This window comes from Thermobia domestica, chromosome 11 (genome assembly GCF_964235325.1).
Source record: "Thermobia domestica chromosome 11, izTheDome1.hap1.1, whole genome shotgun sequence".
Lineage (NCBI taxonomy): Eukaryota > Metazoa > Arthropoda > Insecta > Zygentoma > Lepismatidae > Thermobia > Thermobia domestica.
The window spans coordinates 64,665,018-64,770,911 of NC_137464.1; the positions used below are offsets into that span (position 1 = coordinate 64,665,018).

General features: G+C 35.2%; 1 protein-coding gene across 2 annotated transcripts; it reads right to left on the reverse strand.

Annotated features, from left to right (window-relative positions):
* Positions 1–214: 214 nt before the first annotated feature.
* Mocs2B (Molybdenum cofactor synthesis 2B) lies at positions 215–61,587 on the reverse strand. Of its 2 annotated transcripts, none has more exons than XM_081730490.1 (9): positions 61,544–61,587; positions 41,195–41,360; positions 38,610–38,722; positions 33,955–34,142; positions 26,189–26,295; positions 24,179–24,350; positions 22,486–22,784; positions 16,280–16,339; positions 215–375 (listed from the first exon to the last, which is right to left on the reverse strand). In XM_081730490.1, the coding sequence occupies exons 2-9, from the start codon at positions 41,321–41,323 to the stop codon at positions 310–312; spliced, it is 1,134 nt and encodes a 377-aa protein (XP_081586616.1). In that variant the 5' UTR covers positions 41,324–41,360; positions 61,544–61,587; the 3' UTR covers positions 215–309. The 2 variants fall into 2 exon arrangements, with proteins under 2 accessions (XP_081586616.1, XP_081586615.1); XM_081730489.1 differs by lacking the exon at positions 61,544–61,587 and adding an exon at positions 44,499–44,638.
* Positions 61,588–105,894: the final 44,307 nt, after the last annotated feature.

Sequence of the window (105,894 nt, forward strand, 5' to 3'; positions counted from 1 at the left end):
TTTTTCTTCCTGCATCTTCCCCTCCCTACCTGATAAAGCGCTTGAGTGTTATACTATTTCTGGAAAGAAAGATGCAAGCAACACAAGAAAGAGAGAAAGAAGAAATAATTTCTACTAACTTAGTTGCTTCATGAGCAAATATAAAAACACATTGTTACTACGATAAAGAGTATGCAATATGGTGTATATGTATATAAAATCTAGACATTCGTAATCTCTTATAAGTACCAAGTAAATTTATTACAAAATATCAAAACAGTATACAGTTTGTACCAGAAAAAATATTAAGAAATACAGTAGATGATTGGTTTAAGTCTCTTTCTTTTTCTCCATCACGTCATTAATTTTTCTTTCTAGGTCGGCAGTTGTATATGTCTGAAAATACAAAGGTAAAAAGAAAAAAAGTAAAACAATGGTCTTACATTTCACTATACAAATAAAAGATCAGGATATCATACATACTGTACAGTTAGACATTATTAAAAAAGACTACATAATGACTATATTTGCAATCATATTTACAAACTACTGAATCGTTCAGGTTGCAAAAGGCCGTTAATTGACTTCAAAGAAAAATGCAATGACCTGCTATTAAGAAGTAATTAGCAATATCTACTTGGTCTTTTCGCTACATAAATGACTTACATAAGTTGGATAAAAAAGTAGTGGCAACATTATTTTCATAAAAGAGGGCTGCGTCTCAGCACAACAAGAGTTCTGTAGCTGATTGGGAAATGTGACGGGAAGAAGTGGGGCGAATGGTAACGACTGAATTTTAATCAACTACAAGCAGCAGTGCCGTAAGGTAGAGAATGAAAGTGGAAGCGCCACAACAATATGTTTCGGAAAGACGAACAATAAATGTGGATCAAGATTGAAGTGGCACGTGGGCACAGTGCACAACAGTGTTTTCAGGGACTTAGTATTCGCCAAAACAAAGGAATTACTTTGTGTAAAGTATTACGTCACAAAAGAAGACATCATCCGTGCCATACGGCGGTCTTTGTGGAATACTGACATCGCTTGACGCGCTGACGGTGTACGACGCCCTCCACAAGTGTGGCAGAAGGGATAGAGGTGAGAGGCGATGATATTAAAGGAATGTTGTATCGCATTTCTTCTGTGCATAAAGCGAGATACGAATTATAACAATGTTGCTATTACTTTTTATCCAGCCTTTGTACCATGACTGTAGACGTAACTAACTTAACATTTGAAAATTTGTATATACGCATCTTAAGAACCAATGGTGAGCTGATATATTTGAAAGAAGCATAATATTGCTTGTTCTATAAAAGAATACCCAATATTAGAGAAGATAGGAATTCTGATCATGTCTCTCTATATTACAAAAGTATATATATATATATATATATAAAAAGGCAGTGAGTGGTGAATGACTTCGGTTTCTCATGGTCAATATCTCTTGTAGCAAACTACCAGACAATTTGTGGTTCATCTATCTTCAACCAGAAAAGACCTTCCAAAAATCATTCATTAGATTGTACCTGATTTCTATTTTAAATAATCAAGAGTAATTACACTATTACCACTAGAAGAGTTTTGAACTTGTTGTGAGCTTGTGAAGATAGATTTTGAAGGAATCGAGACGGATAGTGGAGCAAGTATCCTATTGCTAACTATTAGCAACATATAAGATTTTTTGACTCAGACATTGAACTCATAACTCTATGGAATATATAAATGTCTTTTAAAAAAAATAAATAAATATAAAGTTCAGGATATGCCATAGTAAAATACTTAGGTAGATAGCAAACACGCAATAGGAAAAGCAAACTAAATACAAGAAATTTTATGTTGCATAGGCAACACTGTTAATCTGATGCTACTGAAGAGTATGTCGAATAATGTCCCCTTGTCGATATTTGCATCGACTCGCCGTTCTTATCTTTTTGTTTAAAAGTTACAAGGTCAATTCAGGGTAAATGGCCCATTCTGTATGTAAAGTGGGCCACATAAATTCTTGAGATACAAAGTCCGTAAGATAGGCAACCCAACTAACGCCCGATCCAAGATTAATTACGGCTGGTAGAGCAGCTAGAACAGCAGCATAAAGTTGTCCACACCTGTTAAAAGAACAAATCGTAAAGTGTGCTTTTGTGCAGGAGTGAGGTGAACGCTGGCTGACGTCAACGTCAACGCTGGCTGACGAAAACACAAAAGGGAGTCTTTGGATACTTGTACTCACAGTAAACAGCACAATACCAGAAAAAATATACAGACACCAGAGGCACCGATGAGAAGATAACAGTCAGGGAACTTAAATAATCTTATAATTAATTCAAATGAGGGATTATAAACAACTTAACTTACTTCAAATGACTATACGAATGCGTATAATATAATATATGGATAGATTATGTGGTATATGTATTAGGTTACTTTTTAAGTAAACACAAAGCCTTGCGCTGAGTTTTGAAACTATTAATGGTAGTCCTACCTGCAAATCAATTAAAGTATGGATGGATCATTCAGGGGAAGAACCCAACCCCTAATGAAAATTTTGGGGGTCAAACAGGGCCTGAGCTCCTAGGTTCCGGCGCCACTGATTGATACGTAATGTTACCTCGAAAGAACAATTTGTCTGATTTCATTATTCGTTAAATGACTTTTGAAAAAGCTAAATATTGGTATGCAGGAATTTATTTGTAAATATTAAAAATGAAAAATTCAATAACACTCAAACGAGATGGAGAACTTATCCATACTAAGCGTATTTCCCCTTAGGTTGCAAATATAACTGAGGGTTCCTGATTTGTTTAATATTTGTGCAAATTTACGCATTGAGACACAAGGAGAAAAGAGAATATAGTGTCAATAAACAAAAATTTAAAAATGCACGAAGTTAACGGTTAATATCAAATATAGAACAATTAACAGAATTATCTCCTGTAACTCATTTTCTCCATTCATTTTTCTTCCATTATTTTCAGGATTACATCATCACTGAATTTCTCCACTGGAGATTATCTTCCATTTAGCAGCATCCAACTAGAACTCTGCCTTGTAAATGAAACATTTTAAAAAGTGTAAATGCCGGAGGGGAGAATCGAACACGGATTGCCAGATTACGAAACCACAACGCTAACCACTCATCTAAAGCGCCACTCCTTCCGGCTCGCCTAAATAAAAAGCCTTTTCTGTTCGTTCAAAACAGTAGCTTGTTAATAGTCGAATTGATTGGCAAAACACAGGAATAAATAATTGAGGACTCCGAGGGCATTATATCACTCTAATCACTAAGTTATCAACATTATAGATTTTCTAAAAACGGAATATAAAACTCCTTTATTTTGAATCAAATACGGCGCGTATATTATACTCGTAAACAAACTAGAAACGAATCAATTACTGCGTAGTAATCGTGGTTCAGTGGTCAAGGCGATCGACCAGTAATCTGAAGGTAATCGAATCGGATCCACGAACGACCAGTACTTTTTTTTTTTTTTTTACTTTAGAATTTTTGGTGGCGATTGATCGCCGATGACACACGTTTTATAATCTTCAGATATTTGAATACTCGCATGTTTCAATACTTGAACTATCAAATATTCAGGAATAATAATAATAATAAACTAATAATAATTATTATCTCATAGAAGATAAAAGTTAGGAGCTTATTATCGCTCAGGGCATAACATTACAACCAGAAGTGTAACATTTGGCAAGAACATTTTCATTTTGTTTAGTGTTACTCACGAGAAAAGGAATTTCTCATCTCATTTCTAAAACAAAAGAAACAAAATTGAGACGAGTTAACATTTTACATTCAATGAGTTGAGTTGATTTTGAATTTAACGTCCCGTTCAGCAGCGAGGCTATATGAGACGTGGATCTACTGATTAAAGTGGAATCCGAACCACATGAGCTCCCGCCGGGAATCGAACCCGGGCCTCCCATGTTACATTCAAGACGGGACAAGTCTAACTCACGTTATCGTCTCACTTAGGAGATGGGAATCGAGACGAGACGAAAAGTATCGTAAACATTTCTCGTTTTATCTCGATTCTCGAAATAGTGTATGTCCATTCTTTAAATAACAATTGCTTTGTAGACTGAATCTTATACGCTATTTTGTTACTTTGTATTTCAGAGCTCATTGAATTTATTATGGTCTGTGTAGGTATTTTGTAGCGAAGCTTTTATAATTACTTGTGCATATCCTAAAAGTTAGTTTATTATATGCCTTACTGTTCAGTGATATTCAGTTATTTTTGTTACAGTTATTTTCCTCAAAATGTACAGTAGAATACTTTCTACATAAAACTTTAGTGGAACGCTTTCGTTTAAAATTTTGGTAGTTGCAGAGGTGTGTCCTGGAGGTCCAGACACTCCCGAAATCCCGACTTATCTGTAAGTTTTGCCTAATTTAAGGCAACTCTAAAAACTTTAATACCATTATTATTATTACTGAAAATTTAAGACCTCAATATTACGTCCTATTGCAATATAAATAAACATACTGAAGTTGATAGGAAAAAAAAAAAAAAAAGGATAAGAAATATTTTCAAGGGATTAGAGTCCGAAATGAAACGAGGGTGTAGAAAGAAGGTTTCAGATTCTGGAAAATATTAATATCGAAACTTCGGATGCCTAAACAGAAACTAAGTAGGATTTATCTCCATCACGATACATAGTAACACGCTTACTTTGGATTATGCAGGGGTGCCCACAAGGGGGGGCTATGACGCAAAATGCGTCATAGAAATATTGGGGGGTAAAAAATCTGTATAAATATGTTTGAGGGGGTCTAAAATTAATCGAAAAGATTTTTTTCATGGAAGAACACCTACGGATAGGCAATTGGGGGGTGCGTCATAGACATAAGAGGGGTGGGCACCACTAGATCATGTATGCGTTATATTGATATTTTTTTTAAAAAAAATATACATACCAATATAAAAAGAATAGTTCCTATTTACAAATTTTGGTTGAACGAATATATGGAACATGTATGAAATGGCGAACGAAAATATTATTTCTAGCAGTAGGAGTAATAGTGGAAGACGTTCGGAATAATTGCTAGAAAACAATATCGCTTCAGACACATTTATGACCATAAGCATGGCCATAAGAGGTCGTATTCATGAATTGTTCGCTAAAGACGGCACGTTTTCACACAGTACGAATCAAGGTTGTAGACAGACGTGTGATGTCATATTGCTAGTACAGTATTTCCCCTGTGAAGAAAGCAGTTTCCACTCCAACTTGTAAGACCGAAAGAAATTGAGTATTTTTCGTTTTATTACACATCAGAAGTATGAATATTGCAGTTGATAAAAACAGCTTACCGCAGCGGGAATCGAACCCGGCACCCCTGAATTACGAAACGAATGCTCACGCCACTACGTTAATACTGGTCTGTTAAGTAAGAGTCAAAAAACATTCGTTCATGTAGCAAATTGCACACGTTTACGATAACGACGAAACACACTGATTTCGATCATGATAAAATACTATAGTTGAGAGACTTCAAATTTAAATTAGGAAACAAGAATAGACATACAAAGACGCAAGGACATGAGGAGAAACTGGTTTTAAGAGTAATTCGAACCCTTAACTGAAACCTGGTACCCCAGACCACTTTCTTTTCTGATTCATCGAAAGTATCTCTGTAACTTGTCTCTATTATACTTACTAATACTCTCTTTACAATTATTTCCAGTAACCTTGAACGACAGGGACACGAACACATATACATCGAGGACATATATGAGGAACATTCAAATGAAACCTGGTCAGTGCGTCTAACTTTGCCTTACATGCAAGGTGGCACCACGTAACTGCGGGTATGGTGGTGCCATTGATTGGTAGAGACTGACGCGTGCGCACCGTTTGACGTTGCAGTGCGGTTTTACGCCGAGCAAAAAGTGGTCACACAAGTTATCGTCCACTACCGAACATTCAGGCGAGTAAGCAGGAACAACGAGGAGTGATTCGATTTTTGGCGGCAGAGGGAGTTGAAGGCCGTGAAATGTATCGACTGATGAAGGCTGTGCACGGTGAGTACAGTCTGAGCCGTACAAGTGTTGTTGAATGGCGCAAAAGATTCTTCGAGGGGCTCAAGTCACTGGAAGACGATGCTCGTCCCACACAGGCTCATCGCGTCATCACACCGGAAATGATTGCAGAAGTGAATGCTTTAGTCTTGGACAACCGCAGAATCACCGTGGACGAGATCCATCGGTTACTGGGTATTAGCGTGGGCATCGCCCATACCATAATGCATCAACACTTGAACTTTCGAAAAATTTGTGCGCAGTGGGTTCCCACTAACTGACCGCCGAACAGCGTAATACTCGAATGGAGCTGTCTTTGAGTCATCTGCAACGTTATCATGAGGAGGAATACGGCTTTCTGTCGCGTATTGTCACAGGGGACGAAATATGATGTAACCATTTTGAACCGGAAAGCAAGCGTCAGAGCAAGCAGTGGGAACATTCGATTTCACCATCTCCAAAGAAATCGAAGGCCGTGCATACCAGTTCTGATAAGGTCATGATGTCCTTCATTTTTGACGAGGGCCCACTGCTTGTCAAGTTTCTGGAACGGGGTACCACCATCAACGCCCAGCGTTATCAAGCCAGTTTACAGAACCTTAGACGAGCCATCAAGTCGAAACCCCCAGGTATGTTGTCTAATGGCGTTATCCTCCTGCATGATAACGCCCGCCCACACGGCCAATGCGGTGAAGACGACATAGCAGCAGTTTCAGTGGGAAATGCTGGAACATCCACCGTACAGATGGGGCACCGCATTATGGTCGTAATGTAACCGATGGCTCAATGAACACTTTACCGGTTGCTGGATAGGTCGGCATGGACCAGTTGAGTGGCTAGCAACTCCCGGACCTAACTCTGTTGGATTTCTATCTTTGGGGGCACTTTAAAGCTATTGTCCACCAGTGTAAAATTATTGACATTGGCTACCTGAAAAGGAGAATTATTACTGTCTGTGAACAAATATCACCAACTATGCTTCGCAGAATGCTAAGCACAGGGTCACATGGTTAAGGATGTGCATAGAACAGAACGGTAGGCATGTTGAACATGTCATGTGATTGTAATTGTCTCATGTGTGTTAGCTCTCACTTTTCCTGGTTATTAAAGAATACGTAATGTGAGATGTTACAAAGCTTGCTTTTTACTTTATCTTTATCCTTCAATTCGAAACTTTGCACAGCACATTTCACAGCATTTCACGTATAACATATCCTAAATCTATTCACAACTTCAAAACAGTTGTAGGTTTTGGAAAAATAACCTTACCATTGGGTTTTTCTTTGAACGAGGATGTTGTTTAATAGGTCACACGACTATGTTGCCATTTAAAATAAACAAGTTGATTCCTAGATGGCGGACAACAACCTTAAACACATCATAATGTTTCCCCCTTTCACCACCATGGATCCCAATTGGCTTCGGATCGACTGCATTTACAGTTTCTAAAATATTTAGCCCGGTCCAGATTTTGTATTCGCTTCGATCCACTCCTTCCTACACTTCTACGATAACATTTACTTTTTTTCGGAGGAGGCCTTGGCCCCAACACTGCTTCCCCACACAAACTAAAAACACATGTGGGGGGCGCGGTGGCTCAGTGTAGAGCGTTCACCTCCGGTGCTTGGGGTCTCTGGTTCGATCCCAGCTCGCGCCGTGTGGACTTTCTGGTGGACAAACACCGTGCTCGTGGGTTTTCTCGGGGTTCTCCCACTTTCTTCATTCCACCATTTCACTCATTTCTCATTATCACCGTCTCCTTTAGCCTAACCGGCATATCTGTGGGACGTTAAACTTAAAGATTTCATTTCATTTTTCATTTTAAAAACACATGTTTGCTTACTTTTTGCATATTGTCCCTACTCAAAATTTCGTTGCAAATCTCCATATCCTTTAGGCACTTCTGACGTATACTTATTAGCACTTTTAATAATTCGTAATCAAAGGTTTGGAAGGGTCTGTGCTCTAAGTGAAAAAAGAACTCCAGGCATTTTTGGATATTAATATTTCAAATTACAATAACAGCAATAGGACTTATACTACTACTTGGCTTTCAAGACACAGCCTGTGAGTTTTTAGAGGAGCTAACTACTGGAAAAAATATTTTTTTTAATCACTGTAATATTTAAATTATTATATTACAAAAATGGATGTAACTATGTTGCCTGATCATCAGACCAAATTGCAAAGTCAAATGAAATTACTTTCGGTATGTAGATGGGCCTTAATCCAAACTGGGATGTTATCATATCACTTTCACTATAATAATATCTTAAGGGAATAGTGGGGATCCGAATTTTTGAAAAAAAAAAATGAATCTCTCCAAGCCGTTAAACTTATGGAGCTGAAATTCAAAATATTAACTCTTTATTGAAAATAAACAGAACGTCTCATAGCATTTTTTAAAAATTCTTCTTTATGAGGAGGCGGCACGTTCTATATATGCAAAATTGGTAGTGGATTGGTTTGTAAAAATAATCGAAAACGATCGATATTAGTTGAGAAACAAATTCACAAACAAATTGAGAAACAGAAACCATGCGCTTTCTACTATAATAATTGCTGAAGCTTATGTTTATTATATGGAGCGCTTAGGGCACAGGGCAATCAAGCAATAAAGTTGTGAGAAAAATAGACATAAAATTTGTAATGTACACTTAATTACACGGAAATTTTAAGTTTGGACTCTACGTTGGTCTACCTACCTTGATTTAAGACTTTCAAATTTCATGCCATTTTCACTGAAATATATCGATAATTCAACAAGGAAATAATTATACGATGATAATTTAATTGAAATTCATCGAAAGTTGGCCCATGACAAACACTTTACCATTTTATATCGTAACGACAGATCCATCGTTATTGTAACAGAGCGGTGCTTGAGCGAGTGACCGTAAAACTTCAAACTCTGATTAGTTAGAATTTCGCAACCTAGTTTTATTACGAGTATAAACTCTTTAGTCAGAGGAGAAGAGGCTGTGGATCATGTATCAGAGTTGATAACGATGTGTTTTGGTAGATGGTGGGTCCGAGTGGGTCACGATGGGTGGTGGGTCAAGTTTTCATTGACCCACGCCATCACTGCCTCAGATAGTTCAGTGCTTGCGGTCCCGTGTTCAATTCACGGTGGGAGATCCTTTAAAATTGTGTATGTCCTCGATGTATCTGTGTTCGTGTCCTTGTCGTTCAAGGTTACTGGAAATAAGTGTAAAGCGAGTATTAACAATAAGTATAATAGAGACAAGTTACAGAGATACTTTCGATGAATCAGAAAAGAAAGTGGTCTGAGGTACCAGGTTTCAGTTAAGAGTTCGAATTACTCTTAAAACCAGTTTCTCGTTCATGACCTTGCGTCTTTGTATGTCTATTCTTGTTTCCTAATTTAAATTTGAAGTCTCTCAACTATAGTATTTTATCATGATCGAAATCAGTGTGTTTCGTCGTTATCGTAAATGTGTGCAATTTGCTACATACACGAGTGTTTTTTGACTCTTACTTAACAGACCAGTATTAACGTAGTGGCGTGAGCATTCGTTTCGTAATTCAGGGGTGCCGGGTTCGATTCCCGCTGCGGTAAGCTGTTTTTATCAACTGCAATATTCATACTTCTGATGTGTAATAAAACGAAAAATACTCAATTTCTTTCGGTCTTACAAGTTGGAGTGGAAACTGCTTTCTTCACAGGGGAAATACTGTACTAGCAATATGACATCACACGTCTGTTTACAACCTTGATTCGTACTGTGTGAAAACGTGCCGTCTTTAGCGAACAATTCATGAATACGACCTCTTATGGCCATGCTTATGGTCATAAATGTGTCTGAAACGATATTGTTTCCTAGCAATTATTTCGAACGTCTTCCGCTATTACTTCTACTGCTAGAAATAATAATATTTTCGTTCGCCATTTCATACATGTTCCATATATTCGTTCAACCAAAATTTGTAAATAGGAACTATTCTTTTTATATTGGTATGTATATGTTTTTTTTTTTTTTAAAAAATATCAATATAACGCATACATAATCCAAAGTAAGCGTGTTACTATGTATCGTGATGGAGATAAATCCTACTTAGTTTCTGTTTAGGCATCCGAAGTTTCGATATTAATATTGTCCAGAATCTGACACCTTCTTTCTCCACCCTCGTTTCATTTCGGACTCTAAATCCCTTGAAAATATTTCTTATCCTTTCTTTTTCTTTTCCTATCAACTTCAGTATGCTTATTTACATTGTAATAGGACGTAATATTGAGGTCTTAAATTTTCAGTAATAATAATAATAATAATGGTATTAAAGTTTTTAAAGTTGCCTTAAATTAGGCAAAACTTACAGATAAGTCGGGATTTCGGGAGAGTGTCTGGACCTCCAGGACACACCTCTGCAACTACCAAAATTTTAAACGAAAGCGTTCCACTAAAGTTTTATGTAGAAAGTATTCTACTGTACATTTTGAGGAAAATAACTGTAACAAAAATAACTGAATATCACTGAACAGTAAGGCATATAATAAACTAACTTTTAGGATATGCACAAGTAATTATAAAAGCTTCGCTACAAAATACCTACACAGACCATAATAAATTCAATGAGCTCTGAAATACAAAGTAACAAAATAGCGTATAAGATTCAGTCTACAAAGCAATTGTTATTTAAAGAATGGACATACACTATTTCGAGAATCGAGATAAAACGAGAAATGTTTACGATACTTTTCGTCTCGTCTCGATTCCCATCTCCTAAGTGAGACGATAACTCGAGTTAGACTTGTCCCGTCTTCAATGTAAAATGTTAACTCGTCTCAATTTTGTTTCTTTTGTTTTAGAAACGAGATGAGAAATTCCTCTTCTCGTGAGTAACACTAAACAAAATGAAAATGTTCTTGCCAAATGTTACACTTCTGGTTGTAATGTTATGCCCTGAGCGATAATAAGCATTTACACTTTTTAAAATGTTTCATTTACAAGGCTGAGCTCCAGTTGGATGCTGCTAAATGGAAGATAATCTCCAGCGGAGAAATTCAATGATGATGTAATCCTGAAAATAATGGAAGAAAAATGAATGGAGAAAACGAGTTACAAAGTTAATTCTGTTAATGGTTCTATATTTGATATTAACCGTTAATTTCGTGCATTTTTAATTTTTTGTTTATTGACAATATATTCTTCTCTTTTCTCCTTGTGTCTCAATGTGTAAATATGCACAAATATTAAACAAATCAGGAACCCTCAGTTATATTTGCAACCTAAGGGGAAATACGCTTAGTACGGATAAGTTCTCCACTCGTTTGAGTGTTATGGAATTTTCATTTTTAATATTTACAAATAAATTACTGAATACCAATATGTCATTTTCACCCCTTTTGTCATTTAACGAATAATGAAATCAGACAAGTTCTTCTTTCGAAGTAACATTACGTATCAATCAGTGGCGCCGGAACCTAGGAGTTCAGGCCCTGTTAGACCCCCAAAATTTTCATTAGGAGCTGGGTTCTTTCATTGAATGATCCATCCATACTTTGATTTGCAGGTAGGACTACTGTTATTAGTTTCAAAACTCAAACAAGTAACCTAATACTATACCGTATAATCTATCCGTATATTATTTGATACGCATATATGTATAGTCATTTGAAGTAAGATAACTTGTTTACATAAATACCTCATTTGAGTTAATTATAAGATTATTTAAGTCTCATCGGTGCCTCTGGTGTCCGTATGTTTTTTTCTGGTATTGTGCTGTTTACTGTGAGTACAAGTATCCAAAAACTCCGTTTTGTCATTTCGTCAGCCAGCGTTTCTCCTCACTCCTGAACAAAAATACACTTTACGATTTGTTCTTTTGACAAGCGTGGGCAACTTTATGCTGCTCTTCTAGCTGCTCTACCAGGCGTAATTAATCTTGGAGCGGGCGTTAGTTGGGTTGTCTATCTCAGGGATTTTGTATCTCAAGAATTTATGTAGCCCACTGTACACATAGGGAATAGTTATTTCAAAATCTCTGAAAAAATGTCTAACATTTTTTCTCCGGAATTCCTTTTGCTGTGCTTATCACTTTTGTTTTGCCATTTAAATACTGTTCATGCTCCGGAAGATCACAACAAAATGTAATACGACAAATAAGAATGAAGTATATATATATAAATGAACATTCCTGTTTAATTTCGCATCTAAGTGTCTCTCTAATAAGATTATTTTAATAAGTAGTTACGTAAATAGTTAATATATATACCAGAAAGGAAAAAGGTCTAATCATGGTTCCCTCTATGTTATTCTTGTTGGTACGTCAAGAATGTTCGAGTGCTTATTTTGTAAACATATTACCTTATTTATTCATTTATTTTAAATTTTCTAAATAGGATCTGATCAGTAACAGAACAGTGTCTCTCACCCCATAACATCGCAATTTTTCTATCCACATTTCGTGTGAAAGTGTCAAATGCCGTTATCTAGTAATGTTGCGCTAGCAAGTCAAAAAAATAAGTTTTGAAATTCAATTCATATTTTAGAAATGTGAAGCCCGTAAATTTCACATTTTAGAAACCTTATTCTCTTCAAAAAATTCAGATGAATCAACGGTCAATCGCGTCCTAACACGGTCCGGCCACTACCGGAACGTCATGTAGTGTCATAGGCCTTCTCCAAATTGAAGGGAACAGTAAGTTACTCGCTTCTAAAAAAAAAGGGAGCAATGAAAGCCACGTTGGAAGCTACTGAAGAAACAGTGGATTTCAAGCATCACATTAGACGTGTGTTGACAATGCACTCTAAAGCCTGTCTCAGACGGGACTGAAGTAAGGCTGCAATTCACGATCTAAAATTCACGACCTTACTTAACGATCGTGTGAGAGGTAACTTGCCCCTAGTTCAGGTTGAAATTTTCTGCTGTCCTTATTTGGATCCTGACTTGGAAGAAATAGAAACAGTTTCTATTTTCTTCTGGACTTGCATACAACTACCAATCAGAAAAGAGTAGCGCCTGACAACATTCAACTTTATTTCTCGCTGTAATTTCAAAACAATGCTGCCTGGACAAGGGAAACATTAATAGTATTAATAGAATCATACGAAAAATATAATCTTTTGTAGCACGATTTATATTATTTAAAATAATGCAAGAATGAAGACCTTAGAGGAGATATGCAGTGAAGGTATCCACCCGAACGCTACTGGTGTGAACAAATATAATTACATCTTTTAAAAGAATAAAAATAGGTGATTTAAGTATATTGTGTAATTTGTATACTAAAAAATGTAACATGTTAAAAAAAAAGAGTGCAGGTTTACTTTTGGCGCACCACTAGAATTAATTGTTCAAAAATTGGAATCCTTTCACTAATTACCTTCTTATTGTTTTCTAAATGATTTATGCTGGGCGACATGAAAATATCCACATGGCATAGTTAAAATTCAAGGGGGTATCATAAGCAATTGTTGAAATATTATAATTCTTTTACGATTTGCGTATAAATACAGCATCCGGATGCATGCATAAAAACTACAGCTGAAATAACACAAAACAACCTGCGCTAGGTCGCCACTAAAAAGCACGAATGCTATCTAACCAAGTCATAGCAGAGCAAAGCTGTAGAGCCCGAGAATTAGCGAGGAGGTGCGTCTGAAGGGAACAGGCGCGTCAGCAAAGGTGGGCATCCGCATAAGCGAGGGTAGTGAAAACGAGTGGGTTTTAACAATGATACGAGTTTCATTAGCATTTGTCATGGTTTTATACTAGTAGCCTTCCACTTGTAAACAAAATACAACTTCTGTAAACTGTGCAGAAATTCACCGCCGGTGGAAAATAGTTTCTATACAGGCATCTTTCATATCAACTCACTTATTTTATTTGTCGTAAAGCATTTGTAATAAGTTTAGACTAGTAATCCTGCACTTGTAAACATAAAATTCAGATATGATGCGCCAAAAGTAGAAACAATGAAAGTTAATTGTCATCACTGGTATGTGGCTTTCTTGAAATTTTAGGGAACAGTTCTACAATGCTGGCACAATACAAGAATTACGGGTGTAGTGCATGAGATAGGTTCCCGACGCGGTATAAGTTTACTTTATGGGCTATGTGGGCATTTTTTGTGGGTACTGAGCTGAGCGGATGCACTCAGTACCTGTACTAGAAAATTGCTTTCTCTTCTTTATTTTAGCTTTTCGTGTCTGATAACTGCCCTCATTTACATATTTGGACAAGTCATTTGATTTTCAGTTATACAATCTGGTAGATCCAAGGATCTACAGACCATTTTTCAGCTGATACAGACTCCACCATGTTCGTATCTCGCTACTGAATTTTCGGAGTTACTAATTTCAATAGTGTATGAATTCTGAATAATCCATTCTGTAGATTTTTTTTTTATAGGAACGAGGATCTTCTGTAAGTATTTCATTATCCACCATTGAAAATACAATGCTTTCCTATGCATTATTGCGGCGAAGAATTCAGTCCCTGGTCCACCAGCTCGCCTTTACTCTTTTTCTCCCACTCGTTTTTTTTTTTTTGGGGGGGGGGGAGGCGAGGGCGGATTTTGTGTCAGCAACAGAGCAAATATCGCTGCTATGTCTATTTCATCGTGTTCGGATGAACTCATATTGTGAAATAGAAAAACAATAATATTTACGATTACGACAGTTGATTGCCCTGTGCGTAACACGTTTTTCGTCTGTTTAATACAGCGACCACGAGAGGCTCTGCTGGTAAAATCTACATAGTTTTAAGGATCGTCTGAGACCCCTACATCACCTCAGGATAAAAGAAATTGCATGGAAGTTTGAGTTAAGCAACTCTGTTAAGTTGTAGCCTGTTGAGGCCTTAGTTCAGTTCCGTGTGAGACGGGCTTTATAGTTTACCAAGATGTAACCTAAGTAAGGTTTGTAGCTGGATGTGGATGTTGCGGTCTTCTCTCATTTGAAAATTGGAATGACCAGATGCCTCACACCACCGTAGAGTTGAAGTATTTTATAACTATATATAATTAACCACCTGTAGCACGACGTTGCTCTGCGCAATATGACACACACGCGCAAGTGTTGTGCAGTACTAGACGACTTTCGTAATGCAGAATCGAACTTGAAAGCCGTGAATGGAACATTATCACTCTATTGTACATTTCAAGGAGATTTTACAGTTAAGATTAGAAATGTTTCATTTGTAGTTATTCTATGTACGTTCTACAGTTAACCAGGTTGAGAAATCAGAAAAAACTTTAACTTAGTATAATATTTTGATTAGATGTGTGTTGAGTAGTGTTTTTAATTATTGAGTGAATATAAATACAAACACAAAATTAAAATTCTATAAACTATTCCATTACTTTGCCTTATCTAACAAGGTACATTCGCGAAGTGTCTCCTCGGGATTCGTGTAAAACTGATTGAAATTAAAAGTTCTCCGCGGTCCAGTGTGTATTGTACTAATTTTAGCTGCCCATATGGGTAATTTGCATATTTATGGGCCTTCATATACCCGGAATTCAATCATACACTACTATAACGCTCGGACACAAAATTGTTTTTAATTCTTTAGATGTAACTGAATATGAATGTGGGCATATGCAAAACAAATTGGATCAAGTACTGCTTCTCTAACACGTTACCCACCTTGGCCGCCATCTTGGACCTGCCATATAAGATTCAACTCTCGGTTTTTCAAATAGGAATAGGTGAAAATGATACATCAAATTCATTTACAATTTTCTCGAAAATTCATTGGTGTAGTGAATTTTACCGTAGCTTGTACCGTTTGGAAGGTATTGCATGTTAAATATTTCTAGTACAATGTATAATATTTCTAGACCAATGCTATGGGATAAGTATGCAGAGTTCTCATTTGTGAACTCTTTATCAAAAATCTTGAAACAACAGAAGGACAGAGAAGGGAGTACTCCTAAAGTACGGTCTTTTAGCTATTTATCGAATTTCCGAAAAGTAAGCTGAGATCTTGCATTTCGAAAGCCTATTAAGATGCAGTATTTTCATATGCCGTTATACATCAAAGTGCACATGCTCTCTTTGTCACCAATTCTACGACTAGTCTTCAGTAATATGGTGTCTAGCCTATAATGGATTGGTATTAATTTTTGAGAACCAAAGAGGCATCTAAATGAAGCATACGTTTTCGAAGGGAGATTTATGACATCTATATGAGATCAAAAGAATCTTCCTATCTCAAAGAAAGAAAATGTTTTCTTATAAAAATAGCTTGCTTAGGAAAATATAAAATGAATGTTAATATTATAAACATCTTACCTGCTTTTTCACTACCGCCCTTTGCTTCATCTTTGGTATTTTCATAACCTGGGTATTTGTCTGGGAAAAGAAAGGGAATACATAATCTATTATTGGATATTAGTGGCTTTTAACGTATTAATAGTATCATGAATAGATAAATAAGCTGTGTATTTTGATGGACGCAACTGTTTATACTAATAGCATGTATTACAAAACTAATTACAGTGGATCACTATTGGGTTGGAAGAAAGTGTTACAGAAATTGTACATACCAAATAGAAAAGTCACTTTGATGTATTATTTATCTTACGTGTATTTTGATTTGTGGTTTTGTGTTTATTGTATAAATATATTTTATTTTACCTTGTGTTGAAAACTTTTTTCTCTAATTTCGAATCTTAATCTCTTCTATACTCAAGATCAAAATATTCAGCTTTTTATTTTAAAAAAATAATGAAAATAAAAAAAAAAAAATTGAAAATATCATAGATAACTTCAGAGCATATCTAAATTTACTTTCTTCCACCAATAAATTCCCATACCTAGCGTGCCATAACATTCATATGGAATCTCTTTTGGCAAAATGGTAAGCCCTGTCTTCTGTGTGGGACAGTCGGGCTCTTTTTACAGTGGCAGCTAATTTGGTTGTATCCTATATTATGTTATAAGTCCACATCTCATATAGCCTCGCGGCACGGGATAGGGATCTCTTATTAATCTTCTCGTGCTCTAAAGAAAATATTTCCTTCATTTCAACGTCCATATAGTAATTATCTATTAACAAGCGTCACTCTGATTTTTATCAATGCATTTAAGAAGGGAGTAATACAGTATATGTAGCCACTTATATATTATATACATATTGTAGTAGACCTCCCCCCCCAAAAAAAGGTACGCTACTAACCCCCTCATCAAATTTTTAAAATATTAAGAAACGACGACCTCATTTCCTCTATACACATAACGTTTAACTAATCGAACTATATCATTTATTTTATTTATACAAACATGAATAGCGGGATAAAACATAAAGCCTGCGCTAAGTAGCTAAATCTGCATATACGTATATGAATACTATCTAGTATTATCTCCCATAAATAATTTTTGCCTTTTTAAGAAATAAGCATGTAAATTTACACGAATCATCTGGAAAACTGTACTGGCAAATATCCTCCAAACCAAGGAGTAGCTCGATTATAATCTTTATAGTAAGACACCCAATCCACCCATTGAAAGTATCTCCAATATGCTGGTGTAACAAACACCGTCTTACTACAGATAAAATCCCTTCCCAATAAAAATTCTTTCCTGAATTTCAAGATATGTTACTCAACAGTTTTTAGATCTACTTCGTACAAAGTACATGAAATATTGGTTTCTAATTTACGGCATTTGCACAAAATTTTAATACGTTCTAGTTGAACCTGCGCTATCAATACACATCATTCTAATATAAGCATGAGTCTCCTTTCCACTTTCTCACTATATCTTTACATGTCCCTTTCTACACACGTGAAGGACGGGAGGACTCAGAAAGGGAGTGAACTGCTATACACAAACATACAAACGTAACATTTTAATATATAGATTGTGGGGATGAGTTTGTGCCAAATTTGGGGAAGTAACAGATGATGTCAAATGGAAATATTTTTGCCTTAAAAATTCATATCAGAGTACGCCACATTGCGGTGAAGTGCAATAGATGCAATAGGCTTTTCCCATTCAGATTAAAGCAAAGCGTTTGTAGTGTTTATCAACCCGCTATACATAGCTCTTTTACTGCTTGCCTAACACAACGATATCAACCTTAGCAATGCCCTAGCAACAATGTTAACATTATGGGCTGAAAACAACCCTTAAAATGAAGAAGGGAAAAATAACGGCATGTTTACTGAAAATTTGAATGAGAACTGGCAGATCTACACAAAATTTGGAATCGACCAGCGAAAACGTTATGCTTCTAGAGCTTGTGGTTTCCAAGATCTCATCGTTGAAAGGTACTGGTCACAAACATTTTAATATATAGACTAGCTGAGCCTCCGCTCTCTACACAGCGCATCATTCATATATGAGCATGAATCTCCTTGTTATTCTTCACATCTGTACGTGTCCCTTTACAGACACAAGTGAAAGACGTCTTGATAAAAAAAAAAAAAAAAAAAATCGGCAAAAGATACCGTAAAGGGGAGAGTTTTTCGATTACTTTTTCAATATCTCGCACCGTTTGCAAGATTTGAGCCTACTCACGTTGGAGTTTTTAATTCATGTATGATCAGTGGTTTCTTTCTTCTTGCATACAGTATGTAATAAGCAAATACATAAACTAATTAACTCTATGGTCTATGGAACCCGCAGGTTCAATGCCGCGTTCACAAAAGCTCTCCACTGACTTCTATCCTTAGCCAATTGGATCCAGTTTCTACTTTGTATTCTTATTTCTGCGAGATCCGTCTTAATATTGTCCTCCCATCTGCGCCAAGGTCTTCCTAATGGTCGTTTTCTGGCTGGTCTCCCAGTTGAAGATTTTTAAAGCGTTCATTCTTTCATCCTGGCTACATGACCTGTGCCTCCTAGATTTGATGACGCTAACAATGTTGGGTAAACCGTATAAATTATGTAGTTCCTCGTTATGAAATTTCCGCCATTCCCTATTCCCGTTTCTCTTGGGTCCGGATATTCGTCTCAGGATCTTGTTTTCAAATACTTTCAATCTATGTTCTTCCTTCCGAGTAAGCGACCATGTTTCGCAAACATACAGAACAACAGGCATGATTATCGTTTTATACATTTTAAAATAAGCTAATACATTACACATACAATCAATTATAATGTCAGTGAGTGTTCATTGGGCAAAACACTCCAAACAATATTCAACTTAGTTTGGAGAAATGGTTATCCTTCGTTTTTCATTATCATTTGGCCATGAAACAAACGCCTGAAAGACATGCAGTCCCTATATACAATTATGTGGTGTTGGAATGTCTAATGCGTAGGATATGATGCTTTAGTTTTTTTTATTATTTCAACACTTTCAGTGTATCCGTAAAAATGTAATAAAGAAATAATGGCCTTGTTTTTTTAAAAAATATTGAGTTAGAACTAGACAATCTACGCAAAATTTGCAATCGATCAGTGAAAACGTCATCTTTCTAGAGCCTGTAGTTTCCGAGATCTCACTGTCGAAAGGATTTGCCATAAACATATAAATGTCCGTAAACGTATAGTTTAAAAAACTCCAAAGATGGCAGCACAATTCATTTGCATTTATTTTGGGGAAGGCTTATTAAAATGCAAAGGCTTTGAACAACAATTTAGAAGGATAAACTTTATGGAAAATATTTTTTAAGTAATTTATTTAAAGTATACATACTTTAAAATATTTGTCTTTGTTATAAACGTGAAATCACAAATAACCGTAAATCAAAGGTTTGAAATCGAAAGTTGTAAGTTGGAGCTCAGCCACTTTCAATTGCTATTGTAGCATTTTAATAGATAGATTATCTTTAAATATATAGATTATTAAACTACTTCCATTAACCTTTACTTATATTTCACTAACAACACTTATTTCGTTTTTTGGTAACTGCTCACTCACCAATTAGATACTTTCTGTCTTTATGCTATTTACACCTAACATTTATTAACTAAAACAACATTGAACGTTTTTCTTCTTAAATACGATTTGTTTTAAAAAATCATTAAAAAACCAACACACTAATAGTAATTTTATATGTAAGTATTCGTTATATCATTGGTAACACACACGTTTCCTTGTTATTATTTATAATTATCTTATATGGCTCTAAATTTGCAAATCCCGATTCATCTGAAAATATATCTTTGTACCTCATTAATAATTCTATTAGTTTTGATTGTATATGCAGAGGTAAGTAATTTGTTATTATTGATAATTATCTTATATGGCTCTAAATTTGCAAATCCCGATTCATCTGAAAATATATCTTTGTACCTCATTAATAATTCTATATACAGAGGTAAGTAATCCCTAACTTGTACAGAACTCTCACCTTATTTCAGAAAATACTTACCAATATTAAATGAAGACGTTTATACCTTCAAGGACCAGTTTTATACTTCAAATATATGGTATTATTTTTTAGTTTTAATACAGCATTATATCAAGACACGAAGTCAGCAAGCTAACATAAAGACAGTTTAACAACAAACACAAGATTCTCGAATACTCTGTCACTCATTATTATACTCAACTCTAAAAACTCATTCACTACTGTTAACGTTATCTATTCCAGACACTTTAGCAGAATTTAGTTTTGCTGGAAGAATTTTATTGCAAGATTTCTTAGATGAAATAGAACATGCACTACCAGTCCCAATAATACAAACAAATTCTAATCCTATGATATTATCGTAATTTAGTTTCAGGTCCTTACTAAACTTTTCCAGTCTTGGACTGACACGAATTTTCAAGTCAGGCGTGAAAATTCGATCGACGAATGCTTTCGAGAAAATCTTGGATAACAGTCATAATCCAAAATAAGAACTTGAATTCAAACTTTTTTTAAGTTTAAATTTTAATTGTAGACAAGGATTTTTAAGTCACAAGTATTAAAATATTTAGAGAGAGAATCTTAGATAACATTTTAAACATTTCCAAACTCAAATGGTACATCATATGAAGGTTTTAAAATACCGAAGTTCCGCGTTCTCCGTAGCGATTCCAGACTATCTTATAAGAGAAGCACACGCCACTTCTCCAACCTTAACTGAACACGGAAAAGGGCGATAACATGGAAATGCCCCAGAAATCAACAGACCAATCATCTTCATGGATGATAAAATTTTCACAATCGAGTAAACTTTTAACATGTATGCATCAAGCTCTCATAGTATTAGTGAGAAACCTCTGGGAAGTCACTTGGCTCAACATTCTGCCTCCAATATTCATTATTCTGTGGGACATCTGCTATGACCCACCATTCAACTGAGCTTTGTGAACAGGAATTCTGCAAAAGTGTAATCGGAGAGTGCTGGAAACATTAATCAAGAATCTTAACATCACGATCAATAATAAATAGTATGGCCGCGGTGGCTTAACGGTAGAGCGCTCACCTCTGGTGCTGGAGTCCCTGGTTCAATCCCATCTCCTGCCAAGTGGCTTTGTAGTGGACAAACACCGTGTGCGTAGGTTTTCTCGAGATTCTCTCATTTCCTCTCATTTTGTTTATTCTACCATTTTATTCATTATCATAATTACCGTCGCCCTTAGCATTGGCGCATAATCGTGGAACGTGAATTTAAAATAAATAGTGTAGCTTCCAGCAGGACTCTGCACCAGCCTATAAGGCAAAGGATGACTCAGGATGGCTCCAAAATTAAATATCCAACTTCACTATTCCTGTCGATTGACTGGGTTTCTGTGAGTCCAGATCTCCATCCATTGGACTACAGTATATGGTCAGTGCTTGAAGGAAGGGTCTGCACGAAATGATATCCAAGTATAATCAGCCTGAAGTGCTCAAGGCTGAAGCAATAATGTATTTCTTATTGGAGACGTCCCAGCAACTTCAAGACTAGGTGAATGTCCGTGGCGACGATTTTGAAGCAATTGGTACTACGTGATCTACGATCTTCAGGTAAGGAACAGTAGAAGGGACTTACGATATCTAGATTTGCTACTTCATGGTTTAATAAACACTGTTTCACAACTTACGCTTCACAGAGTTCTTAATTTGGAAGGGGAAAAGGAACACTTGAGTGCTAATAGTTTAATATATTTGTTCACTAGGATTCGAGAAACAACTAACAGGTATAAATAAATAATTGTCTTTTTTTTTTTCTAATTTTGTAATGGTTACTACAAACTCTTATCAAATCATCAACAAAATGTTTAAAAACTATCAGTTGCATTTTTTCGATATTTTTTTTTTTAAAAATGCTCATACTCTCTAATTGTTACAGCTCAACAAATATATAATTTTCATCCACCATCCTTTCAAGTTCTGGGTGCCTGTAGATTTAACCATAGGTTGTGAAGCACAGTTCAGTGACTAACGTGAAAGCTCCATCAATATTGACTGACACATTTTTTTAAAGGAATTATTGCTGAATATGTAAAACTTGGCATTTCTGAAATTTTATAAATCTGCAACTTACATAGGTATGGTTAAAAAGCTGGTGAGTATGGGAAAAGATTTCACTATATAATCTTACAGAAGTAATTAAAAGCAAAGAGGAAAACATACCCAAAAGTCCTGATACTCGGGCGACAGTCCTTCTAAAAATAATACACGATCTTCCAATCTTTTCAGTCTAGTGTAGATGTCTCTTGGCACAGGACAACCTTCCTTTAATTGCAGATGCTTCTCTAGGTTTTGTAACCTTTCCTCGATCCCATGGGGAACAGTTTTATTCTCATGAGTAACTGAGTCTTTTCTGTCTTCTAAAGCTTCCAGAACGGCTGGATCGGGAGGATGAGTGCCAGTCATAGAACCTGGATCTACTCCTCTTGTCTGTGGACCCCAAGGATTGAGCACTTTTCTTACTGTAAAACAAAGTTTCGTCGTCAGTACCGGGCAAAAATATTACAAAAAGTATATTCAAAATACAAAACATCTTAATTAGTCTGAAACCTACAACATATCCAAGAAATATTAACAAATTTCTCTCTTACATTCAATATTGAAAACTGAATCATTATTGTTACATTGGGATCCTGAGAATGTTGCTAGTGTAGTCCTTTCATATCTGAATTGAATAGTTAATTATCGGAAAGTTTTGTTCTTGTTCATTGAAATTTTCAGCAGCGTGCCTATATAAGACGTGGACTTTGCCTCTCCCACCGGAAATCGAAGCCGAGATCAGTATGGAGGGCCAGACATTGTAAAGATATACTACCTATATCATTCCTCGAGGCGAGTGTTGACAGTCATGTTGGAGGAAAATATTATTGTCTAAATAATTCTAATGGAAATGTGCAACAGTTCTGGTTAGAGAATAAGAACCCAGACATCCTTTTTTTTTTTCTACGCCAGTTCAAAAGAACCCAATAACTTTCTTTTTTTCTACGCTGTGATTCAAGAAGCACGGGGATCACATACAATATTATTATTAGAACTCCCTCGTGGCTATATAGTTAGCATATATGCCTGTGGCGTGAGACCCGCGATCGGTTTCCGGTGGGAACTCATGTACGAATCAGAGTTCGAATCCCATGCTAAGCTGCAGGTCCACATCTCATATAGTCTCAGTGCTGAACGGGACACTAAACTCCAAATCATCAATCAATGATATTATTATTCAAGTCAGTACAACTTGCGATAATTTTTATGAAAAAGTAAATATATATTAGCGCCAAATTATAGATAATTCTTACGTTGGATTGCAATTAAGATTGGTCTATACGGAACACATGGTTCAATATTTTCCCACTCAGGAAAGAACAATGGCTTACAAAATATTTAATCTTCATATTTTATTATTTTTAATTGTCCACTTCATAGTTCGATATTATTCTCATTTTTAATCTAAAACCCAGTCGTAGGGTTTTGTTTGATTTTAGGCAGCCTTAAGGCTGTATTCTTTATTACACTTTGTTTTATACATAAGATATAATGAAGATGTTTGCTCAAACGTCGAATTCTGATTAAGAGTCCTTATCGATGATATTCCGTAGAATCATTGAAACAATTTAGTTGAATGGCTTCTACAATTTTGTTATAATACAAATAGTTATAACAAGTATTACTATGACAACATTTAGTTACCATTCCTTTCTTCTTCTTGCGGGCTAGCCTATAAAAATACGGCCCTTTCTGCCAACGTACTTCTTGCAAATTTAGTTATCCTCATACAAAAAGAAAGAAAAAAAAGAGAAAGAAAGAAAAGTGGTTTAGAATTTTTAGAAGAGTAAATTGCACTATACATCACTATAATTACCTTTCAGGTGACTTTTGCTGTCATTACGACGTATAACCACTGCAGCAACGCGCGCACATGAATCACTTGTATCTGACGCAGCATCACTACTTCGATAACAGAAATCCTGAATATTACTAAAATTCACCTCTTCCCTCTTCCTTTCAATGAATGCTTCAATTCTTCTTTTAACCTTAAAACAAAACAATTACTTATCACCTTACAGAATTAACTACTTATAGCAAACACATATCTATAAATAGAGACATGTGTGGGTATCAAAAATTTCATCCACATCTGTAATCTCTCTAACCGCATCCGTATTCTCAACATCTCGATCTGCATCCAGAGATAATGGGACAGCAAATATATACATAACTTGATTGTCCTATGACAATTACGATTTCAAAAATACTTCCTATTATACTAATCGTAAATACCTACTTTATAATTTTGTGAATCCTATGATAATACCAATAAAATTCAAGCTAAACATTCAATACTATATCTTCCTATTGTAAGTCAACTACACTAAATAGAATGGAATAAAATTCATGCAAAAGAAAATATGAAATTAGTGTAAAACATATCTACTGACTTAAGAAAATTGTCAAGCTGGTAATATCATTAATTTTAGAGCAAATCCTTTGTCCTTATTTTTCCTAACTCATAAGATACGTCTTTGCTTATACTTCAAAGGTAAAATGAAGATATAACACCCTCCAGAAAGAAGAACAAGCTACATCGCACAAACTGCCATAATATCAGAGTAGTCAGTCAGTCTAACTCAGTTTTATTCTGTTGGTTATTTAACCCGAAAGGGTAGTCACACTTAATGCCAAGATGTAAATAATTAATAATATTTAAAAGACCAATCACTATAACTAGTCTTTTCACGAATATCCGTATTTTTATCCGCCATCCGCACAGGAACTAAAAATATATGAGCAAAAAGCTACAATGATGCGGATATCCGCATCCACACACACCTCTATTTAAAAAAGTGTGTTTACTATTTGTATTCTGGAACATGATGAAATATCTCTTTCTCTCTCTCTCAAAGTTCAGCGAATACTATTGTTGAAGATATGCAATTTGGCTTAATAAAATTCAGAGTTACAAAGAAAGAATCAATATTTATTTTCATAAACCAGCTGCCAAACGAAAAGAAGTCGAAAGTGAATGGCACCATACATTTCTTTTTTCCGTACTTCTGTATTATTACAATGCAGAATGACATTAACTGAGATTAAGTTTGAATTTCTAATTGTACGTTTCCCTCATATAGTTTCAATTTTATTTCCTCCAAAAATCTCTCTTTCATTATTTAGAAGCTATTCTACATTTTTCTTTTTTATCTTACATTAGTGTTATGCTGCAGAATATTTTTCCTTTGCTCCCTGATGTTTCTTACAGACGGTATTCCAACTCTGGAGTGCGTTGGAACATCAGAATAGAACGTTCCGTTTACCTTCTCTTCCGATAGCTTTGTAATTCTTTTGTATTCGTGACTAAGTGGCATTAAAAGTTTTTTTAAATTTTTTTTAAGTATTTATAAATTACACTCCGCGATAGTTGCAGGTAGTGAACTAAATTTTAGTAGAGAAGGAATTATAGTACTTTTTCATTTTCGTTACAGTACCCTGAGATTCCTTTTATTGTTCTTTTTTTTTTAAAAAAAAAATCCGTTTTCGTTATTACAAATTACCTTAATTTAATTTATTATTTTTTAAGTAATACATCTATTTTCGCCCTTCATCTAATTTTTTCTAAAAAAAAAAAAAAAAAAATCAATATCAGAAGGCTAGTATATATCGTATGCGATCGACGGAACTCATTCAATCTTGATCAAAATTAGGATGGTCTAATCAGAATAAATTTAAATTCTAACCTTTAGATTAAGCAAAATTTGATAAAACGTACAAGTAAATATAATTGTATTTGACTGATTAATTGTATCGCAAAGACCACATAATGAAACGAATTACCACATTACTGTTTATTTGTGTACTAATCTTTCTATATTTTTACCTCATTTGTGCTGGCCTTTATTTGAATTAAATCAGGCACTGTCATATCCAACTTTTCTTGATCTTCAGATGGCCTCATATCCTCAGTCTTAATTTCAATACGAGGCCCTAGGAAAAAATGTAGGATCATATATTTATACTCAAAATACAAAACTAAACAGAAATTTCAATATTAATCCCTATTGTGAAATAGAAACACACATATGAACTTACAATTTTCATGAAATACAAAAATATCTAACTAATGATCTGGTGGATTGCAGTCTTCGAATGCTCAGTGGATGCTGCTCTGAAGAGCTTGAACAATAAAGCGTCGAAAACATAATAGAGAACTAATCGTGTCGCTGCTAGCTGAATTGCCAAGTTGTCCGCCCGGCACGAAACAGATCAGGATGGAATCCCTACCAGATCATCGACCAGATTTATCTAATTCCATTGTTGTTCTGAACCTACTAGTATTTACTGCAAATAGAATAACTTAACCAAACAATTCTTTATAATATCTTTTACATCTCAACAAAAAATAAATGAAGTGGAGACGGTTACGGAAGTGTCAGATGTTATGTCAAGAAAGCGTTCTACGGTTCTTCCATCGGGATGAGCAGTTTCTTAAAGTTTAACAATCAATTTCCACACTTTCTCACTGAGGAACGGATATGGTAAATGGCTGTATGAAGTGTTAAATAACACGAGCGGCGTGTGAGCGACCATTGTCCTGTTGAAAATGATATTTTCTTGAGGGTGGAAAAAACAGCAACAGAATAGATTGATTGATGTTTGGATGTGTACTAAACTGCTTAATGAACATCAGAAGCGAATTATCATTGTAGGCTAAGGTTTCTGACAGTATAATATGTAGTATTGCACCTATTTGTTGTTGGCATATAAGTTATGGAGCCACTCACCCGATCGATGCCACGTCTGCAAATGATCATCATTGCAGCGAAGATAGGACTGATTCTCATCGATAAACATCAAGCGATTTTCAACCTTCCAACTGCTTTTTTCGCGATAGTATTCGAGGGTTGAGGGCTGCACGGTGGCAAGAGTGGAGAGGCAAAGCAGCACCCGTGATCGTATTATATTGGGTAGTACGAAAGTTCCACCACTTTTTGATAGATCGTTTAGCAGAGTATCGATCTTACAGAGGATGCTGCCATTTCATAAAGCGGTAGTCATGTCATCTAGAGAGCCGTAGAACAGCAAGACGCAGTAAGTGCCTGAGCAAGGAGCTTGTAGGGACAGAGTAGCATGTGATTAAAATGGAGACCGATAGGGAAAAGACCAGACACTATTTACTTTTTGAAATTAAAGTTTTGTTCCTTTTCAGCATTGAGGCTATATAATACGTAAATCTACAGATCAAGGTAAAATCCAAGCTATGATAATTCGGTCAATACTCCTTCACCGGGAATCGAACCCGGGGCCTTGTGCACTAAAGACATACACTGGCCACCAGACAAGTGGGAGATGACAGTATTGTGGTTGAAGTTTGCCGTAACATTGGGTCTGGGGCAGATGCAGTTGATAGTACATGTTGATGGTTTTGAAAATTCAGGGACGGACACAGAAGGCTGTCAAGACAGACTCGATCTGGGCGTTCAATGGGGTTTTCCGAAGAGGATCTTACTCAAGGTTAAAGAAACAGTCCGATACTAACCATATCGGAATTAGCGAAAACCTTCCAGATACACATGACAACAGTCATAAGAAGACTGAAAACTCTAGGTGTCATCACAAGTTGAATTGTGGCTTCCAGATCAGTTGAGTGCAAATCAACGAGGGGGTGAGTCGTTACCTTCCTTTCCAGATAAAAAGAATTCTCTCTATGCTTAGTCACCGGCTATAAGTGAGGTATATACCGGGGAGTAGGAATGTGTGTCGCGTTTTTGAACCGCTGCCATCGACGTCCACACAAGAACATTATTCTAACGACGTATTATGAAGTAGGGTAGGATATAATGGAAAAATTCACTAGGAGGCTCTATCAAACCATTAATGCCATCTTCTACTATGAACAGTTGAACAGAGCAGCATTACGATCGCAGCGGTCAGGTCTCAGTCAAGGATCGTTTACCACGACAACGCCAGGCTACATGCTTCTTCCATAACATGTCAAAAATTAATGGGATTAGATTGGGAGATTTTACTCCACCCGCCATATTCTCCTGACTTGGCGTCTACAGACATGTTTCGCGTGTTGTAGAGCTCCTTTTTTTAGAGAATCTTTGACGATGTGTAGGGTCTAGCAAGGTTTTACAACAGTTCTTCGACTCCAAACATCAGTACTTTTATCAGCGTTAAGATGCACCACCTAACAGCAAGATGACAAGAGGTCATCGACTGCGATGGCGATTATGCAATCCTAGGTGAGTTACTGCTTGTAATGTTCACATCAAAGACAGGTACAACTTTTGCATGCACCTACTAAATTCAGTAAGCTTTTACAGATGTCCTTGTTCACACCATGTGTGAGCTATTAGTTCTAATGAGTGATGCGGTCGCTGTGCTATCCACAACGGCAACTCGTCTGATGTGGATGTGGGGAGTGCACCTTTATTCCGCTACTGTCTCGACTCGACCACACATTTATAAGTTATTAAGGTTGCAAAAAGCTCGAAGCTTCAACGATATTGTAAGGATCCCCACGTTGCCGTACCAGGCAATAACCACGTGTGAACTACATGTGTTAGTAATAAATAAAAACAAACAGACGACGGTCCCGAAGAGGAGTCGATCACCATCGCCAACAGTCTGAAGGACGAGAATCAACGAAGGAAGCCGACCAGACAGGATAAAAAGGACCTGCACGCCTCGACCAACATCAATCTTCCCGGATTGATCGAAACACCTAGAATCCCTCTCACGACGCTTGGTCACCGAGAGAGAGAGATACCTAATCTACACCCCTCTCACGACGCTTGGTCACCGAGAGTACCTCACCTCAAAGCCCACGACGCTTGGTCACCGGGCTCCTATCTAATCTTACCTAAATATTAGTGGAATTTCTTATTATAATTTGTGTACATAAACTTTTTATAATAAAAAGGTGAAGGGAAAAGTCCAAATCCCGAGTAAATTTTATTTCTCTACCCAATAAATTTTACAATATAGAGCTTTCTAGTAGTATCTCACGGGCAAAGAAGAGTGTTTCTACGTCACTTCACTCTGATCGTTCATTTTCCAATCTCTATCAACGTATCACTGTTTTAAAATTAATCCATTATGGAGTTAATATTTTACATAATGAATCCATATTATTCTTTTTCCATAAAATAAAAAAAATATAAAAGAAAATCAATTTCAGAACCATTTCTAACTCGGCTTTACACACTCTGTAACAGAATAGCATAAATCCCACGCTTTTTCTTCGTTTAACCACATTAATGAGACGTAAAGCCAATATAGTATATAACCAACAAAACATTAGTGACTTTATCCTTAAATGAGTATATATCAGAGCGGCACAATTATCAAACATGAGCAAATCGCCAGTTCCTCCTACCCAAATTTGTACATGGAACAGTTTATTAAAAATGTTAGAAAAAAATAAATAATCATCAATGAAAATTTAAACCAAGAACACACGAGACAAAAAACTCGTAGCGACAGTTTGTTGGCGATTAGATGAACAGGAGTTATAAACCATGGAACCGGTACAAACAACGAATAACATTATCAGCGGTGATTGCACCGCTGCAACAGAACATTTTAGCGAAATAACCGTACTGATATCTCGACAGTCATAAATACAAATCGTGGGTCGAAATTTACAAATGACACTCAGAATTTCTGATGCATAAATGTTTTGGATAATTGAGCGTCCCGCCATATAATTATGTTTTTCTTAGGCGTAATTAGGGACTCTGAATTTAAAAAAAAAAAAAAAATAAATAAATAAAATAAAATAAAATAAAAATCGGGACGTTCCACCTAATTCGGGATAAGTGGCATACCTACTTCTCATAAATCTTAAGAATCTGGAATCGAATCCAGCACAACATATTTTAAACACAACACAACATAATCATGCTAATAATTTGGATGTAATAAATACACCGTGTTATTGTCGGGTTTAATTTAGTGTTTTACGATTACGACCTGTAGAGAAATTAGTGGAATGTTGACAAAGTAGAAACACATCCAGACATCGAGGGAACTCAGAGATAAACCTATCTACAAGAAGCTAACATGGCTTAGAATCGAAACTCCAATTCCACTGATAAGCGTTCTTGAACTACCGTGGCTCTTCAAGTATACTTTATGAAAAACTGAAAGGAAGTCAATAACTGAGACCATCTAACTGAGAGAGAGAAGAAAAAAAAAGCGCAAATTCAGAACGTTTCAAAACAAGGTGTAAAGGTAATTTTAAAACGACATTATTCTTTGCAGTAATAAGCAATTTTATTTCTTCTGATACAAAATTTTAAAAGTTTTACAAAAATAGGAAATTTCTTCTAAAAAGCAAAACAGTAAAATTCTCTAACAACTGCTAACTTAACAACTATAAATACATTTCTCATTAGGTCTTTTCACAAATCCTGACTGGTAACTGGCTTAGTAATCACAACCTACCCGCATTTTTCTATAAATTGTGTGTCATGCTCGAATACGATGTATCCTTTAAACACATTGCACATGCTCGAATAGGACCTATCCTTTAAACGCATTGCAACAAAATGTATCACAGAACTATAGAAACTGTTAGCTGTCACGACAAGGCAAGGTAGTAGAATATAAAGCTTAAAAATTCACCAGGCCTGTGAAACCATAACCATAAAGCTTAAATGCACAGAAGACTACTCCGAAATAAAAGTATAACCACACAATCAATTGAAAACTCCACGATGATTCTTCTTTAATTGACTAATTGATCATAAACTTTAACGTCCGATTTCAGTACCAATATTATAATGAGATGGAATATAATGCTTAAAGTGGGATACTAACCATTATTAGGGTTGTATCAGATACATAATAGGATTCCACTGGGAATCTAAACAGAAACCACAACCCATTAACAATACTTGACAGTGAAGGCGCACTCACACTGATTAGAGACAATTCTAGAATTGGCACGATGGATATCACATGATAATCCACTGGAACTCTGATTTTTTTTTTTTTTTTTTTTTTTTTTTTTTTTTCACCGACAGATACCGTTCTTTACAGACAGCAAAGCAAAACTTAATTTCCAGGCCTAGTGAACTATTGATACATTTCCAACACAAATCACATTTCCAGAATAAAAAAATTTCAAAAAGAAAGGGGGGGGAGGAGGAAAGGTTCAATGTATTCGATAAACAAATCAACTAACAAGACAATACAATTGTGGCTCAATTGAGCAACTTACCCTAATAACAGTGAACGTGTTAATTTGTTTTTCATACTTATCAAGTTGTTCCATACTTTCAACTTAAAACGACTGACGTACCGAAAAAATGTTTCACCAAGCTCGATGTAGGTATGAGTCTAGAACAACTTAAGTTCACTGCACTAAATTTTCGGTGTTTAATGCGATCGAATGGTGCTTAGGGCAAACAGTGTCAATGATTTGTAACTATTTAACAGTTGTTATATGAGGAATCATCTGAGACTTCAAAATGCTTATCGTTTCATCTTGCTAATATTATAACCAGAAAAATGTACACCAAAATATGAAGTAGACGATTTGTATATAGCTAATTTATTTTATTTTCATACATTTAATTTTTCTACACAAATATTTCACTGCACCAAATCTTTCCTGGAAGACATTATTATTATTATTTATTTCACAAATAACTTGCGTAGTCTATGGTATAAAATATGGATCCCGAGAGCTTCTAATTGTGAGTGTCTGTGTCTTTTCACAATAAAAATATAAACAATACCTACTAGAAGACTATTAAGAATACAATTTACTTCTAATGCATATATGCATTACATTATGCTCCATATCGTTGCCCAATTTCTCCATTTACCACATCTATCAAAACTGTTAAATATTCATATAAAGATTATTAATTTCATCTCACACTACACAAAACATTCTTCTCTCCTAAATTCATATCAGTTTCTTGAGAATGGGTACTTGCTTGAAGTCTTCAATTTAGAAGTAATGAATTTACCAGCAATGAAAATATATATATAATAAATATTGTGAGTCATTCATTTTGAAGGAAATTGGAAATAGTTACAATGTGTATATATGTATGTATGGAAAAATGATATTTCAAAATATATGATCACACTAGTAAGGTAACTTTCATATGTTTATGTTCCCGTGGGTAAAAATCATTATCAGAGAAAACTATTATTTACATATTAAATATTGCAGTACTTTGTCATATTAAACACTATACTTATATAAAATATTTGTCAATGTAACATTAACATATATATATATGTAAAAGTTTCAATAACAAATACCAAACTAATCTCAACAATAAATTTAAATATTGATAACAACTGACTATGAAGTTTAATAGCACTAAACCTAGGTATATATGAACAGCCCCTTAATTAAACCCTATCGGCAAACTTAATATTTTGTAAGGAACATCCACAAGTGAACAAATATAGAATTTACCCCATAATATGCAGGGTACCTTAAAAATTTTATATAAAAATATGTGGTTATATGCAATGATTTCTAAGAACATATCTAGACACTTTCGATGCTTGCAAGAGATGTATATATTCAACAGTAAACAGGATTACATTATTAGACAAAAGCTTATCTTTTCCGTCATTATTTAACCTTTCGTTAAAAGATTATCAAGTGTAAAAATACAATATTTACAGGTAACAATCAAATGGTTTCACCTATACAGTAAAAGGACGTTGGAATTTTTACTGAATATAGCTGCGCATAAACTTATCTTGATTATAAATATTTCATTATACATTGCACTTTTAATATGATATAAATGTATTTGCTTATAGACAGCGTATAGGTATCACTCTCTTTCAAATTTACTGAAAAAAAAAGAAAGAAAAAGAAAGGAACAACTTACAAATATTCAATAATTTAATCTTGTTTTTATTATACGTCCTGATGACGCGAAAACAAAGAATAGTCTCACCTTACTGCACTTCTATAAATTTCTTGCAATATTTCTGCTGAAAATCGTCAAACTTGATTACGAATATAAGATCAAGTTGTTCTTAAGCTTTTGACGCGAAAAGTCGGCGATAAAGATTACAAAACTTCACTTAAATTTTGTATTTTAACAAAATGACTGCTTTATATTTAGCGTTTCCAATTATTGTGCTTATTTTTATTCTGTCAATTGTAGTTATTCACCAAAAGCATTTATATTTAATCTAATTACTTTTAGTTAGAATTTAATTTTGGATCTTTTTTTTCTTTCTTTAATAACAGTTGATTCTAAAACTTTCCTTTTCGTATTTCATTTTTTGATGACCGCAGATTCAACAAAACAGCGATAATCTTGATTACAACCGTTTTTACGATGCAGTTTTAAAAAAAATGATTTGCCCATATTCCTCTCTACAACTTAAAAAAAGAGAAAGCAACAAAAACAAGAAAGGTAAAACTATCTTTGTGATTAAACCGGGCTTTTTTTTTTTTTTTTCGAAGTACTGAAGAAATTATATTACTTGCGTACAGAGAACATACTGAGATATAGCTGCTTTTGTGCCCAATTTACTACAACATGCAACAAGATTAAGCATATTTAAAAGCAACGAAAATCAAACTAATACGTATATTCATCGTCAAACCAATTTTCTACTAAACGAAATTATAATAAAATTAGTTACTTTTCCAAGAACATTCTTTATTTTCCTTCCAGGCCGTCTCTTCATTTTCGTAGACTTCCTTCTTCCATATAGGAACTGAGGACTTCAATGAGTCAATAATAAATCGCACGGCTTCTATAGCTTCAGCACGATGTGGTGAAGAAACTGCGATAACAACACTAGCCTCTTTGACAGGAACAACAGCAAGTCTAAAAATAAATAAATACAATAAAGGAAATGAATACTTAACTGGTAATAACACTGAGAAACCTTAGTCATATTTGAGCTGCTTATACATACTACTACTAGACGCAGCACTTCCATATATAACTGAAATTGCATTTTTTTAAAATACCCAAACATGTGTCTTGTTTTACTTTGATCATAGTTAATAAAAACTTCTTGCTAAATGCGTCTCACATCCTAAATTTGTGCGTTACCATAACAATTTCAGTAGCTAGTTACGGACACTAATTTCTAAATGCGTGAATAATGTAGCCTTACCCAGAAACTGAACTGAAGATGTTAATACACAAATTTGGGATATGAGAAGCAATTGCAAGAAGTTTTTACCAACGGAAAAAGTTTAAATTTCTATTCAAACAACATTAGAATCAAAAACCGAGAGAAGTAGCTCAAATGGTAGAGCGTTAGCTTCGCATTCGGGAGGTGGTGGGTTCGATTCCCACTGCCGACCATCCTGACGGGTTTCCCAGGATTTTCCCCAGTCCTACCAGGTAAATGCCACGATGGTATCTAGTAAACAGACCCAGGCCGATACCTTTGCAAATCCTTTCCATTGTTATCGTTGTTGTTAGATATCCTGTATAAAATGGCCTCTGAGCTGTAACTGGTGATTATTAAATTTAAAAAAAAGACGACTTTTAGATATGTTTATTCTCTTTATTCAACAGTACGCGTCAGTTAATACATTAACATATATAAATATGATTAAAGTAAATGTAATACTGGAAGTTTTACAAGTATGATTAAGATGTTCAAAAACAGCTTCATTCATGAACAACAACACGTAACACAGTTAAATCTGTAATTTTTTAAAAAGCATTTTCAAACAATTGGCTTCATCGCACCTTCTTTACTTGCACTTGAAACATTACAAATAACAAGACAATGTAAACTGCAAGTCCGAAATCATGGCACATGAACTAAATACTGACTACAATAAATATTATCTCGGACTAATCTTGCTATACGTCTATCGTTTTCACAAATGTTCAATGAAATCTCCCATGTTCATGAGAGAAATTTCCTTAAAACACGAATGAATTTTGTAATATCACATCTTATGGCATCAAGCATTATGGTACAGAAGTACACTAAGTTTAGTCCAAGTTAATATTTGTAATTATGCATCAGTTTAGTTTGTTAAGTTGTCAACTCTTATACAATCACAAACACTAAACCAGAATACTGTAACAAAAGTATTTTTGAAAAGTTGCCAGTAACCATTATGTTAGCTGTTGTAATAGAAGTTGCTGCAATAGGTTACATATATGTTTATATTACGATGCAATTAAAACAATACGAAAAAATAATGTCGCATTTAACACGAAGATTTTGAATAATATCTAATCACAACCCTATTTCTGCAACTCTCTAAGCAAATCTAAATATACCTTTGAACATCAATAATGAGTTGCGCGTCCATGAACATGAAGATACTCTTCTGGACATCATGGTATACTCCAAATCAGATTATTAATATCCGCTTGAGACTAGTTATTCATTCCCTTCTTCCAGTGTAGAGTGCAGTGTTTGGGATGGACGGAGGGCCCGCACTCGCTCGAAGTAAAAAATGCTTCGAGAACCAAACAGTTTAAACAAGTGAAACGAAGGCCCATTCATTATCTGGATATCATAATTCCAAGAATTGACATAGCATAGGTAGACATGCGTCAACAAAAGCGAAGTTTGATCCACACCATCGTGTAAATTACTACAAATTTGTTGAAGAATGTTCTGGTACTTTTCTGAGTCACGAAATTGTGGACTAGAGTGTAAGTCGACATTTCTTGAATTCGGCTCCGAAAAATATGGAACCTCTTTCCTATCAATGATATTTTACGCCAAAGCTTGCATAGAAACATTGTCATCTTGCTCTCTATACATAAATGTGTTGTAATTGGAATAAAACGCAATGTACATTTGATATGTGATAAGCGTTTGAACTCATTATCGCGTGCCCAATTTTGATGCACTCCTACCCACTGTACATGATACTGCCAGAGTAATGACACTTTGAAGAGTCTACACGAATGAATCTATATATTGTGGACGCATTTTTGATCAGTTGGGAATGGTTCAAATATACACCTGGGGCACTCAAACCTCCCATATGAGGTAATAATGACCGAGGCCTTGTGTTGTAACACGAATGAATCGACTTTGAGTAGTTATTGTTTTGCGAGGTCAACATATCGGAATCTATTAGCAAATCTTCTTGTCTCTTGGAATCTGTACTATATTTGTAACACTATGAAAGCAGTGTACGACACGCACCATATCGCACTGCTCGATATGTTGCTGCATAAACATGATTACTTACGCATGATATATTTCAGTTTGTCCCACAATTATGTCCTTAGGCTAAGGGAAACGATGAGTAATGCGAGTGAATGATGATGGAAGAAGTGGTGGAATAAACATGTGGGAGAAACGGAAGTATCCTGAAAAAATCCAGGGACACGATGTTGTCCAAAACAAAATTACTTGGCTGGGGTTACTTACGCATGAACTGTGACACTTGCTATACTCTTAAGACTACTACAATATCTTCTTCTTGACTCTATACATTGACGTATCGCTAGTTGTTGTGGATTCTCCACTTACGAAAAACCTTCCTTGGTCAAACATGAAATAAATCTGCATATAGAACAAACAAAACACCTTCCTGTTTTCTTCCCGATAATTTGCTAAACTTTATTTTTTTTTTAAATGTATATTAAAAGTGAAAGGTACTACACAAATCTTTGATTCTGGAAAAGTTTCTCTTTTTAAATTACATATCTATAATTACAACAGATAACATGATATCTACTCGTTTGGAAATTCCCGTAGTTTAGCTATGAAACAAATGTTACATGTGTTTATATCCTTATCCATCACTGAAATTTCGAAGAATGGGGCTTGCTATTAATATCGGATTCGAGTCACTACTTGGGTTTATATCCAAGGTATTGAGATTATAACTGCGAGCAAAAGGATAGCAAAAGTCATGAGGCTGAGATGAATCCACACCTGTAACAAACTATGGGAACAACCTACCAATTTTTCAGATGAGTGTGCGACTGTAATTATGGTTATATGTTACTGTAGATGGTAGTCTGCCATTGGAAACTGCATAACAACATTAATCGTTGAACAGGATGAGAATCCAATTATGTTTCATGTTTAAGAGAGAATGCTGTTAAACTAAAAAAACTAAATCTGCGGGCATTCTGATCGGAGATTTTTCTGCTAAATATATAATTCACATAATTCTATTTTCTACACAACATGATGAGTTGGAATCATTTTCAACATAACCCTGCGAGTTCACTTTATTTTGAACATCAAGAAGTCTAATATATCATAACAAAATTTTCGTTTATATTTTAGCAGTGCTTTCTATTTAATACGTAGTGAAGGATTCACTGGAATCAATTATTTTTCTTTAGCTAAGTGATATTAGCAGTTAGCTTATAGGAAGAAACAGCATACTCAATTTCAACTCTTCAAGAGAAATAAATCACGCATTCTTTAACCAAACCTGAAATGATGATTTACTCACGAATTTGGAACCGATAAGCATTTTGGGTTTGCGTTTTTATGTTTTACGTCCTTATCAATCACCGAGGTTATGAAGGACAGGGTCTCCGAACCACAACTAGGGCTTGAATCCGGTGAAGTTAGCAGGTGCACAATACAACCATAATACAAGATCAACCCTCATATATTAAAACCACACTATCTTGACTCCGAGACAGCAGTCTCGGATGTGAGAAAGATTTAGCAAGAAGTTTTTACTAACCGAGGAAGTAGCTCAAGTGGTAGAGCATTGGCTTCGCATTCGGGAGGTCGTGGGTTCGATTCCTGCTGCCGACTATCCTGACTGAGGTCTTCCAGGGTTTTCCTCAGTTCTACAAGGAAAATGCCAGGATGGTGCCTACTAAACAGGCCCTGGCCGATACCTTCCCAAATCCTTTCCGTTGTTATTGTTGTTGTTACATATCCAGTATAAAACGGCCTCTGAGCTGTATCTGGTGATTGTTAAATAAATAAATAAATAAAATAAAAGTTTCCACTCAGATCAAGATACAACAAGGCGCACTTTTGGAAAAGTCCATTTTCTTTATTCAACAACTTGTGTCACTTATGTACTTTAATCCCATTCTTCTAACTTGTTAAAAATACAAATGGAATTATGTTTGTTGTAATTATTATATTTTCTTATTTATTTTAGTATGTGTTATTCCACAGACAGCCTCAAGTTTGGAAGGAAATGAGCTTATCCGGGTAAAGAGAATGAATATATTGCATGTAATTAATATAATCTACATAAATTAGAAAGAGCAGTCACACCAATGCTATAACATTGATTTCCAGACTGAAATCAAGAGTTGAATTTAGTACCATGCATAATATCAATTACACTTATATAAATTATTCAATTTTACCTATGATATACTGCAATATTTTCAACCTTCCACTTTTTCCTTGTATCTTCGCAAATTTGTTTGATGGATTTTTCTGCCATAGGAACATATGCTTCATACTCAAGTCTTACAACCTGTAAGAAGCAACGTAATATCAAAATTTACAATCATTTTCAGCCTAATAATCCTGTATTTATTTATTTTAAAAATTACAACGTCTTATGTGACTAAGCACAAATAGGAAACAATAATCTTATTAAAAAAAAAAAAAAAAAAAATAGAGAAACTTTAAAATGCACTTTTAAAGGAAATCTAAATAATATTTTTCACTGTTCTTGTCAAGGTTCGTTTAAAATTATTTTTTAAAAAATGTATCCAGGTGTAAAAACTTTCGCTAACTAAACCAAAAGAATTTAAAATTATTCTCTTTTTTTTTTCTTCGTTTGACATTTATCATACCTTTTACAACTTAACAATGATAGCATTTTTTTTAGTGGTCACTTTAAACGATTAATTGATATCTTGAAGTGTATTGTACAACTTACTACAAAAAGTGAGAACATAATCACACACATAATAAAACATCATGAGTACTTTCAATAAAACGCTTCATCAGACAGGAAGGGGAAAAAATAGGGAGAAAAGAAATATTAAACACAGAAAATTAGCTGTCTCTAGAACGTGTAACGTTTTTTTATATTTACTCTTTTTATTTATTATTGATTTTTCATTATTTATATGTTTACTTAGTATCTACTAGGATAATTTCTCATTTTTTACACCTACATATTTAACAAAGAATGAAATGAAGCGAAATCCTTTGTTTTACGTCAAACGTATATACCCTGTAGGCTAAAGGAGGCGGATGATTAATGAAAGAGATTGACTGTGAAAGAATTGGTGCAATGGAAATGTGGAAGGAAACGGTTAGTTATTTGGAGTTTAGTGACTCCCATTTGAACCGAGGCTATATGAGACTTGGACCTACAACTTAACGTGGGATTTGAACCACATAAGCTCCCATCGGGAATTGATTTTGGGTATCCCGCGCCGAAGGCTCTATGCTACTTATACAGCCATGAGAGTTCTAGGAAGGAAAAGGGAGAAACACGAGAAAAAACACAGATACGATGTTGTCTACCACAAATTCACCTGGACTGGAATTGATCCAGGGAATCTTCGCATCAGAGGTTTCATGCTTTCCTTTTTCCCATTATTATTTCATTACTGCCTTAATTTTTGTAGGCATCTTTAAGGTTTTTTCACCTATTTATTCTATAATTTTAGCCATCTGTGCATTACCCTCAGATAATGCATTTCATAATGCCCACCTTAACGTTTTAACTGATTTTATCTGTTCTATTTCCTTCCTCTTCCTATTTAATAAAGTGTTTTAGCAAAAGTGCCTATTACATACTATTTTAATGTGTATGATTACATTCCCACTAGTTTGTTAGTTGGATTTGAATTTAGCGTCTCTTTCAGCAGCGAGGTTATATGAGATGTGCATACACAGCTTAACTTGGGATCCCAACCACATGAGATCCTACCGAGAATCCAACCTGTGTCTCCCACGCCAAAGGCGCGTACGCTAATCTCATTAATCTGTAATAACTCTTCCTGTTGATCTACTGGTAGTGACTAGAGCATACACATTTCATGTACCTGGTGTAGGATACGATTACCGGTAGAGAATATTAAACGCATCGAATTCCACCTTAAACTGTCGGTCTAAATCTCATATCAGTTTGGTGCTGCAAAGGACTCTAAATTTCAATACAAACACGTATATTTATATGTGAAAAATGGTTCTGGTAATCCATTATATATATATATATGTATGAAACAAAGGACCCCAAAGCCGGAATGGAAATTGAAATACTTACCAAAAAATGGTGAAAACAATCATACAGATTGAACAAATTACCTGCAGAACCATTTGGATATATATATACACACACAACCTCCGACAGAAGAGGATTGTTTTGTTAATTAAAATTGTTTATCATTTCTTTTCAGCACCGAGGTTATATGAGACGTGAATCTACAGCTGAAGGTGGAACGCAAACCACTGTAATCCGTTTAATGCTCTCCCACCGGGAATCGAAGCCAGAAACATGTGCATCAAAGGCGTACGTGCTTACTAAAACCAGTAGGGAAGGCTCAATAGATGGGGAAGGTAACAAGTGCGGAGAAAAGAAAATACTGAGGAAAATTCCAAAACAGAGAAGCAGTTGTGTAGTGTTCATGTTGGAACATGTTGGAAGCTTTGATAAGCGAAGGATGGAAAAGTAATTAAATCTACCTGTTCCAGTAGAAATGAACTTCAGTCGAAATGGATATCACTAAATATAGAACTTCATATGAATAAAACACTTTAAAACTCACTTAATGTCTATTTCTAAATATTTTACATTTGTTTAGTGTGTCTAACTGCGTACAAAACCAAACGTAAGACATACTTTTATCATCTAAACAGTATTAATTTTATACTTTATTACAATTTTGATAGCCAGAAGGTACAAGACTAATAGTATTATCAGCTTATCATGGAAACTTATTTACGATTTCTTCTCCAATATAAGAAAATTATAATGAGTCTATACCTTCTGATTCTGAAAATTATCCCTCGTCGTTCCAACAAAAAGCGATACAGCACCACAAGACGATGCAGTTACTAAATTATATATCTCTCCAACATTTAATTCGTCATTTGTCAACTTTACGAATTCCATGATTCACATATACAGGAACGTATATATTACAGCTAACCTGTAAAAGAAGAAATTAACAACTGTATGAGTGAAGTGAAAGAAAGTTCTATACTGTATTTCCCAGGAAGAGTAATGATATAAAAGCATGGTCTATCTCTACTGTATTGCTGCTCGTGTGACAAATCGTGAACGTAATTCTGTTAGACACTTGCTGCTGTAGTCAATTTATAACAGGGTGTCTACTAAAATTCCAAAATGAAATTTCATGACTTTTTATTTTTTCAAACCATAAAATTTAATAACATTCTCAAGAGCGAATTTGGGTGCGAATTGTGCCGAATTTCACGCATGCGATAGACGCGTGCTTTGCTTGCGATTTGGTAGCGTCTAAAGCAGACCATAGACATTTTTGGTGGTGAATTTTGACGTTTTATAGAACAAAATTTTCCAGTCTATACTTACGTTTGTACAGACAAAAAAAAGTCACCCAAGAGCTAAATTTCTTGACTTTCATGACCGTTTTCTGATTTCGTGACTTTTTCATGATTTTCGTGACTTTCGTGACCGATAGACACCCTGTATAAGCGCCTCTTCTGGACTGGACTGCATAAATATAACTAGAGGAATCCAACCCAGAAGAACTTTCTACCTTTTTTATATGATATTATAATGTATAGCAGCCTCTTTTATATATTATAATGCAAAGGGGCTCATCAAGTCTAATGTCTAATATGAAAGAAAACTGCGAATACTATTAATAATGAATAAATGCTAGGTACATTATATTAGCGATAATATTAGTTAAACCACTTAACAATGTTATATTTATTCATTATATATATATATATATATATATTGAACTTTTTAATTAAAAGAAGTACGTGCAAATGTGCATATGAAAGATTTACTGTATCACTAAAGAAAGCATTGGACGTTTTAACACATATATTACAGTAATGTCCACTCCATAATAAATCTAAAGAATGCGTCTTAGGTATTGATTTAAGAACTCTCTTATTTTACTTACACCTAATCACTACATCGCTGATGGTCCACGAACGAACATTGAACACGGTTAAAAGAAAAGTGATCATCTTATTACACTCACTTTTGCTTGTTTTATCAACTCAAAGTTGCCACTCATATCCAGACTATGCTTAACTGTTGATATTAACTATAACAAGAAATGTCATTGAGACATATTCTTCATTAACTTCACTGAAGTGTTTTTTTACGCATAAAATACGTAAATATTCACTATTGATTACTGGTAACTACAATTTGAAATTTACGAATCACAGAGGTTTCGAATTTACGAATCAGGAAGGATTTAAAGAGATTACTTCAATAAACCTTTAAACCTGTGTTTTATAAAATTGTTCGATTGATGAAAACAAGTAAGAAAAAATGGAAAAAATCTTAGTGAACACTTTTTTAACGTAAGACAGCTGGTATTTCCTCATTGAACCTTCTCAAACTCAGGTTTTCTCACACCTAATAACATTAGGATCTTCTTCATAAATTTCTCAGTGAGAACGAACAAATAGCTACAAAAATATTTATGACTCAGGTCGATAGTAAAAAATATGTGATCACTGTTTTGTAATTTGAATAGCTTCCAATTAAACAAATTACACTTCCATTTTTGAATGTAAATGGTAGGAAAAGTGACATTTATTGTTTTGGCGAAGATATTTTTCGCAAAAGCATGGAAAAAGAGGTGCAGAAATTTGTTCCTCTTTTAACGGTTATCAGGTTATGGCACTAACCAAGTTCCATAAATTCTTGCTTTAATTCCCCCTTCTTTCCCCCCAGCTGCAAAGTATAAAAAGTAAATTATATATATATATATATATATATATATATATATATATATATATATAGAGAGAGAGAGAGAGAGAGAGAGAGAGAGAGAGAGGGAGAGAGAGAGAGGTGTGTTTTGTATAAATAGAATAGTCAGTAAAATTATACATAATAAGCGTAAGCTACCCTTCATAAATATACTGAAATTTTAATTCATGAATTTGATCTAAAATTACACTTGATAGCTAAGTACTTCCGTTCTGTGGCATTTTGAACATTGTTCATTTTGAATAGAAAAACATGATATATGAATAATCAATCTGTCACATGCCTTAATATAATTTACCGACATTTCCTTTCTTAATATACGATGAACAGAATAAATAAGTAACATATAAAGTGGAAACACGAACTAGTATAACCAAAGTAAAAGGAACTGAAACAGATGATTAGCCAATCAAGACATCTGAAACAATTTGCAGATATCCCCAAAATACGTTATGTCATTGTTCGTACAACTTCCATTTACTCTGATATAATGTTAATCAAATGGCATCAAACAAATAAGGTTGGAGGACGAGATATACACAACAAACAAAACAAAGAAACAGATAAAAAGAACTATAAGCTCAGAGAGACTGTGGATGGCTCCTACTTTTATTTACTAGTAGTATTTTGTTACCGCTACACTTACTGTAATCTACTTTTCCACGTGCTAAATATATATTTGGGCAGACCTGGGAAAGATAAGAATAGATTAACTCAAACTGTATTTTCTGTGTAATCATGGTAATAATTGTGTAATCATGGTAATCATGGCTCAATTAAGTATAGAACCTAATAATACTTAAGATGCAAGGGATTTTCTGTTCAGTTTCAAAATAGATACAAATCTTTGAATATAGTGATAGTTCTAAATGAATTAATACACTGAGAATATTTTTTCCAAAGTGTCATAAATTTGTCCACGACGCAAAAAAAAAAAAAAAAAAAAAAAAGTATAGAAATGTCCATTCCTCGGCTATGGTATGGACAAGGTTCAAATACTTCCTCCTTTACATGCTCCTGACCTGAGCTGACTCACCCAACTTTCTCACACCCTGATGCAAGAAGGAAAGAAAGAAAAAAAAAAAAGCCCCGACAAAAATTGTTGCAAATCTCTGCACGAAAAAGAAAAGTGGGAAGATAATTGATATAATCAACTATTCATTTCCTTTACTATTGACCTGAATCACCACGGAAATTTCTGTAACAATTTGTTCATTAGTAATCGAGAAATCCAAAAAAGTTCTAATGTTATTAGATAGGAAAGAACTTGAGTTTGAAAGATTCAGTGAAGAAGTACTATCGGCCTTAAGAGAATATGAAAAATGTGATATCCATAATACATTACCTCCACTAATTGGCGGTATGATTGCTATTTCATCTCCGTTCTTCAATGAAATATCTCTATCGCTCTCTATATACTCTTGGTTCAGTGCGAGAATTAAGTTCTCTTGTATTGGTTCCAAAGAAAATTCTTTTGCGATTAAACTGACCAGAATACTGTAAGTAGTAATGGATGGAAGATTAATTGTTATGTCCTTATGACCACTTAACTCGCGAGCTTTGGCAAAGAAAAGAAGTTTGACGATCACTTTCTCCGATTCTGCCATTCAAAACCTAGAAAAGACAACAATACACTAAAATACTAAAATTTCACGAATAACATAACAATTTACATTCTCTTCACAAAACATTATTTTAAAGTATAACAGTACCGGCAGAAATTCATAGTATATTTAAATATTATAAATTTACTTTTTGTCATCTTATATACATTTCAGACTGGAAAAATAGACAATATTTCGGAACTCAGCACATTTGGTGGTAGTATTTGGCGATATCTTGCATGTGGATGAAGATTTCTACTGTTCTCCAATGTTTTTACCGAATGAAAAATAAATAAATAAGTAAATAAAAAGATCTGAACTCTAATCTGCCGCGTGCGAATTCGATATGCTAACCATTAAGCCACACCGAGAACTGATAAATGAAGTTCATATTAGTGATTATATCACATCATTCTCTCTTCTTAGTCTGATTCTTTGATGTGTGTTTTGTGTAACTGAAAATGATATTCGTTTGTTCCTTGAAATATTTTGATAAGAAAAATACGTTGTATTAATTTGGAATATTCTGTTCATCTAATGTACGTAATAACATGATGTAGCGCCATTTGAAAATAAAAAAGTAAATATCGATATGACAGTATTGCACTGCTTATAGCATTAATGATAATGCTTTTGGATACCCTCTATAGAATGCATAATATAATCAAATTTCTTATAGATTGCTTAAATATTATTATTATTAAGTATTCTGACTTTTAGCTGGACCTGGGACTAATGTTTTCTTTTGCTAATTTAATTTTAGGTTGAAATTTTACCACTGTCAGATCAGATTACTCAAATCTTTATTGGGCCATGACTTCACTATTTATGGCCACTAGCATATACAACTTTGGAATATGTTACATCTTCGGATGGGCTATCTACGGAAAAAGTTATTTTTTTGACATCTGTTTGTCTATTCATCTTGATGTACACTCGCCTAGAGGCCATACTATTCAACGCACCTAAACCAAACTTAAGGTTTTACGTAATTTTCCATGCGGAAGGGGTAGAATTTTCTTCCTACCTCTAAACGTAGGGTAATTTACTGAAAGATTTTTTTTTTAATGCTATATAAGGTGCAGCAGTAAAAGTCTTGGCTCTAATAGTCATTAGCAAACGAAAAATATCTACCGCGTTTTAAATTCTGGGATCCTCAAAATAAACAAAACTTCAAACGAACTGGAACGAATAGTTTTTTCTAATTGCTAAAATTAAAATACACTATGAAAACTATTTGCAACATAACAACGAAAATCCTGTCTACTAACGATTTCTTGAAAAGAAGAGGTGCCTATTGGAAATGCTGCTATACGTGACAGAAGAAAAAGAGATGTGTCTTTCTAAACTTATTGATCTTTGCGGAAGTTCAAAACTATCGAAAAACATTATGTAATTTTTACAAGTATAAATAGTACTGTGTAAAGAGTATGTATCGCACCTACCATTATTTTCACTAAGAAAAAACAGTGTATTTGCTGTGTATACAGTACATAAATAAATAATAATTGCTTCCAGTATTATTGGGAGCGAAAGACACTTTTCAGTGCCACAAGAATTAGATTTTTTTTGATTTGCTCAAAAACTACACATGAGAATTTACTCTCTACCACATTATCTTGTTCAGCTCGACTTGATCTATCCACTGATACATGTTTTATATTTGTCAACATTTTACCTAAACAAAAATTAAAATTTAAGAGTTAATGATAATTTTACGCTATATATATATATATATATGGTCTTTGTCATTTCACTTTGACAGTGCAACTTAGGGTAGGAAGGGGACAGGGCGCAAAATTTCCGGTCACCAGGTGGCCATTGGTGACTAGAAATTAGAGCTGGTGACCAGTAGGAGTCGTTTCTTCCTAAACACACAGGGCTGCGCAGTTTCTGTTTCGCAAGAAAATAATTGTCACTGAGTGAGAGAAAACATGGAATGTGAAGTCTTTCTTTGCCAAACCAAAGGCCGGATATTGGCACCATCATTTTTGGATTTCCGAGTGCGTCTGACTTTGAAATTTTGCGCCCTGTGATGGACATATATATATATATATATATAAATGATCGAAAATGACCGATATTAATGTCAAATCCATAGTTTTCTGGGTCGCTGAGATGAACAGTGACACTTTCTATGGTGTTTAAATCAAAATTCAGCCCTTTAATGTCCAAAATTAAACGTATTATGCTAGTATCTTATTAACCATACTATGCAGTGTGGTCTATTAGTGTCACAATGAAGAACATAATAAGGGTATATTCCATTATCAGTTTCACCTCAATAATTGTCGTGGCTCTTATAAACCATTGATTTTGCGGGTTCACAAATTAATTGTTTTCTTCTCAATTTCAATCATGCATAATTAGATTTATCGATTGGTATGTGGCCCATCTTGAAACATTTTTTTTTTTTTTTTTCGTTAAGCGCTAGTAAGATTGTAGAAGTATTATTATTATTATGTAAACTATCGGTATGGAATAATCATGAATTATAATCCAAATAAATGTTATTTGCCATCATCACTCGTCAGAGGTTTCCTTTCTTGAAACGAAATCTAGGTAATACTCCTGGGCTATATTCTGCTGACCAAGTAACACGTTAATAGATGAAAAAGAATTCCTATTGGATTGATAAACAAAGAGAGAAATATCTCTCTTCACAAATAAATAAATATTTAAAAAACATACGCACACGTACATAATGTCCGTTTGCTGAATTTTAGCGTCCCTTTTCGACTCTGAAGCTATATATGACGCGGATCTCAGTTTATGGTGGAATTTGAACCACCGTAACGTGTTCAACTTTCAATGGTCTCTCGAAGGTACATGCGATAGCCATTAGATGAGCAAGTAGGGCTGCTCATAATGTACATCAAGCATAAAATTCGTATACATTAGATCGAACTCGTGACTCTTGCATGAGTCTTCTTCAAATATCAAGTTTCACTGTAAGTAAGAAGGAAATCTTTATGTGCCAAATTCAGAAACAGAATTTAGGATACATTATTTTAAACTACACATTTAGCTGTGCCAAATTCAGAAACAACTTACGATACTATATAAATTATTTCAAACTGCACATTTAACAATACTTAGATCACTAGTAATTTAACAACACTATTCCATAAAACTGCACAAACACATAATTATTTTATGGCTCTCAGCTTTGAATAATTCTAAAAGATCGTATTAAAGAAAACTAAACTGTTATACTGCCAAGATGTGCTATGAATAAAGAAAGAACAAATCTTATATTACTTTTTTTTAAAATTATCATTAATAATTTGTATTATTTGATTATAAAGCAAAATTAACATTTTGAAGAATAGTATTCCAGTATTTCACCAACCTGCATCTGATGTGATTCTTTATGAACTAATTGCCTACTACACGTGCTGTCTGTTGTACCTGAAGAATTAGTTAAGCAGAAACGACCATCTATCATTGTCGATTATCTAGATCATCATCTTTCTACAAACATATAAATGCTTACTTTTCCATTGAAGAAAGGAAGAAAGAAAAAGAGGAAGAAGAAACGCTAAAGTAATGAATTATGTTTTCAACTCAGGAAGACAAACTGTATACAACAGTATGTAGCTTATCGGCAGGATAAAGTTCACAGTGTCTTATCATGTTTGAAGAGATTAATAAGGCTTTACTCCATCACCAAGAAAACAAACTCATGGCCGATTAAATGAATAATATATCATCGTATTGACGCATCCTTAAAAGGACACAACTATATTTAATTTTATAGATTATTTGAGTTGTAAAATCATAAAATTAATGGCATTGTCGTTCAATATTAAAAAGAACGAAGTAACATTACATACTGAATCTATGAAAACTTTGGTCTTCCTCATAACCTTACGATTAACGAGATAATAGGTTCAAACCACGCTGGAAACACAAGCCTCCGACAACAGTACAGTTTTCTGATTTCACTTCGATAATAGATCCTGTCCTTGCGTAAAGACGCGCAGCGCAACCAAGCAATTAATAAATACTTCTGCATCTAACACATATATTTTACGATGCCCCTAGTTATTCAATAGTATAGCAACGTCCGAGGAGCGAAAGATCAGGAACGTAAAAAGTCCGAAGTATTATAGTTTTCTATTTTACCAACTATGAAGACCTATTTACTTGTGATTGAAGTCGGTAACCCAGATTCATAAGAAAGCGACTAGCAACTACATTAATTTCAGTTGTCCTAAATGCTTGAATTACAGTCACAATTTTTATGCGTCTGGAATGTTCTTGAAATACCTACGGTACAAAGATATAATTACATAAAAAAAGAGAGGGAATATTTTAACATTAAACACCACTGACAGGAACGGATACGGCTCTACATGAGATTTCGGTTTATATCGGACCTATTCTGAGGGAACTTACTTTATGAGAACCCTCGTAACTACCAACGATGATGTTCTATTCCCCTCCAGCACTGTGAACTATCGCTCGACATCATAATTTCCACTTAAGTTACATTCATTTTCACGTTTCAGTCCATTTTACGTACCTCTAACTTTCTCTCGTAACCATGGATGGTGACAATCACGATTCCCTTTGAGGAACTTTCTCTGCATTGTCGGTAAAACACAATACTTTACGGTACATAATTGCCGTAAGGCATAACTGTTCCTACTACGCGTTAGATAAATGTAGGCATCACTCACTATCACAAATGTTTTCCATTTTGCCCTTCCCCACCTCAAGTGTCCTTCTACAGTATGCGGTACTTTTTCTTATGTTCAGTGTAACCACCTAGATGTTACTGCTCTGGTTTAAGTTACTATTTGATTTTAGCACTCTCAGCTTCTTTCATCTCAAAGTTTATTTATTTGTTTTGGATTTTTTGTCTAAAGACTATTTATACATGTAAATACCATTTGTAATTGTTCTTGTTATCCCTTAAATTTGGATAACCATTATGGCGAACGGACAAAAAATGTACCTAGTCCTATCAGAAAGTATCACTGGTTGGTTGGTTGATCTGGAGTTCAGCATGCCGTTCAGCACCGAGGCTAGATAAGACGTAGATCTACAGATTAACGTATCACAAGAGCTTCCGTCGGTGATAAAGCCCGGATCTCCAGCGCCCAAAGCGCATACGCTAACAATACAGCAACAAGGGAGATAATCACGTAGTGTCATCCACTTTTGAATGTACTGCAGCAATGTACTATTAACAATAAAACCAAACCATTTGGCAAAGTAATTTTATTTACTGTTTTGAAATATTTAATCTAAATGAGTGAACTGCCGAAATCTAGCAATTCAGTGTTGGAAATCAACGTAAAGAATTTTTTAAAGCTAATTCAGACAGAAGAAATAATCGTTTTTTGCTAGATTTAAATGACCCCCCAGAGAATTTTGTTTTTCAAATGTGTAAGATTTTATTTATTTTTAGAATAATTGTAGTTTATGGCAAACATGGTTCTTTTAGACAGAGAGAAACTGATAAAAGTTACGGTACCTTACCAACTGCCTCGTACTAAAGCTGTTTCCTAGTTTTAAAAAAAAATGGCAGAAACGCCCGCACGACTTTTTTCAGGGGCAACACCGACACACAGGCCAAGTTGCGAATGTACACACCTTGATGCACATAATGTTTGATTTAAAACCATTATTATTTACGCACATTATATAGTTTTACTATTACAATAAATATATTTAATACTGTAGTGTGTAACTAGATCCAATATGACAACTATTTGAACGTAAAGAATACATTATATATTAATACAATACTACCCTTGTATGTTCCAACGGTAATGATAAGTAATCTCTACTCTTGAATTCTTATCGATATTTTCGGCGTAAATATCGAACATCTTTCATTGGGATATAGTACGCTAAATTCAAAAGGTATTTTATCACAGATCTACAAACGGTATGCAGATGAGCTATGGCAACGCAATTTATCTATTCCCTATGTATCATGTATGGCCTTAAGTGTAATCAATATGAGGTTAAATCTTCGTATTTCAGTATAGTCCTTCTGGAACCTGTCAATAACTCGTTGAAGCACACATCTTTACCAACAGCAGCAGAAACTTCTATGTACTTAAATGCGAAGTAATTTTGAAGAATCAATGTTGCCATAACCATTCTATATCCAGTTTGGTAATTTATTTATAATCTTTTTTTCTTTCCGTATATGCAAACATTATGTAAGAGTTTTGTTGTCTTGAAACTAATAAGTTTACTTCTGTATAAGTCAATTATAAAAATTCAATAAAGATTCTCCTGACCAAGGCGCCACAGTGATATAAAAACAATCTGATACACAGGCCTGCAGAGTTTGGCCTTAGATTGTGGATAATGGTACACTGGAAAGTTTGAACTTTACAGTATAATGGGAACATTAACATAAAAATAAAAAATAAAAAAAAAATCCAGATACGTATGTATACTCAGTCGCCATGGTGAACTGGTGATGGAGATTTATCGAGCCCTGACGATAGGTATATGTGTTGTGAGAGTAATTTTGAAGAATCAATGTTGCCATAACCATTCTATATTCAGTTTGGTAATACAGATTAAGAGGAATTATTGGACAAAATATTATTATAATAAAATGGCAATTTAGTTTTGAGTTTGTAATTCGGTTGTCAATTGATAAATTGCAGTCTTGAGTACACAAGTGGTTTTGAAGAAGTAGCTTACTAGGAAATTTTAAAAATATAAAGACTAGGTGTCTCGTGAAATTGTTTGCAAATTTCAACAAGCATTAAATGGAACAAATGTTGCAAATAAGTTTGGTTCGTGCAGTTATTGCTAATGGAAAGTAAGAAACACATTTCAAATTATTATCATAATTACTTATCTTGTAAGTACTCCTATGGCGAACACAATTCTTAAAATGGTGAATATTTCGACTCCAATTCCTTGATTTTCCTTCATCAGGATTGGAAAACAAGTTGATCACATTTTATGATGCTATAACGCCAGTGGAAACCTTGTACTTATTTTGAATTAATAGTTTTCTATAAGAAAATATTGTATACGTATGTTTTTATGATTGAGAGGATTAATAATAAAATAATGAATTTCAATTAATTTAGTTGTGATTTTGTCTGTTAACTGTCAGAGCTGAATTTAACCAAATTTTTATTTTTCTTTTGTTCTATGGAAGTTAAGTAAAAGAACTAAAGAATTTTGGTAACTCATAACAGTGTTGAAATTTATTACAAAACAAAAATTGAAGTGTGAGAACAGCAAAGTTTTTTTTTTTTTTTTTTTTACCACAACTATGGTTTTTTACATTAAAAAACAAAAAGGTGAGACCACAACAGCTGATTTTAGAACAACTAAAGCTTAGAGACATTGGATGGAAAAAGTAATTAAATGCGATGAATTTCTCTCCGAAGATCTTTGCAACACTTTAACTGCCATATTGTTTTACTTCTGGTTTTTGAAATTTTGTATGAGATTCTTCGCTTTACAGCAGGATGCCTCGATTTTCGAACTGCCTTTTATATACAAGGGTCGTTCAAAGTTGACCGGGATTTTCGTACGTAAATAATCGATGAATAGCCGGATCATGTGGAAACTTGCGGGTGACGTAATGATTATTTCTCGAGTAACTAGCGTCCGGCATGACGTATTTGGTGCATGCGCAGCAGTTACAGCGAACATGACGGCAAGCAGTGTGGCTGTGGTTGTGGAGCAGCGGTGTGTAATCAAATTTCTTGTGAAGGAGAAAGTTAAACCAGCTGAGATTTTCAGAAGATTCCAAGCACAGTATGGTGAACAAACGATGTCACGGACAAGAGTGTACGAATGGTGTGAACAGTTTCGCGAAGGACGGGAGCTGGTGACAAATGAAGCGCATGGACACATTCGCCAGACTGCAGTCACACCAGTAAATATCGCACGTGTTGAGCAAATGATTCTTGAGAACCGGCGAGTAACAGTGCGGGATATTGCTGCCGAGGTGAATATCAGTGTCGGGAGTGTTGAGACAACCATTCACGACCAATCACGCTTCCGCAAAATCTGTGCAAGGTGGGTTCCTCGCCAGCTGACATTTGATCAGAAGTGGACACACATGACGGTCAGTGAACAGCTTCGGAATCTGTTTCGAGCCGAAGGTGATGAATTGTTGCAATCCATCATCACGTGTGATAAAATATGGTTGCACAATTCAACCCCAGAGACCAAAAGAAGCAGCATGGAGTGGCGGAATAAAGGTTCCCCGCCGCCCAAGAAAAGCAAAACGAAGCCGTTCGCTGGAAAGATCACGGCAAGTGCCTTCTGGGACATGATGGGTATTATCCATGTGGATTTTCTGGACAAAGGGAGCACAATTAATGCTCAGTATTACTCTACATTGTTGAGTGGTGCTGTACGAAAATCCATTTGCAAGAAAAGACTTGGGAAGTTGTCTGGAAATGTCATTCTTCTCCATGGCAATGCCCGCCCTCGCACGGCCAATGTGACAACAACTACTTTGGCCGAAATGCGCTGGGAAGTTCTGTCCCATCCCCCTATAGTCCATATTTAGCCCCCAATGATTTGTTTGCACTCCTTAAAGACAATCTGGGAGGGAAGAAATTCACGACAGACGAAGCACTGCGGAATGATGTCCTCCAGTGGCTACGACAAGAACCAAGTTCTTTCTACGCCAAAGGAATCAGGGAGCTGCCACAACGATGGCAAAGGTGCCTCGACGCGCACGAAGAATACTTTGGAAAGCTGATATAGTTTGGTGCTTCTTGTGCTATGTTTCCTCTGAAGAAATAAAAGTCCCGGTCAACCTTGAACGACCCTTGTAAAGAAACTGTTATCTATAGCAGAAAACTACGTAACCATTGTGACTTTTTTCTTTCTTTTTTTTCTCGATTTTTTAGGTAACTTGTATCCCATTAAGATTGGATACATATATCTTTATTTGTTTCTTCTTCAGTCAGGATGGCTGGCTCAGGGAATTTTACTCCTATCCTACATAGAACTACTTACCTCTTTGTTACTTTACAAAATTGTGCACATTTTTTCCTTCTAGAAATTCGTCCCACAAAACGCAGATGGTGCTTCACGTATCCCCTTGTACGACTTTTTTTTATTTTTTTTTATTTTTATTAAGTTTGGATCAATGTCTCATGATTATGCATAGAGGCTAAGGTAGACTGTGATGATGAGATAGATGATAATGGTTGCATGACGAAAGTGGAAGGAAACGGCAGAACCTCGAGAAAACCCATGCATGGTGTTTATCCACCACAAAGTCCATTTGGCGAGAGATGGGATCGAACCGGAAACCTGTGCCAGAGTGTGCCACCGCGGTCCCACAAGGGAATTCCACAGTTTCATGTGTGCAAAAGAATATGAATGCTTAAATGGTACATTAAGTAGGAATATGACTTTAAATATACCTACAAAATTTAATAAAACCCAATATAGCCCAATTTTACCCAGTAAAACCTACTGGGCTGGGTTTTCTTTTCTTTTTTTTTTAACTGGGTTTTTCACAACCCTGCTTTTTATACACAAAAACCAAAACTACCTCTATGTAACCTTGCCACTTTAAAATTCCTTTCTTGTATCTTTTAAATTTCTTACGTAATTTGTATCCCATCAAGATTGGGTACACGTATCTTTATTCGTTTGCATTTCTTTCTCGTCATTATGAGAACTTAAGAGATCCGGATGAGAAAAAAAAAAAAAAAAACAATAAAATAAACTTCTGTTCATATGAATATCTGTCCCTAAGTTCTTTTCTTTTTCTAAAAAAAAAAAAAAAAAAAAGTCATTTTGTGGTACCGAATAAAGAAAGAATAGCATGATAAATTATTATTGTACATTTAAACATTTTATTATTAATTAAAAAAAAAAAATCACTGACTTCTTTTCAACACAACAGATATCAATACGTAGTAGCAATAACAAAATCCTACTACAGGGAAGACACTAGGACTACAACACTAAAATTATATCTATTTGAGACCATAAAGAGCACTTCACATGCTCTCTAAAACGTTATTATAGCACGTTAGCTGCCATGTCGTTGTGATTGGACCGACAACTTTCATTTCATTTACTTGTTATTAGATGGCTGTTACTTTAAAATGTATACATCTATGATCCGAAACTGTGCGATTTCATCACACACAATGTAAAAATGAAATGAAATCTTTCAGTTTTACGTCTCACGGTTATACCGGATAGGCAAAAGAGACGGTGATGAAGAGAAATTAATGGAATGAATAAAGTGGGAGGAAAAGGGATAGTACCGGTTCACCACAGGGTTCACTTAATGGAAGGTGGGATCGAACCAGACCCCATGCACCAGAGATGAACGCTCTACCACAGCCACCGCGACCCCACATCACACAAAATGTTGCAAAGAAATATGATGTACTTATTATTAATCATTAATTATCGTGTATCATTATTAACTTATATTATTAATTAGTACCGCTAGATGCGTTCAGCTTCAGGCTATATTTTTTACATTATTATCGACCAGATTGATGTCGTGTTTTATAAGTACATCAATAGAACTTCAACAATGAAATAGATTTTATACATAATCTTTTTATTGCCGAAAACAATTTATAATCTAAAATAGCCAACAATTAATGCTTTCACTGAAAAGAAATCAATAAAAACCAAGGTACATAGTACGAAAATATTAACAGAAATGACGCTTTTGGCAACAGATCAGTAGTCACTGATTCTGGGATAGAAACACAGACCCATCCAAATTAGTAACCCCTCCCCCATAAAATCTTAGTTTCCACGCGATTTATTGGTGTCTGTTGCTACGATTTGTTTCTTCCACTATTAGATCAAGAACATCATTAGTGAAGAAATCTGTTGAAGAGGAGGGAACTGATATTATATTGCACTGTCACTGAAAATTAAACTGTTTATGTAAACCTTCATATGTGAACCAATTACTAGACTGTGCACCAACAACATTCCGAACATCACTGACATTAGGCACATCACTACCATCACTTCCAACAAACATATTACAACAGGTCTGTGGATAGTGCTGTAAACAGGGTTGGCAAAAACCATGGTTTTATTGAAAAAAAAAAAAAAAAACGGATTTTTTGGTTTAAACCCGTTTTTCTGTTTTCGGTTTAAACCTTTTTTTTTTTTTTTTTTTTTTTTTGTTTGTTTAAATAATTTGTTCGATGTATTTATATCACATATGGACAGAAACAAGTTTGTTTCGCCTTGGTGTTATTATACATCAACCGGGTTGTGCTGGAAGGTGTCACATAAACTTAAAGCGGAATCCAAACCGTTCCTCAGCTTACATTCGAGAGAAATTGTCCTCCATTTGAACTCGGAACCAGGACTAATTAGCCACAAATGTGATACATCTGCCGCCTCACTCACGAAGACTCCTGATAAATATACGTTGTACTAATCTTTACATATTTGTTAATATAATTGTGAAGAGTCATTTCAGAAGGACAAAAAATAAACCGTTGCACAAATGAAACCAATATACAGTATTACATATGAACAATTTCAAAATACTGCAGACTACAGAAGAACTAACTTAGTCCAAGTTAGTTCACTACGATTTTTACAGTCCAAGTTAAAGAAATACGACGACTTAATCTGCATATCAGCAAGAAAAGTGAATAAAGATACGAATTAATTCAGTCCACTTTGGTTCTGACCCATTTATACATAAATAGATACCAAAGATACTTCTGATTTCAATAAATGCCTCTCGTTGGGTTTGTATGAGTCTCTCTCCCGCCCCAAAAAAAGTACGGCACTTCGATGTAGTTTATCAACAGTAAATATTATTAAAACGAAACAATATTTAGAATTTTTCTTTGATTGCAACTGCATAACAATAATAATAAACTATATATATATATATATATATATATATATATATATATATAAAAGAAACATTCATAAACTAATAATAAGAACAAAAGTTCCTTTTGTAGCATAATCTCTGAGTAATGAATGGGGTATTTAGGTCTGAATATAAAACGAATATACGGGAGTGAAATGTGATAACCCACAAATGTGTTTTCATCAAGATTTTACGAACACATACACTTTTAAGAACGTTTTTGGGTTTAAACTTTTTTTTTTTTTTTTTACCAGCTGGTTTTGGATATTTTTTCACCTTGCCCTGACGCGGAAAAGATACAATTCTTGTTTGCAGTGTCAACCCAGCATACGATGATGCGCTTTTTTTCGCATGAATAATCTTTTCTATGGCTGTTTAGTTTGCCTGCATATCATAATCTTTACATATTATTTGGGAATACGCCACAATAATAGGAGTGCAGAATGTGGTAAGGAAATATGTAACACAGGAAAAGTGAAGGAAAATATCAACATATCTTTTAATTTTGGCGTAACTGAACATGGGTGATATCACAATTCACGAATCCACAAATTTGTAAAGATGGAATATGTAATGTCATTTAAAAAGATGAATATGTAAAGTAACGAAAATGTACGGTACTATTCCCTCTGACATTACTACTGATGTATTAAAAAAAATTAATGCATAGTGTACTCTTCTAAGCACGTACCAGTCTATAAGGAGCCCATAATGTACTGAATTTCTAAGTGAATGCAGGGTGTTGTCATGATCAGTAACGATAAAACTAATTGACAGGTAAGGCATCTAGTAACATGAGGAACTGTTTTCACTATCCTCGGTTTACGCACACAATCACAGTTGCAAATGCAACTGCTCCTTACGAACGCACGCCCCCCCCCCCCCGCAAGCCCAAGAGTTTTACTCTCCCTCGATTCGGTTAGACACATGGGTTAAGTTTCGGTAAGTTCATCCATGCTACCTATGTACTAATTAAATGAAATAAATCAAACCTAAGATATTCATAAGCAATTACTGTCATGTTGAAAACCTAGTGGGGCTTAACGGAATAACTGCCAGATACTCTCCTTGCCTTTAGGGCCAATAGCATAGTTTTATTTGTATTTTTTTTTTTTTTTTTTCGCGCTAGCGTTTATTGCGTATATCTGGACATATTAAATGCCTTGATTCCATAATAAAAAACTGTCACCTAGCTGCACACCAAAAGCGTAGAATGGCATAAATAATAACTGTTATAGTATTTAATTTGTCAAATGCAGATTTTCATTGGTGCTATTATATTTTAAAGGGTATAAATTTGTAAAATCAATGGAAGAAATATCCACTTGATTTCACAATACGACTGTGTTTGATATAAAATTATGGGTCTACTCGAGCAGACGGTTCTACGAAAAACAAAATTTATAGGTAAAATATAATGTGAAACATTTTTCGTGAAGGAACAAAATCGTTAATATAAATAATTTCTGTCAGTGCACAGCATATTGAAATAGATTTTGAATGGTAATGAAAGTATTGCATGTTTTATTTACGGAAGCGTAAGAATACAAGAATGCATATAGGGTAGAAATAAACGACAGGAATTTTCGGTTCATACATTAGTCATGGACATGTGCGATGGATGTAATGCAAACATACAGTTTTATTACAAAGAACTGTGTAATAAAGACAGTCATATTATAAAGTTTCTGCAGCGTCATGTTATAATGAATAGTAAAATCAACTGTGCGAAGTGTGGAAAAGAAGTAAAAATTCAGAAGAGGCAATATATATATATTTTTCTGTCATAAAGACAAGAAACGAAGACAGTGTAACACTCACATATCAGTTGTGAAACGTATCTTTTTTTATATATATTTTTTAAAGCATCGATATTAACTGTGAACAAAATATTCGCATTTATAATGCATTGGTGCATTTTGCCATATCCAAGATCGGGTTCAGCCGAGCAGACGGTTATAACGAATATTTTAAGTATTATTCCACTATCCTTGTTTATACATATACCCCCATCGCTGACGCGACTGCTCCATACGGACGCATCCCCTCGTTAACACTCGGAGCCTCCTGCTGCGCTCCTGCCCTGACTCAGTTAGATAGCATTCCTACTTTTTAGTGGCCACCTAGCACAAGTTGGTTCGTGGTTTATGCACAAGTACATGTTCTGCAAAAAGAAACTGGAAAGAAACATTAAAATTTGGATCAATCGTCTGCTCGAGTAATGCCAAAAATATATAGGAATCTTACTTTTCATATGTATAATACAGTAAAAATATAAAATGGAAAAAATACTACATAACAAAACTACTACACTTTGTCATGTAGTATTTCATATAAGGAAGACATGGTAAAATGAAATGCTATGAGGGAACTACACAGTGATCATAGAAGTATTGCACACCTGTGACACACACTAGACATTTCTTTTTATGCTATATGAAGTATATTTCCAATATCCTCGTTATTGTTATGCCCAATGTCGCTGATCTGCGTCCTACGGATGAACCCCCAGCGAACCGCTTACTGCCTTCCTGCCTGATTCAGCTAAATGGTATTCGTGCTTTTTAGTGGCCACTTAGTACTTAGCACAGTCACGAAAGTAAGTATTCTTCAGTTGACCAAATTTCTTTTCGTAATTACTCAACAAAAAAATAACCGGCATTACTCGAGCAGACGGCTCTATCAAATTTTCACACATGTATTACATTTTCCGGTCTCTCCTTGCAGAGCATGCACTAAATGAGGAGCTAATGCATAAACCACGAACCAACTTGTGCTACCTGGCCACTAAAGGCACGAACGCCGAGTCAGAACAGGGGCGCAGCAGGGAGTACCGAGCGGAGCGTCCGTACGGAGCAGGCGCGTCGGCGACGGGGGGCATACGTAAAGGCAAGGATAATGGAAAAATACATAAAATATCCGCAATAATTTTCACCTTCAAAAATACTTAAATAATCGTAATAACTCTTACTTTCAAAATAGCTTCACTGGTTTTCCAGGTACGAATGGCCCGCTGCGAGGAGAAATTCGTCTGTTTTGAATTTTTACCTCTTTTGCACACTTCGCATAGTTGATTTTACGTTTCAACATACCATGACGCTGCAAAAACTTTATAATATGACGCAGTTTTTCACACAATTCTTTGTAATAAAATCGTATGCTTGCATTATACCCATCGTAAATGTCCATTGCTTACACTAACAGAACATTCTCGCCGTTTATTTCCACCTTTTTCGCATTCTTGTATTCTTCCGCATCAGTTAACAGTTACACTTAGAATACGATCACTCCCATTCAAATTGAATTTCAATATGATATCTAATGACAGAAATTACTTATATTCACACTCTACTTCTTTTATGAAAACTGCTTGACATCGTATTTTACCTATAAATTTTTAATTTTGGTAGAGCCGTCTGCTCGAGTGAACCCAGGCAAGTTATTAAGTTATAACTATTCTAAGGATAGCAACAAAACGATCCAAATTAATTCACTTTTTCCCCGAGTTATTGACAAAGGAAAATTTGTCAACTGTCAAATACTTTCTTCGGAGTATGTTTAGTACAAGGGGTCCAGAAGCACGTAAAAAACACAAAATTTACAGGAGAAATGAGTGATGCAAGTACTTAGACGTAACATAACGTAACCAAATCTAAGCTAACTTAACATAAACTAACGTAAGCTAACCTGAACTAACCTAAACTAACGTAGTATTAGTAGAAATAAGCGAAATTCTATCATTTTTTGGAAAATTATGCGGGACTCCTACACTAATATAACATAAACTAAACTAACCTAACGTAACCTAAACTAGCCTAACCTAACTAAAACTAACCAACTCTACCCTAAACTAACCGAATGTGAGCAGAAATTACCAAAATAGTAACATTTTTTAGAGAAAAAAGCTGGACCCCTTCTGCTAAACATAGGCCCTTTCTTCGGCAAGTATTCACTTTAGACATGGCAGTGACAATAACCAAATCATCTGAACTGGTTACCACAGTTACAGTTGCAGTTCCCAAGGAAAGACAGAAAATGTGCCCTGCGTGGGTCTAACCCGCCTTTACTCGGTATCGCTTGCTCGCCAATACTATTTACTGACAGGATATCACTGCCTTGCCCAAAGTAAAGAGGGTAATAGTATACATGAGAACGTCGTGATGTACGTTTCTTCTGTGTTCTATTACCACTTCTACACGAAATACCATAAATTTTCTACGTAGTGCAATAGTAAGAAGTATCCATGTGCACAAGACATGCGATATGCGTTAAATCCCCAACCCCCTTACACACGTAGTCATAGATAAAGTACAAGGGCACTACACATGCAGATATGAAGTACAGGTACGTTCTGTTTTATTTTCGTATCAGTCGATAAGTAAATCAAAGGCGCTTTGTTTCCCCCTTGGTAAGTTCGTAGATACTCAATGAACAATCCCTGAAAGTATGAGCGTCCAGCTCCTTCGGGAACTGACGCGGCTTTACGTTTACTATATCCGTAGAGTTACCCTGTCGTTCCTGTGTGTACAAATATTTTTATATTGGCTCCTATTTTGTTCTCAGCACTTCTAAAGTTAGTCTGTACGGAGAAAGGCATCCCTCCCTTTAGAAGTGCTTCTAAGATTTATATATTTATTTAAGTTTAATTGGGATATCAGCAACGCATTCTAAGACAGTAATAATTTATTCGTGGTAAGATAAGTTAATATTTCATAAAAAAAATAATGCATATCACTAAATCAGGATATTACCTTTCATTGTCACAGTGACATTGTAATCAACAAAAGGAAGATATGTGCAGGGGTATAAAACAAGCAAGATTTCCTTTATCAAGGGTGTAGGGTTTACAACGTTCAACCTACAGCAATTTAAACATTACTAGCAGACCAAAAAGCTGTGACTTCGTATGAGACATGGTAATAATTGCCAATTCAAGTGTACCTTGAAAAAGTCCTAAATTAATGCACGTAAATTGCTCGAGACATATCTAAACACTAGGATATTGCTACATACGTACGTACGTTAAATAAATCAAATGAGCAATTCCGGAACGATTTCTGTTCCAAAAGAACGATTCGTTCAATTGTCTGAAAATATCGAGGATCGTATACAGAGTCGTTCTGAGGCTTGATTAGAGCCAATCTAAAGAGTTCTAATTTTTGTTTCCCGCAGTAGTCAGGCCTATAGTATGAGCTAATGAAACGTCAAAGCAACTTTACATAATGTCCCAAATCTATGAACATTGTCTACGATAAACGGCTCATTCCGTACTGTCTACAAAAATATTACAGAGCGCAAAAAAACATAAATAACTGCCCTAATTAAAATCACAAAATGAAACTCAGAATATGCGTTGCGTTGTCGCACACCGTTACGCAAAGTGCCTCACTGTAGGGGTAAAGATAAGGAACTATCTAACTATGGGAGTGAAATTTATCGAGTTGTCATCAATTACTCGAAACCGTTAAGTTTCGGGTATTATCGAAATTTCGAATATCGAACTATCGATTATTATCGAAAGTTCGTACATTTTCGATGTTTCGGGTAATATCGAAAGTTCAAATTATGACAGGCTGCGGAAAGATATTGTGAAAATTTAATATTTTAAATAACTCTCTTATTGAAAAAATATTGGAAATTTTCTGTTCTAAAAAGTACTACATTTGAAAGTAAGAGATGTTGGATTCGTCCAAGATTGTATTGGACTCTTTCACTTCTTGTTTGCTGAAAAAGAAAAGAAAGAAAAATGCGTTCACAACGCCTTTCGGAGATTGTACCTAATTTACCAGTTAAAACAGTGAGTTATTCAGTTCAGTTCAGTTCAGTTAGTTATTCAGTTCACGTTGTTTAAAAAAACCGGGATTTTCCCTTTGGTTGAAGCATGACAGGACAGGTTTTAAAAAAGTAATAGGGCCAGAGCAATAAATAGGAATGAACGAAATAGTGTGTTAAATAGTTAATTTCTCGAGACCTGTGTTTCTTTCAGAAACAATGTTCCGGGGGACACAGTTGGTATTCCGGGGGGGGGGCACGGCTGATACTATTCTATTTATTAGACGTATTATATTGGTCTCTTTCGGGGGCACTCTCAGAGCTCCAGGGGCATTACCCCGCCCAAAAAGAGGTCTGTAAAGAACACTGCTTGCTACAGTGCGACAAACAGTTATAACAAGATATAATTTTGAGAAGTGCGCCCATCTTAAAGGCGCAGTGATAAAAAAATGTACAACATATAATTGATTCTAAATTATACGTATATCTGTAGTGAGAGTATTGTGAAAATATTTAATCATTAATAATGTTTTGTTTCGTTATTCACAAAAACAAGATTTAAATTATGCAATGATGCGGAGCGGTACACCATGAACTTATCTCTTCTCAAAAGAACCCGGAAGTACCCAAGAAGTTTTTTCTACAAGTTGCAATATTTTCCATTGTAGAAGCTTTGTTTTAACAGACTTAAATCTGATGTAAGCTATACATTGGGTAAAACAATACGTTTATTGCGAAATGAAAAATTAAAAAAGAACATGGAATAGTTTCGCCAAATATCCACTTTGGCTTCATCAGACATTATCTAGGGAGTTATTTTATTTATTTATTTATTTTTCAATAAATGTAGTTTTGCTCAGCGAGTAGCTTAAATCAGATTCAAGTCTAAAAAATATTTGGAAAAATGGAATGATCAATTATCGCTAATGGAACAGTGATTATCAACCACGTCTTCCGCGAGTAAAATGCAAAACGTAATTATTGGGCCTACCACAAAAGTGGTTTATAATGTAAAAATTAATCAAAATCTTGTGCCAGCGCATAGATATACCAATTTGTAATTTAAAATGTGAAGTATTTGTGTAGTGATATTTAAGTGTTGTGGATTAAAATTATAAAATTTTATTTTTTTACGTATCCTTTCAAAATGATATAATATAATAGTATAAATTTATATTTTAAGGCATATAAGTATTTAATTTGTTCTTTCTCTTTCAGTATATTTAAATTAATGATTATACAACTCAACAATATTCATATTGAGCTGTATTTGCACTACTGGAACAATTGGAATCCGTCTTTGGTGGATATTGTCCAAATATTCTGAACCGAAGTATGTGATACGAACCGTTTAGTCCAGTAGCCATAAAGTCATCCTTGTTGGTATTTCCGAACCAACGTTCAAACTAACCTAGTACTGGATAACTCACTTCCCGTTTAGGATACGTTAAAATTGCCTTCTGCCCTTCACAACGATTGAAAAATATGAATGTAATAGAATGTCTTCCTGACCGAAGGAATCCTGTGAATATTATAGAATGGCTCCTTCTCAAGCAGGAATTGAACACGGAGTATGTTATAGAATATTACCGAAGTTTCGACTATTATCTAAATTCAAATATAATCGAAGTTTCGAATATTATCGAAAGTTCGAATATTAACAAAGTTTCTAGTATTTTCGAAACTTCGGGTGTTATGGAAATTACGAGCATTATCCAAACTTTGAATATTCTTGACATTTCGGTTAGTGTCGAACCATAACTAAACTTCGTTCGTCCAGTTTTCGTCATCATAGTCATAGGTATTCTGCCATTATTAGCAGATCACTTGCCGAAGCCGAGAAGCTTCCATACTCCACGGTCTTCCTCTAACTGCGTTCTCTTCACGTACGAATTTTTTATTTTGATATTGTTCATTAATTGTAGCCTGCTTCGCTCCTCTCTCTCTCTTTTCCCTGCCACCATAGTTCTAGCACGTCCCTCATGATATAGTTCCTTCTAAGACAATGTCCCAAGCAATTTCTCTTCTTCTTCTTAATGATATCTAAAATTGTTCTTTTCACCCCACAATTTCTAACACCCTGCCATATGAATTTCGACCGACCCAGTTTATTCTCTCCATTTTTCTCCACACCCACATTTCGAAAACTGCCAGTTGTTTTTCATCATTTTTGCGTAACATCCATATTTCAGACCCATACGATACAATACTCCACCTAAAGCATTTTATGAACCTTTTTCTCAACTCTTTATTCAAGGTCCCACAAAAACAAGGTTCTTTTCTTTCACCTAAGACTTCTTTCGCCATTCCAATCCTTGATTTTATTTCACCTTCACACTTCATATCATAACTAATAATACTACCCGGGTATGGAAAACTATACACCTGTTCTATTTTCTCCCCTCCTACTTCCATATTTGACACCGAGCGCTTCGTTCCAATCAGCATAGCTTTGTCTTTCTCATATTTATTTTCATCCCATATTCTTCGCAGCCCTTCCTTAACGGGATGCTCTACCTTTTCTCGGCACAAAAAATTTTATATTGGACCTTATGGGGAGAATATGGCTACCGAATTTTCTCATTTTCTAAGGAACTAGGTATCTCTAATGGGAAAGAAAAATTTTGCAGCATTCTACAGAAGTTTATTAACGGGTTGAAATACTTAAATTGTATATTTGTCTACTAGTTTAGCAGAAATAAATTATTAAAAAATAAATAAATTAGTTTCTTTTTATACAAATTATAATATGTCTAACTTTGGAACCAATTATGGTAGAAAGATCAACTTTTTTTGTTTTATTCCTTGAGAAGAAACGACTCTAATAGTTTTAATCACAACCATATCTGATACACCAATTAAAAAATAGTATTTTAATATAAGTATTAAAGTCCACCTGTCACGAGGGTAAGGCATCCGTGCCCACCCTTTTCTTCTGTTTTCATCCCGAGAGATATGAAGGGAAGGGTCTTCACAAATCTCTTTCAGCTATGTACACAGACCGTTTTCCCAGCAGGTGTCAATGCGAATGTAAACATCCTGTCCTCACGTTCAATAGCCCAAGTTCAGCCACTTTCTCTCTCTCTCTCTCTCTTTTTTTTTTCTCTCTTCCGAGGAGGTGTTTCTACCCTGTAAGAAAATTATAGATATGTAGAGAAAAGGGTGATCAATTATTTCTGATAGCCAGATGGTAGACAAGCATTCTAAAATGCCTTCGAATTCCAAAAATGTATCGACCATAACTTTACCATCTGGTTATTTTCAGGAGGCAAAAGTTTTATTATTATTATTATTATTATTATTATTATTATTATTATTATTATTATTATTATTATTATTATTATTATTATTATTATTATTATTATTATTATTATTTGGAGGTAGAGTGCAAAGCCACGAAGATACAAATGGCTCCATTGGCTAAACATACACATAGCTGTGCTCCTTTGTGCGTGGTGCCTCCGGAAGTAATGATCTGAAATTAACACTGCTATAGGATAATTAGAGAATTGGCTTACAGTGCTTAGTCTTAGCGAAGTAAGCAAGAGAAACCAGAAATATCACAAAAAACAGGGCATTTGCTCCGCTGTTCCCCCGTGAAAATGCACGGTTTACACACAATACAGATTGGATCTAACAGGGCTATTTAGAGAACGTCTTATAGAGCATTTGATGTGCAGTGTTGTCTGCGGACAAGGAGGCAAAAACGTGTTTTTCATTAAAGAATGGAGTATTTTAAATTTCCCTCGCCCCCTCAGGAGACGCTTCTTCAATGAGACCGTTTCCTGGCATTTTATCCCATTCTCTAGGTTCTAGGCCAATTAGGACTGACAGACATTTGAATAAGTCCATTACTTGGTTGCCTAGTAATTAGCCATCATATTGGCTGCCATATTGAATTTAGACAAATGTTCTCTCATGTTACCATGTAAAATATGTCTTGTCGTGGTGAAAGCTACCAGAAAAAGTAGGTTTCGTTTAGTCCTGAGGAAGTACGCTACATCTTAGAGTAATGCATGCATATACGCATTTGTAACTTCGTACAATTAATCGTTAGACAACAGTGTTGCCAGGTTGTAATGTTTCTAAGTGGCAATAAACAATGCCATATTTAAATTCATCGGCCTCAGAAACCTATACTTTGACACCAAAATTATCTTTCTAAGTGAGAGAGAGAGAGAGAGAGAGAGAGAGAGAGAGGGATTTACGTAGGGCGGCGGCCATATTGGAAAATGACGGCTACCAGGAAAACACCTCAAATTTAAAATATATTCCCAAGACATTATAAAATAAAATTAGGGGACATTTTTTTACGGACACCTACATATGGGGGCCAGGACTTTACATTGTCGGAATCCTGTGGAGGAACCCCTCTGCCCCCTTCCCTTCGCCACTGCTATAATATTTGTCCAGAGGGGGAAAAATTCCCAAAATAACAGCGTTTTCTGATATATATACTGTTCTTCTCGCGCACTCTAGAATGCATCTTGATGCACTTCCAGAGGTAACGGGGAAAGAGGATATTTCACACCACATCGTCCAGTCTCTTAGTATGGAACCATTGAGGGAGACAAACTCTATAAAGCTAATAGTATTTGGCAGCTGACAGGTAATCTCAGGAACTGGTCGAGAACCTGTTTCATTCAGACATCCACCCCCTTCCCCCTCCATTTCACCAACCCCCGCCATTTCCAAGGCCAAGCTTACAGTGGGGCGTGACTTACCCTCGTCAAACTTTGACAGAGTGACTTCAACACTTATATTAAAATACTATTTTTTAATTGGCGTATCACATATGGTTGTGATTAAAACTATTAGAGTCGTTTCTTCTCAAGGAATAAAACAAAAAACGTTGATCTTTCTACCATAATTGGTTCCAAAGTTAGACATATTATAATTTGTATAAAAAGAAACTAATTTATTTATTTTTTAATAATTTATTTCTGCTAAACTAGTAGGCTAATATACAAGTTAAGTATTTCAACCCGTTAATGAACTTCTGTAGAATGCTGCAAAATTTTTCTTTCCCATTAGAGATACCTAGTTCCTTAGAAAATGAGAAAATTCGGTAGCCATATTCTCCCCATAAGGTCCAATATAAATTTTTTTGTGCCGAGAAAAGGTAGATCATTCCGTTAAGTTTCCTGATATCTTGTTGATTGTCTTCTCAGATTCCGCAACAAGAGCCATTTACAAATCGTATACACCCATCTTCTACTGAAATGCCATCTTCATTATGTAGGCTCTTTTTCACCATCTCTTTTAGATAGATATTAAATGTATTTGTCGGGAGACAGCATCCATATTGAACTCTTCCCCTATTCTAACACATATTTGTTGGTTCATATATAAGTTTCTTATGAGTCTTCGATCTTCCCATTTCAATCGAATCTTTTTCAGAACTTCCAACAACAATTCCCAATTCACACGGTTAAAAGACTTCTAAATTAATAAATACCACGTATACTTCATTCCCTTTTTCTATAAAACTTTCATCGATCACCCTTAAAAATCCAATTGCATGTCTTGTACCCTAACTCTCCTGAACCGTAACTGTTCCTCCTCATTTTCTTCATTAGTTCTTCCCTACAACTCTGTTCAGAATTCGACGCAAATTTTTTTGCTGTGTGAGATATGAGACTAATAATTGTATAATCATCGTATTTGTTTAGGTTTGATTTCTAGTCATCGGTAGCATGGTTGTCTTCAGGAAGTCTTTTGGCCACTCTCCTATTTCATATATTTTATTGCTGAGTCGGAACTATTCTTTTTTACCTTTGTCTTCTATATTTTAATGAATTTCATTGGTATATTATGTATTCCGGTTGCTTTTCCATTCCTAATCTCGGATATAGATTTCCCAAACGCATTCCGAAGAATACTAAAACCTTTATCATCCTCGGCTACTTCATCTTCTTCTTCAACATCTAGGGTACATGGCATCTCTATTCTTTAGAATTGGAGATATGAAATCTGTGAGTTTTACGTCCCATGGTTATGCCGGTTAGGCTAAAGGAGACGGTGATGATGAGTGATGAATGAAATGGTGGAATGAAGAAAGTGGGAGGAAACGGGAGAACCCCGAGAAAACCCACGCACACGGTGTTTGTCCACCACAAAGTTCACTTGGCGGGGGCTGGGATCGAACCAAGCACCCCAAGCACCAGAGGTGAACGCTCTGCCTCTGAGCCACCGCGGCCCCAGAATTGGAGATAGTTTGAATCAAAATCATGATATAAAGAGAGGACTAGCTTAGGAGAGTAATGCTCAAAGAAGTAGGAACGAAAAAAACAATTCTGATTGGTTGGCGTTATCCATTTCTTGCCACGCTGCATTCAAATAGCTGAAATCAAACGGTCGATGTTGTCGGTCTTCGTGGAGAGTCTGTGTGTGGTTGCTGAAGTGTGTGGATGCCTCTGCGCGCTGTGCAATAGGGCAGGCTTTTCTGTGACTATTCGTGCTGTAAACACATCACATTATCTTCTTTAATAGATATATCGACAGAAAATCTGTTTATTTGCATAAACTCTTGTTTTGCAACAGTAGAAGAGAAACACAGTTATGAATAAAAAGGTAAGGCAAAATACAGTTAAATTTTCATTTGATAGACAGACAATGAGTGTTCGACCAAAACCTTTTGAAGTTCATGTTTGGTTAGCAGATGTTGTCAAGTTACATATTGATCAAATCGAGGGCTTGCAGTTAAATAGTGATGAGTATTGTATATATGTCAAATTTATATCCCAAAGTGCTATGGACAATATTTTACGGACTTTGCCGGATAAATTACCTTTCAAGCATGAAGACGGCACTGTAAGTGACGTGTTCATAACGAGTGCAAATGAGGATATAACAAAAGTTAAAATAGTCAATTTGCCTATGGAAGTTGAAAATCCATCAATCAGTGCTGAATTACGTAAGTACGGAAACATTAAAAAAATTGTGGATGAACAGTGGTCAGAAAAATTTCTATTTCCTGTAAATAATGGGAATAGACTAGTGTACATGGAAATCAAACAGCATATCCCCTCCCGACTCTTAATCAATGGTCATCGTGCAACAGTATCTTACTATGGCCAGCCACCAACATGTTTTTTGTGTGGCTCAGACCAACATCTTGTGCATAGTTGTTTATTGAACAAAAACCGTCAAAAAAGGGAACCGTCCCACAATACGACATTACATGATTTATTACCAGAGCAAACGATACCAAGTAGTAAAAGCGATATTACGCCCTTCAAAAAAGAGCCGCCTGGTGCATCCAGCTCTGTAAGCGCATGCACTAGTGCTGACCAACAAGGTAGACTTACTCTAGCACAGGCACAACCAATAAATCAAGATCCTGTCCTTGCTGACTCAGTTTTTGAAACTGAATTTCCGACTTTGCTCAGTACCTTATCGAACCAACAAGCATTACCCCTTAAAGAACAAATACATGAACAGAGTACATGCACAAGGACCAAACACGTACATACTGCCGTTCGTTCTACCACTGAGGTCTCCAATCAAAGTGATACTTTTGCCGAGAAAGTTTCACAGGAACAACCCGGTTCAGCTGACGCAAAGTCAGCAAATGTGCACGAGGCGACTATTAGTGCGGGAAATGTGAACGAAACTGGTGTTGTCTCCACGCTACGGGATGGGGAAGAAAACGGTACACCATCATCATGTTCAACGAAGAAAAAGAAAAGGAAGCTCAGCCAAAGACAAGGTCAGACTGGCAATCAACACCTCTTACAGAGCAAAGAATCAGAAAAAGTACAGGATGATTCTAATATGAATGAGCCTTCAACATAGTTTTTTTTCTTACTTTTGTATATTTTACTGAGGTTCCATGACATGTATCTATAATGTTCGTTTCTAGTTCAGTCCATTTACATGCGTAAAACAACATGAAAAGAGTTGACATTTCTGGATATACTAGGTCAAATTAAATATGTACGTATGTATGCACCCATATATATGCACCCTATATTTACTAACTAAGAAGTAATGAATATTGTAGTTCCCAATGCCAGGCGTATAGGTACATTAAATATCAATGCTTTTACAAGTCCTATAAGAAAACGAGCACTGATGGATTTTATTAAAATCCATGATTTCGACATTCTGAGTTTACAAGAAGTTGTGTTTTCGGAATTCGAATTTTTACAAAATTACAATGCATATGTGAATATCGGGTTAGATGGGAGAGGTACTGCTTTTGTAATAAAAAAAGGAATATCGGTAGACCAAGTGCATCGAATTATATCAGGGAGAGGTATCAGTGTGGTATGTGATAATGTCCTGTATATTAATGTATATAGTCCTTCTGGAACGACGAAACGGATTGAACGTGAAATCTTTTTTAATGAAGACCTTATACCCCTAATACCACCAACAACGACCAATATTGTGTTATGTGGCGATTTTAACAGTGTCTTGAGAAAAGAAGATACAACAGGACAGTTTAATAAATGTCATGCATTGGACAATATAGTGCGACAACTAAAGCTACACGATGTGTGGATTACTCAATATACACATATTGAATATACGTACATAACTTCGACAGTTAAATCACGGCTTGACCGAATGTATGTCTCCCAACAAATCTTACATAATGTATGCTCAATTTCAATTGTTCCGACCTCCTTTTCTGATCATGCAGCGGTCTCCCTAATATTGAAAGTTCAAGGTATTACACGTAAGACATCTGGACGCTCGTATTGGAAACTGAATGAACAGCTTTTGTTTTCCGACGATACAAAGCTGCTATTTAATGAAAAATGGAAGTATTGGTGTACACAACAAAAATATTTTCCTACATTAAACGCTTGGTGGGTGCACTATACAAAAGAAAAAATTAGGAAGTTTTTTCAATGGATGAGTGCCGAAAGACAACGGGACAGTAGAAATACTTTAGATTTTTTATATAGTGTATTAAATGATTTGTGGAAAGCTAATGCGACTCCCCAGAACTATTGGCGTGTCAAAGAAATAAAAGCAAAAATTCTAATAAAACAAAGGCAATACTTCGATATCTATAAACATAATATTCAAACTGCCGATTTATTGACGAATGAACGCATGACACTCATGTAGTTCGAACACTCAAACGGAAAAACAATAATTTTATAGACTATATAACCACAATTAATGGGAGAAAAATAACAGCGTTTTCAGAGCTTATGACTCAATTTCAGGAATATTATAGAGATCTTTTTACAGCCAACCAGGTGAAAGATGATGAATGGCCTTTCCTTTTTGATAACAGGTTCATTGTCAGATATTGATAATAACAGTTTGATTGCACCCATTTCGAAAGAAGAATTGTTCACTGAAATTAAATCTACAAGTAAGCATACCAGCCCTGGTAAAGATGGAATTATTTATATGTTTTACGAAAAATATTGGGATATCATTGGAGACGTCTTCACAAAAATTAGTAACGAAATATTCGAACATGGCAATGTACTTCAAAACAACGGGGTAATAATCATGATTCCCAAAAAGGGAACGTCTGGACACATTCAAAATTTTAGACCTATTACGCTTTTAAACACAGACATCAAGATAATCACTAAAGTGTATAAACGTTGCATCAGCCTCTTTGTCGACAAAATACTAGGCTACAATCAAACAGCCTTCTCTAGAGAAAAGAATATTTATTATGCACTAAGTACAATCCGTGACATTATTGCATATTTTCGTTTTCGGAAAGTGCCAGCATGTTTACTATCTGTAGATTTTCAAAATGCGTTTGACTTATTGGAACATAATTATTTGTATGCCGTTTTAGCTGCTTATAACATCGCACCACGATTCATTAAAAACATACAAGATCTATATACAAACGCTACCTCTCAGTTACAAATTAATGGCCACTTAAGCACACCAATTAAAATTCAGAGAGGGATCCGTCAAGGATGTCCTTTGTCTATGCTACTTTTTGGATTAGCAATAGAACCATTATTACGAACGCTAATTTGCTACAAGGAAGCCAATCTTCATGATTTCCGCACTATAACTGTCGTGGCCTTTGCAGATGATGTCACGGTAACATGTACTACTAATGAACAAATGATACATGTCCAACGTACTTTAACAAGATATTGTTCTGCGAGTGGCGCTAAAATAAATTTTAACAAAAGTAAATGCATGATGTTTAATAATTGGTCATGGAGAGCTATGACATCAAATCTTGTCCAATATGATTCGGAACAAAACCTGAAAATTCTAGGAATTACGTTTACTTGTGGAGAAGCCGATCAAGAGAATGCAATTTGGACTCCAATTGTGAATGCAATTAGGCATGATAGTGCAATAGTTCGGTATCGAAATTTAAATCTTGTTCAGCGTATTTGGTACGTGAACACGTATCTCTGTTCAAAGCTATGGTATGCTGCACAAATTTATCAAATTTCAGATACATATGTTAAGAAACTCCAGTCAGTGATCGGCTGGTTTATTTGGACAGGATGCTATTTTAGAAATGCAAAAGAAGTTATGATGAATGATTACAATCTAGGAGGGTTAAAACTAATTAATATAGATCTTAAATGTAAAGCTTTACTTCTCATGCGCGCCTACACCTTGTTTCATCTTGATGATACACATACAAGTCAATGGCTACGTTGCTGGACACCACAATTACCTGCCCCAAATCCACCAAATTATGATTACATAAAACATAGCCCAAAATATATGCAAACAATTATACTTGAATGGAGTTATTTCCCCACGGAAGTGCCTGGAATATGTCAGACTTCAAAAATTTTATATCAGTTTCTCTTGGACAGATCTACTACCAAACATGTACCAAGGGTAGTCACAAAAAATCCATGCAGACATTGGTCCCAAATATGGTCTAATTTGCATTGTGCCTTTTTGACATCTCAGGTGAAAAGTTTTTGGTATATGGTTATACATGATTTATTCCCGACAAACAAACGTCTATCCGAGATACAACGTTCCGATTCAAGTGCCTGTGCAAAATGTGGAGATGATGATACATTGATACATAGACTTACAAAGTGTACTACCGTTAAGAACATTTGGATACAACTTGTAACGATGCTAGCGTTAATATGTCGTACATCCCCCAATGCTATCTTGCCTGACATAATATATTACCCTGACTACAAGTACTATCCGAAATCTAAAAATAACGCTGTATCATGGCTAATAGCCAATACTCTTTGGTATATTGACAGCTATAGATCGTTCCTCACAGTGGAAGATTACATGGATTTTTTGAGAAGAACAAGATGGAAGACGTGTCAGTTTTTGGAGGAAAACAAAACGTTTGAAAACTTTCTTAAGGTGATATTGGACAAGTAGGATAAAACCATCACTTTACTTCTTCACTTTAGTGATCAAACATGTTTGTTCTCCATTGTAAATCTACTCTGTAATACCATGTATATCGAAAAATAAAGTGACTATGAAAAAAAAGTGGACTAGCGCTATCTGTGGTAAAGAAAGTCTGTTTTGGTATGAGTTCAAACCCGGCCCGAGGAAAGTTTTTTTTTTACATTTTTATAACACTTTTTAAATTAAAATAATATGAAAATGATACTCAAAAAAGTGATTTACTTACTTTTGTGCAGATAAGTATTATTATTATTAGTAGTAGTAGCAGGAACGGGTTAGAAGCCCCGCAGGACTCGTTTTTGTTCCCCTTGTACTCCATGATATAGGGCTCGTTTTGTTCCCCTTGTACTCCATGATATAAATTTTGTGACCAACTTACATCAACTGGCTAGGATAGCGCGTAAAACAGCTGGATAGAGTAGCGCGCAAAAAATGTACTTCCGGGAGCATTACTCTCCCGAGCGGGTCGTATAAAGAGTAAGTATGGAAATTTAGATGTTGGGACTAAGCAAACATCTCAAGATGCTTAGATTGTAATCCATTAAATGATCATTATCAAAATAACGTTACGTTTGGAAACTTTTCTGAAGCAATGAATATGCACACAAATTAGTAAAATTGTCGATAAAAGACAATCGTTTCAACTTTCTTGATAGCTCAAAGGGTTTTCAGATTTTCGATCTTTTATAAACTATTAAAGATCTCATTTTTCATTACAATTTTCCTTTGAGAATGCTTCTATATGCAGTTTAAGTTAAAACTACTGGTTGTTTATATACAGAAATTACGCATGGCGTTGACAGTCAATTGTCTTGGATTGAATTAAGAAATCATCTAGTTTTCAAGTTTATTTCTGATATTGCGTAGTAATTTGGTAAATAGTAGAGTTTATAAAACTATGCAAGCAAATGAAAACATATTAGATTATATAGATGGATTAATGCAGTTAAGGTCTTAGAAGTAGGACGTTCTGAAACGGAAATTATACCATTTTTATGTCCTAGTATGAACCCCGAGTATAGGTTCAAATGTTTTGGATATATGATACCGAGATCAATTGAAGAAATGAGATTCTTGGTTGATAATTTTGATCTATATAAGGAATCCAAAAATAATTTGCTGAGCTACGAGGAAGGTCTATAAACCATGAGAGTTTAATTTTGATGAAAATTAGTGACAATATTCAGTTCGACTTGTTAAGTAACGTAGTAATAGTCACTCGATGCGCAAATGCTTCGTTGAGCTGCTATACTGACGCCATCTTGAAATCCAGTAGGCAATGTCCAAGAATACACTTTTAGCACAAAAACAAAAAGAATTTTGGTATATCTGACTTCACCATTGTAAACCGGGGTAAGGTATCTATATGCGGGAATACTTCCAGTGCATGATTGCCATCTTGAAAGGCACCATATTGAATCGCGACGAAATATGATAAATGGCAAAGGGATCATGTGGGGTACCAAATAGCATTGAAATTTACTCCTGAATACATTTCCGTAACCAAAGTTTACATATCTGTTTTCACTTCAGAGTTAAGAGCTCTCTCACTCACATACACTTATAAAAATTGTGCGAGTTAGATTTGTGTTATGGAACACAGTCGTGCAAGAAGTCGCAGGATTTTAACAAATGCAGTAGTAGTCACTTGATGTACAATAACCACTACACCAATCGGATCTTGAGCCTAGTGAGAGAAATCGTTAATTAAATTGAAATATCTGTAGTGAAAAATGGAATACAGCATGGTACAAATTATACCTATTTCGAAGCGCGACGGAATAGACTGGTGGTCTATGAAACACATGTTTAATGGTACTGACTAGCAGAGAATACCAAAGGGATTGTTGGGATATATATTAGAAAAAATGATATAAACTGGTGCATATTAGTGGAACGACCAAAGTGGTTCGGATTCTACTATAATCAGCAAGTTCACGTCTCCTTTAGCATAGCAGGCATAAGTATGGGACGTTAAACTGAATCAAACCAAAAATCTATTTTAGGTAATTTTACATGGTCCGTTATAGTGTGTTAAGATTTCTTCTCCGATCTTGAAACCTTACGCAAAGAAACTTATTGTTATAGAATATTGCGTTCTTCTCCAATACTCATATTTGACAACCTATGATTTACCGTGCTTATTACGAAGTTAAAATACTTCAATGTATTTATTGTCAGATTGTTCAAATAAAAGCAATTTATCGCTGATGCACTGAACAATGAAAGGCATTCAAATTATCAGTTCGCAGCCGATTCTTACAAGAAGATACACCTGGAAACTTAAAATTCATTTTTCTTGTGTCTGTTCCGCTATTAGTGATAAGAGAATGCATACACACCTTCTAAGAATAGATAGCAATAAAGATTATTACAAGATTCAATACCAAGTTGCAATCTATAAAACAAGTTTCTTTCTAGTTTCTTCCTTCAATATTAAATAATTAAATATCTGTATAATTCCAACTTTAAAGATAAAACCTCGCTTATAATAAGGGCAAGACTAGTTTTCATATCAAAACTGTGACAAATAACTAATAGTAGCAGGTGCTCCTATAAGTCCGAGAATTTATTTATAATTTAAATCACGTACTTCACAGCTCAAAAAATTCATTTTGGAACTTGTTTATTCATTTGTTTTAATACTCACAATGATATGTATGGCTCTTTTTTGTGTTTGAAATACTCTATGATAATGTGGTGATTTTCCCCAATATTGTACTCCGAATCATTAAAAACTGACAAAAAAGACTCATTAGTTCTCTTGACTTTAGACTATTGTTTAAGACTTTAAGACATAGTACGCATAATTTAGAGTGCTTTCCTTCAGGCAATTGCAACATGGGTGTGCAGCGAGGTGTATGGTGTCTGTCTTCGAATGACAAACGGTAGTAGTAGAGCAATCTAGGTGCGGGCAGGCGTGTGACGTTCGGTACGAACTCATTTTTAGACCAATGAAACATTCGTTCCGTGCATAAAATTCGAACAATTAATCCAATAAACGTAGTCAACATTTCAAATCAAGTAGTGGTGTAAAAATATAGTGTCCTGAGTGAGAATGGGATAGACTATAAGACATTTGCAGATACATTGCTCGCAATGATAACAAGCAAATATGATGGTGACGTTTCACTAACAGTTAGTGACACATTAGATGTAGACACTGACGCAGAGAGTGAACATGAAGATTGGACGAAGGAAATGGATTTGGAACAGAAAACTAGTCCATCTATTTCTGACAATGAGCCTTCTACAAGCGAGTATGAGATGTCATCTGCAAACCGGACTAAATTTGTACGTGTAATAGAAGCTGTCATCAACAAAAACGAACAAATTCAGGAGCACGCTGCATTATTGAAAATGAATGGGAAACGCAACATTGCTGCAGCTGCAGCGAAAAAATTCAAATGCAATACGGCGTTTGTGTATAAGACCTTGAAGTTTCTTAACAAACCTCCTTGCTCTCAGACATTCAACATATATCGCACTAAAGACTTAAGGTCCATGATTATCATTTGAAAGCGTAGATGTTACTTACAGCGAGGAAATTGAACTATGCATTCTGCGCTTCTCGTGGTTTCATTAATGCCCAAAATTAAAATTGATTAAAATTTGTGATTAAAATTAATAAAATAATACATGAGAAACCGGGCAACAGTGAATGCACCTTTAATACTGACCAGTCTAGATTTGAGTACGAAATAACCTCTGGTAGAACTCTGTCAGAAATAGGTGAAAACTACAGCAATCATTCAGACTTTGGAATGAGTATCCCACGAATACACAATCCAAATTTATATTTCCTCAGTACGGCTAGCCATATATATATATATATATATGTGTGTGTGTGTGTGTGTGTGTGTGTGTGTGTGTGTGTTTCCAGAAGCTTAAAGGCATGTTTGGACTCAAAGTGAAACAGTTAGCTAAACAAACACCTTTCAACATTGTTATTGATGCAAGCAAATCAGGTGAACTCACTAGTGAACAGGTCAAACGGTAGCTAAGAGACGTGTTTATTTCTGATGTGAAAGGAGATTCCCTCCTGTTGCTTGAATCGTGGAGTGGACACACGGGTGAAGACGTGCGAGAATTTTTACATGGGAAAACTTTCGTGCTCAAGTTATACCATAAAGACCACAACATTTATTCAGCCTCTTGATGTATACTTTTTTTTGGCAGTATAAGCTGGTAATTCGGAGACTTGAGGATTATTGTCGACATAAATTCATTGTTTCTGGTACATCGAACAAGTTATATGACAGAATTTTCATAATGAAAATGCACTCTTGTGTATCATCAATTTTGTGCCAGTTCTAAAAGACATGCTTGCATATGCATGGCAGAAATGTGGGTACGTCACAAGAGCAATAGTTGGTTCATTTACAAATGTTCTGAAGATTATGTTCCAAGTAGAAAGTAGTCTCTGTGGTCATGAAGATTGTGACAACAGTGCAATTGTTAAGTGTTTGTACTGCTCCACGATGCTGGGTGCTAATTACTTCCTTATGGATCCCCATCATCACAAGTGAAGAGCAAAAGAATAGTAGGTTAATATTTGCTTATGTACACCAGTTTATATTATTTTTCTAATAATTGTTCTATTAATTTTGTTGTAACTTCAAGACATATCCTTGTAAAGTCATATGTGCCGTTGCACCTATCTTATATTACAGCATTTTAATGCCATATATAATAGCAACACACAAACTCATATATATATATATATATATATATATATATATATATATATATATATATATATATATATATCACGTTTCGAAATACATATAACTTATAGTATGCTGTATTCCATTTTTCACTACAGGCATTTCAATTTAACGATTTCTCTCACTAGGCTCAAGATCTGATTGGTATAGTGGCTATTGTACATCAAGTGCCTACTATTGGATTAGATAAAACTTTTCAACTGCTCGCACGGCCGTGTTTCATAACACAAATTTAACTTGCACAGTTTTGATATGTTTCTGTGAATGAGAGAGCTCTTAACTCTGCAGTGAAAACAGATATATAAATTTTGGTTACGGAAATGGATTCAAAAGTAAATTTCAGTGTTATTTTATACCCCACATGAGCCCCTTGCCATTTATCATATTTGATGGCGATTCAATATGGCGCCTTTCAAGACGGCAATCATGCACTGGAAGTATTCCCGCATATATATACCTTACCCCGGTTTATAATGGTGAAGTCAGATATACCGAAATTCTTTTTGTTTTTGTGCTAAAAGTGTATTCTTGGGCATGACCTACTGGATTTCAAGATGACGTCGGTGTAGCAGCTCAACGAAGCATTTGCGCATCGAGTGACTTACTACGTTACTTAACAAGTCGAACTGAATATTGTCACTAATTTTCATTAAAATTCAACTCTCACGGTTTATGGACCTTCCTCGTTAGTGTAATTAAATATAAAAATGCTAGAACTCGTGCTGCTATTAGCATTCAACCCATAATGTCCGTAGATTATAAAGATACATATGAAGGTACTCATTTGTATAATTCTAGCAATTGTAATAATATTAATGCTCTTAGGCATGAGGGAAAATATAATTCGGGATTTAAGAATAATAGTACGAATTTTGAAAAGAAGCAAGCAACACCTGGAAAAAATAGTTTTTCTTTTGAAATGAGAAATAAAGAATTGAAACTGGGATATTAAATTAGATGACTATAAGGATAAGAAGTGTTGGTAACTGAAAATTGTTATCGATCTTCAAAGAATGCGGTCAGTGGTTCAATCGGTGGCCGGACTTCGAGAATTCCTTCAAATGATTCAAATGCTTCGGCAGCTTTCATACTCGGTTGTTTTGGACATAACCTAGTAGCTGCTTGTGTTAGCAATCTGAATTCGTTAATAAATTAAGAAAATATGTAATTAAGCGGAAAGACATTGTAGTGCCCTTAGTAATTGTGTTATTTTATAATGGTAATATTTTTAAGTAGTATTGTTAACTCTCTTTTGTAAGATCTGGCAACATTGATACTTCCGCTTCTGTGGAGGGAAGACGAGCGGGTGACTTCCGCTGTACTACGGAGAAAGAGATTGTGTACCGCATGGCTTCTCGATATCTGTAAAAATGAAGCCTAAAATTATAGTTAATCTAGGCCTCTCGTAGCCATCCTCCTTTTATTAGTAATCAACAGTTTTGACAGAGCAACATTGAGTGTAAGTGAAGCTTTACTGTTACTTTTTCATCATAATTTTGGTGTGCAATTTCCAAGAGGAAGTTATAAAGAAGAGCAAGTGGTCTCCCACGTGTTTTGTTACAGCTACAAGTTTTTGTCTGTCAGTGTGTGCCTCTCCATTAATTATATTTTAAGTTTCTGTGTTCGTCCTAGTGACATTCTCCATTTAAGGCGATAATGGCAATTTTCGTGAAGTTTTTCTTAGTTGTGATAATGTATGAAATCATAATGAAGCACTAAAAACTTCTGTGGGAACCCGCCCCATGCACGCTCTGTCCGGTATCATATCAGTGAAGGAAGCAATGTATTCAACCTCTAGCACAGAATCATCAAGAGTCCAGATCTTTACAAGGATTGTAACGAAGCAGCAATGTACCTTCCCAGGAAGTAACTTGGTTTTCACGTACAAACGACTTAAATGCTGATTCCCATTCATATATTGGCTACAACACTACTTCCTTGAACTTAAACATGTACTTCAACAAAATGTGGCTTCTTTACATTCTAGTGTACTGGTTACTGTAACAAGTATTGGATTCTATAGCTACTTATGGCATTTTAGCAGCAAGTAGCATGTTTATTCCAAACCAATATCCTTTCATATGTGTTGTTGTGAACCAGTGCAGTTTCTTAAGTGAGCAGTATTAGTCTATTAACAAGCAGCTTGTAGAGTGGTGCAGGATTTATGCCAAACGCATATTCAGTTGGAATAATTTAGAGGCATTTTAGTGGCCCATAGCCCAGGTGAATGAGCAGCATGAAGAATCCACCCGTTATTTTCGCCGCCGCTCGCTCAGTGTTTAGTCGAGCGACAATGCAGTTCTGGGACATGTTATCTTACACCACAATACATTTCTCTGGAGTTTTTCATATTTTTTCCATTATTAAGGAGTTACCTTGCAGCCCCTTTTGGTTTAGCTCCGCCCAGCCTTGGCTCAGGATCAACTGGTAGTGAGATGAGATGCTGTTGTGTTAGTGTTTCTTATATGAAGATGGGCAGTTTAAAGGTGTTTTCCTGATAAAGGTTGCCTTCGTAGCAACCACATTCGTAATTTTTGATGAGTATGTTGTTTTAGTTATGTTCAATTATGTTTGAGCATGTTTGTGCGTATTAAAGCTCATCTTTGATATAGCCTGTTAATTTATCAGGCCCAGTTAAGCTCTTCGAAAGCTTACTTTTTCTAAGCCCTCTTTAGTGTTTATAATGATCAGTACTCTCTGAGTTGAGTGAAAGTGGCATATTAGCCAGTGCTTTCTCATAATAATAATGAATCCTCCAGCTATCTCTCCAAGCTCATTTCAATGGTGTTCTTTGAAGAACTGTGTTTACAAGTGTGGTGCACTACTTAATTATCTTGTTTTTATGTTGCTTCATAGCTGCAGTAAGCTGTATCCTCTACTATTTGTCAATGCTACTTCACGAATAGCTGTTTTGTGTTCTCACTGGTGCTAGGTGTCCCTTATAATCTCCATATAATGTTGGCCACTCGCATTTTAGTGCAGTTGTGTTGTTTACACAAAAGTGTCTTTATCTTATCTTATCTTATTGAGCGTCAATCCTGAATACATGCATCATTCATTAGTAAGTATGCTTTGTGCATATTCTCAGGTAAGAATCACAATGTTGAATAAACAAGCTTAACGCTACATGTGTTCATGGCAGTTTCACTCTCACCGGGGTGGAGCATAATGTTTCCAGTTCAATCAAGAAAAGGGCACGGAATGCCCATATGTGGAATGTAAATCTCATAGTAACAGGTAATCAGTCTCAATGGGTTATTAGATGAATGTGTATAATTTTATTGCATACCTTTTCTTAGTGGTAACAATTTTAATACTGAGTTTTGCACTTATGTTTGGATAGTGCACATGTAGGCGCGCACCCGATGGTGGGTATACGCTGGCTAGTACCTTATAGCTATATTATCATCCTTGAAGTCTAGTTGCAGTGTACAACAATTAACAATTATGATACGATATTATCTTTTGCATAATAAATTTAAACTATTTCTTTCATCATCTTCAGAAGTGACAATTCTTCTGGAATTTGGTAAGAATCTAACTTGCATATTATTATGAAGTGTGTTAATGTTTCAATCATTATACAAGGGAGGTGAAGATGGTTGTCCCTCCTCAATTGTTTATGGCTGCAAGAATTTTGATGTAATCATGCATCAGTAACTGAATATTTTCACGCATGACTTTTTATTGTTTTTATAATTATACGAATATATGTTCTCGTGCATGATAGTATATGTACCTGTTATAAAGTACCTGTTCTATATCAAGCTTCCATGGCCCTAATACCAACTTTTGATCAAATAATAAATAATCTTTTCCATTTTAAGTGTTGTTGTTCAAGTGCAAGTCCCTAGTAGTTAGATAAGTTTAATTTAAGGTTAGCTATTTCTAAATTATGGTATACGCAGGAGCAAGAAGAGGAAGGGGGGTTTGTTCATGCCTTCTCGTAGAGCTGGTGTGGGCAAGCCTCGTGTTGTCGGACGTTGTCTGTGCGCCCTATACTTCATTGCCATATCATCTTTCACAGACTGGCGACCCCTTGATACTCAGTTTTCTGGATTTTCTTTAGTCTGCGTTCCAAGTACGTTAGACGCCTTCCGCTCTGTAGCACTCAGAAGTTCCGGGCCATCCTCTGGGGCGCTACAACATTGAACCAGTGAAATTTAAATCTATGATGGTTCAAAGTGTATCCCAGCCTATGGAAGTTACGCTATCCTTACGAATGGGAGGTCTCCGAAATTAGTATTGTGGTGGTTAGTGGTTTACCGTGTGACCTTATTCTGGGTACGTCATTTTAACATCGCTCTAAGACTGTTTTGGAAATTGTAATCATATGTTGCGATGTCTTGAATTGAAGGGGTATGTCTCCTTGCGGTGTAATGATGTGGTCCGAGAAATTATTAATAAGAAATCTAATGTTGAATTGTCATCAGTAAATGAACAGGTTATAAATCCAGTGTGGATTTTTCATTGATAATCATAATACAGCGTCAACAAATAATATTATGGACCGAGAAGAAATATGTCGCACATCGCACATAGTTCTATAAAAACTTACCAGCTAAACAGGCAGTTTATGTTCATCGCAGTCTTGAACTGATCGCTTTGGTAGTACACTGTAATCCATTACCAGAAAGAAGGGAATTTGGTGTGCTGTGTTATATTTTTTGAGAAGAGGAAGATCAATACTTATTGAGAATTAATGAAAATATCCTAACTGAACAATTCCCTAATTCCATTAATCAGTATGATGGAGTTAATTTAACTCATTTAATTTCCAACGATAAGCCAGAATATTGTTATGACGGGATTGTAATGACTGGGAAGATGAGATCAAGATGCTAGATCCGGTTAATGAAACCAAGACTAATTGGATTGAGTCATTTGTACAAGTTTGGTCGAAGGTTTCAGAACTTAAAACGACAGTTGGGAAGGGACATTTCGAGTGATATCGTTATTCAAAGTGCAGAAAATCAATCTGAAGATATCGAAACTAAATTAGGGGCAAAATAAGGGCTATAAAGAAATTAAGAAAATGTTTAGTGAACATGTGGTTCTAAAAATACCAGATCTAATCTTTGTTTCACCCTAGGAAGAATATAAAACGGAAATACGTCAAACGCGTCAAACCAGTGTAGCCAGTAGCAAAAAGTGCACTTTTCTGTCAGAAAGGATGAAAGACTATTGTCCCTTTATACATGTGCATATAGTCTCATACAACAAGGTTACAGACCTTACGGTTGCCTTTATTCGTAGAACAAGTGGGAAGTGAACAACACAAGTCACTTTATGTAGTTATTTATATCTTTACTTAAAATAACTTAATAGCGTGTGTAATCCAATTTTATGTATGGCCAAACGGCAAAGCAGAATGAAAAGATTTTCGGTTTATATTAGACCCCAATCCCAATTAAGATGTTATCATATCACATTAATTATAATAGCATACCAAGGAAGAGTGGGGAGGAGTCCGAATTTTTGCAAAAAAAAAATAAGTATCTCACTAGCCGCTCAACTTAGAAAGCTGAAATTTGACATTTTTTAAAAATAAGTAGACAGCCCAGGAATTTTAGCGTTTTTGAGAATTCCCTTCAGATTCTAAACCCTTCTAACATTCAATTTTTTTACACCCCCCCCTGGATAGAAAAGGAATCCAATTCTTTCTTCAAATCCAATTCCATCAATCAGTGTTGTATGTTTATTGCATCAATTAAAAAAAAGGTTTGCTAATTTCTTTCCTTTCAAAATATGAAGTAAACACATGCTCATGTCTGGTTTTGTAAAGCACATGATTTCATTGTTTCGGAGTTTCGATCAAGACAATCAACAAAATAGACATGCTTAATCCTTCTCTTTTGGGCGCCGCAGTTCCTTCCGAGAAATAATTAAGCTTTTTTTTAAAGGAAAATTGATACGTATAATGAAGGTTGAAAGGGAAGAGACCATTAAACCAGTTATCACTAATAGTTGAGTTACAGAATATATTGCTTTGTGAATACACAACTCCTTTTATTTTGAACATCCCTCTAAGAAAAAGTTCCTGGCGTACGTATTGACTCCCTTTTTAGTGGGAGGTCGCGCTTTTAGTATATTACGAGTTGGTAGTGGGTTGATATGTAAAAATAATCGGAAACGATTGATATTAGTGTCGAATTCATAGTTTAGGGTCACTGAGATAAATAGTATCTCTCCCGAAGCTGTTCAAGTCTAAGCTTAGCCCCATCCACATGGTGGGGATGAAAATTAAAATGTCCAAACTCATTAAGATTAGTGTAGAACTCATAGTTTTCGTGGTCGCTAGATGAATAGTGACAATCTCCAATTTGTGCAAATAGTGTTGCTCACGAGACGAGAAATTAGGTTTTCTCGTCTCGTCTCGATCATGGAAGACTTACTTCTCGTGTCAATTATCGAAGGATTAGTTCTCGTCTTATCTCAAAATTTATTCGGATTGTTTTGTAAATTTATTTATGTTCTGAGTTTTCTTAATTTCATCCACAAATTATGAGATTCCCTCCTCATCACGAAAGGTTTACGAAAGGTAACAAAAATTTAAACTATGTTAACTTTTGTAGCAGTAGTGTGGCCAGGGAGGACGATCCGGGGCTATACACCCCTAAAAGTTTTTTTTTATTCCTGCATTATTATTTTTGTCAAAGTTATAGGTAGCCAATTTTAAAACTGTCAAAGTTAATAGCCTATGCTATTCTTATTTTCAGTGCACTGTATTTTTTATGTATTTTATTGTTATTTACGATGTAGAACCTGTTTAAATGCGCTTGCCCTTTCTCTATTGAAAGTATTTAAGCAAAACTAAATTCGTTTGAACAAGTCATTGAAGCGGTGGGGGAATATAAATTTGTAAAAAATGAAGCCTAAAACAACTTTTGCGGGGGAGGGTTCCGGACCACCCACTATCCTGTGTGGTATTCCATACTACTGGTGCGTAAAGAAATAACGGTTTTTAAAAGAACCGACAGATTTTTTCAAAAACTGGGAAGATTACGAAAATTCCGATTTTCAGAGAAAATTCTTTCGAATTTAAAAACTGTTGCGTTTGTAACTGATGCCGATTTTAATAGAAAACCGAACCGTTTTTTAGTAAAAAAACGAGCCGGTTTAAGACCAAAAACAGTTTTGGTGAATTCGGTTAGTGACAGAATTTAAAATGTTTTTGAAGATTGTGGTAAAAACAAATTAAACTTCAGAGTTGACTTGCGCGGCAGTTTATAATTGTTCGTGTGTCCAGCGTAGCTGGTAAGTTCATCTAGCATATTAATATAAGTGCTTGCAACCCTAACGGTAGCCGACAACAACAGCAGAAGCATGACACAATTAAGATTGTCAGATTTACTCTCACTCAAATATTAGTGTATCGAAAAACTTTTTTAAAATGGAGCTACTTTTGCAGTAGATACACGAAGAAAGTAAGACTGACTGTTAGAATAATAATACAGGTATGCAAACTCATTCTTTATCAGTTAAACTTCTTACGATAAGGTAAGTTTGGCAACATGAGCTCAGTTGTTGCCACGTCGGCGGAAGCGGGATGACAGTTTTGATTCATTGTGTTCTGTGATAGTTCAGTGAATTTTGTTGTGCAAATTTCTTCTGTTTTGTTTTATTTTGTTATTTTCTTGTTATAGTTATTCCGTGTTATCTGTGTTATTATTAGTGCTGTTAGTAGTTAATTTTGTGTTTAACTGCTATAGTGGTATTTTTGGAGACAGTGGCTAAAAATTCCCACATTGTTATAAGAAGCAAAGAAAGAAGGGAAACCTCTTTCTACTGGTGAAAAAATCATGTTATTAAACGTTTATTCATATTTTCGAAACCAGGCAGTGAAGCTGGAGAGAGGGTTTGTCCTTAGGCGTCAAGGCATCTCTGAAAAAAAGGGGGGGAGTAATAGTGTGATTCATACCATGACTGAGAGTGGGTAAATTCCTGGAGCTGACCTCGTTTTTCGCGGCACAAAAACAGCTGATTATCACAAAGAATTTGAGCAGCAGAATATGAATATTTCCAAGAAATACTCTTTCCGAATGTACCACCGAATTCCGTGATTGTTATAGATAATGACCGCACATACTCAATAAAAGACGAAAAAGTCCTTACGAAATCATGTTCCAAAAAAGAAATTGTAGAGTGATTAAAAAGAAAAGTGTTGAATGTGATTCAAGCTGCAACAAATTTGAAGTAATACAAATGTTAAATAAAGTTGCTTCTAACACAGAAGTCTCCTACAGAATAGAAGGCATTAAGTTCTTCGTCTCCCCCTTATCATTGCGAACTTCCTCCCACTGAACTTGTGTAGAGTAAAGATTTGGGTGCTTCTTGCCTCCAGGAATAGATTACGTGAGGTAAGTAATTACAATTCCTCTTCTATTATTATTATTATTATTATTATTATATTATTATTATTATTATTGAGTCGCTTACCGCTGCGCAGTTTGGTTTGTGTTCTTTTTTATTTTCTCAAATCGGCTTCCTCCTACTCATAATAAGTGGCAACATCGCGCTAGTTGAACGTCATTTCCGTTTTATAATCTTCCTAGGGTGGGACAGAGAGTAAATAAGCATTTTATTGTGCATAAGTTAGTCTTGGAGGAGTAATTTCTCAAGTAGATGAGACAGGAGAAATCAGACCTGGAAACTAAGTGAAGCAGATCGTCACAGATCTATTTATGAAATAGAGTTTTTGAGCTTAGTGAATACCGTTGTTAAGTTTAAACATTATTTATTTAAAGAATTTGGTATATACACAGATAATCGAGCGCTTACTTGGATTATTAATAATTCTAGAAGTCTCCATAAATACGGCTCATAGATAGAGCAGTTATCTCAGTTCAGCTTAAAAATTAGTCATATTAGAAACCGTGATAATAAAATAACTGATTTTCTTTCTAGCACCTATGACGTAATGAATTACGAAATTAAATGTGATCGTAGTGATAGGGAGAATAAGGAACATCTTGTTATGGTGAAATTCTCCTTTAATAGCGGACCATTAGTAGAGTTACAAAGAAAGGATCCTGAACTTAAAAATATAATAGATCAAATTGAAGCAGTCAGAAAAATTCCGAATATTGAAATAAAAATGAGTTTTGTTGAAAACTAAGGCCAGGGTAGATGAATTGAAAAGTGTTGTTACTAAAGATCTGAGGAAAAACATAGTAGAGTATTAACATCTTGAATATTTAACAGGTGGACATTCGGGAATTTATAGAACATTGCAGAAGATTATGAAAAGGTTCACTTGGGAAGGACTAGTTGACTACATGAAAGAGCGTGTCAATGTTTCCCAGAATGTCAAAAAGATAAACCCTCAAATCTGAAAAAATGGGTACATTAGGGTCTCAGGTAGTGGAAAGACCTAATCCTAACTGGATGATTAATATCGTAGGCCCTTGCCTATAAGTAATTGTTTTTCAGATGTACTAATAGTTGTAGATAATGCAACTCTTTTTGTATGCTCGAAAAGCTGAGACGCTTGTCTTCTAAAAATATTTGTGATAAATTATAATATTTCTTTACGAAATTTGGATTTGTTGAAAGTTTGCCAAGTGACAACCCTTCTGTATTCCCTCTATTTCAAGAAATTTTTGTTTAGTGTGCGGATCAAAAAATTAAGCCCATACCATCCTGAAGCTAATGTGGGTGAAAGATATATTAAAACCTTGAAATATGCACCTAAATTGTACTTTGCAGAATAGCAAAATAAGTGGAGTTAAGTTATAAGATTGTTGCAATTTAATTCAAATCTTTGTCAGCACAAGGATATGAGAGTTTCTTCAGAATTGTTTTTATTTATATCTTTAAATGGTCGTTTGGATATAAAATTGCAAATTTTTAATGCTGATTTGGAAGAATAAAAAGTGAAAAGTTATGGAAAAGAGCTATTTGTAGCTTGAAAAGTTGTTAAAGAAAAGAAAAAATTGAAAATCAAAGGGAACTAAATTTTCGAATAGGAGATAAAGTCTTGAGTAAAAATCATGAAAAATCGCCACTTAAAGATAAAATAAGTAGAGGTTTGTGTTACATGTGGATAGGACCTTGTACCATAATAAAATTTTTAAATTATAATTCAGTTCTATTAGAAGAAGTAGAAAATGAAGGAAATGTTAAAAGAGCACATGTAACAGACATTAAAAATATTTGGAGCGTAGGGATGCATAAGTTGCTAAAATTCAATGTATGCAATTTTTGTATGAATCTGAAGTTGGATATTCCAGAACCACATCATTAAAGGATTTGCGATTGCAAGATTTAGTGGCAAGGTAGAGTTAGTAATAGGTTAAGATATGTTATTTTTAGATTAAGTTTGCATTATCATATTCATTTTCATTGTCATTGTAATATTGATGTTTTTGTTTTAAAGAATCTTGTAATTCATTTATATAAATGAATAATTAAAATTGTACTCTTCATTTCCGAAAAAAATTATATGAGATGTGATAGCTTTTATATATTTTAGGTTTCACTAGAGGATGTATATCATTTGGGAAAATTGACCAATGGGGATTTACAGGAGAGTGCAGCTGCAGCCAATAACATCCATGCATGGTTTGGAAATGAGTTCAGAAAAGAACTTAAGGAATGGAAAGCAAAAGAATATAAAAATTGTCGTGAATTTTATATTAATTTTCTAAGGGTTTGTGAATTGTAACGTATACACGTTCCACGTTATTTAAAAAGAAAGAAAGAAAAAGAAACAAGGAAATATCATGGAAATAAATTAATAGAAAGAAACGAAAAGAAAATAATGTGAAAGAGAACACATTTAAATTGTATTTAAGTGGAAGTTGAAAAAGAAAGCCAAGAAAAGTGTCATTTTTAAGACTGTAAAAGGAGCGTATTTGCTCAGTTATTGATTGTAGCTTATCGTGTAAACAACTGTACTGGAAGTCATGAGGTATACGCGTGGTGATGCTTGGTTGTTCATTGCGCTGACGTGGCCTTGGTGTATGTGGACGGAGTTTTTCCTTCCTTCAGGCTTCGATCGGGCGAGCGAATGACTGCCGAGTCGTTACTATTGGAGAAACAGCAGTGAGGCTTCACTCAGCGTTATTTGTTTAATTCCATGTGACTCGTACTCTACGAAGATTAAATGGAGACTAAAATGATTGAGTTAAAAAGTTATTTTTACTAAAGAAATGGCGTATTTTCGGAATGAATAGAAGCTTAATTCGTTTGCTGAATATGTTGAAATCAGAGGGGATAGTTTATAATGTTAAGTAGTTCGAGAATTAAATTTAATAATGTGACAAATAAAGTATCGGCGAGTAAGTTGAGTTTCAAAGTACCTGTTAGTTTAGTTTGAAAAAAGAATATTTTTCTTGGTAGTAAATATCGGTTAGTATACAATATATTAATTAAATGGCTTAAATTAACTTGCTGTGATAAATTTTGCAGCTGAGTTGTACCCATTTGAGGTCTCCCAGGAAGGGACCCCAGGACGTTTAGTCAAACTGAAGATAGTGTTAAAAATTGCTTAAAGTAGCTAGTTAAATTGCTCTGTCGTTTAAATCACTACATTTGGTTAGTCTGATCAATCCTCAAAACAACGTATGATAATAGCAAGTTTGCCTGTTTTAGTCAGATTTCCAAGTTACTGGTTTAATGGAATTTAAAGCAAAAGAATGTCTATTGAACCTTGTTGAGAATAAGGTCAGGAGTTAATTTCGGACAAAACATAATTTTTCAGGAATTTATAAAAAGAAAATGCTGAACAGTTGTATTAGTACTCTGTTTAAATATTTTATAAGTTTCAATATTTTGAAACTAAATAATTTACCTATAATTATTCTGTTTTGTAATTATTGCGTAATTCTACGTTAAACATTTAAATAACTTTTTTTTATTGAAATTAGAATTGCAAAAATATAATAAATATCCAAAGTTGAAGAGAATAAGCGCTCATAGTTATTCATTTTTGCACGGAAATTGGTAGCAATAGTTTAGAAAGTCAGTCCCCAACCCACGATCGAGTAGTGCTGTTTCGAGATATAAGAGTAAGGGTTTTTTAATGTAATCATTAATTGAATCAGGTGAGTATTACAAATTAATAACTTACGATTTGAGTAGAGTAGCAGTAGAGTAAGTAGTGGTGGATTATCACCTCATACGTTTCATCCATTGAGTAACAGAAATTGGATTAAAAGCTTAGTTAAATTAAAGACGGTAGGGCACCGTGTGGTTTTAAACTATTCAATCCCTAAAAATTGAACTATCCTTATAAAATTCTCAACCTTCCTGTTGTTTTCATTTAGTAGTGCCTGAAGAACAAATTTAATGCTAAAATTTATTATACCTTATTTTTTAAGAGCAGTTGGTATTGTATTTCAGGGCACTTATTATACATTAAAATTTTTTGAGAAGAAATTTGATTATAAACTCAGAGTTAAGACATTTTATAATTGCTGATAATTTATAAGCAGTACTTTAAATTACTCAATTCTTTCTTCAAATTTTAGTAAATTCTGAAGGAAATTTGATTTGGATAATTTTGTATATTGGAGTCAAAATTATTATTTTTAAAAGTTTCAAATTTGAAACAATTTTATTATTCTTCCTCAATAATTCGCTTAGATTTTAATGAAGTTATGTTAATTGGAATAGGTGAAAATATTTATTTTTGTGGGTATTTACAGGACGTGCTGAGAGTTGGTGGATTGGCTAGAGTCATTCGCAGTTTAAAGAATCCAACCAAAAGAATTATTTTTGCTAGATTGCAATTTATGGTTGTAGTGGTGGTACCGATAAATGTGACAAGACGCCATACACAATAGCAAGGTCGCCAATTACTGTGTAACTGTGGGGGGCATGCAGATGCATGTTTCGTTGCAGACAAGGATCTAATAAGACATTTGAATTCAAATTATGCAAAATATTGTATATTCATAAAAACATATACCAATAAAAGCACATATTCATAAATTCATACACGTGAATATTGGGGCCCAGGATATCCCGGCCCCAGGATCCGCGCTACTGCATAACATATAATTAGAATCATTGAATTAATTACGCATTGAATCTTGTACCTTTTTATTCGTGCCTAAATTTATTATAGTTTAATTCATGTTTTAACAATTTTACTATCAGGAGTATAGTAGAGAATTTGGTTATATTTAGGTTATTAAAAGCCTATCTATTATCCTCAATTTTTCGGGTTTTTTCGTTATAGCCGCATCTATAAAGTTACGTCGATTTTATCACTGAAATTGTTTCGATATTGGAATTGATTCAAACGTTACATTATGAGCTGTAGCCAAAATGACCCGCTGATCCTAACACTAACACTAACATTGTTATCACTAAAAAAGAAACTAGCGTCAGACATATATAAATTGTTCTAAGTAACTTAAAGATTGTACAAAACTAAAAATGGACCAAAAATAAAATAGTGTATGAGAGTTTTAAATTCGAATGGTGGCGGTTCATGTTACATTCTACCTTTTCCTCTTCTTGTGCTTGTCTCTCTGCCTCTTCCCAGAGACACGTCTATCAGATTCATCAAACATGGGCAGTCGTTCTATGGATAAAGTTAGTGGAGCTGCTCCTCCTGAACAAGTATCCGAACATGTTATCCCACCTTCATTATCTCACTTAACTCTCACTACACCAATCAATACATCATTGTAAAGCAACGGCTTGCCGTAACATTAACGGTCTCCAGGATGGCAGATTGAGATTCTTATGCTGTATCCTCGATGTATGGACAACACTCTAGTTTACCTCCTTTTTGTCATTCCTTCCGCTTCGGCAGAGAAGGTGGTCAGACATAAGGAAAAGGACAATAAACAGAGTACAGAATCGGGCAGTTCAACTGCATCTTCTGCTTCAAATGTCTCTACCAGTTCCAGATCTCCAAGAAACCAGCAATTCTATGCTGACTCCATCAAACAGTCTTGCCATTATTTCAAGAAATAACGTCGAGACGATTCATCAGAGACTTCAGATATGGAAGCCAGTGATGACATCAGCTCTACTGAAATCCATCAAACTCAACACTCGCTCTCATCAAAAAACCTTATGATAAACACATACTTCATTTATTCAATCTACAACACTCCGACACTAAATACAGTAACGAGAAGTTCATTGCCCTACAACTTCGTAAATATCTCCCAATATACTGCTCACAAAAAATAAAAACTATAAACGGCTACATTTTAAAAACAGATACGCAGTTATAAAGCTTCTTTCTAATTATTTGACAAGAATGCTACAATTACAGCTCTTTCTTCTGCACATCAGAAACAACCGCCCCCCTAAACGCCCGACATTTTTGTCTTTCGTCAGCCGAGAGATCGACCCATAATCTGACAACGAAATCCAAGACGAAATTCAACTCGCGGGTCATAACATCCATAAAGTTGAATTCAGTTGATTTTGAGTTTAATGTCCCTTTCAGCGTCGAAGCTATGCGAGAGTGATTAACGTGAAATCCGAACCACATGAGCTCCTGCCGGGAATCGAGCCCAGGTCTTCCATACCAAAGGCGCGTACCATCCATAAAGTCATGCGTATAAGTAACAATAATGGTGCCACTTACATGGCTCAAGTATTTAGCTCCTCACAAAACACCATCGATTCCCTTATCCTTGGTGTTCCTGGAAATGTCTTAACCCATTCTGTGGCAAGTACAGCAAAACCTCATACCCTCTCTTCATCAATAACACCCACGCACTTTCTGATCAATATATGGCCAATGTCTTTGACGGCTATCTGCAAGACATCTTTACACAATCACCCCATGTCCCCATTTTTCTCATTCAGTCGATCACTTCAACACTGAGATTCCTATCTTCCAATCAAATCTTAGTGATCTTTTGCAACCGCACGAACTCACATTTCCTATGTCTGTTTTATGACATAACCACAGTTGTACAACACAAACGAAACTCTGATCTAGTTTTAATGCCGTCACTATAGCCATATCAATGAAAGTCCTATTTCTCTGTTTCTTCTCCTTGTCTCTTATTTACACTTTTATCCTTCGAAAAGGCGTTTTTCCTGCTAAGCGGATAATGTCCAAAACCCTCATGTTTCCGAAACCAAAATAAACTTCCCAGCGCCATCTCTTACTATCGACCTATAGAACTAACTTCAGTTTTAATAAAATCCTTGAAAGCGTCCTTGTCCACAGCTTCATCCATATCTCCATGCACCCTATCGCATTTCATCTTTTGAAGCCGGATTCCTGCTATCATATCCATTAACGATCAGCTTCAACGTCTAACCTCTCCCATTACAAATTACTATAATTCAATCCACCATCCTGTCGTGTTGTATTTGATCTCGAAAAAGCATTCGATATAGTTTGGCATTTGGCTCTCATTTTCAGCTAATCAAACTTAAATTGTCCATGTCTTACATAAACTTTATTTTTCACGTTTTGACCTGCCGTATCACATATGTTAATTTCAACAATCATTTATCACATCCCATTTTACTGAATTCTGGTGTTCCTCAAGGTTCAGCTCAGTTCCCTTTGCTCTACTTACTGTTCGTTTCCGACTTCCCTCCTTTTCCGTGAGACATTCATCCTCTCCAAAATGCCAAGATACAGTCTTCCTTGCCATTACTATGGTTGTACCATCAGCCATATCAACATCATTTTACAAGAATCTATCAATCGTTTCTCGTAATGATGTCGTAAATGACACCTCATCATCAATGTTTCCAAGACACAGGCCATAGGGTTTCTGCCACCTCGCAAACGATCCAGGACCCACCTGAATCTCTCGCTTCTTTCTCTGTCAGTTCAAAAAGCACCGATGTATCTGTCTAAAACAGTCACTTATTTTGGTATTGTTTTGACTACCATTTCACCTGGCTTCACCTTAACTATATCAAAACCAAATCATATAATCGTCTGAATCTTCTTAAACGTCTCACTGGAACTACCTGGAGTCCCATCTTGACCATTGTCCTAAGCACATATAAAGCTTTTCTACGCCCTGTCCTTACCTACAGCTTCATTGTCTGGATGTCAACTTCGGTTTCTATTACTACAAACTTGCAAGCTTTGAGCGCCATGCCTTCCATATTGTTAATCGCATTTCTCTTTCAAGTCCTACTAGTTACCTATATTCATGCATCACTTTTCCTACATTACTTGGTCACCTCGAGACTTCGCAAAAAATTCATCACTATCCGCTACATGCAGCAGCAAACATTAATGTTAGCCACCATGCACTACCCTGCCCTTTTATCGACTCGCCCTCAGTATTTTCATCTCCCTCTAAACTTGCTGTTTACATTGTATTGCTATATCTTGCTGCCAAATCATCCCACGTTTACCTTTCCCCATCAAATTAACCATTCTTCTCCCAAATTTACTATTCTCATATTTGATTGTACCAATGACAAATTCCAATGACAAATTATGTTCTCAAAATATTCTGATGGAGGTAACCTGCTCAGTAAGACCCGACTGTGGGCACCCCTACCTTGTCTTCGCCTAAATGATTCTCATATCCAAGATACAAAAATGTGAATACCTTTCAATTAGGATGTTAACAACTGTGTCAACAAATTTCTAAACTAACAAAAACATTCATGTTGTATATTCAATTTATGGCTACCAAACCAAATAATTACCATGCCATCCACAGCGGGCGCTATGCATAGTACTCACAGTATTTTTTCCGAGGTTACTGAATTTATATCATACTTGTCTCTTCAGAAATTGTCGACTTACAGACAGTACAACGCAATAATGAAACTTTTATCTTTATCGTTTTATCCTTTCAGCAAGCGACACAGACATTTGTATCGTACTTGACTCAAAGCACACTACATTATCGCCTACTATGCTGTTCTTTAATCAGATGTGATCGTTTTAGATTGTAAACAAGGTTTTAAAAACAGGATTGCTTCACTGTAAAGAAACGGACAAAAATTAGGAAGAGAAACCTCGAAAAATCCTATCCACAATAAGAAGATATAACCACCAGAAAACGTCCTTATGCGAGATGCCTTTCTTGTGCATCAAGTGAAAACTATTAAAAGAACTGGGTTGGCTTCATTTCAAGCAGACAACGCTGACACAGACTTCGAGGGAAATTGAGGATCACGTTGGAAGACTTGCAAATTACTGCTTGAAAACCTCATAAAACGTTTGAAGTTCTTTACAAAAAATACTTATACATTATACATTTTATACACGTTGAAAGAAAAATAGCGGTTTATATTTTAATCCTTATCGAACTTTTAACGAGTATCAATTAAAAATAACTCCTGGAAAAATTAATTGATTAACTTTAAAATTAACAAGAAACATTAATTTAATCGTTATTTTTAACGGATTATGAACAGTCTTAAGATGGAAACACATTCAAATACAAGTATACTTCGGTTCGATTTTGATCTTTCTGAAGCAAATGATATTTCATTTGACCATTCATTTTCAGCACCAAGACGTAGGACTACTGTTTAACCCTCCATAGCCCGCGTAGTCAATTGTAACATCAAGGCACGCGTTCGAAGTCTCACTCCGCAATATTTATTTAACTCATTTTAATGCATATTTTGTTTGGAAGCGATATTAAATTGTTTAATATTTTCTTTGCAATGTTTTTGACAATTGCCCACGTATATTTTACAGCACAAACTCTTTTAACAGTTCTAAGAAATTTCTCTATCCGCGGAGACTCCGCGGCTCGTGCTACGGCGGGTTAACGCAGAATCTGAATCAAATATGCTATTATTGGGATCAAACTCAGATATACTGTGCGGAAGACGTGTTTTCTAACCGTATAATCACGAAAAGCTCCGAAGAGAATATCCACAAATATAGCGGAGATCGAGAACCTCCAGTAAGCTTTTCAGCTTAAGCAAACCCTACAAGACATGACAATTGACCATTTTCTATTTATTGATATTTTATAATTATTTACTTGATTACAAGTGTAAGACTTGCTTATTTGTTGTCGCTTCGCCTGCTTTTTTTCCACAGTGAGATTTCAGAAGTAATTCAACTTAAAATTTAGTTCAAAATGTTCATTTGTTCCCTAATTTCTTGTCAAAATATACATCACATGCTTTCACCTAAAATGTAAAGCGCATAATTAAAGTAATTTATTTTTCCTTCATAATAATTTGTATATGAGCGTCGTAAAGAATGCATCGAAAATATACTGCGTTATTGTTCCGCCTTTGAAACAACATGAATCAGTCTTATCCGGCCGCGACGGGCAAATTTTTTTATTAAACCTTTATCGTGAATAGCGCGCAGAACCAATACAAACTATCAACTTGCTTACTTTCCTCTACGTTCCCGCTGGCTGTAAGGAAATATATAGAAAAGAATATACATTTTTCAGTCATGCTAAAAGTGTGATCCATTGTATGTAAGGGAAGATGTTTAAGGGGCTGGTTTGTAAGATAGGCGAAGGCGAGAAAGAGCCAAGCCAGAACACATGAATCGTGGATAACATCAAGCATAATGAGTCACGCTATGTCGTGAAGTCTCGTATAGGCATCAATCAGGATTGGAGACTCTTTATTAAAATAATTTTAAATTTTTGTTTGCTCGCTTCTCATTCTCATACAGGAATAAATATTTCTAATTATTCTTATTAATTATTATTTCTCGTATTCAGTAGGAAGGCACGTGACTTTGTGACTACATTTTGGAACCGCTCCTGGTATTCAGAGGTAAAATGCAACAGGTTGCTTTTTTTCATTTTTAAAATCTCGTATCTAACCGGTACGAACTTGGCTTTAGCATATAAGCATCTTTAGGTTCTATCAACATCATCTCGGTCACATCGTAATTTCGATCGGTCGTGGTATACTGATTTAGGAACAGAATTTACTGTAAACGTAAACCAGTAGCGAACCTAGCCAGAGGCCGGGGGTCTAGGCCCCCGCAGTTCTCTGAGTGACAAAAATAATTTAAGTTATTATTTATGTTTTTTGAAGTCTATAGTAAACTCATGATATACCAATCATAACTGGGTTCTGGCTGGTTCTCCCAGTTTTTACTTTCTAGATCCGCCTCTAGATAATATTTTTGATAAAATGGATATTTTCAAATATCTAGGTTCAATATTAACGGACGAAAACCATATTCACGAAGAAATTGAATGTCGGCTAAAAGCAAGGAATTCGTGTTATTATTCAGTTCAAAATCTTTTGTCGTCGCGAATTCTGTCGAGGAATTGGAACCTTAAAATATATAAAACGGTAACCATGCCTGTTGTTTTATATAATTGAAACATGGTCGCTAACTCTGAGGGAAGAACGTAGACTGAACGTATTTGAGAACAAGATGCTGAAACGAATAATCGAACCCAAGAGGAACGGGAATGGGAAATGGCGGAAACTGCATAACGTGGAACTACACAATTTATATGGTTTAGCAATTATTGTTAGGGTCATCAAATCTAGGAGACTTAGGTAGGCAGGTCATGTAGCCAGAATGGAAGAAAGTAGGAACGCTTTCCAAGTCTTAACTGGAAGACCAATCGGAAAACGAGCATTGAGAAGACCTAGGCGCAGATAGGAGGACAATATTAAGATGGATCTCGCAGAAATACGAATATAAAATAGAAACTGGATCCAGTTGGCTAAGGATAGAAGTCAGTGGAAAGCTTTTGTGAACGTGGCGTTGAACCTCCGTGTTTCATAGGCCACAGAGTTAGTTAATTAGATCCGCCTCTGCTGTAAACTAATAAAAACAGAACTTCAAGTGATTATGAATTTCAATATGTTCTGCAAGGATTTTTTGGACGCATAAAAAGAATGTGAAACTGTTAAGAGATGCAAAGTCTTCATTAAAATTGAATTTAAATGCAACCAAGATTTGTGAAACATACTTGGTTGGATTTTAGTTTAAGCGTCACCTTCAGCGCCAATGCTGTATGAGACGACGATCTACAGCTTAACATGTCATCGGAAACACACTCCTATCAGGAATATTAATATACTATTTTGTGTTTAATGTGTTGATATTATTTTTACGAAACTGCCTCAGTTTTCAATTAAAATTATTCCACGTTACTTTGTGAAATAATATTTGTTTTCTATAGGTAAACTAGATATCACATACCGGTACCTTCTTTGTTCCTTTATTAAAATCGTAAAATATCTCTGAAAATCTGGTAACCCTATTAGCTAATTGCGTTTTGTAGAACATATAGCAAAAACAAGTGAATTCCATAGGCAGTGGCGTCGGAAGTATTTTTCAGCTAGGGGGGCAAACTGATTTTGAACTACTGTCTTGAAAATAGACGCGGGAATGTAACATAAGTAAGATAATACGAATATATGTTCGTAATGTAACAATAATTGGGTTTGGTTGGATAATAATAATAATAATAATAATAATAATAATAATAATAATAATAATAATAATAATAATAATAATAATAATAATAAAATAATAATAATAATAATAATAATAATAATAATAATAATAATAATAATAATAATAATAATAATAATAATAATAATAATATACAGCTGTAAACAATTTCGTGAGGGTAAAATTTCCATCTACGAGAAGCATCTTGATTTACATCTTTAAGATTAATTAATCCAGTGCCAGTTTTGTGCTGGATTTTAGTATAGTGCAGAAATCTCCCACCACTTAAACCACAGTTAAAAACAAAGAAATATCAAAAATTGTACTACTTAAAAAAATGGATGTTTGTAACTACTATTTTTTTATCATTTTAAACATATTTTTAACTGTGTTGGAAATGCCCACTCGGACATTATTTGGATAATGGAGTTCGCTTTTCGAATGTGCTCTGAATTTGATTTGTCTGTGGCGTTTTTTTCAATTCTTGAACCCTATGGCGAGAAAATGGAATTAAGTTTCTTGCATCAGCATTTTACCTGTCAAGTGATATGCCTTATAAAATCAAAACACAAAACATAATCTCTGGCTGTATTATAATGTAACCAGGGAATGTATGAAACCATTCCGCGCGATAAAATCTCCGTGAAGTTCGTGAAAAATTGAAATCCTTAGTCGGCTGAGTTTTACTTTCTGAAACAGGAATTTCAAACATTTTCCCGTGATCGGTTACACAAGATCTTTCATCTAGTTCTTAAGGTAAGTCCTGTTAGGGAGTGTTGGGAGAATTTGTCGCAATTTGCCTGACGCTTTCCTCAATTTGCTGCTTGGAGGTGCTCTTGGAACCTGTACTTCAAGTGATGTACATTGCAGAGAATTCTGAGATGCATTTTGTTGTGAACTTTCTGTATCAATGCTGGCACTGGTTGTTAGTGAAACTTTTTCATAAACAGCAGGAAGATTTGTATTTTCGACACTTTCTTTGTTGATTATGTGTCCAGAAGGGTTCTTTTTCGATCAGACATAAAGTAAGGAACACATGTGTAACATATGCATTTCCTTGCATTCCTACATATACAGCAAACGATTTAGTAACGAGAAGTTAACTCTTTTATTTCAATGTCACTGATTTACAGGTTCCAACACTCTCTCCTACAAGGTCTAAGTGAACGTTATGTGATTTGGGTAGTTAGGGGGTTCATGTGATCGTTATTGCGTAAAACTGAGTGCTCCTTCCGAGAATTTAATCAGTGTTCACTTTGCTTTCTATTGTGCTGGTAAAGCAACGATAGAAGAACCCAAACACAAATATCACGTCGTGAACCAAAATTTCAACTCTGTGAATAATAATTGTGCTCTGAAAAATTATTGCTAAGGTTCGCCAACTAGTAATTGACCATCGACTTTGTGGATGGGATAGGATTTTAATTTTTATGGGCCCTTCAGCAAGTTTGGCTATATCAGCCCTTCACGTGGCTAATGAATGACGTCCCTTGGCGAGCACACAACACGAGGAAGGAAGAAGTAATTAGAGGAGGGAGTCATGGCCCCTAAAAAACATACCATTCCAGCATTTTCCTGAGGGAAACTGTGAAATAACCTCAGTCACGATAGCCGGCCTCGGTTTACGCTGCCACTGCGCCACGGTTGTTCGTTACCGTCTTTGTGGGCTGATAAACTAATAATAATAATGCTTGGAATATTCTATAATCACAATCATTGGGTTCACAGCAAACAGAAACTTATTGAGAGAAATATTTTGATTTTTAATTCAAGAAATTAAACATAAAGGAAATGTTCATGGGCGTCGGCAGGGGGATCGAAGGGGTCGATCGACCCCTCTGGAAATCTAGTTAATATTACCTTGATCTTGAAGTAGTCACGTATATATATTGAACTTAGAAGGAGTTTCCGGAGACAGGAAGGTATGTTCCCTCCGTAGCACTTCACGATAGTTCCTGTTTTCAAAATCTCAAACGTTGAAAGAATCAAGCAAGTTATCCTCAATCATTCCTATTGAAAATGAAGAGCCACATCTTTTAATACATCTGAAGTGGTTTCCTTTCTAAAGCAGAATAAAAGTGTTTCTCTGACTCATTTGTCTGACCTTTGCAACAATCGGAAAAGTATGAGCATTTAACACATATTGATGTTAAAAATAACCCAAGAATTCTGTTTGTGAAGACAATAATGTCACCGACTCCTCTGCACCTGTTTGCCCTCTGGCTGTAGCAAGGTGATCATGAATAACCCCGCCTCCTTTTAAACCAAGAATCTTGATGGATTACAGAGAGGGGAAGGGGTCGAGAAGACAAAACTGCAAATGGAGCAGCATGGACAATGATCCTAATGCTGTCAAACATTGTCTACCCTGTTCTTAGTAGCGTTCTGAGCAGAAAGAAATTTAGTTTTTTTCCTATGAGACCCTGCGGTTTAAAAGTGCAATGTTATTTTTAGCGGGGAGAATGGAGATTGACCCTTTTCAAGAAGAGAAAGGTTTAGTTTTGCATGGTTGTGCGCAGTTATTGGAAATCTGTGTTTCTGGTGTGTCATATAGCCAGTTTTCGTTTTCAAAACTTCAAAGTTGCTCGGGAGTGTCGGTAAGTGTTAAATGTGTGTGTTTTTCGACTCTGGTCTCTTTCAGAGTTTGTGGGTGTTTTCCCCTTAGTTTATAATTTATTTAATATCTCATGCGTAGGTAAGTGAATTAGAAAAAAATGCTTTTTAAAAATTAATCATGCATAAGCATAAGCAAATGAAACTCGATGTTTTTTCTAAAACAGCAAGTGTCCTAAAAATTGGAAAACACCAAACGTGATATTCTGTGTTGAAAATCTGAGCGAAGAAAAAGAGTTACCGGAGGGCAATCTCGTTAGCGTACCTTCTCCCCAAATGTCCTCTTGTGCAACTTTATTAGGTGAGGAGACGTCCTGTGACCCAAAAGACATTGGGAATTATGTAAACTTAAATTTGCAGTCAAGTGTGTCGGACACTGGTCGATATGAAATATTGATGTCGCCGTGGCACCCGACCGAAAATGATTTTAAACAAGATGTTATGCCAGGAAAACGCCCCTTTTTGTATAAGTGGTTTGTTGAATTTCCATGGCTAGCATATTCTAGAAAGTTGCGAGGGGGATTGTGCAAGTAGTATGTTCTTTTTCGATCTCCGGTAAAAAGAGGATTGCAAGGGTCTTTTATACTAACACCGTTTAGAAAATACAATGATTTTTTACATCTGCTCGACAACACGAACAATCTGAATGGCATCGGGCGCCCACAGAACGAGCTCAGTTATTTTCGAATGTTATGTCTACGAAAAGTTTGCCCGTTGATTTGAAAATTGATGAAGCGGCTCGGAAGCAAGTTGAGGAAAATCGAAAAAACTGTCATCAATCTTTGAGACAATTGTCTTTTGTGCGACACATGATTTGTGTTTACGAGGAAAGAATGCTAAATCTGACAGTTTCTACGATCTTTTCCAATTTAAAGTAGATTCAGGAGATATAACATTAAAGCAACACTTTGAAATTGCTGCTCAAAATCCAAAATACTTATCTGTGCAGACTCAAAATGAATTGATATCAGTTGCAGGCAACACTTTATATGAACAGTATCTAAAGCCTAAAATTGTTTCTTTCCATTATTATAGTGTGCTTGTAGATGAGACAGCTAATATTGGGGGTGTAGAACAATTGTCTCTAGTTATTCGGTTTTACGACACTGTTGAAAATCAGATGCGAGAAGATTTCGCAGGTTTCATCCCATTAGGAGAGTTAAACGCCCCATAAGCATTGGAAGAACGTGGATTATCTCAGTATGAACTTGTAGGGCAGGGTTTCGATGGTTGTTCCACCATGGTTGGATGTAGTAACGGTGTACAAAGCATTATCAGGCGACAATTTCCAAAAGCGTTTTTTCACCATTGTGCATCACACAAGCTTAATCTTGTCGCTAATAAGCTATGTTCCGTTTCTTACATACGAAACACAGTGCATACTATCGAAGAAATCACAATTTTCTTTCGCGAGAGCCCATTAAGAAGAAAAAAATTTCCAAATATCCCACTTCTTTCTGAAACCCGCTGGACTTCCAAATACAGCAGCATCAGAAAATTTTCTGAACATTTCATAGAAATAGTGTGTGCGTTAGAAGAACTGTCAATAAATTCTACAGCTTCTGAAACTAAAAGCAATGCTTATAGTCTTTTTTGCAGGAACAAGAGTCTTTATTGTTTCTTTGTCAGTTATCAGTCAATATTCCTCGTACCTTGAACCAGTGGCACAAATTTTGCAAGGAGTTCAGTTGAACTTAATGGCGGCAAAATCACACATTTCGGAGTTGATTTGTATGTTCAAAGAACAGAGAGATACAGCTGAAGTTACATTTCATTCGATCTTGGAAAAGTGTATTCGTGTTGCTGATGAACTGAATATTCAGCTGTCAGTTCCCAGACTTGCATCTCGACAAGTTCATCGTGCTAATCCTGCATAGAAAAATGCGGAAGAATATTATCGGCGAACCATATTTATACCGTACACAGATTCTTTATTACAGTCGCTAAATAATAGATTTTCGGAAGAACATTGCCCAGGCTTTTCACTCTTTACACTGCATCCCCGTGAAATAAAAAACACCTCTAAACTACAATTCATAAAGATGATAGATGAAATAAATGAAATTTATGAATTTGACAATTTCCTTCCTCAAGCTGAATGCTGGTACGATTTATGGAAACACAGAAATCTAGATGCAGACAGTTTAGAGAAACTCTCTCTTTTTGATTTGATGGATCACGCCACATTTTATACGGCAATAAAGCAAGGAATACAAGTAATGGTTACCCTCGCCGTTATAACATGTAGTGTTGAGAGAAGTTTTAGCACCCTAAGACGTGTGAAAACTTGGTTAAGGTCAACTATCTCTGAAGAAAGATTGACAGGATTGTGTATGATGAGTCTCCATCGGGAACTTATAAATAAAAATAAAACACAATTCATATCAGACGTGTTGGATGCTTTTGGGAAAGAACCAAGGCGTATGCAATTCTTGTTCAAGAAGTAGACCTATATGACACGTAATAATGCTTATCTATATATAAAGATTTTTTATGTGCACTTTCCTTTATATTGTGTGTTCGCTTTCTTTTATATAAATATAATTTGATTGTTTTGCGTTTTGTAAAGTGGTTAGGGAAGAAAGAAAGATTTTGTGCATTTTGTGTGAGCTTTATGAAACAAGACAAGTAATTATTTCTACCTGGTGGCTTAGTTATTTACAATTACGAAGATGACGACGATTTTATCTTATAAAATCTGCTCTTTTCCTGTTTGGTAAGTAAAACCATAATATTTTCGTAAATACATTTTTGCATGTGTTATTTTTTAAAATTTCTATTTATGTGAAATGATTAGGTTCTGATTTTCATGTACAAAAATATGTTCTTGTATTTATCGAGATCCCGAGAGCAGTCTCGTTGTTCCATGACTTCGCAAAGGACCAAGGATGTTATAAATAGAGGATCTGCCCATACGTATCTTCATCCTATTAAATCGGTGAAGGCAAAAAGCAACCGAGCATCGGCACGTCTGATTGGCTACTCTCGTTTCTACCATTGTCTGATTGGCTACTTTCGTTTCCGCCATGATTGTTGGCTCAAAACATTGCGATCTATTGGGCGGAGTGGGCAGAGTAGGAGTGGCGAAACTGTGACGTATGGCTTCAAGATTTTGTTGTAAGGGCAGATCCTCTATTTTATAAGATCCTTGCAAAGGACTGATAAATAAACATCAAGAAACACAGTGCTGTTATAAAGTTTCCTCTTTTTGGGTTGGTTTATTCTGAGTTTAGTGTCGCTTACAGCCCCGAGGGTGAGATGTGGAACTAAAGCTTCATATGGAATGCAAACTTCATGAGCTCAACTTCTACCGGGAATCTAACTCGAATCTCCCACACCAAAGGCACGTACGGTAGCAACAGAGTCGCGAACATGCATTCTTTCTCTCTCTCTCTCCTTGATTCTTTCAACTTTTGAGATGTTGAAAACGGGAATTATTATGAAGTATTACGGAGGAAACATATGATTCTGTCTTCGGAAAGTTCTTCTAAAGTCAACATAGTATATGTACTTGCATGACTTCCTAATTATAATATTGTGATTTTGATATATATATATATATATATATATATATATATATATATATATATATATATATATATATATATATATATGTGTGTGTGTGTGTGTGTGTGTGTGTGTGTTATTAGCGTTTGTTCGTGACCCCCCTGCGAAATAAATTGATTGTTAGATATAGGACACTTGTGCCTCAAAACATTATACCGCATTTGTATAAAAAGGGCACACAAACATGGGAAAAACAAAAATTCATAATAGAGAAGCACTAAAACAAACAGTATTATTACACCAACGCGGATGATGCACTAACTCAACTGCGAACAAGTATACTATATAATTTCTAAATGTTACGATATTCTTTTTTAAAATATCTGTACTGTATATATTTATGCAATGGCAATTTTTCTGATTCCCACCCTTTGTTTCTTTTTGTCAAAAACACTATAAAGCTTTACTTTTTTAAAAATAGTACTCTCGATTTCTGGTATGATTATTGCAATTATTCCAATAGCGTTACCGTTAGCGATGATAATGAAAAATATTGATTCTGATATTTTTACACACTATTCGTACACAATTAGTTCATTGAGATAACAATTACTGCTTAAATAGTCCTTTGCACAAATGCTACAATAGACTGTTGCTACTTTCCTGAGATTGAATATAGGTTACTTATTTTTCTGAAAATTATTACATCCAGTTTTGTATTTTTATTTAACTTTTTTTTGGGGGGGTCCAAAAGTCATATATCATATGTCTAAGTTTCACCCCATGCTTGCACTTTTAATATAAAAATGTTTTAATAATTATTCAGGAAACATCATTACCAATATTACGATATTGACACGACAGTAAATGTTTTCACAGAAGAACGGAACTTGGAAATCGCGGAACCCCGCCCGTCCCCTTTTACGAAGACAAGCTTTTTCGCTGTAAATTCTCTTCGGAAGTTTGGTACGTACGCAGGAATTTATTTCGGAAGGGATCCA

Excerpts from the sequence above, each read along its gene's own strand:
- Mocs2B (XM_081730490.1), bottom strand. The coding sequence starts at position 41,323 with ATGGAATTCGTAAAGTTGACAAATGACGAATTAAATGTTGGAGAGATA. Across the intron at positions 34,143-38,609 it reads AATATTGCAGTATATCATAG|ACTTGCTGTTGTTCCTGTCA; the intron begins GTAAAATTGAAT and ends ATTTATTTTTAG. Across the intron at positions 26,296-33,954 it reads TAAAGAATGTTCTTGGAAAA|GGCCTCGTATTGAAATTAAG; the intron begins GTAACTAATTTT and ends ATTTTTTCCTAG.